Source organism: Rhinopithecus roxellana, chromosome 8 (assembly GCF_007565055.1).
Source record: "Rhinopithecus roxellana isolate Shanxi Qingling chromosome 8, ASM756505v1, whole genome shotgun sequence".
Lineage (NCBI taxonomy): Eukaryota > Metazoa > Chordata > Mammalia > Primates > Cercopithecidae > Rhinopithecus > Rhinopithecus roxellana.
Genome location: NC_044556.1, coordinates 95,650,706 through 95,794,884, shown reverse-complemented (window position 1 = coordinate 95,794,884; position 144,179 = coordinate 95,650,706). Strand labels below are relative to the sequence as shown.

At 40.2% G+C, this 144,179-nt stretch overlaps 3 protein-coding genes across 5 annotated transcripts; 2 read left to right on the top strand and 1 right to left on the bottom strand.

Annotated features, from left to right (window-relative positions):
- Positions 1-33,258: 33,258 nt before the first annotated feature.
- EGLN1 (egl-9 family hypoxia inducible factor 1) lies at positions 33,259-94,537 on the top strand. 2 transcript variants are annotated; one of them, XM_030935179.1, is made up of 5 exons: positions 33,259-35,128; positions 84,169-84,288; positions 87,523-87,659; positions 90,639-90,706; positions 91,816-94,537. In XM_030935179.1, the coding sequence occupies exons 1-5, from the start codon at positions 34,238-34,240 to the stop codon at positions 91,878-91,880; spliced, it is 1,281 nt and encodes a 426-aa protein (XP_030791039.1). In that variant the 5' UTR covers positions 33,259-34,237; the 3' UTR covers positions 91,881-94,537. The 2 variants fall into 2 exon arrangements, with proteins under 2 accessions (XP_030791039.1, XP_030791040.1); XM_030935180.1 differs by lacking the exon at positions 90,639-90,706 and having other exon boundaries at positions 33,804-35,128.
- Positions 94,538-103,601: 9,064 nt separating this feature from the next.
- On the bottom strand, positions 103,602-120,860 carry SPRTN (SprT-like N-terminal domain). 2 transcript variants are annotated; one of them, XM_010374056.2, is made up of 5 exons: positions 120,177-120,860; positions 118,891-118,990; positions 111,014-111,142; positions 107,398-107,665; positions 103,602-106,028 (listed from the first exon to the last, which is right to left on the bottom strand). In XM_010374056.2, the coding sequence occupies exons 1-5, from the start codon at positions 120,395-120,397 to the stop codon at positions 105,280-105,282; spliced, it is 1,467 nt and encodes a 488-aa protein (XP_010372358.2). In that variant the 5' UTR covers positions 120,398-120,860; the 3' UTR covers positions 103,602-105,279. The 2 variants fall into 2 exon arrangements, with proteins under 2 accessions (XP_010372358.2, XP_030791038.1); XM_030935178.1 differs by lacking the exon at positions 111,014-111,142.
- A 64-nt stretch (positions 120,861-120,924) lies between these two features.
- On the top strand, positions 120,925-126,021 carry EXOC8 (exocyst complex component 8). Its single transcript, XM_010374055.2, has one exon. It carries the CDS (start codon positions 121,046-121,048, stop codon positions 123,221-123,223), a length of 2,178 nt encoding a protein of 725 aa, XP_010372357.2. The 5' UTR covers positions 120,925-121,045; the 3' UTR covers positions 123,224-126,021.
- The last annotated feature ends 18,158 nt before the right edge of the window (positions 126,022-144,179 follow it).

Sequence of the window (144,179 nt, the reverse complement as noted above, 5' to 3'; positions counted from 1 at the left end):
TGCCCACCTTGGCCTCCCAAAGTGCTGGGATTACAGGTGTGAGCCACAGTGTCTGGCCCAGATTTCCAATTTCCTTGTTTTTCAGTCTGGGTAGGTTTTATGTTTCCAGGAGTTTATACATTTCTTTTAGATTGTCCATTTTGTTGGCATATAGTTGTTTGTAGAAGTCTCTTATGAACCTTTATATTTCTATGTTAACAGTTGTAATGCCTCCTCTTTCATTTTCAATTTTGTTTATTTGAATCATTCTTTTTTTAATCTAGCTAAAGATGTGCCAATTTTACTAGGATTTCAAAAAGTGAGCCCTTAGTTTTGTTGATTATTTTTCTATTGTTTTCTCAGTCTATATTTCATTTATTTCTGCTCTGATCTTTGTTATGTCCCTCCTTCTGCTAACTTTTGGCTCAGTTAGTTATTTTTCTAATTCCTGGAAGTATAATATTAGGTTGTTTACTTGATATCTTTATTATTTTTCCATATATGCATTTATTGCTATAAACATCCCTCTTAGAACTGCTTTTACCACACCCCATAAGTTTTGGTGTGTTGTATTTCCATTTTCATTTGTCTTGTGATTTTTTTTTATACTTCCTAATAGTCATTCAAGAGCATATTGTTTAATTTTCATATACTTGTTCATTTTTTTCTGATTCCTCCTATTACTGATTTATAGTTTCATATCATTACAGTCAGGAAAGATACTTGATATAATTTAGATGTTCTTAAATGTGTTAAGATTTGTTTTGTGACTTAACATATGATCTACACCAGAGAATGTTCTGTGTGCACTTGAAAAAAACTGTTTTCTCTGTTGCTGTTGTGTGGAATATTCTGTATATTTCTGTATATGCCCGTTAGGTCCATTTGGTCTAAAGCGTAGTTGAAGGCCAATGTTTCCCTATTGATTGTCTGTCTGGGTGATCTGTCCACTATTGAAAGTGAGATATTAAAATCCCCTACTGTGATTGTTTTGCAGTCTATATCTCCCTTTGATTCTCTTAATGTTTGCTTTATATATTTAGGTGTTCTGATGTTGGGTGCATATATATATTTATAATTTTTATATCCTCTTGATGAATTGACCCCTTTTTCACTATATAATATCCTTCTTTGTCTCCTTTTTTTTTTTTTTTTTTTTTTTTTTTTTTTTTTTGAGATAGAGTCTTGCTCTGTCTCCAGGCTGGAGTGCAGTGGCATGATCTCAGCTCACTGCAACCTCCACCTCCCGGGTTCAAGCGGTTCTCCCGCCTCAGCCACCTGAGTAGCTGGGACTGCAGGTGCATGCCACCACGCCCAGCTAATATTTGTATTTTTAGCAGAGACAGGGTTTTACCATGTTGGCCAGGATGGTCTCAATCTCTTGACCTTGTGATCCACCCACCGTGGCCTCCTAAAGTGCTGGGATTACAGGTGTGAGCTACCATGCCCAGCCCTTCTTGGTCTCTTTTTACCATTTTTGGCCTAAAATATATTTAGACTGAAATATAGCTACCTTTGCTCTCTTTTCGTTTTCATTTTCATGGAATATCTTTTTTCTTAATCCTTCACGTGCAGTTTGTGGGTGTCCTTTAAGTTAAAATGAGTCTCTTGTAGGCAGCGTATAGTTGAGCCTTTTTTCCATTGAGCCATTCTATGACTTTTGATTAGAGAACTACTCCATTTATATTCAAAGTAATTATTGATAGATAAGGACTTACTATTGCCATTTTAAAAATTGTTTTCTGGTTGTTTTTGTAGAGTTTTTGTTCTTTTCTTTCTCTATTACTTTCTTCCTTTGTGGTTTGATGGCTTTCTGTAATGATATGCTTTAGATCTTTTGTTTTTATCTTTTGTGTATCTGTTACAGACTTTTGCTTTGGGGTTATTTTGAGGCTTGCATAAAACATCTATATTTATAACTGTCTATTTTAAGCTGATGACAACACTTTTTAAAATTTCAATAGTTTTGGGGGAACAGATGGTGTTTGATCACATAGATAAGCTCTTTAATGGTGATTTCTGAGATTTTGGTGCACCCATCAACCAAGCAGTGTACACTGCACCCATTGTGTAGTCCTTTATGCCTCACCCTGCTCCTACCCTTCCCCCCAGATCCCTAGAGCTTATTATATTGTTCTTATGGCTTTGTGTCCTCATAGCTTAGCTCCCACTTATAAGTGAGAACATACAATGTTTGGTTTTCCATTACTGAGTTACTTCACTTAGAATCATGGTCTCCAACTCCATCCAGGTTGCTGCAAATGCCATTATTTTATTCTTTTTATGGTTGACTAGTATTCTATGGTGTGTGTGTGTGTGTGTGTGTGTGTGTGTATACACACACACACACACACATATATATATATACACACACACACACCATATATATGGGGGAATGCTCTGTCTAGGACTTCCAGTACTATGCTGAATATAAGTGGCAAAAGTGGGCACCCTTGTCTTGTTACAGTTCTCAAGGGGAATGCTTTATGCTTTCAACTTACATACACACACACACACACACACACACACACACACACACACACACTACATTTCCTTTATCCACTTGTTGATTCATAGGCGCTTAGGCTGGTTCCATATTTTTGCAATTGTGAATTGTGCTGCTATAAACATGCATATGCAAGTGTCTTTTTCATATAATGACTTCTTTTCCTCTGGGTAGATAACCAGTAGTGGGATTGCTGGATCAAATGGTATTTCTACTTTTAGTTCTTTAAGGAATCTTCATACTGTTTTCCATAGTGGTTGTGCTAGTTTAAATTTCCACCAGCAGTGTAAAAGTGTTCTCTTTTTACCACATCTACACCAACATCTATTATTTTTTGATATTTTAATTATGACCTTTCTTGCAGAGTAAGGTGGTATTGCATTGTGGTTTTGATTTGCATTTCCATTATAATTAGTGATATTGAGCATTTTTTCATATGTTCGTTGACCATTTGTAGATCTTCTTTTGAGAATTATCTATTCACGTCCGTAGCCCACTTTTTTACTGGATTGTTTTGTTTTGTTCTTGCTGATTTCTTTGAGCTCCTTGCAGATTCTGGATATTAGTTCTTTGTCGGATGTATAGATTGTGAAGATTTTTCCCCCACTCTGTGGGTTGTCTGTTTAATCTGCTGATTATTTCTTTTGCTGTACAGAAGGTTTTTAGTTTAATTAAGTCCCATCTATTTATCTTCGTTGCATTTGCTTTTGGGTTCTTGGTCATAAGCTCTTTGCCTAAGCCAATGTCTAGAAGAGTTTTTCCGATGTTATCCTCTAGATTTTTTTATGGTTTCAGGCCATAAAAGATTTAAGTCTTTGATCCATCTTTAGTTGATTTTTGTATAAGGTGAGAGAAGAGGATCCAGTTTCATTCTTCTACATAGGGCTTGCCAATTATCCCAGCACCATTTGTTGAATAGGGTGTCCTTTCCCCCACTCTATGTTTTTGTTTGTTTTGTCAAAGAACAGTTGGCTGTAAGTATTTGGCTTTATTTCTGGTTTCTGTATTCTGTTCCATTTGTCTATGTGCCTGTTTTTATACCAGTGCCATGCTGTTTTGGTAACTATAGGCTTGTAGTATAGTTTGAAGTTGGGTAGTGTGATATCTCCAGATTTTTTCTTTTTGCTTAGTCGTGCTTCGGCTATGCAGGTTCTTTTTCTGTTCCATACAAATTTTAGGATTTTTTTTCTAGTTTGGTGAAGAATGGTAATTGTATTTTGATGGGAATTGCAATGAATCTGTAGATTGCTTTTGGCAGTATGGTCATTTTCACAATATTAATTCTACCCATCTATGAGATGTGTTTCCATTTGTTTGCATTGTCTATGATTTCTTTCAGCAGTGTTTTGTAGTTTTCTTTGTAGAGATCATTCACCTTCTTGGTTAGGTATATTCCTAAGTATTTTAATTTTTTTGCAGCTCTTGTAAAAAGAGTTGAGTTTTTTATTTGATTCTCTACTTGGTCACTGTTGGTGTATAGCAGTGCTACTGATTTGTGTACATTGATTTTGTATCCTGAAACTACTGAATTTATTTATCATATCTAGGAGATTTTTTTGGATGAGTCTTTGCGGTTTGCTAGGTATACTACAATATCATCAGCAAACAGCAACCGTTTGACTTACTCTTTACTGATTTGAATGCTCTTTCTCTCTTTCTTTTGTCTGATTGCTCTGGCTAGGACTTCCAGTACTATGTTGGATAGAAGTGGCAAAAGTGGGTATCCTTGTCTTGTTCCAGTTCTCAGGGGGAATGCTTTCAACCTTTCCCTATTCAGTAATGTTGGCTGTGGGTTTGTTCTATGCTGATTTTCCTGAGGGTTTTAATCATAAAGGATGTTGGATTTTGTCAAATGCTTTTTAGGCGTCTATTGACATGATTGTGTGATTTTTGTTTTTAATTCTCTTTATGTAGTGTATCATATTTATTGACTCGTGTATGTTAGGTTGACACCCCTGGTATCAAACCTACTTGATCATGGTGGATTATGGTTTTGATATGCTGTTGTATTTAGTTAGCCAGTATTTTGTTGAGGATTTTTGTATCCATGTTCATCAGGGATATTGGTCTGTAGTTTTTTTTTTTTTTTTTTTTTTTTTTTTGGTTATGTCCTTTCCTGACTTTGGTATTAGGGTGATACTGGCTTCATAGAATGATTTAGGGAGAATTCCCTTTTTCTCTATTTTTTGGAATAGTTTCAGTGAGATTGGTCCCAATTCTTCCTTTGAATGCCTGATAGAATTCAGTTGTAAATATACCTGGTCCTAGACTTTGTTTTGTTGGGAATTGTTTTTTTATTACTGTTTCAGTCTCACTAGTTGTTATTGGTCTGTTCAGAGTTTCTGTTTCTTCCTGGTTAAATCTAGGAGGGTTGTATATTTCCAGAAATTTATCTATCTCCTCTGCGTTTTCTAGTGTGTGTTCGTAAAGGTGTACACTGTAGCCTTGAATGATCTTTTTTATTTCTGTGGTATCAGTTATAATATCTCCCATTTTATTTCTAATTAAGCTTATCTGGATCGTCTCTCTTTTCCTGGTTAATCTAGCTAATTGTCTATTGACTTTGTTTATCATTTCAAAGAACCACCTTTTTGTTTCATTTATCTTTTGTATTTTTTTTTCTGTTTTCATTTCATTTAGTTTTGCTCTGATCTTTGTTATTTCTTGTCTTCTGCTGGATTTGGGTTTGATTTGTTCTTGTTTCTCTAGTTCCTTGAGGTTTGACCTGAGATTGTCTATTTGTGCTCTTTAAGACTTTTTGATCTAGGCATTTAATACTATGAACCTTCCTCTTACCACCACTTTTGCTATATCCCAGAAGTTTTGATAGGTTGTGTCACTATTATCATTTAGTTCACAGAATTTTTAAACTTTCATCTTGATTTCATTGTTGACCCAAAGATCATTCAGGAGCAAATTATTTAATGTCCATGTATTTACACAGTTCTGTGGTTTCCTTTTGGAGTTAATTTCCAATTTTATTTCACTGTGGTCTGAGGGAGTACTTGATGTAATTCTGATATTCTTAAATTTACTGAGACTTGTTTTAAGGCCTAGTATATCATCTGTCTTGCAGAGGGTTACATATGCTGATGAAAAGAATGTATGTTCTGCAATTGTTAGGTAGAATGTTCTGTAAATATCTGTTAGGACTGTTTGTTCTAAGGTATGGTTTAAGTCCATTTTTTCTTTGTTGACTTTCTGTCTTAATGACCTGTCTAGTGCTGTCAGTGGAGTATTAACATCCCCCACTATTATTGTGTTGCTTGTTGTCTATCTTCTTAGGTCTAGTAATAATTGTTTTACAAATTTGGGAGCTCCAGTGTTAGGTGCATATATATTTAGGATTGTGGTATTTTCCTATTGGACAAGGCCTTTCATCATTATATAATGTCTCTCTTTATATATTTTAACTGTTATTGCTTTAAAGTCTGTTTTGTTTAGTATAAGAATAGCTACTCCTGCTAACTTTTGGGATCTATTTACATGGAATATCGTTTTCCCCCAGTTTACCTTAAGTTTATATGAGTCCTTATGTGGCAGGTGAGTCTCTTGAAGACAGCAGGTACTTGGTTGGTGGATTTTTATCCATTCTGCCATTCTGTGGAGCATTTAGGCCATTTACGTTCAATATTAGTATTGAGATGTGAGGTACTATTCTATTTATCATGCTGGTTGTTGCCTGAATACCTTGTTGTTGTTGTTGTTTTTCATTGTGTTATTTATTTATTTATTTAAAGACAGAGTCTTGCTCTGTCACCCAGGCTGGAGGGCAGTGGCATAATCTTAGCTCAATGCAGCCTCTGCCTTTTGGGTTCAAATAATTCTTGTGCCTCAGCCTCCAGAGTAGCTGGGATTAAAGGCATGCACCATCATATCTGGCTAACTTTTGTATTTTTAGTAGAGACAGGGTTTTATCATGTTGGCCAGGCTCATCTTGAACTCCTCACTTCAAGCAATCTACCCACCTTTGCCTCCCAAAGTGTTGGGATTATAGGCATGAGCCACCACACCCAGACTGTTATTTTTATTTTTATTTTTATTTTTGAGACAGAGTTTTCCTCTTGTTGCCCAGGTAGGAGTGCAATGGTGCGATCTCAGCTCACCACAACCTCTGCCTCCTGGGTTCAAGTGATTCTCCTGCCTCAGCTTCCTGAGTAGCTGGGATTACAGGCATGCGCCACCACACCCGACTAATTTTGTATTTTTGATAGAGACAGCGTTTCAACATGTTGGCCAGGTTAGTCTCGAACTCCTGACCTCAGGTGATCCACCCGCCTTGGCCTCCCAAAGTGCTGGGGATTATAGGCATGAGCCACTGTGCCCAGCCCTAGCCTGTGTTATTGTTTTACAGGTCCTATTAGATTTGTGTTTTAAGGAGGTTCTATTTTGGTGTATTTTGAAGTTTTGTTTTAAGATTTAGAACTCCAGCCAGGTGCAGTGGCTCACACCTCTAATCCTAGCACTTTGGGAGGCTGAGGCAGGTGGATCATGAGGTCAGGAGATCGAGACCATTCTGACTAACAGATGAAACCCTGTCTCTACTAAAAATACAAAAAATTAGCCAGGCGTGGTGGCATGCACCTGTAGTCCCAGCTACTTGTGAGGCTGAGGCAGGAGAATCGCTTGAACCCAGGAGGTGGAGCTTGCGTGAGCTGAGATTGCCTCACTGCATTCCAGAGCCTGGGCGACAGAGCAAGACTCTGTCTCCAAAAAAAAAAAAAGAAAAAAAAAAAGTAGGATTTAGAACTCCTTTTAACATTTTAGTGCTGGCTTGCTAGTAGTGAATTATCTTAGCACTTATTTGTGTGAAAAATACTTTATCTCTCCTTCATTTATGAAACTCTGTTTCCATGATACAAAATTTTTGGTTGATAATTATTTTGCCTAAGGAGGCTAAAGATAGGACCCTAATTCCTTCTGGTTGGTAGGGTTTCCACTGAGAAATCTGTAAATTTGATAGGTTTTCCTTTGTAGGTTATCTGATGCTTTTGCCTCATAGCTTTTAAGATTCTTCCCTTCATCTTAACTTTAGATAACCTAATGACTATGTGCCTAGTTGATGATCTTTTTGCAATGAATTCCCAGGTGTTCTTTGAGCTTCTTATATTTGGATTTTTTCATCTCTAGCAAGACCAGGGAAGTTTTCCTCTATTATTCCCTCAAATAAGTTTTTTCAAACTTTTAGATTTCTCTTCTTTCTCAGAAACACCAATTATTCTTAGGTTTGGTCATTTAACATAATCCCAAATTTCCTGGCATCTTTGTTCATTTTTTAAAATTCTTTTTTCTTTGTCTTTGTTGAATTGGGTTAATTCGAAAGTCTTGTCTTTGAGCTCTGAAGTTCTTCCTTCTACTTGTTTGATGCTATTATTGAATCATTCCAGTGTAGTTTGCATTTCTCTGAGTGTGTCTTTCATTTCCAAAAGTTGTGATTTTTTAAAATTTATGCTATCTATTTCTCTGGGACTTTTTCCTCTATAGACTATACATATATATTTTTATTTTTTTAAAGTTGTTATTCACCTTTCTCTGGTACTTCCCTGAGTAGCTTAATAATGTTCCAAACTCTTTATCTGGCAATTCAGAGATTTCTTCTTAGTTTGGATCCACTGCTAGAAAACTAGTGTGATCTTCTGGGAGTGCTATAGAACCTTGTTTTGTCATATTACCAGAATTTTTTGATTCCTTCTCATTTGGGTAGTCTGTTTCAGTGGAAAGATCTGGAACTCAAGGACTGCTCTTCAGATTCTTTTGTGCCATAGGATGATCCTTTGATATATGATGCTCTCTCCCTTCCCTAGGGATGGGGCTTCCTGAGAGCCAGACTGCAATGATTGTTATTCTGGGTCTAGCCACCCAGGGCGGCTACAGGGCTCTGCACTGGTGCCGGGGATATCTGCAAAGAGTCCTGTGATGTGATCCGTCTTCAGGTCTCCCAGCCATGGATACTAGCACCTGCTCCAGTGGAGGTGGCAGGGGAGTGAAGTGGATTTTGTGGGAGTACTTGGTTATAGTTTTGTTTAGTGTGCCACTTTTCTCAAATTCTGGTTATGCTAGCAGTAAAGTTGTCATGTGGACAGACTCAGGACCTCTTGTTAGCCAGGGTCTTGCAGGTGGTGGAATTAGCTGTTGTTTTCCCCTTCTTTGGAGCAGAGTTGTTCTGTTATGAGTTGACATAATGGCTTGAGTTCGTTGGCCTCTAGGCAGGAGGCGGCACTTTTTTTTTTTTTTTTTTTTTTTTTGAGGTGGAGTCTCATTTACTCTGTCACCCAGGCTAGAGTACAGTGGTGCAATCTCAGCTCACTGCAACCTTCACCTCCCAGGTTCAAGTTCTCCTGCCTCAGCCTCCTGAGGAGCTGGGATTACAGGTGTGCACCACCATGCCTGGCTAATTTTTCTATTTTTAGTAGAGATGGAGTTTCACCATGCTGGCCAGGCTGGTCTCAAACTTCTGACCTCAAGCCATCTGCCCACCTTGGCCTTCCAGAGTCCTGGGATTACAGGAGTGAGCCACCATGCTTTGCCTGTGGTGGTGCTTTTAAGAGTACACCAGTTACAGTAGTAGAAGGGGAATATATACTTGCCCTACATTGACCAAGATGAATTCTTGGGTTTCTCAGGTGGCGGGTGGGGCCATAGAGCTTTCAAGAGTTTATATTTTTGTCTTTGACTACCACGGCAGGTAGAAAAAAACCATTAGGTGGCGGCAGGGTTAGGTGGGTCTGAGTTCAGACTGTCCTTGGGTGGGGCTTGCTGCAGCCACCGTAGGGGATGAGGCGGTGGTTCTAAGGCCAGTGGAGTTATGTTCCCAGGGGGATTATGGCTGCCTCTGCTGCTATAATTTGGTCACCAGGGAAGTGGGGGAAAGCCAGCAGTGACAGGCCTCACCCAGCTCTCATGCAGCCAGCAAAGCCAGTCTCACTCCTTCCATTTCCTACCAACAGCACTGAATATATATTCGGGCAGCTGGGAGCAGGACTGAGATCTCGCTCCAGCCTACAAGCCTCTCTGCTGAGAAAACCAGCAGAGCTCTCAGGCCTTGCCCCTCCCCACCTGCTGTACCTTCAGCTGCAGCTTCTGCACTCCTATCTGCACTTCCCGTTCACCACCCCTCACCCTGGATGCTGCTCAGGAAAATTCGTGCTCAGTCAAAATTATTACAAAGTTTGGCTAGGAACTTCCTTTACTCTGTGTCACCTTCCCAATTCCACTGGCTGCCTTCCCCAAGGACCCTTGTGAGATAGGGCCAGGAATAGCTTCCCTGGGTTCACGTTGGGGACCGAGAGTGCCTACACGGCTCTCCCACTGCCTCTTCTACTTTTATATTTCACTCAGCTCCCTGTATCTGTTTCAGCTCTAGGTAAGTTTAAATCCTTCTCCTGTCATCTGGTTTTTCAGGTTCCCCAGTGGGGATGTGTGTTCAGAGGCAGACTTTCCCCCTTCTCACACTTTGAAAACTCACAGTTCTTTGGCAGGCTCATGGAGTTTGCAGTGGCAAGCTGCCTCTTTCAAAGGGTCTGTGAATTCTTTCGGTTTTCCTGATATGTTCCTGCAATGGTTCTTGGAGCAAAAGTTCACAACGTGAGTCTCTACACACTGTTCTGTCTGTCCAAATAGGAGTTGCACATTAGTCCTGTCTGCTATCAGCCATTTTTTCCAATAACACTTTAATCATACAACAAACTCTACGCTTCTATTCCCCCTTCTCCCACATAAAATGTGAGCTGATGTCAAAATTTTTTACATTTAAAAAATAATTAATATTTATTCTTAAGAAGTTATTGCAGCTCTAGTTATAGTGATTTTGCCTTTTAACCTTTACACTATATATATAATTGGTTTATTGTTAGAGTATTAGAGTGTTTTGAATTTGACAGTATATTTACTTTTACCAGTGAATTTTATATTCTCATGTGTTTTCATGTTACTAATCAGCATTTTTTTCTTCAGCTTGAAGAACTCCTTTTAGCATTTCTTATAAGGTAAGTCTAGTGGTGATAAACTACTTTTGTTTGTCTTAGAAAATCCTAATCACCTCTTCATTTATGAAAGACAGTATTGTGGGGGTATAATATCCTTGGCTGACAATTGTTTTATTTCAGGATTTTAAAAATTGGCTTTCTCACATTGACTGGAATTTCGAGTATATCATTCCACTCCCTTCTGGTCTGCAAAGTTTCTGCTGAAAAATCTACTTACAACTTTAAGGTGGTTCCCATGTATGTAACAATTTGCTTTTGCTTTTTTGGCTTTCAAAACTCTCTTTGTCTTTAACATTGGACAATTTCATTATGATGTGTTTCATGGGTCTCTTTAGTTCATCTTATTATTCAGTGTCAGGCCTCTGAGCCCAAGCTAAGCCATCATATCCCCTGTGACCTGCACGTATACATTCAGATGGCCTGAAGCAACTGAAGATTCACAAAAGAAGTGAAAATAGCCTTAAACTGATGACATTCCACCATTGTGATTTGTTTCTGCCCCACCCTAACTGATCAATGTATTCTGTAATCTCCCCCATCCTTAAGAAGGTTCTTTGTAATCTCCCCAACCTTAAGAAGGTTCTTTGTAATTCTCCCCAACCTTGAGAATGTACTTTGTGAGATCCACCCCCTGCCCACAAAACATTGCTCCTAACTGCCTATCTCAAAACCTGTAAGAACTAATAATCCCACCACCCTTTGCTAAGTCTCTTTTCTGACTCAGCCTGCCTGCACCCAAGGGAAATAAACAGCCTTGTTTCTCACACAAAGCCTGTTTGGTGGTCTCTTCACACGGATGCATGTGACATTCAGTATCCTTTGGGCTTTGTAAATCTGGATTTCTATTTCATTCCCTAGGCTTGGGAAGTTTTCTGCCATTATTTTTTTGAATTTTTTTTGTATCTTTCTCTTTTTTCCTTCTTGTACACTGATAATGCGTAGGTTGTTACATTTGATGATGTTCCATAAGTGTATTAAATTATCCCCACTCTTTTTCATTCTCTTTTATTTTTTCTTCTCAGATTGTATGATTTCCGTCTTTGAGTACACTGACCCTTTCTTCTGCTTTATCTAGTCTGCTGTTTAATCCTTCTATTGAATGTTTTAGTTTAGTTATGTTATTCTTTTGCTTTATAATTTATATTTGGTAGTTTTTAAACTTTCTTTTTATTGACATTCTTAGTTTGTTCTTACATTGTTCTCCTGACCTGTGTTAGCAACTTTTAGCAAACCATCATTTTGAATTCTCTGTTGGGTAAATCACGTATCTCCACTTCATTCATGTCAGTTTCTGGAAATTGACCTTGTTCTTTTATTTGAAATATATTTTCCTATGTCTTCATTTTCCTTCACTGTCTGTGGTGATTTATGTACATCAGATAAGACAACCACCTCTCCCAGTCTTGTCAGACTGGTCTCATATAGGAGAAAGATCTCAACAATGTATCCTGCCAGAGATTTTAAGGTCCTTCTCAAATCTCAAAAACAGATTGTTCTCTCTGTTTTTTGTGGCCCACTGGAGCTTGGAATGTGTTATGTCCTGTCAGTACCCTCATAAATAGTATGGTAGGAGCAAGAATCTTAGACATAGTTGAAAACGTTAGCATATTGGATGTGTGTTGCAGTTCCTTCTGTCCTCATGGTGAAGTTAAGCAAAGATGTTTATCTCCCACTAGTCCTGTACTAAGTGAGAAAGAGAGTCTTTGTACTCACATTCAGGCTGCACCCTCCGATCCTGGGGAGAAAGCTGCTGGAAGTGGACCCATCATGTGTCCACCTCTTTGTTTTCTGTGGTCTATACTCTCACTTGGTTTCTTAACAAGTCTTATAACCTAAAATACCATCTATATCCAGACAACTCCTGCTGTGGTTTGGACGTACCCTCCAGAAAGCATGTGTTGGAAATTTAATCCCCAATGCAACAGTGTTGGGCGGTGGGGCCTAATGAGAGGTGGTTAAGTCATGAGAGCTCCACTCTCATGAATAGATTAATGCCAAATATAAAAGGACTTGAGGCTGTGAGTTCAATGTCTTGCTCTCTCTTGCATGCTTCCTTGTCATGTGATGGCTTCTGCAATGTTGTGACTCAGCAAGAAGGTCCTCACCAGATGTCTTTCCTTGATCTTGGATGTCCCAGCCTCCAAAACCTTGAGCAAAATAAATTCATTTTCTCTATAAATTACCCAGTCTGTGGTATTCTGTTATGACTGCACAAAATGGAGCAAGACAATGCTCAAGTTTAGATCTGTAGCCTGGACCTGTCCCCTAAATTCCAGACCTGTATATGCAATCGTTTGCTTGACTTCACCATTTAGATCAACAATAGACATTTCAAATTTTTCAAGTCTGAAACTGATCTCTTGATAGCCACCCTCCTCAAACATATCTCCAGCAGTCTTCTCAATCTCAGTTAACAGTAACTCCATTCATCTAGTTACTTAGGTAAAACAAATAAACAAACTAAAGCCCTTGGTGTATTCTGACTTGTAGTTCTCTCTCTCTCTCTCTCTCCCACCTCCTTCCGTCTCTTTCTGTCTTACCCCATAGCTGATTTGTTAGCAAATGCTGTCATTTCCATCTTCAAAATAACTGGGCCACTTCTCACCAGTCTCATTGGTACTGCCATGGTCCAGCCCACCACTGTCTTTCGCCCAGATTATTAGAGTAAGCTTGTAGATATGTTTCCCAGGTCTGCCCATGTTGCCTACAGTGTATTCTCAACTGAGCAACCAGTGTTCCTGTTAAAATGTGAGTCAGATCATGTCACTCCTCTGTTGAAAACCCTCCAATTACTTTTCATCTTATTCAGAGTAAAAGCCAAACTTCCTTCTAACAGCCACAAAGCCCTATGTGGCCTGACTGCTTGTTACTTACGTCTATGACCCGAGTTCTTGAAAGTCTGTCCCTTATTTTGTTGACTGTAGCTACACTGGCCTTCTCATTGTCCCTTGAATCATCAGGTATGACTGTACCAAAGAGCAGTCTTTGGTATCTGCTCTTCCCTCTGCCTGGGATGCTTCACCCACACACACCTGTATGGCAAGCTCCTCTTCGAGCTCTATTCAGAAGTCACGTTCCCAGTGGAGCCTTCCCTGGTCACTCTATTTAACAGAATGTTCTTAACTCTGTTTAAGAGTGTTCAACCTTCCTAACCATTATGCATCTTCATTGTTTTATTTTTCTTGCTAGCCATTGTCATTTTCTAATATGCTCTAATTTACTTATGTTATTAGCTGTTTTTCTCACTGAATGCTTCATGTGAGGAAGGATTTTTTTTTTCTATTTTGTTCACCATTGTGTCTCCAGTGCCTAGAACAGTGTCTCACACATGGTAGGCACTAAAAAAATATGTGTGGAATAAATGAAAGAATGAGTGAATAAAATTTTTAAAAACATTTGATATATATTCAAAACTAATGTTCATTAGCAAGTAGACCCACAAGAATGGAATTATAAAAATAATTATATTTCTCAAAACAATGACTATCCCACCTTTGATTCCAGATCTATTTAATAATTACACTTAAGGGTGAAAGTTAAATTATAATTAATTGCTTTATGTCCTACCTAGCAAACCCTCAAAATTATAGCATTAGAATATTAATATTACTCTGAAACTATAAAATGCTATTTTATTTGCTTCTATATATAAGTTAAACATAAGGGTGCTTAGCATGCCAGAAAACAATTTTGTTTGATGAAGTTAGTCTTTCTCTTTCTGTTTAAAATTTACTTACTGTAAAAAAGTACTTAATATAAAATGACATTATATTTATATATAATTTAATTTTTATTCAGATTATTTTTATAAAATGTTTCTGAAAAGGAATCATTTCACTGTTACACTGTTACTCATGGGTTGGTTAAGATCCATTTGAGAAAACTTTATATTTCTACTTTCCTATGAAATGCTTGAAGTATCCAGGAAACATAACTTATCGGAGAGTATGGGAAATGTCATACAGATCTCAATGACACAAATATTCCTAAAGAGTTTTGAAATATTTTTGTTAGAAAATAATTTTCAAAATCCAATTTAAAAAAATGATTTTCTGAAATGTATGCAGCATAAGTGGCCAAAGAAACCCTTTTTAAAATTTTCATTTTAAACACTTGAAGAAGTAAGTCTTTTCTCTATAACAATGAAGTTCTCATCATTTTTATATTGTTAAATACATTCAGATCATTGGTATTAATTTGCCTCTTCCTTTTTTTGCATCTTTATTTTGAACTCTAGTGGTTGGAATTCATTTAGTACAAAAAAGAATTTAATTTTCATTGACGCTTTTTTAGGCACTGTATGACTGCAAGAATAGAAAAGAAGAGATCCAGAGCTCCAGCTACTGCAAAAGAACGGACTTTGTAGGTAACACAAAGAAGAAAGCATCCAATGCTATTAACTCTATTAACTTTTTTTTAGAGACAAGTTCTTACTCTTTTACACAGGCTGGAGTGCAGTGTCACAGTGACAGCTCAAACTCCTGGACTCAAGTAATCCTCCCACCTCAGCCTCCCAAGTAGCTGGGACCACAAGTGCGTGCTACCACACCTGGCTATGGGTTCTTGCCATGTTGATAGGGCTGGTCTTGAACTCTTGGGTTCAAGCAATCCTCCTGCCTCAGCCTCCCAAAATGCTAGGATTACAGGCATGAGCTAAGTGCCCAGCTAATGTGATTAATCATTTTCTTAATCTTTCCTAGATCATTGCTGGTGATTCCTAAAATTTAGTACTAATAATATTTACTTTAATTTTGGCATTACTATTGTGATAGCCCCCTTCACATAATAACACTGACTCACTTAAGAGTCAAGAGCTCAAAAATATATGTAGAGGCCATTATCTGCAAAAGATACCTTCTTTCGGCTTCTGGGAATGTCATGTGTCTTAGTGAGTTTTTGCTGATCCTTAAGTGGGACCCACCTCTAAAGTTAATTGCAATATCAGTTTTGGAGGAGAAATTTATTCAAACCATAGGACCATGCATTAGCAAAATTTGACCAAGAGAAAAGAAGTTGTTATAGATGCTGTGCAAGGATTGAAAGATCTGAGGAGTCCAAATGATTCTGCCAGCAAGAAAGAAGAGTGTCATTCAAAGGTCCAGTGGCAAAGGAAGTTGCAGACTCATGCATTGAAATACACAAACTACACCCTTCTATTATGTTCACATAAAATGGTCATGGTGATGCTCGAGACTCTTCTCCAGCAAATGTAAGGAGAAGAGTCTCTAGAAGAGTGGTGGGTTTGACTTTATCTGTATGCTTTGATGCTATGCCCTCTATAATATATAAAAGCATTTTATAAATTGATTTCAAAGATGTAGAGAAAAGACATTTCACTTGGTTATAGAGAAAGGCAAATTAATACGGGGAATCTAAAAGGAAAAACCTGTGGTGAGCAAAAAATTGGAAACAACTTACAATAACATACAGGGGAATGGTCTACAGCTATTTACAACCATACTGTGCCAAATGACATATGGCTTCCTAGCATTCAAATGGAGTTAATCATGTTCAATTTGAAATTCATCAGGAAATTTATATTTTGCTTTGCTCATGTCTCAGTCAATTTAAACCATAAGATTTGAAATAGACTCTAGGAGAAAGAAATCAGTTGTTCCAAGATTCACCAACCTGAACACCAAGAATTCTGATTTCTTACTATATCAAGACAAAACTAAGGTTAAGTGATGATGGTCATCAGACCCAACATTCTATAGAAGCATTTAATGATCACCAAAAGAGGCAAATATTTAGTCATGAATAGACTATTTTTTATCCTTTTATTTTGAAATAATTACCAAGTTCCAGAAAATGTGCAAGAATAATAAAGATAATTTCTCTATATCCTTTATCTAAGTTAACTAATTTAAACTTGTTTTATCATTTTCTTTACATATCTATATCTTATCTATATTCATATTATTGTTTGTTTTCTGAACCATTTGAGAGTAGATCTCATGCATCGTGCCTCTTTACCCTTTAATACTTCAGTGTCTATTTGCAAGGATATTCTTTTATATAACCATAGTACACTTGTTAAAATCAGGAAATTACAATACTTTTATCGAATCAGAAGTCCTATTCCAGCTGGGCATGGTGGTTTATGCCTTTAATCCCAGCACTTTGGGAGGCCAAAGCAGGAGGCTTGCTTGAGCCTAGGAGATCGAGACCAGCTTAGGCAACATAGCAAGAACCCATATCTACAAAAAAAATACAAAAAGTAGCCATGATGGTGGTGTATGCCTGTAGTTCCAGCTACTCAGGAGGCTGGGGAGAGAGGATCGCCTGAGCCCATGAGTTCAAGGTTGCAGTGAGATATTAATACACCACTGCACTCTAGCCTGGGTGACAGAGTGAGACCCTATCTCAAAACAAAAACAAAAACAGAAGTCCACATTCCATTTTCATCCAATGTCTCTATGTGTTTATAGTAGAGTCATCCCTTGGTATCCACAGGGGATTGGCTCCAGGACCTCTGCAGAAACCAAAATCCATGGATGCTCAAGTTCCTTATATAAAATGGCATAGTATTTGCCTGTAATTTATGCACCTCCTTCTATATACTTTAAATAATTTCTAGGTTATGTATAATACCTATTATAACATAAATGCTATGTAAATAGTTGTTATACTGGATTTTTAAATTGTTCTATTATTTTTATTATTGTATTGTTGTTGTTATTTTTCCAAAATATTTTCAATCCATAGTTGGTTTAATCCACAAATGGGAAACCTGCAAATAGAGAAGGCCAATTGTATTTTCCTCCCCTTCAGTACAGGATCCAGTTCAGCATGATATATTGCATTTAATTGTCATGTCTTTTTTAAAAACAAATTATTTACTTATTTTTATTATTTTAAAATTAACACATAATTATACATATTTATGGGGTACAATGTGATTTTTTTTTTCTTTTTTGAGATGGAGACTCCCTTTGTTGCCCAGCCTGAAATGTAGTGGGGCAACCTCAGCTCACTGCAATCTCTGCCTTCTGGGTTCAAGCGATTCTTGTGCTTCAACCTCCCAAGTACCTTACAGGTGCCGGCCACGACACCCCGCTAATTTTTTTTGTATTTTTAGTGGAGACTGGATTTCACTGTGTTGGCCACGCTGGTCTTGAACTCCTGACCTCAAGTGATGTGCCAGCCTCGGCCTCCCAAAGTGCTACGATTATAGGCGTGAGCCACTGCGTCCAGCCCAGTGTGATATTTTGATTTGTGTGTATAATGTGTAATGATCAAATCAGAGTAGTTAGCAAAGTTATCACCTTAAACATTTGTAATTCCTTTCTGTTAGGAACATTTAAAATCCTCTCTTCCAGCTATTTTTAAATATGCAATAAATTATTATATAATACTGTTAACTATAGTCACCCTACAGTGGTATAGAACACTCAAACTTATTCCTCCTATCTAGCTGTAATTTTGTATCTATTAACCAACTTCTCCCACCCACCTCCCTGCTACACTTCTCAGCCTTTGGTAATCACTATCCTCCTCTCTACATTTACGGCATCAACTTTTTTAGCTTCCACATATGTGTGATAGCATGTAGCATTTATCTTTCTGTGCCTGACTTATTTCACTTAACACAATGTCCTCCAGCCTCATCCATGTTGCCTTGAATGACAGGATTCACCCTTTTTTATGGCTGAATAATATTCTACTGTGTACATAATGTATATACGTTTATATACACATATTTTCTTTATCCATTCATCTGTTGACAGACATGGTGATTCTGTATCTTAGCTATTGTGAACAGTGCTGCAATAAACATGGGAGTACAGCTATCTCTTCAACATACTGATTTCCTTTGCTTTTAATATATACTAAGTAGTGGGATTGCTGGATCATATGGTAGTTCTATTTTTAGATTTTTGAGGAAACTCCATACTGTTTTCCATAGTGGTTGTACTAATTTACACTCCAACCAATAGTGGAATGTATGCGTTTCCCCCTTCTTCACATTCTTGCCAAAATCTGTTTTTTGTTTGTTTGTCTTTTTTGATGATAGCCAGACAGCCATTCTAACTGGAATGAGATGATACATCATTGTGATTTTGATTTGCATTTCCCTGATGATTAGTGATGTTGAGTATGTTCTCATATACTTGTTGGCCATTTCTTTTTTTTTTTTTTTTAGAAAAACTATTGGAAAATATTTTTAATGAAAAGGTTCTCTAAAACTAATAAATTAGTACGTACATTTTACAGTTAATCCAATTAAGAGGGTACAAAGAGGTAAAAACTTTCCAAAAAAAAAAAAAAAAAGAACATACCAATCACTGAAATACAAAGAAATTCAAGAAGCTAATAAGTAGTATACTTAATAGTGGGGCTGTAAGACTTGTGAAAAATTACTTTGTCCTTGTTTGGAATGTCTTATAGATTGCATTCAGCATATTTGAAAATGTCTGGGATGGATACATATGTAAAACAAACACCACTTAAGTTTGGCATATTCCTTATGAGAATACTTTGGCATTTGGTTAGGTGTTGTCCAGGTTCTGACATGTTACTAGACTCAAATTACCATTGGAAGGGCCTTAAAGATACCAACTCATCCAGCCTTCTCTGGTTGCATAAAACTGAAACCATAAAGTTTATAGAGCTAAAATAGCGGCTTCTAATTCTGTACCGTCACCTAAAGCATCTCTTTGAATTATCAAAGGAAGAAACAAGCAAATGGACTGGGAAATCGACCCTTTTTAAAGAGAAGGAAAAAAGGTATTCTGGAAGGTCTTGTGCAGTTCCAACAATGTTTCAGCATATATATATATGAATTCATACGATACCTGAACGGAATCACGAAATAACAGCTGAGATTATATGGTAGCAAAAATGACCTGCTTTTCCTGAAGCTTTGGGAGGCCTAGGATTCCTAGTTTAGGCATCACGATCTTTGTTAAGCCTTAAAGGGGGCTAAAACTTGTGCAAAATGGTGTCTCTGGTAACACTTCAGACATAATTGGCAAAAGTATAATAGGAATGCACAAATCTTTAGTTTGAAATAATCATGTATTTTAATGTGGAATTAGAAGCAGCACATCAAACTGGTGAGTTCATAGAAACTTACCTGAGATGCTGCTGGGTTCCATTGCCGTTGTGTTAAGTCGCGTATTTTTGTAGCTGCTGTTAGCTGTGTCTAGTGTTTTGTAACCTAAGGAGGGTCTTATAAAAGTTGGTATGTTAACTAAATCTTGGATTGGGAAATAGTACCATTTGTATCCTCTGCAAACAGATTTATGCTTTTGAGGCTCAAACCAACTAGTGTTCTCATAGGCTGTTGCCTAAGGACAGATAAAAATGGAAAACAGGCTATGTCCAGGGACAGATGATTGGTGGTTAAGAATGGCAGTAAAGGAAAATTACACCCGGATTTTCTTCTGTAAGGTTTCAAGGAACTTGGATTTGAACTGAATCTACTGTTTTGGAAAAAAGTCCCAACAAAAAGGATGTTTGTTATTGTCTCAGTCTTCCTGTCTTTGCTACACGATTTGGATCCCTTATGCTTTTTCATAAGAATATCTGTTTGCTGTAGTGAATTTGCTAGCCCCCCCTTTTTTTTAATTTTAGTTCTTTATTAGAACGTGTACTTGAATGGACTACAGTTGCTCATAACCCATGTTAATCTTTGATAGTATTTGGGGTTTTATTTCAGGAGCTTTTGCAATAAAGCAGGAACTGCAGTCTGCTTAAAGTCAGACTGTTAGCAAGTGGTGTTAACTTAAAACTGATTTAAGTCCATTACATTGAACAGTAGGAAATCACTTTTGTAAGGGTCAAAAATGATCAACTATTAACAATTTCTTCAATCTAATTACAAATTTTTAAAAAGTTTATCAGTATATCACTTCAGATTCATCTGTATCTTCTATACTAGTATTTCCAGTACTGAGGTAAGGTACACAATTCCCCTGGAAAAACTATACTCTAGTTTTGTAAGATGACTTGTTGGCCATTTCTATATTTTCAGAGCTGTCTATTCAGATCATTTACCCATTTTAAAATAGTATTATTTGGGTTTCTTTGCTATTGAGTTGAATTCCTTGTGTATTCTGGATATTAATCCTTTATCAGATGGATAATTTCTTCCATTCTATGACAAATACTTTTTTCCCATTCTGCAGGTTGTCTATGTACTCTATTGAGTATATCCTTTGCCGTGCTGAAACTTTTAAGTTTGTTATGATCCCATTTGTCCATTTTTGCTTTTGCTGCTATTTGTGCTTTTGAGGTCTTATCCACAAAATCTTTGCCCAGCCCGTTGTCCTGAAGCATTTCACGTTGTTTTCTTCTAGTAGTTTCATGGTTTCAGATATTACATTTAAGTTTTAATCCATTTTGAGTTGATTTTTATATATGGTGGGAGATAAGAGTCTAGTTTCTTCATTCTTCTACCTATGGATATCCAGTTTTCCCAGTACCATTTACTGGACAGACTGTCCTCTCCCCAGCCAATGTTATTGGTACCTTTGTTGTGAATCAGTTGAATGTACGTATGTGGATTTATTTGTGGGTTCTCTATTCTGTTTCATTAGTCTCTGGGTCTGTTTTAATGCTAGTATGCTGTTTTGGTTGCTCTAACTTTGTAGTATATCGTGAAGTCAAATAGTGTGATTTATCTAGCGTTTTCTGTTTGTTCAGGATTGCTTTGCCTGTTTGGGCTCTTTTTTGGTTTCATATGAATTTTAGAATTGTTTTTCCTATTTCTATGAAAAATATCATTAGTATTTAATATGGATTGCTTCGAATGTGCACATTACTTTGGACAGTATATTATGTCTCTTTATTCTTCTTAATGTGGAACAGTTCCTCAGCCTTTGTCTTTCATGACATTGACATTTTTGAAGAATATATTTCAGTTATTTTATAGGATGTTCTTCACTTCATGTTTGTCTAATGTTTACTCATGATTAGATTCAAATGCAGGTAATGCATTCTCTGGCCCAAATACCACGTAAGTAGTGTCCTTCTCAGGATATCGCACTTGGAGACACATGATATAAATTGGCCCTTGGTTATTAATATTAATTTTGATGACCTAGTCAAGATATTGTCTTGTTTCTGCACTGTATAGTTACTATTTTCCACTGTGCAACTAAGTAGAAGCACTTTAAGACCTCATCAAAGTAGATGTATCATTCCTTGACAATTCTTGCCCAAACCAGAATGGAATCTACCCAGCCCCACCACTAACTCCAAACTTAACAATTAGAATTTTGAGTAAAGGCTTTCTTTTATTTATTTATTATTTAATTAATTAATTTATTAATTTCTGAAACAGAGTCTTGCTCCATTGCCCAGGCTGGAGTGCAGTGGTGCAATATTGGCTCACTGCAACCTCCACCTCCCGGGTTCAAGTGATTCTTCTGCTTCACCCTCCCAAGTAGCTGGGATTACAGACACGTGCCACCACACCCGGCTAATTTTTGTATTTTTAGTAGAGACATGGTTTCACCATGTTGGCCAGGCTGGTCTCAAACTCCTGACCTCAAGTGATCTGCTTGCCTCAGCCTCCCAAAGTGTTGGGATGACTGGTGTGAGCCACCGCACCTGGCTGTTTTATTTATTTAATCATCAGTATAGACTCGCGGATTTAATTGAACTTAATACATTATATATTATTACCATCCTTATTTATTGTGATGCTCAAATTGTCCCAGACTTGGATGAGAGCCCCTTTGAGCTGACTTCTGTGTCTATTCATGGATAGACTGGAATGGGAGCCATAATTTTTTTTGTTTGAACATTTTATTACTTTCTGACATAAGATGTTCCATGCTCATCTGTGCCTGGAATTAGTCATTTCTTCTGTGCCCCAAACCTGGGATTAGTCATTTCTTCAAAGACCCTGAATCCTTTTAGTGGGTAAAGGTATCTGGGAAACCAAAATTTATTAGCTGATATTAAGTGTGCTGATTGCAACTGGGTGTCATTATTTCCAGTTCCTTTCAACTGACAGAGCTAGGAAATCATCAGTTTATACTGATAATTCCAATTACAAATATATTAAACAACTTGGTACTGTCCCATAGGTCACTTTTTTTCTTTTCAGTCTTTTTCCCTCTTGAATGCTTCCACTTGAAAGCTTTTTTAAAAAATATTTTTTATTTTATTTTATTTATTTTTTGAGACAGAATCTCACTCTGTCTCCCAGGCTGGAGTGCAGTGGCATGATCACAGCTCACTACAGCCTTGACCTCCTGGACTCAGACAATCCTCCCATCTCAGCCCCCCAAGTAGGTGGTACTACAGATGTGCACCACCATGCTTGGCATTTTTCTTTTTTATTAATTATTATTATTATTATTATTTTTTGAGACAGAGCTTCGCTTTTGTTGCCCAGGCTGGAGTGGAATGGCACGATCTCAGCTTACTGCAACCTCCGCCTCCCAGGTTCAAGCGTTTCTCCTGCCTCAGCCTCCCAAGTAGCTGAGATTACAGGCATGTACCACCACGTCAGGCTAATTTTGTGTTTTTAGTAGAGACCAGGTTTCTCCATGTTGGTAAGGCTGGTCTCAAACTCCTGACCTCAGGGGATCCACCCACCTCGGCCTCCCAAAGTGCTGGGGTTACGGGTATGAGCCACCGTGCCCGGCCCATACTCAGCATTTTTTGTACTTTTTGTAGAGATGGGGATTCACCACGTTGCCCAGACTGTTCTCAAGCTCCTGGGCTCAAGCAATCTGCTTGCCTCGGCCTCCCAAAGTGCTGGGATTACAGGTATGAGCCCCCGCGCCTGGCCCCAAAAACATTTCTATTGCTATATATTCAGGTTTATTATCTTTACTTTTATAATGTTTAACGTGCTAATAATTCTATGCAGTGAAATGTTTCATTTCAGATACTGTCTTTTTCAGCTCTGAAATTTCCATTTGGCTTTTTCTTTTTATATCTTACATTTCTCAACTCATCGTACTTACAATTTCCTTTACGTCCTTGAGCATATTCATAAAAGATATTTTAGGCCGGGCACAGTGGCTCACGCCTGTAATCCCAACACTTTGGGAGGCCAAGGCAGGTGATCACTTGAGGTCAGGAGTTCAAGACCAGCCTGGCGAACATGGTGAAACCCCGTCTCTACTAAACATACAAAAAATTAGCTGGGTGTGGTGACAGACGCCTGTAATCCCAGCTACTGGAGAGGCTGAGGCAGGAGAATCACTTGAACCCGGAGACAGAGGTTGCGGTGAGCCGAGAGTGTGCCACTGCACCCCATCTTGGGTGACAGAGCAAGACTCCATCTCAAAAAAAAAAAAAAAAAAAAGATATTTTAAAGGATTTATCTACTGATTCCATACTTTCTGGGTCTGTTGCAAGTGGACCAATTTTTCTTTGCTTATGGATCACATTTTTCTGCTTCTGTGCATGTTTAGTAATATTTAATTGGATGTTGAAAATTGTGAATTTTTTTTGTTGAGTGCCAGATTTTGTTGTCTTTCCTTAAAGAGGGCTGGATTTATTCTGGTAGGGAGTTACATCTTTTTTTGCAGCTTTAAAAAGCTTTGTATGTTGCTGTGGATTTTTTCCATTGTTTCATTTATCTTCTTCAGAGACTTCAATTATATGTATATCGTATTTTGTGTGGATGCCTGTTTTCCATTCCCATCACATTCTGTCTGATCCATTTTTTTCTTTTTTCTTTCTTTTTTTTTTTTTTTTTGTTTGAGACGGAGTCTCGTTATGTCACCCAGGCTGGAGTGCAATGGTGCCATCTAGGCTCCCTGCAACCTCCGCCTCCCAGTTTCAAGTGATCCTCCTACCTCAGCCTCCCAAGTAGCTGGGATTACAGGCATGCACCACCACCCGGCTAATATTTGTACTTTTAGTGGAGATAGGGTTTCACCATGTTGGCCAGGCTGGTCTCAAACTCCTGACTTCAAGTGATCTTCCCGCCTTGGCCTCCCAAATTGCTGGGATTACAGGTGTAAGCCATCGTGCCTGGCCTGGGAGGAGACTTTCATCAGGTAAGTATTGTTTTTGAATGTATGATTCTAAATGGGTTTTTTTTTTTTTTTTTTTTTTTTTTTTTTGAGATGGAGTCTTGCTCTGTTGCCCAGGCTGGAGTGCAGTGGTGCAATCTCGGCCCACTGCAAGCTCCGCCTCCCAGGTTCACCTCATTCTCCTGCCTGAGCCTCCTGAGTAGCTGGGACTACAGGCACCCGCCACCGCGCCCAGCTAATTTTTTGTATTTTTAGTAGAGATGGGGTTTCACCGTGGTCTCCCATCTTCTGACCTCGTGATCCACCCGCCTCGGCCTGCCAAAGTGCTGGAATTACAGGTGTGAGACACCACGCCTGGCCTCTAAGTGGTTTTTAAAAATTATTTTTACTTGCTTGTCTATCCTTGCAAATAGATACTTAAGTATTAGGGCATAAAGGGGCATGATGCTTGCAACCTACTCTGAAATGGTTCAGAAAAAAAAAACCAATAATATGGATATAGATAAGATATATATATATATATATGTAGAGGGAATGATAAAACAGGTTTAAATTAATAAACTTAAGGGATATAGAGAAGTTCTCTTTATTATTCTCGCAAATTTTCTGGAACTTTGTGATTCTTTCAAAATAAAAGTGAGGCAGGAGAATAGTACCTGGAGGCAAGGAACCTAAGGTTGTTTCACACCAACTTTCTAGAACTAAATTGAAAGGAAACCCGTAACTTTCCCCGTCTAAATAACAAAAGGACCTTTTCTGCCTGGCAGATGGGAATTTGGCTGCCTGTAACAAATCAGACTGATTGCAGGTAGAGTCTTCACTTGCAACTTTGTAACTCCAACCTAACCTCTGACTGCAACCAATCAGATGTTTGCACAGGAGTGTGACCTTTGTTACTTCACTTCAGCCGCTGGTTGGCTGCTTTCTGCAACCAATCAGACTGACTGCGGGCTACCACTTCATTTACATGAGGTGAGCATGAAGTAAACAATGCGAAACTTCTAGGGGGCATTTGAACCCAAGAAGATTCTGTATCGGGGCCCTCAAGCTGCTGCTTGGGTCCTCTCCCACAGTGTGGAGTGTACTTTTGTTTTCAATAAACCCCTGCTTTCATTCTTTTGTTGCTTCATTCTTTCTTTGCTTTGCTGGGCATTTTGTCCAATTCTTTGTTCAAAACGCCGAGAACCTGGACAACTTGCAGTCACGACCCACTACTGGTGACAAAAGCTTAAAAATAGTCTATTCATGACTAAATACAGAAACCATAACTTGCCTCCTTTGATAACCATCAAATACTTATGTAGAAGTTATTGATGAGGAATTTATGGGGAGGTGGAGCAAAGGTCACTCTTGCTAGGCTTTAGCAAAGAGACTGGTGGCATTTGCCCCTGCCCAAGAGATCTGTGGAACTTCGAACTTGAGAGAGATGATTTAGAGTATCTGGTGGAAGAAATGTCTAAGCAGCACGGTGTTCAAGATATGAACTGGCTTTTTCTGAAAGCATGCAGTCATCTGCACTCACAAAAATATTATCTGAAATTGGAACTTATGTTTAAAAGGGAAGTAGAGCATAAAACTTTGGAAAACTTATAGCATGACTATGCCTTAGAAAAGAAAAACTCATTTTCTGGGGAGAAATTCAAGCCTTCAGATGCAGAAATTTGCATAAGAGAAGCCAAATGTTAATAGCCAAGACAATGGGGAAAATGTCTCCAGAGCATTTTAGAGACCTTCAAGGCAGTCCCTCCCATTACAGGCCTGGAGACCTAAGGAGGGAAAAATGGTTTCCTGGGTGGGGTCCAGGGCCCTGCTTCTCTGTGCAGCCTTAGGACATGGTGCCCAGCATCCCAGCTGCTCCAGCTCCAGCTGTGGCTAAAAGGGGACAAGGTACAGCTTGGGCCATTGCTTCAGAAGGTGCAAGCCCCAAGCCTTGGTGGTTTCCACATAGTGTTGGGCTTGTGCATATGCAGAAGACAAGAGCTGAGCTTTGGAAGCCTCTACCTAGGTTTCAGAGAATGTATGGAAATGCATGGATGTCTAGCAGAAGTCTGCTGCAGGGGCAGAGCCCTCATGGAGAACTTCTACCAGGACAACACGGAGTGGAAATGTGAGGTTGTAGTTCCCACAGAGTTCCCGCTGGGGCACTGCCTATTGGAGCTGTAAGAGGACTGCCCTGCTGCAGTGGCTCATGCCTGTATTCCCAGCACTTCAGGAGGCTGAGGTGGGCAGATCACCCGTGGTCAGGAGTTTCAGACCAGCCTGGCCAACATGGCAAAACCACAGCTCTACTAAAAATAGAAAAATTAGCTGGGCATGGTGGTGGGCACCTGTAATCCCAGCTACTCTAGATGCTGAGGCAGGGAGAATTGCTTGAACCTGGGAGGTAAAGGTTGCAGTGAGCTGAGATCACGTCATTGCACTCCAGCCTGGGCGATAGAGCAAGACTCCATCTCAAAAAAAAAAAAAAAAGAGAGAGAGTCACTGTCCTCCAGATCCATGGAGAAGCTGCAGGCACTCAATGCCAGCCTGGAAAAGCAGTTCTAGGGGCTGTACCCTGTGGAACCACAGGGGCAGAGTTGCCCAAGGACTTGGGAGCCAACCCCTTGCATCACTGTGCCCTGGATGTGAGACATGGAGTCAAAGGAGATTATTTTGGAGCTTTAAGATTTAACGAGTGCCCTGCTGGGTTTTGGACTTGCATGGTGCCTGTGGAGCCCCTTTGTTTTGGCTAATTTCTACCATTTGGAACAGGAACATTTATCCAATGCCTGTACCCCCATTATATCTTGGAAGTAACTACTTGCTTTTGATTTTACAGGCTCATAGGCAGAAGGAACTTGCTTTGTCTCAGACTTTGTGCTCGCACTTTTGAGTTAATGCTGGGATGAGTTAAGACTTTGGGGGACTGTTGGGAAGGCATGATTGGTTTTGAAACATGAAAAAGACATGAGATTTGAGAGAGGCCAGGGGTGTAATGATATGGTTTGCCTCTGTGTCCCTATCCAAATCTCATCTTGAATTGTAATCCCCATGTGTCAAGGGCCTGGTGGGAGGTGACTGGACCATGGGGGCAGTTTCCCCCATGCAGTTCTAGTGATAGTGAGTTCTTATGAGATCTGATGATTTAAAAGTGTTTGGCAGTTCCTCCCACCTCCATCCGCCATGTAAGATGTGCCTTGCTTCCCCTTTGCCTTCCACCATGACTGTAAGTTTCCTGAGGCCTCCCTAACCATATGGAACTGTGAGTCAGTTAAACCTCTTTTGTTTGTAAGTTGCCCAGTCTCACATAGTTTCTTTTTTATTTTTATTTATTTATTTATTTTTGAGATGGACTCTTGCTCTGTCACCCAGGCTAGAGTGCAGTGGCATGATCTTGGCTTACTGCAACCTCTGCCTCCTGGGTTCAAGCAATTCTCCTGCCTCAGCCTCCTGAGTAGTTGGGATTACAGGCACCCACCACCACGCCCAGCTAATTTTTGTATTTTTAGTAGAGACGGGTTTCACCATGTTGGTCAAGCTGGTCTTGAACTCCTGACCTCAGGTGATCTGCCTGCCTCGGCCTCCCAAAGTGGGTAGTTTCTTTATTGCAGGGTGAAAATGGACTAATACACAGGGAAAAGAATTAGATGACTTTAAAATACAATATTTTGACCATCCATTCTTAATGGGATATATTATGTAGACAAAAAGAATGCAATAAAATATTAAACTGCATTCAGTAATTAGTCTTGTTGGTAGTAGTAACATTGGTATTGTATCGTGAAACTATTGTAATTATTTTTTAGAATATAGCAGATAATTATGTAAATGTCATTAGGAAACAAAATGTTCAGTACAGGTTGAGCATCCCTAATCCAGAAATTCAAAATCCAAAATGCTCCAAAATCTGGATCTTTTTGAGGTCAACATGACATCTCAAGTGGAAGATTCTACCTCTAACCTCATGTGATAGGTTGTATGCAACCCATCATGTGCAAAAGTATTGAAAATATTGAATAAAATTACCTTCAGGTTTTATGTGTAAGGTGTATATGAAATATAAATGAATTCTGTGTTTAGATTTGGGTCGCATCCCCAAGATATTGCTTTATGTATGTGTAAATATTCCAAAATCTGAAAATATCTGAAACACGTCTGGTTCCAAGCATTTTGGATAAATGCTTCTCAACCTAAGAAAAAAAATTACAAATATAAAATCAAAGAAATTAAGTTGAAACTCTGTAATCTTAAATTTGAATTGGAAATATCAGTATGAATTCAAGATTTTTTTCTCTTGAAAAAATTATCGATTTCCCAGCCCTATTAGAAAGACGTAATGCCCAGTGGCAATGAGTACTCCTGATTATGGTTTCCGACTGCCATTTCCTACTTAAAGGAACTGAGGCTCTTTGGAGGAATGACTGATTCCATGTCAGGGGCAGGAAATGTACAAAATAAGTTTGGGCCATTTTGTGCCAGAAAGCAAGAAAACTATCAAAGATTAATGTGACCACATCTACAATACATAGGAACCAACTCAAGTAATTTCTCACTGGCCAAAAGTGGAACAATTTGAGCATCAAAAAGAATAATTAATGCACTTCAAATATGTGAAAAATACATGTATTCACGATAATTTTTTTTAAAAGATCATTATAAGTTGCTAGGGCACTAACTTATTATTTTGAAAATGGATAAATGAAAAGAAACAAATGTGGACCCTATCTTTCATCTTCAAACTATATTTCAGGATAACCAAAGAGTTAATGAAAAATGTTATGGTAGAATTCCAGCTAATAAATCTAGGAGGAATGTTAGAATTAGAAATTCATTATTTTGCAACCTCTAATGAAATACTGGATTGAGTCACAATTAATGGATGCTAAAATAATCAGGTGATGGTTGATGAAAAATGTAATGTAGGAATCAGGCTGACACCATCTCAACCCATGAGGAATATTTCACCATAAAACGGAACTATCAGCCACATGTGCCTCATGATGTGATGTAAGAGGAAGTACACAGCAACTACCATGAAGTATATGCTTACCTAAAATATAGAACCTCAATCTAATAAAAATCCTAGATCTGACTACCTATTTGCAGAAATAGGAGTAATATCACAAGGAAGTAATCAGCTAAATCTAGAATATGGGACATTCGGTAGTACAAACGGCCTGGTTTCTACAGTAAATCTATGGTATGAAGGGTGAGGTGCTGGTAAAATTGAGTAAAAGGGACTTAAGAAATATCACAATTTGTGATGGTATTAGGTGGGGTGGGGTAGGGGAAGAAACAACTAAGTACAATGTATGGACTTGTTTGGATCTTTAAAGCAACTGTAAACAGAATCTTTGATATAATCGAAAAAAATTTAATACTTGGGGGGTGATGGATAGTATTGAGATTTTTCTTAATTTTGTGTGATAATGGCATGGTGGATATGATTTTTGAAAGTTCTTATCAGATGTGCATATTGAAGTTGGGATATGCTTTATAATACTTTAGCAAAAAAAGTGGGGGACATAGTAGGGAGGAGGGAAGGGAAGAACTGTCTGTCAACAAATGTTGATAACTGTTGAAGCTGATAACTGTTGAACTAACTAGGGCTGAGGTTGATTATACTATTACCTCTCTTTTTGCATATGTTTAACTTTTCCCATAAGAAAATGTTTTAGGAAAAATTATCTAGCTTTCTCCAACCTGGGTTGGTTGGTATAAGTTACTGATTGTAACTATCCCAAAAGTTGGTTCAACATTAAGGTAATGTTTGTTAGGAAAAAAAATTAGATCAACACATTATTTAGTATCCCAGGTTTTTGAGCATTTATTTTAAAAATTCACTATAATGAGAGATGATTATACATGTTTGTTATGTTTCTGAGATGATCAATTTTAACAGGATTGGTGGTAATTTTTAAATCATAAACTGATAAAGTTTGATGACTGATAAATCTCCCCAATATATAGAAAATCTATTTAATTATTTTGTTTTCATAAGGGAACAACCTTGGTGGAAGGTACAGCTGTCTCTATGTACAAGGAGAAGCACATAGCTCACGTGTGCATCTGGCAGAACCCCCAGTACAGAGACAAGCAGGTGCTGTTTTCCAATGACACCTACTTGTGTGTGTCCTAATACTATAGTTAGAAAATGGCTCAGATTTTTGAGTTGCTTTTCCCAGAACTCAAAGATCGTCTTCCTGTTTATCTTGGTGGAATGCCTATGCTATACTTGTGATTTTTCTGTTCTCTGTAACCTATTAAAACAAGATTGTCACAGATGGGGAAATAAGAGGTCATTAGTTAACAATCAGATGTTTGATTTCTTGAGCAGAAAAGATACTCTGTTGTGTTTTTAAAAACATTTTTAAAGGAGAAATAGGGCTACTCCTTGGAAGGCAGATACTTGTTCACTGGGCTTTCCTCAAGAGTCAACACAGTCGTTTCTAAATTCATTTCCCCCTTCAACTCTATTCTTGTAGTTAACATAAGCTTTGCCTCTTCTAATTCTTGTCAGTTCACAGTGGTTACTTCTTTATAGCTTAAGTAAATACTGCCAAAAGAGCAAAGGGAAGCCAAATAGGTGGACAATTAGCTTTTGTCTAACTTGGTACGATATGGAAAGGAAAGCACTCTTTAATTCATTCTTCAGTTTCTAGAACAGTTGCTCTTGATTAGGTTAGGGGCAGAAAAAACATTTGTAATAATTTCTGGCTTTGAGAGACACAAGCCTTTGTTCGCCCCAGAGTATTAGTTAACCCACCTAGTGCTCCTAATCATGTATTAAGGATTGGGAAGGACATTCATTGCCTCACTCTCTGTTTCACCTTCTGTAAAACTGGTAGAATAATAGTACCCATTTCATAGCATTGTATGATGATTAAATTAGTTAATATTTGTAAAATGCTTAGAACACAGATTGGGTACATAATAGCAATTACCACATGTGTTTATAAGATAAATTCCTTTGTGCTGCCTTCCGTTAAAGTTTAAATAAGTAAATAAATAAATCAAATAAATACTTGCATGACATTTTGAAGTCTCTCTACAACATCTGAGTAAGTGGTGGCTGCGACAATGCTACTGGAGTTCCAGAATCTTGTTGGTGACAAGACTGTTCCCCAGCATATGGTGTGGTGAAAACTCACTAACTTGCAATTAGTTCAGATTATTAAGCCTGAATAGGTGAAAATCCTGAAATCAAGGATCTTTGGAACTATTTGAAATCAGTATTTTATATTTGCCTGTTCTATTCATTAAAATGTTGCAAGCGTTCTATTTGATGGATTAAGTATATTTAGGATACACATGTTCAATTTGTGATTTTGTATACTTAATTGGAACAAGAAAGCTAATAAAGGTTTTGCTTTGGGGAATCTATTCTTTTAAGTAAACTTCAATGAAAATGTATGACTAGAGCATATAGAGAGGTAAATAATTTGTGGACACACCATAGACTGAAATAGTAAATTTAAAAGAAATTGTTGGAAGAATCAAGTGTTTGTGGAATGAGTCCTCCTAGTAAAGTTCCTGCTCTTGTGAATAATTAAGCATCATTTATAATTACTACAGTAAAAGGAAGCCTAAGAAGTATCAGACTCTACTTGTATTTAAATTACACTTTACTAATTTATGTGTATGAAAAATCTTTTAAAAGCTTGTTTTCGTAAGCCATGAGATAACTCCTTTACATTTTAAGAATTTCTGAATTTGCTTGGATTTTATTAGTGCAAACGGCAGAGCTAGCAATTCCTTTTTCTGTGTTCCCATTCCGTCCTATTCATCCCTCTTTTAGGAAACTCTGAACTCTGGATTGTCCTTGTTTACATATCTGCCTCCTGCACTGGACTATGTGTCTCTGAGTGTAGTATGACGAATTCATTTGTTTGTCAAGGATAGTCTAGCACATGGTATACTCTCAATACATTTGTTGAACAGCCTAATTAGTAATGTCTGCAACAATGACATTTTACTATATTTAATAAAGCTCTGGGAAAGCAGGATACACATAAGACCGGTCCAGGTCTAAATGATTTACAGAAACTTGGATTTTTAGTTCGGTTTGAAATTTGAAGATGTGAGTATATTTAATCTCAGTTTCCCAAAGGACAAGCTAATTGGAATTATCATCCTCTTTCATTTGATTGGATCCCCAGAATGCCATTTACGGATGCAGTAGAATTTTTTAACAGTTTTAAATTCTGTATATTTGATGAAGAGGTTTTATATTTTTGGATTCAAGCCTCTTTTTAAACTTCTACAATGTGGTTTACAATAATTCCTCATATCCTGCTTTTGAAATATATATTGCAGCTTTCGTAAGTTGGGAAGGTTATATTTCAAGGACTGAAGTTACAGTATACTCAAGGGGTACACAAGCCTAGCACCGCATTTTCCAGAGTGTTCGATAAAGATTGTTAAACTCTAAATCACAGGCCTTTTAATTCTTAAGATAAATAGCAGCAGAAAGAAACATCTTTGGCTTATTTCTGGTAAGGTTTTTATGCTCTGTAAAACAAAGAATTGTATTCATCCGCGCAGCACCGATTCTATTAAAAATAAATGTGAGAGTCGTTAATGTAGTGCTGCTCATTTACCACCAAAATTCACTCTTCAGGAATAATTCCATCAGTTTAAATTGGATATTGGAATGAGCATTGATTACCTCATGTAATTTGGTAGCCCAAAATTTCTTCATGGAGTTTTGAAGTCAGCGGGATTTCAAAGGTTTTAATGACTTTTTGATTTTTTTAAAACCCTCAAATTTCATTACCTTTAAATTAGGTTGAAACGGGGCGCAAGAGCTTGGATTAACACCATAGTAATACTTACTTTGCTCTTAACCATTTCAGGGCTTCTTGAAATAGAGACTGTATGGTGTAATGGAAAAAACAGCCTTGGAATCTGAGAGCCTGATTCCTGGATTCAGTCCCAGTTCTGCGTGACCTTGGACAAGTTACTTTACTTCTCTGAATTTCCGTTTCCTCCTCTGCAAAATGAGGATAGCAACAGCCACCTTGCAACCCTGACTGGAACGCGCTCCGCACACCCCGCGCCTGCCTGGAGGAAGAGCAGCCATGATTACGCCGCCGCCGCTCCGCTACCCGCTTGCGGCTGCCGCCTTCCCCCAGCAGGTGTAGGCGCTGCCGCGCTGCCCCACGCCTTTCCGCCACTCGCGGGCCTGCGCCTCGGCGTCCCCGAGGAGGCCGCTGCAGGCTGAGGTAGCGCACCGGCCTCTCGCGTCCCAGTCCCGCCCTGGGCGGAGGCAGTGCAGGCGACCTAGCTCCGAGGCCGAGGCCCGGCCCCACCGAGTGCGGAGGAGCGCAGGCGGCCCCCGCCCCTCGGCCCTCCCCTCCGGCCCTCCCTCCGCCCCCTCCGCCCTTGCGCGCCGCCCGCCCGGGTCGCCGCGGGGCCGTGGTGTACGTGCAGAGCGCGCAGAGCGAGTGGCGCCCGCATGCCCTGCGCTCCTCCACAGCCTGGGCCGGGCCGCCGGGGAGGCTGAGGCGGCGGCAGCGGCGGCCGAGGGGGCCAGTCTTGCGCTCCCCAGGCCCGCGCGCTTGAGTCCAGGTTGCCATTCGCCGCACAGGCCGCGTTCTCTCAGCCCTCGGCTGCGATGAGGCGCTGAGGCGGCCGCCGGCGCTGCGCCGGAGACTAGGACTCGGAAGCGGCCGGGCCGAGGGCGCGGGGTGCCGGCCTCCCTGAGGCGAGGGTAGCGGGTACATGGCGCAGTAACGGCCCCTATCTCTCTCCCCGCTCCCCAGCCTCGGGCGAGGCCGTCCGGCCGCCACCCCTCTTGCTCGGCCGCTGCCGTCTCGGCCGCCGCTGCCGCCGCCGCCATGGCCAATGACAGCGGCGGGCCCGGCGGGCCGAGCCCGAGCGAGCGAGACCGGCAGTATTGCGAGCTGTGCGGGAAGATGGAGAACCTGCTGCGCTGCAGCCGCTGCCGCAGCTCCTTTTACTGCTGCAAGGAGCACCAGCGTCAGGACTGGAAGAAGCACAAGCTCGTGTGCCAGGGCAGCGAGGGCGCCCTCGGCCCCGGAATGGGCCCGCACCAGCACTCCGGCCCCGCGCCGCCGGCTGCAGCGCCGCCGCCCAGGGCCGGGGCCCGGGAGCCTAGGAAGGCAGCGGCGCGCCGGGACAACGCCTCCGGGGACGCGGCCAAGACAAAAGCAAAGGCCAAGCCCCCGGCCGACCCCGCGGCGGCCGCGTCGCCGTCTCGCGCGGCCCCCGGCGGCCAGGGCTCGGCGGTGGCCGCCGAGGCCGAGCCCGGGAAGGAGGAGCCGCCGGCCCGCTCATCGCTGTTCCAGGAGAAGGCGAACCTGTACCCCCCGAGCAACACGCCCGGGGATGCGCTGAGCCCCAGCGGCGGCCTGCGGCCCAACGGGCAGACGAAGCCCTTGCCGGCGCTGAAGCTGGCGCTCGAGTACATCGTGCCGTGCATGAACAAGCACGGCATCTGTGTGGTGGACGACTTCCTCGGCAAGGAGACCGGACAGCAGATCGGCGACGAGGTGCGCGCCCTGCACGACACCGGGAAGTTCACGGACGGGCAGCTGGTCAGCCAGAAGAGCGACTCGTCCAAGGACATCCGAGGCGATAAGATCACCTGGATCGAGGGCAAGGAGCCCGGCTGCGAAACCATTGGGCTGCTCATGAGCAGCATGGACGACCTGATCCGCCACTGTAACGGGAAGCTGGGCAGCTACAAAATCAATGGCCGGACGAAAGTAAGTGTGTGCTGCGGGTTTGTGCTGGACAGACCCTTCTCGGCGGGCAGCCCCTGCCTGCGAGTGTAACCGCCTAGGCTGAGAAGCAGCATTCCTCTGTATAGAAAGGACTCGTTGTGTAGCACCCCGTAAGGAAGACGGACAGAATTTGTAGTAGCTGTTTATCTAGTTAGCCCCTTTGTGTCCGCTGTTTTCCACTTACTGCCGGTTCACAAACTTCTCCGGCTAATTGCATGGTTTTCTGGCTAAACGTAGGCTCTTTAACTTTGCTATTTTCTTTTTTCCATTTCACTGTTGGTCACAATTCAAACCTTAGTGGCGTTTTAGCCACCCAGTGAGGGGGTGTTAGAGTACCACCCAAACCAAGTCCTGGTTCTGCATCTGCCTTGTGTTTGCATACGCTCTTAAATTTCCTATGGTGTCTGAACCAGTCATCGCATTTTGATTGAGAGTCAAACGCTATGTTCAGTGAAGAGTTTGCCGGCTGACCACAAAAAGGTAAATTTAAAGTAAGCATTTAGTCGAAAGACTGTCTATATTAAGGAAGAGCTTGGCTACTCCCCTCCCCCTCTTATAGCTCTTATCCCTCACCCTGTTCCTACTGTTTTGAAACCCATTACAAAAAGGGGAAAGAAGTATTTCCGTTTTCAGACTTCTCAGTGTAGGTAGGCTACATTTTTAGCATAAGTTTCCTTTATTTGCTTTGTTAATGTAATCCTTCTGTTGAAAACTGTTTTGTAACTTCCTGGAAAAAAAAACCAAAAACAACCACAACATGGAATTGGAGCAGGAGGGCTCGTTTTATCCTCCCAATTTGGTGAGTTTTTGTTTTCTCTTTACCGTTGCGGTTTTTCCTCCACAGATTCTTCACTTCCTACCTAGTCTATTCCTAGCTCTTTCCTCCCTCATGATAAACAGTAGACTCTTTCCTCCTTAATACTCTCTTGCAGCTCTTTTTCATTTTACGTCTTAGATCTTGATCTTTTCTGTGTATATAGTTGCTCCCAGGCCACCCTCCTTTACCATCAGTCTCTGTCTGATTTTGTGAGTTTTGAGAGATTGACCTGGGAGAGCATCACAGTTGCATGTTTGTACACACACGCTGACTCTAACCAGTGCGTCAGATCATTTACTTTGACAGTCATTACATGTGATTCTCAGGCTGCCCGAAAGGCTGAACATAGGCAGTGAGAAAGTTACAAACATGAAAATGTGGGGAAAAATACGATGTGGAGTCTAAAATACGTATTGCTGCTTCATTGCTGGGTGAAGGCACAAGTCTTGATTTCTTGTAGTCTTAAAAAGGAACAGTTGAATAATATTAAACTGGAAGGGAAAGGGGGATCTGATGAAATCTCAGCCTTGGTCTTTCACTAGATTTTCGTTGATATTTTTAAGAAAGAACGTTGTCATGGATCACATCTGAACATAAAGTCCTGAGCTCCAGAGCAGGAAAGAAATTAGTTTGAGAGAATAGGGCTATGAAGACTGACCAAAGTATATCGTTGGGACATAACCTTAAATTGGATTCTTGAAGAAGATGATGTCCCAAATCTTACTTGATCTGCTTTCCTTAGTTAATTTAGCTTTCCAAGTTAAGCTGAGACCTCTTTTCTCTTCTGTCTTCTTGCTTTCACCTGTCCGTAGAGAAGGGACAGCAGACAGCCTGGCTCTTACAGCAAATGCTTCCCATAGGGATGCTGTTAGAAATAGCTACCTCCTTCCTCAAGAATTCTAGTTGTTGGGGTTTTAAGTCACCTAACTGTACATATTAGCAGGTAATAAGGGACGGGATGAAGGAGGGATGACCTTTAAACTCTTTGGATTAGATCTTCTGCTTATATTAATTTTAGGAACACAACTTCAGGATCTATAAATGATATTCTGGAATTCCTTTCGTTATACTTCTCGGGCTAAAGAGGTTTTGGTAATCGTGTTTGAACGTGTAATTTAAGTATTCCTAAAAAAACAAGAGTGTTTGCTTTGTGGAAATGAGAAGGCAGTCAAAATAACCACCCACCGTATATTGAACAACCACAGTGTGTTAGGCATCAGATTAGGGTCAATAGAGATACATTCAGAGTAATTTTTTTTTTTGAGACAGGGTCTTCCTTTGTCACCCAGGCTGGAGTACAAGGTGTATAAGCATGGCCCACTGCAGGTTCCACCTCCTGGGCTCAAGCTATCCTGCCACCTCAGCTTCCGAGTAGCTGGTACTGTAGGCACACACCACCATGCTCGGCCAAATGAAAAAAAAAAAGGTTTTTTGTAGAGTCAGGGTCTTGCTGATCATTTGATCTGAAACTCCTGGGCTCAGGTGATCCACCTGCCTTGTCCTCCCAAAGTACTGTGGTTACAGACTTGAGCCACCTCACCTGGCCACAATAATCTTAATTCTATGAAGCGAGTCGTGTTACTCCTAATTTACATTTGAGGGATTTTCAGCTCAGACTTGGCTAAGGTCTACCACTTACCGTAACCCTAGCTGGTGTTCAAACTTAAGTCATTCAGGTAACAAACCCATGCTCTTTTTTAGCTACACTAGTTACAGGTAGAACATTAAATGAGATGTAGATTACTTGGCACTCTGCTGGAACTGCAATTTGATACATATATTTTGTTGAAAGTGGGTGAATAGCATTAGCTTTATATGTGAGTAATCATACTCTATGGTTGGGCTGTGTAAAACTTTTTGTTAGGTGAGTGTACAATGTTTATTTCAGATAGCGGCTTAAAAGCCACTTTTGTATTTATCCACCTGAATTATGTGCGTGTCAGTATAACTGTTAAGAGAAGTCAGAATATGGTTTTTTTATGTGATTGCAGAGGGAGACTTCAATTCAGAATTTTATCCTTCGTAACATTATAGTGATTTTAAAAGTTATATGCAGCAAATGTGTAGTGTTTTTCTCATTTCAACTTTCACAGCAGTAGGCAGGTGGTTGTATCCTCTTTTTATAGATTAGAAAAGTGGGACTCAGGAAGGTTCACTTGTTGGCAATTCTGCAGCATATTAGGACTTAAATTCAGGTTTTCTGACTAAGAATCTGATGTTCTTTTTATTTACATCATCTATATTGCATGCTCTTTATGTCAGGGCATGGTAATCAGATGATACATGATTGTGGCCCATTCAGCGTAGGCTTTGTTTTCCCCTGAATTTCTACTTCAAACATTCTTATCTAGCCACTGTTTATGCAGCTACTTTAAAAAAGGAACCACAAGGGAAAAATGAAGTAATACAGGAGAAAAACAGAAATGTAATTGTAGCCACTGATGTAACCAAGCTCCTGTTTCCACTTTCTCTGGTCTTTTTGGGATTTTCCCCTTTTTGCTCTTACCCTGCCCTTTGATCCTATATCCTTGCTTATGCTTGTTTTCATCAAGAAGACTCTCGATATCCAGTAGAAAGAAACCATAGTCTGCTGTTTTGTGAAGAGTAGTGTGCCTTGACTTGGGGGTACAGGAGTAAGAGGAATGCAGAGGAGTGAGGATCATGGGAAAATGTTGAACTTTTCTGTTGGAGTTTCTTAGCCACTCTGAAGGAAAACATTTTCTCGTTAAAATAGAAATACTAGTATCATATACATAACATTTTTGGAATTTAATCCAAAACTTCATCTGTTCCATTGAAACATATATAAAGAAAAGAAGTAATAAAATAGGTTGGGACCAATAAGCAGCAGATTATGTTACTAAGATTTTTCAGTGTTGCTGTAGTTAGTCAGCTCTGGCTGATTATGGCTTTTAAGAGCAAAGGATAGGATGAGGAAAATGCTGCTGTTTTATTATCACTAACAGAGATGTGGTGACAATCTTCTTAGATGTTAAAAACAAAACTGACCCAGGAAGAGAGCCCTCATCAGTACTAGACCATGCTGGCATCCAGATCTCAAGACTTTCAGCTTCTAGAACTGTGAGAAAATTAACATGTTATTTAAACCTAAATACATAAATAAACCTTTATCTACTTCTGCCATTCTCTATAAGCTTGGGATCCCGGATACACAAATTGAAGTTACTTGTTTAATGATTTTATAACTATGTCAGAATTTTAGTTAAAAGTGAGTTATTCGGTATGTAGAAAGGCTGAAAATAGTACAGCTGCAGTAATTCTGCCAGCTATAAGGGACATGTGGACTGAGAGGGTAGTCTTAATAGATTGTGATCAACTATGTGCAAAAACGTTTTGTACAGTGAGTTGATGTGTAGTTTACATGTAAACTAACTCCTTTAGTTCTAAAGGAATTTTATTTTACGTTAAAAGATTTTTTTAGGCTGGGCTTAGTGACTCACCCCTATAATCGCAGCATTTTGAGGGGCTGAGGCAGGAGGATCGCTTGAGCCCAGGAGTTCAAGACCAGCTTGGGCAAATGGTGAGACCTTGTCTCTAAAAAAATTAAAAAATTAACGAGGCATGGTGGTGCGAGCTCGTGGTCTCAGGTGGGAGGATTGCTTGAGCCCAGGTGACAGAACAAAACCCTGTCTCAAAAAAAAAAAATTCTTTTTTTTGTATGTATGTAGCTCTTACTACCTAATAATCTGCAAAAATGCCCACAGAGCCTTAATTACGTGGAGGAGGAGGAGATAATAGAGATCATTTTAGCTTTGAAAGATAATGGATTCTGGGCCAGATATGATAACTCAACGCCTGTAATTCCTAACACTCCGGGAGGCTGAGGCAGGAAGATAGCTTGAGTTCAGGAATTCAAGACCAGCTTGGGCAACATGGCAAGACCTCATCTCTACTTAAAAAAAAAAAAAAAAAAAAAAAAAAAATTAAGAAGGAAAGGGGTCAGGTGCGGTGGCTTACACCTGTTAACCCAGCACTTTGGGAGGCTGAGGCAGGCGGATCACAAGGTGGAGAGATCAACACCATCCTGGCCAACCAACATGGTAAAATCCTGTCTCTACTAAAAATACAAAAATAAGCTGGGTGTAGTGCTGCAAGCCTGTAGTCCCAGCTACTTGAGAGGCTGAGGTAGGAGAATCGCTTGAACCCAGGAGGCAGAGGTTGCAGTGAGCCGAGATTGTGCCACTGCATTCCAGCCCAGGCGACAGAGTGAGACTCCGTCTCAAAAAAAAAAAAAAGAAAGAAAGAAAGATAATGGATTTGGTTCTGCCATTAGATCTGGGTTGGATCCTGGGTCTGCTATGGTTTCTGTGTCCTTAGTCCAGTTTCTTAATCTCTTGAGTCCTCAGTTGCTCCGTTTATAAAATGGTGTTCAGTGATACTTGTCTTTTTAGCTTCTCAGGCTTGTTGTGAGGTGAACATATAATGCTTCATGTAAAGCAACTTTTAGATTGTAAAGCACTATGCACAACTGTTCTTAACTATTCTCCCGTTTTAAAAATTTGCTGTCTTTCTGATTCTTTCTTTTAAGAGTTCTGTGCTTTCCCTGTCTCATTCCTCTCCCATAAACTGGAGAAAAAAGGTCTTAGAATGATCACTCATTTTTTACCTAACCACTTTTCCTGCATTCACACATTTTTTTTTTTAAGAGAAGAAATAACATTTTTTTTAAAAGAAAAAAGTCCCAAAGAGATTAACTTGTTCAGAGTCATAGAGCTGGTGACAGAATCAACAGACCTTTGATTCAGTTCATTCATATCTGTAACTTTATACTGTATCTCCTCTAACAATGGCATATTTCTACTTAGCTAATTTTGGCATATTTTATGCCTTTTTTTTTTTTTTTAAAGGACAGGGTCTAACTTGCACGGGCTGGAGTGTAGTGATACAATTATGGCTCACTGCAGCCTCAAGCTCCTGGGCTCAAGCCGTCCTCCCACTTGAGTCTCCATAGTAGCTGGGACTACAGGCATGTGCCAACACACCCGGATAATTTCTTAACTTTTTTTGTAGAGACGGGGTCTCGTTATGTTGTCCAGGCTGTTCTAGAACTGTTGCCCTCAAATGATCCTCCTGCCTTGGTCTCCCAGAGTGCTGGCTCTTGCCTGTAATCTTAGCACTTTGGGAGGCCAGGGTGGGCAGATTTGCTTGAGCCCAGGAGTTCCAGACCAGGGGGCAACATGGTGAAACCCATCTCGAAAAACAATACAAAAATTAACCAGGCATGGTGGCACATGAGTGTAGTCCCAGCTTCTTGAGGGGCTGAGGTGGGAAGATCACTTGAGCCTGGGAGGTAGAGGTTGCATTGAACTGTGATTGCACCACTGCACTTCATCCAGCCTGGGTAACAGTGAGACCCTGTCTCAAAAAAAAAAAAGTGCTGGGATTACAGGTATGAGCCATTGCACTGGGCCTCTGCCATTTTTGAGAATATACTTGAACATTTGAGATTTTCTTCTCCGTTTTACTTCTATCATTCTACACGTTGGCTTTTCTGACATTCTAGTTTAAATTTTTCTCCTACCTGATTTCCTTAAATGCTCTTTATCCATCTCTTTCCTCTGATACTATTTAAAGCCGTTTGCCCTGAAGTAGGCCTACCCTCTCTTGTTTCTTTAGTAGGAGCTGTCTTCCTACTCTGTGTTTCTGATTTGCAATTTACTCCTGTTTTCCTTTCCCTTTTTTCCCCATCAGGCTTGAAATCTATCTTTGTTCTTCCATGTTTTCTGAAGCCTGTGCCTTTCTGGTATGCCATTGGATTGATGTTATCAGCTTAGTTGTTTTTGTTTAATTTTTCACTTTAGGCCTTTAAAGCTACCCCAACTATTTCAGTCTCCCTTTCATTCTAGCACATTCTTGGGCAGTTTCTGTTTCTTAGATTTTACTTTTGTGCTTACATTCCACCTTCTTTTCCACTATGCCCTCGTTTCCACACTTGGAACATTGTCTGTGACTACATGATGGCATTCAGATAATTTACTAAGCCCATTTTCAGAGCTTGTCTTTGCCTTTTATTTCAGCTAAAACTCTTCTAAAAAAATTGATATAGATGGTTAACCAAAATCTTCTCTTACAAGAGTTTATTTCATGCCTTATATCCTAGTCAAAACTCAACTTTTCTGCCACCTTTGTATTTCATAATCACATTTTTCCATAACCAATTCACAGTTAGTTTTATTTCTGAAGAGCTTGGACAGTATCTGTAGACTTGAGATTACCATAAAGTTTTCATGAGTTTGGAATTCTCATTTTTCTTATTCAGTGTCCCAGGTCCCAGTTCTTTACCAAAGCAAAATATGTGTACTCTTTATCCTTTGTTGTATTCTCTGAGTCCTGTTTTGATAATATTTTCACTCATTTGTTCAACAGATGTTGAGTACCCTCCACATACAGGCCCTGTTCTAGGAGCTAGGGTGTCCTGAACAACAACAAAAAGCCCCCTTTCTCATGGACCTTATCTTCTAGTTGGAGGAAGTGAGGGGTGGGGAGGGACAGTCAGTAAACAAATGTCCAAGTAATACATGCTATGTTAGGTGGTAAATATTAAGATGGAGAATAAGTAAGGACAGAGTGACTAGGGAGTACTCTTTTAGATTGATACAATAAGGTAACATTTAAATAGTGACTTGAATGAAGTAGGAAATTAGTTATGTGGATATGTGGAAGAGGAGCATCCTGAGGAATGGTATTAAATAGCAAATACAGAGGCACTGACTTGAAATGTGTTTGGTGTGTTCAGAAAACAGCAAGCAGAGCACTTTGGGAGGTCGAGGTGGACGGATCACTTGAGGTCAGGAGTTCGAGACCAGCCTGGCCAACATGGCGAAACCCCATCTCTACTAAAAATACAAAAATTAGCCAGGCATGATGGTGTGTGCCTGTAGTCCCAGCTACTCTGGAGGCTGAGGCAGGAGAATTACTTGAACCGAGGAGGTGGAGGTGCAGTGAGCCAGGATCATGCCACCGCACTCCAACCTGGGCAGCAGAGTGAGACTGTCTCAAAAAAAAAAAAAAGACAAAACAGAAAACAGCAAGGAAACCACTGTGGTTATAGTGGAAGGAGTAAAGGATATGGGATTGATATAGTGGGATAGGAAATGAGATCAGTTTGTGTAGGGTTTTACCTTGCAAGCCATGGCAAGGATGCTGGGTTTTATTGTGGGTGATATGGGAGAATTGTTTTAAAAAGATCTCTGTGGCTGTTGTGTAGCAGTAGATGTGGGGTGGAAGGATGGAATCAGGAATACCAGTTAGGAAATGCTTGTAGTCTGGGCACTGGATGGTAGGAGTTTAAATTAGAGTAATAGCTATGGAGGTGATGAGAATTTGTTGAATTCTGGATATATTTTGAAAGTAGAATCAAATGAGATTTGCTGATATATTAGTATGAAAGAAAGGAAGACTCATGAATGACTTAAAGGGTTTTGACTTGAGCGACTGGAAGGAAATTACTGTTTTATTCTGACCTAACTTTTCTGCTGTTCTTCTCTTGCCCCTATTTTTTCAGTGTTGCCATTTATGATAGCTTGCTGACACTTGTTTCCCAGCCAAGCAACAGGAAAAAAGTTATATGCTCTCGATTTTCACATTCCTTCAAATTGACTGTGCTAGCTAGTACTACTGTTGACCTCCTAGAGAAGAAAGCCCCATCCTTTTTTCTCTAGAGGTTTTATGGTTTCTTTGTGCAGTATGCTCTTATCAGCTCTACCACTGGAACCGCCTACAGGAATTATTGCAGGAAACCTTGCAACACTTTTAGTGTTGTCTATAAGTATGTCTGTGCTTCCTTGCATGAACCACTCATTCGAGATGGCTTGTAGATCCACCTAAAAATAAGTATACAAAGTTTGAACTTTAGGGAAACGTTAGAGAACATTGAATGGTTCAGCATAAGGCAAGCATAGATTTAGATTCAATGTCAAAATGAAGTCAGAAATAAAACATCTTCATTTAAACCTACTGTTGAAAATAAAACTGTTACAGAAAATTGGGAAGAATGGAATGACCATAAAATATCAAAAATAGTTCCATTGACTTATCAGTACATGACTGTGTGATACACATGACTGTATGATAGCTTCCTAAAGTAGTAAGGAGGAAGAAAGTTACTGATAGCTTAGGGACTGTATTGGATGATCTGTGAAGATATCAGTGATGTTTGAGCCTTTCATCCCCTTGATGTGGAGCCTGGCATTGGAATTGCAAATAAAAGTACCAAATATAAAATAATACTGATACTATTAAAATTAGAATATACTGTCCAGGCCTTTTTTTTTTTTTTTTTTTTTGAGATGGAGTCTCACTCTGTCACCCAGGCTGGAGTGCAATGGTGTGGTCTTGGTTCACTGCAGCCTCTACCTCCCGGGTTCAAGTGATTTTCCTCCCTCTGCCTCCTGAGTAGCTGAGACTACAGGCTCCCACCACCACACCTGGTTAATTTTTTTGTATTTTTAGTAGAGACAGGGTTTCACTATAGTGGTCAAGCTGGTCTCGAACTCCTGACCTCATGATCCTCCCGCCTCGGCCTCCCAAAGTGCTGGGATTACAGGCATGAGCCACCATGCCCAGCCTACTATCCAGGACTTGTAAGCATTGGAAGCCTTGCTTTTGATTCTAAAGTGAGAGAGGATCACAAAAGTATGGGTAAACATTAGATTGTCGGGTATGAAATAATTTTTAAAAATTAAAACCAGAAACGTGAAACATGAACTCTAGAACCCAGGAACCTGGAGTCTCATCTCAATTCAGTTTAAGGCTAATTTTTATGTAATAACACCTTAATAGGAAATGTCAAGTCTAAGAAGTAAATTGAAAAAGACTAATCATGAGTTTGGGGAATTAAAAGGTTGACTATTGTATTTGTCTGTTTTCACACTGCTATAAAGACCTGAGACTGGATAATTTATAAAGAAAAGGGGTTTAATTGACTCACAGTTCCACATGGCTGGGGAGGCCTCAGGAAACTTACAATCATGATGTAAGGGGAAGTAAGGTACATCTTACATGGTAGCAGGAGAGAGAGCGAAGGAGGAAGTGCCACACTTTAAACCATCAAATCTGACGAGAACTCACCATCACAAGGATGGCATGGGGGAAACTGCCTCCATGATCCAGTTACCTCCCACCACACCCCTTCCTCGACATGGGATTACAATTGGACATGAGATTTGGATGGGGACATAGAGCCAAACCACATCATTCTGCCCCTGCCCCTCCCAAATCTCATGTCCTTCTCCCATTTCAAAACAGTTATGCTTTCCCAACAGTCACCCAAAGTCTTGACTCATTCCAGCATTAACTCAAAAGTCCAAGTCCAAAGTATCATCTGAGACAAGGCAAGTAAGTCTCTTCTGCCTGTTAGCCTGTAAAATCACAAGCAAATTATTTACTTCCAAGATAATGATGGGACTACAGGCATTGGGTAAATGCTTCCATTCCAAAAGGGAGAAATTGGCCAAAACCAAGGGGCTACAGGCCCCCATGCAAGTCTGAAATCCAGCAGGGCAGCCATTAAAGTTCCAAAATCTTCTTTGAATCTATGTCTCACATCCAGGGCACGCTGATGCAAGAGGTGGGCTTCCAAGGCCTTGGGCAGCTCCGCCCTGTGGCTTTCCAGGATACAGCTCCTACGGCTTTTTTCACGAACTGGTGTTGAGTGCCTATGACTTTTCCAAGTGCACGGTGAAAGCTATCAGTTGAGCTACCATTCTTGGGTCTGGAGGACAGTGGCCTTCTCTCAGCTCCGGTGGGCAGTGCCCCAGTGGGGACTCTCTGTGGGGGCTCCAACCCCACATTTTCCCCCACACTTTCCTAATAGAGGTTCTCCATGACGGCTCCACCCCTGCAACAGATTCTGCCTGGGTATCCAGGCATTTTCATACATCCTCTGAAATCTAGGTGGAGATTCCCAAACTTCAGTTCTTGCCTTCTGCCTACAGGCCCAGTAACACATGGAAGCCACCAAGGCTTGGGGCTTGCACCCTCTAAAGCAACAGCCTGAGCTGTATCATGGCCCCTTTTAGCCACGCCTGGAGCTAGAGCAGCTGGGACTCAGGGCACCAAGTCTTAAGGCTGCACACAGCAGTGTGACCCTGGTTCTGGCCAGGAAACTGTTTTTTTCCTTTTAGGTCTCAGGCCTCTGATGGAAGGGGCTGCTGGGAAGATCTCAGACATGCCCTAGAGACATTTTTTTCCCATTGGCTTGGCTGTTAACACTTGGCTCCTCATTGCTTATGCAAATTTCTGCAGCTGAAGGCTTGAATTTCTCCCCAGAAAATGGGTTTTTATTTTCTACTACATGGTCAGTGTATCAGTCTGTTCTCATGATGCTAATAAAGACATACGCAAGACTAGGTAATTTATAAAGAAAAGAGGTTTAATTGACTCACAGCTCAGCATGGCTGGAGAGGCTTCAGGAAAGTTACAATCATGGTGGAAGGGGAAGCAAACATGTCTTCCTTCACATGGTGGCAGGGAGAAGAATGAGTGCCCAGTGAAGGGGGAAGCCCCTTATAAAATCATCAGCTCTCGTGAGAACTCAATATCACAAGAACAGGATGGGGGATCCACCCCCATGATTCAAGTATCTCCACCTCCTCCCTCCCATGACACATGGGGTTTATGGAAACTACAATTCAAAATGAGATTTGTGTGGGGACACAGTCAAACCATATTCTGCACCTGCCCCCTCCCAAATCTTACATCCTCTCAATTCAAAACACAATCATGCCCTTCCAAGTCTTAACGCGTTCCAGCATTAACCCAAAACTCCAAGTCCAGAGTCTCATCTGAGACAAGGCAAGTCCCTTCCACCTCTGAACCTGTAAAATCAAAAGCAAGTTAGTTAGTTTCCAGATACAATGGGGTTACAGGTGTTGGGTAGATATTCCCATTCCAAAGGGTAGAAGTTGGCCAAAAGGGGCTACAGGCCCTGTGCAAGTCTAAAATCCAATAGGGCAGTCATTAAACCTTGAAGTTCCAAAATGATCTCCTTTGACTCCGTGTCTCACATCCAGGGCATGCTAATGCAAGAGGTGGGCTCCCATGGCCTTGGGCAGCTTTGCCCCTGTGGCTTTGAAGGGTAGAGCCTCCGTCCTGGCTGCTTTCATGGGTTGGTGTTGAATGTCTGTGGCTTCTCCAGGTGCACAGTGCAAGCTGTCAGTGGATCTACTATTCTGGGGTCTGGAGGATGGTGGCCCTCATCTCACAGCTCCACTAGGCATTGACCCAGTGGGGACTCTCTGTGGGGGCTCTGACCCCACATTTCACCTCAACACTGCCCTAGGAGAGGTTCTCCATGAGGGCTCTGCCCCTGCAGCAAAATTCTGTCTGGACATCTAGGCCTTTCCATACATCCTCTGAAATCTAGGGGGAGGTTCCCAAACCTTAATTCTTGCCTTCTGCACACCTGCAGGCCCAACACCACGTGGAAGCTACCAGGGCTTGGGATTTGCACCTTCTGAAGCAAGGGCCTGAGATATATGTTGGCCCCTTTAGCCATGGCTGGAGCAACTGGGACACAGGGCATCAAGTTCCAAGGCTACACACAGCAGGAGGACCCTGGCCTTGCCCAGGAAACCACTTTCCCTCCTAGGCCTGTGATGGGAGGGGCTGCTGTGACGGTCTCTGATATGCCCTGGAAACATTTTCGCCATTGTCTTGGTGATGGAAATTTCTGCAGCAGGCTTGAATTTCTCTCCCGAGTGTCTTATTTTCTTTTTGTGTGTTACCAGTTTGCAAGTTTTCCAAACTCTTACGCTTTTCTTCCTTTTGAATGCTTTTCTACTTAGAAATGTCTTCTGCCAGATATCCTAAATCATCTCTGTCAGGTTCAAAGTTCCACAGATCTCTGGGGCAGGGGCAAAATCCTGCCAGTCTCTTAGCGTAGCAAGAGTGACCTTTACACCAGTTCTCAACAAGTTCCCCATCTCCATCTGAGACCACCTCAGCCTGGACTTCATTGTTCATATCACTGTTAGCATTTTGGTCAAAGCCATTCAACAAGACTAGGAAGTTGCACATTTTCCCACATCTTCCTGTCTTGTGAACCTTCCAAGTCTCTAGGAAGTTCCATACTTTTCCATATCTTCCTGTCTTCTTCTGAGCCCTCCAGACTGTTCCAACCTCTGCCTGTTACCCATTTCCAAAGTCTCTTCCACATTTTTGGGTCTCTTTATAGCAGCACCCCACTCTCTGTGGTGCCAATTTACTGTATTAAATTTGTTCTTACGCTGCTAATAAAGACATTCTCGAGAGTGAGAAATTTATGAAGGAAAGAGTTTTAATTGACTCATGGTTCAGCATGGCTGGAGAGGCCTCAGGAAGCTTAACAATTATGGCAGAAGGGGAAGCAAACACATTCTTCTTCACATGGCAATAGGGAGAAGAAGAATGAGTGCCCAGTGAAGGGGGAAGCCCCTTATAAAACCATCTGTTCTCCTGAGAACTAACTTATTATCATGAGAATGGGATGGGGGAAACTACTCCCAGGATTCAATCATCTCCACCTGTTGCCTCCCACAACACGTGGGGTTTATGAGAACTCCAAGATAAGATTTGGGTGGGGACACAGCCAAACAGTATCAGGTTGCAAATTTTTCAAAGTTTTATGCTCTGTTTTTCTTGTAAACATAACCTCCAGTTTCAGACTGTCTCTTTCTGCATATGAGTGTACACTTTTAGAAAAAGCCAGGTCACCTCTCGAATACTTCGCTGCCTAGACATTTCTTCCCCCAGATACCCTAAGTCATCTCTCAAGTTCGAAGTTCCACAGATCTAGGGCAGGGGTAAAGTGCCCCTAGTCTCTTTGGTAAAGCCTAGCAAGAGTGACCTTTGCTCCACTTCCCCATAAGTTCCTCATCTCCATCTGTGACCACCTCAGCCTGGACTTCATTGTCCATATCGCTGTCAGCATTTTGGTCACAACCATTACACAAGTCTCTAGGAAATTCCAAACTTTCTGTCATCTTCCTTTCTTCTTCTGAGCTCTTCAAACTGTTCCACCCTCTTGTTGCCCAGTTCCAAAAGTTGCTTCCACCTTTTCAGGTATCTGTATAGCAATACTCCACTCCTGGTACCAGTTTTCTATATTAGTCTGTTTTCACCTGTGACTGGGTAATTTATAAAGAAAAGAGATTTAATTGACTCAGTTCTACATGGCTGGGGAGGCCTCAGGAAACTTACAATTATGGCAGAAGGAGGTGGGGAGAATTGTCAAACACTTTTAACTTCAGATCTCGTGAGAACTCACTGTCATGAGAACAGCATGGGGGAAACTGTCACCATGATCCAGTCACCTCCCCCCAGGTCCCTCGCCTGACAGTGGAGATTATAATTCAAGATGAGATTTGGGTGAGGACGTAGAGCCAAACCATATTAACCATCTCCCTGAATTTTTTCTTATTAATATTGATATCTCCAGTTTTCATCTATAAATGGTGACTAGGAGCTTGTCTTCTATAGTTTTGTTATATAATTACCCTTTATTCTATCTCAAGGCATATTTTACCTGTGTGATGTCTTCTACCGATTTCTGTTAGGACTACTCTGAAATGGATGCCTTGAAAATTGCTTTTTGGCTAAAAAGTTTAGTGATTCCCCACCCCCCACCCCTTAGATGAGGTATTTTTACTGCTTCAATAGCTCTATTAACCACCCCACCTTTAAAATCTTTGACTACCCATTTACTAGCCTGGGTCTTACCCTTCCCGTTGTTTTTCCTCATATTTTTCAGTTTTCTTTTTTCCTCAACTTACAGTGGTGTTTTTTTTTCCTAAAGCTCAGTTCACTTTCTGCTCATGACTGTCAGAAGATGTGTGTGTAGAAGGAACTTGAACATCTATATTTCTTTATTTTTCTTCTTAGTTTGTGTTAGTCATCTATTGCTACATAACAGATTACCCCAAAGTTTAGCAGCTTAAAACAACACACATTTATTATGTCATACTTTCTGTAGACAAGGAATTGGGCACAGTCTAGCTGCATCTTCTGCCTCACTATTTCTCACAGGCTGCAGTCAGGACATTGGTCAGGGTCTGTGGTCTCCTTTTAAGGCTTGATTGGGGAGGGATCTGCTTCTAGCCTCACTCAGTGGTTATTGGCAGCATTAAGTTCTTGGCAGGTTGTTGGACTGAGGGCTTCAGTTTCTTGCCATGTGGGCTTCCCTAACATGGCAGCTTTCTTCAATAAAGTATGCCAGCCAAAAAGGCAATAGTGTCTGCTGGCAAGACTGAAGTCCCAGTCTTGTAATCTAATGATGTAAGTGACATCCCATCACCTGTGCTGTATTCTTTTGCAAGAAGCAAGTCAGTAGGTGACTTTCCATTCCATATGTATAAGGAATCATACAAGAGTATAAATACCAGTTCTTATGTCAGTTCTTCCTTGGCAGTGTCTACCCCTTAAATGTTACTATTTTTTATGATCTGTGGTTTGTCTTCTCTTTTTGCTGTAGTCTACACTAGAGCAATAAGATAACCCTCTGGGTTATCTTATGCGCTCATGGAAGCACAAGTTCTTAAACTAGTTTGCCTGTGTTGAAACTCTTCTTCTGCTACTTAATTGCTCTCTGATTTTAGACACATTTTCTAACAACTAAAGCATTAATTTCCTCATCAGTATGATAGGAGTTAGTAATAGTACCTAATTCGGTAGGTCTGTTTGAGGACAGATGAGAAAATACATACTCAACAGATAATCAGTGCTCGATTAATATTAGCTGTAAACTATAACAAATAACACAATAGTAATAACAAGAATCATGACTTCAGCTATTAGGATTTGTTAAAGACTCCTTGGTCTGTCTCTTACTTTGGCATCTGTAGAGGACTGATAGACATTTCCACCTGAATTTTCTGAAAGTATTGCAAACTCAGTGTGATTAAGACTGAAGTTTCCCCTTGTTGGAAGGAATGAGGATTGGTAAGCCTGTCTGATGGGGGAGATGGAGGAACAGATTTAAAATTGATCCTGTGAACTTCATTTAGTTATTCAACAGCTATTTACTGAGTGTCTGATCTGTGTTAGGCACTGAGGGTACCACAGTGCCCAGGTCAAAGTAATTCTGCCTTTCTGGAGTCTTACTGTGTGAGGGAAATACAACGTTGACCCTGTAATTCCCAGTGCTATGTTTATGAGATGGAAGTACAGGATCCTATTGGGAGACCTAACTTGGTCTGCAGGCCAGGAGAAGTTTTTTGGGTTTTTTTTGAAGAAATAGTTATTTAGGCTAAGACTTCTAAAGGTTAAGTTGGAGTTAAGTCCATTGAAAGTCTCCAGGTGTGGAAACAGCGTGATGTTTTAGAAGAACATACTTTCCTGTATCAGTTTGAAAATTTTACTTATTTAAAACTTATTTTGTGTTAGTCTCTTGTTCCTCATTACCATTTACACTCTTCATCTCTGTCCTGGATTATTACAAAAGCCTGTTTTTCTTTTTCTATCTTTTTAGTTCGTTCTGTCCATTGTTAATTTTTTTATGAAGAACATGTCACTACCATGTACTTTCTGTTCCAGCTACAGGAACCTGTTTGCAGGTCCCTGAACCTATCTTCATTTTCTGGTGCTGTGCATTTCCTCATCTCTTTCATTTGGAAAGTGGTGAGAAGGTTCTCTAACTTGCTTCTTGCCCTCATTTCTCTAAGCAGCGATACAGCTTTGTCCTGTCTGTTCCTTTGGCACTTTCCATCACTGTGATAGCATACTTCACTGTGGTTGGTTTCCATTCCCATTTCCTCTACTATTGTGAGCCACTTGAGGCGAGAACCCTTGTATTGTCAACATTGGTGTACTCAGCATCTTGCATCGAGGACTTAGTAAGTACTATATTTGAATTCCCACTGCACTACTGTAATTTAAATTTTAAAAATCGCTTTCTATCTGGATTGTTAACACAATATTTTTTTCCCCTTAGTTCATTTTCCTCCATGTACTACCCATATGTATCCTATATAAATTTATCAACACTCATAAAACTCCTACTCAGAAATCTTCAGAGGTTTGTTAAGGATACAATTTGATTCTTACACATTTAATGCTCACCAGCTGCTTAGACCCACACCATTTATCCACCCTGATTTGCTGCTGCTCTTTGAAATACAGCCGCTGTTTCAGCCAGACTATTTTCTTTCTTCTGCTCCACTGCTCCTCCTCCCAGCACATCTGTGAATTCTTTGACTGGTTTACCACTCCCACACTCCTCCCCAGCAATTCAGATCTTCTACATCCTTTAGGAGTTAAGCTAAGTCCGCTTCCCAGATATCCTCCTGAACTCTGAATGTCCTTTGATCTCTCTTTTCTCAAAAACCTTATATACCTTTTATTCCCAAATTATCTTCTCTAGAAATCTATAAGGGCAGGGGAAGGAATGGTTTTATACTATTCTGTCTTAGGCAGAGGACTTTTATTAGTGCTCGTTATGTACGGTATTAGTCATAGCTTGCTAACAGTGAATTGCCCTCAGCTGATCCACTGCCCTGTACCTCACCTCTTCTTTACCACCTTTCCATCTGATTTCTAAAACTGTAGTGAGTCTTTCTAAAAGTCTGTGAGAGTTTTCATCCTGTTGTGGTCAACTCGCCTTTCTTTGCTTGCTATGCTGTTTCTAGTCCTTATTTTCCAGATAAAAATAGCCCGGGTCAGCATGGCTTAAACTATTTTTAACGCCAAGTTCTAGGAGACAGGTTTGCTCTAAAGGTGAAATGACGTTTTATGATGTTGCTTAGGCCAAAGTCAATTGATCAGGTTATGAACTGCAATAGAACTTTACACATCCATGAATCTAATGGAGACAGGGTGTGCATATCCTACGTCCCTCACCCCTACCAATGGTGTGTGAATCCTTCAAAGCAAAACAACATAATAGACATAATGTTGAAAGTGACTTCTTTATATACCCTTCTTACTAGACCTAGAAGAGAAAAGCTTGTAGCTAGAAAGCAGATGCAGAGTTCAACATTGATACCACGTTGATGTGCAGAGTAAAATTTTCAAGAGCAAAATGTTAAGCTTCTAAAATTATGGATTTGATTTGGTTTTCGAACTGTACTGAAAATTTCAAATATACAGAAGGAGGTTTAAGAGTTGTATTTAACAAAAGAGGGCATGAGTTAAACAAGATGAGAAATATTTCTTTTATAATTAGAAAACCTTTTGGCCTTTACCACATTTCTAGATTCAAGGATTTAATCAATGTGGGAGAAGCAGTTGCTTTAAATGGATTAAAAGAGGACCGTGGTGGACTGTAGATAATGGAAATCTGGCAGTGTAAAGGTCATTTGAATCTGGTTTTCTAACACATTCAAACATTTTTATCCTTAAAACAAAAATGACAGTTTGACCTGCCAATTTTGCTTAGTTTTGATGCTTAAAATGTGTTTTTATTCTCTGATTACAGAGTTGGTAAGGAAAGTAGCCTAAGAAATATTTACCACAGATGATTTATATGCAAAGAGTGGTTGTAGTTTTGGGTGATTACAACCCAAAGTATTTTGGAATAAAATGTCTTGAATAAAGAAATTTTGGACTAAAAGTCATGTGTGATAGTAAAATAACACCCTTTTCCAGTAGCTTACAAGTGTCTCACAACTTTGTTTTGCTGGTGGACCCCTTTCAGAATCTAGTGGGAGCTGTGCATTTTCTCACACTCACAATGAACATAGTACACACAAGGTTCTGCTTGGAATAAAGCCTATCCATAGACTCTATGTTAAAAACCCCTGTTAGAGTTCCAAAAACCCAAACCAAAACAAAACATTTTTAAGCATTTTCATATCATGTCATGGTAGAATAAGGTTTCTGTGTGTGTTCAGTTCTTGCTCCCTCCCTGTCTTTAGAACTATGGTTTGAGTTTCTTTTCCCCCATAAATAATGGTATGAATATCCTATGGACTTCTGGAAGATATATTCCTTACACGGCCTGGCTATAGAACAAAACAAAGTTAACTGGTATGTACGAGGACGGAAACTACAGTTTAGTGATAATGTCTTCTCTGGAGGGCATACCTCTCCAGACACATTTGCTATGTAAATTCTTGCTTTAGAATTCTAGATGTGCAGTTGTACCATAAAGGACTGAGAGTCTTTATCACTAATAATTAACACTGGCTTATGCTTCTGTTTTTCCTCTTGTCCTTTTACGCTGTCCTGTCCCCTGCTCCCACTGCCTCTGTGCATATTTGTTTTGTATTTTTGGTTTTCCTTGTAACTGGCATTTCAGTAATACTAACCTGAATTTTTTTGTTTCTTTTTGAGACAGAGTCTTGCTCTGTCTCCCAGGCTGGAGTGCAGTGGCACAGTCTCAGCTCACTGCAAGCTCCACCTCCTGGGTTCATGCCATTTTCCTGCCTCAGCCTACCTGAATTTTTTTAAAAAAATAAAAGCCTTAGTAATAGTAGTGCTCCGCGGCTGGGGAATTGAGTTGGGGCGGTGGGTAGGGGGTGCTTACTAACAAAAATGAAACTAGAATTCATACTAGTTTTGTTTGTATTAAAATAGTTTCTGTAATGGTTAGATCTGAAACATCTCTGGATAGTTTTGGTAGAAAGTATCTGCAGAATATGGAAGAATAATTTGTTCATATTGCCAGTTTTCAGGAACTATGCCTTGATGTTGCATAGTAACTGTAAGCTTTTTCTTTAATGTGTGCCTACTCTAGAGATTCTTAGTGTTTCTTTTAGAATTGTCGGGGGAAGGGAGAACAGTAGTAGGGGGTGGGGAAGATGTTTGTGGACAGAAGCCAGGAATGGGAATATAGGACCTGCTAGTATTGCCTTGGATTCTTGTCATCTGGCTCTCTGCTACTGAGCAAGGCACTCAACAACTCTGCCAGTCTCTCCATCTATGAAATGGGAATAATGCTGACCTAATTAATAGAAGAGTTGTTGAATAGGTGATTATTTGTAAAAGACGTTTTTTAAAAAGTGGTTATATTGGCTGGGTGCCATGGCTCACACCTGTAATCCCAGCACTTTGGGAGGCCGAGGTGGGCAGATCACGAGGTCAGGAGATCGAGACCATCCTGGCTAACATGGTGAAACCCTGTCTCTACTAAAAATACAAAAAAAGTTGGCATGGTGACGGATGCCTGTAGTCCCAGCTGCTCGGGAAGCTGAGGCAGGAGAATGGCGTGAACCCAGGAGGCAGAGCTTGCAGTGAGCCGAGATAGCACCACTGCACTCCAGCCTGGGCTACAGAGCAAGACTCTGTCTCAAAAAATAATAATAATAAATAAAAAGTAGTTATATTTCTAGCTCTTAGCAGTGCCTTTTCAGATTAGGACTTGGTCTTGCTTGCCCTTAACTTTGTTCTTTGTGTTGGTTAGTATTGGCATCAGAAGTTCAGATTCGATTTTAGATTCAGAATTCTTGACTTGCTTTTACTGGGATGTCAGAACCTTATTTTTAATTAAAATGAATCTATTGTTACTTAGGCATTTGGCACATAGATTTGGCACTGTGAGAAGGGAAATAGGATTCAGTTGATAAGGGCATCTTGAACTGAATTTCAGATAGTTGTGTTACTTCATGGGTGATTAAATAACTCCAGCTGAGGAACACCTTGATTAAAAAATCTTTCTGTCCTCATGCCTTCTCCGTTAGCAGAATGAAGTCAAGTGGCAATAAATTTTTTATTTATAATCATGAATTTAATTATTTAAGCTATATTTAAAAAATTGAGGCCGGGCGCGGTGGCACAAGCCTGTAATCCCAGCACTTTGGGAGGCCGAGATGGGCGGATCACGAGGTCAGGAGATCGAGCCATCCTGGCTAACATGGTGAAACCCCGTCTCTACTAAAAAATAAAAAAAAAAACTAGCCAGGCGAGGTGGCGGGCGCCTGTAGTCCCAGCTACTCAGGAGGCTGAGGCAGGAGAATGGCATAAACCCAGGAGGCGGAGCTTGCAGTGAGCTGAGATCCGGTCACTGCACTCCAGCCTGGGCGACAGAGCGAAACTCCGTCTCGAAAAAAAAAAAAAAAAAAAATTGAAACCCTTAGATGTTAGTTAATTTTAAAAGCTAGTGATGGACGCAGGTAGGCTAGAATGATTGGATCAAATCTCACACACAAATGAGTTTATTCTTTAAAAAAAAAATTTTTTTTTAGAGACAGGGTCTTGCTATGTTGCCCACGATGGTCTCGAACTCATGGCCTCAAACAGTCCTCCTGCCTCAGCCTCCTGAATAGCTGGGATTACAGGCGTGAGCCACTATGCCTGGCCTTATTTTACAGGTCTTACTGATGTAAGCCCATATTTGATTTGTTTTACAGTTTGTTGATATTGCTTAGTATTTTTTATTTACTGTATAGTCTGTAACTTAATAGGTAGCAATAAAAACAAAATAGTAAAAGTTATTTATTTTCCTCTAAAATAATGGGGAGTATTTGGTGTCTTACCTATTTTTCAGTCATGCTTTATGGCTTATTTACCCTTAATAATGTCTTTTAAGTGGCTATTATAAAATTTGTAGAATTACTTTGGTGTCTATGCTGTTGAATTTGGCTCATGTGATAATTGTGCTCATAGTAAAAAGTGTATTTTAAGCAGCCTGTGTTGCCCTTAAGAAATTTCATGTAGGTTCCACAGTTTTTTCTAAAATTAATTATTCTTAACATTTTTAACAGTCAAAACATGAAACCATTAAGATGTGAACTACTGTAAGTATTATAATAGGGAGTAGCTTTTTTAGTGTTGACATTGTATAAAATTAGTTATTTACAAAGATAGTAAAGCTTATTGTTTGAAAATAAGGAATTGAGGAAATGAAGTTAAACATTTGTTCATACCTATGTTTTTCTTACAGAAATATATACTGTCTAGGTATATAGAAGTGTAAACACTTTGAATTATACAATACTTTGAATAATTTAATAACAGTGTAGCTTAAATACTTGTAATTGTAGTGTTATATTTTCAGTTTGGGAATTGCATATATATTTTAACTGTAATTTTTTTTTTTTTTTTTTTTTGAGATGAAATCTGGCTCTGTTGCCCAGGCTGGAGTGCAGTGGCTCACTGCAACCTCTACCTCCTCCCAGGTTCAAGCGAGTCTCCTGCCTCAGCCTCCCAAGTGGCTGAGACTACAGGCACGCACCACCGGGCCTGGCTAATTTTTGTAATTTTAGTAGAGATGGAGTTTCTCCGTGTTAGCCAGGCCTCAGGTGATCCACCTTCCTCGGCCTCTGAAAGTTCTGGGATAACAAGTGTGAGCCACCACACCTGGCTGTAAAAATCTTACATGTCATGGGAAAGAGGTTGCTGCTTTGTTTATGACTATATATTTTCTGATTATAAAAATAATACAGTGCTCCAAAGTAGATAAAGCAAAATCTGATAGAAATGAAAGGCACAATCAACAAATTACAATTATAGCTGGAAATTTCAATAGTTCTTTCTCAGTAATTCTTACATAGGAAATCAACAAGGATATAAAAGATTCTAACACTATCAACCAACTTGACCTGATTGACATCCGTAGAATATTCCTTGCATTAACAGCATAAAATATGTTATTTGCAAGTACACACGGGACATTTACCAGACTACAACAGGTGCTAGGCCATAAAGCAGGTCTTAATAACTTAAGGATTGAAATCATACAGAGTATATTCTCTAACTACTGTGGAATTAAATTAGAAATCAGTAATAGAATGAAATTTTGAAAATCTCATATGTGGAAATTAACGAATTTCTAAATAACCTATGGGTCAAAGAAGAAATAGATATAGATCAATGGTACAGGATAAAGAGTTCAGAAATAGACCTACACTCACAATATCAATTGATTTTTTTTTTAATAAAGATGCTAAGGAAATTCAGTACTGCATAGGTTTTTGTTTGTTTGTTTTCTATAAATGGTTTTGGAATACATGGATATCTACGTGAAAAAAATAAACCTTGACCCCTATATCCCACCATTTATAAAAATTAATTCAAAATGGATCTTTGATCTAAATGTAAGACCTAGGCTGTGCGCAGTGGCTCACGCTTGTAATCCCAGAACTTTGGGAGGCCGAGGCAGGCAGATCACTTGAGGTCAGGAGTTCGAGACCAGCCTGGCCAACATGGTGAAACCGTCTATACTAAAAATATAAAAATTAGCTGGATGTGGTGGTGCACACCTGTAATCCCAGCTACTCGGGAGGGTGAAGCAGGAGAATGGCTTGAACCCGGGAGGCAGAGGTTGCAATGAGCTGAGATCGCACCACTGCACTGCAGTCTCAGTGACAGAGTGAGACTCCATCTCAAAAAAAAAAAAAAAAAAAGGTAAGACCTAAATCCATAAAACTTAAAAAAAAAAAAAAAATTAAGAGAAAAATCTTTGTGACCTCAAGATAAGCAAATACTGTTTAGGACATAAAAAAGATGAACCATAAAAGAAAAACACTGATAAATTAGACCTTGTCAACGTGAAAACGTTTTGCTTATCCAATGACACCATTAAGAAAATGAAAAGACAAACCCTTTTGACAGAAAATATTTACAAGCATAGTCAACAAAAGACTTGAATCAGAATGTCTAAAGAATGTATTAATAAGAAGAGAAACAATCCAAAAGAAAAATAGGCAGAAAAATTGAACAGCTATTTCACAAAAGAAGATACAGGAATGGCCAAGCGCATGAAAAGATTCTCAACATCATTGGTTACCAGAAAAATAAAAATTAAAACCACAATGAGATGCCACTATACATACCCTAGAATGGCTAAAGTTAAATATATTGATAATACCAAATTTTGGCAAGGACATGGAGCACATGGAATCCTCATACATTCATTACTTGTAGAAATACAAAATGGTACAGCCACTTTGTAAAACAGGTTAGCCATTTCTCATTAAGTATAAATTTATCATATGACCCAAGAATTCCGCTCCTAAGTATCAAGAGAAATGAAAATATGTTCGTACAAAGACTTGAACATTTTTATTCATTATCACCAAAAATAGGAAACAACCCAAATGTCCATCATCTGGTGAATAAACAGAATGTGCTTGGTCATACAATGAAATACTGTTTAGCAGTAAAATAAAGTGAACTAGTCTTTTATGCAGCAACCTTGGATGAATCTCAGAAACATCATGCTGAGTTAAAAATTGTACCATAAATTATTTAATTAGCTCTTCATGGTTAGAGTTTGGACTCTTTGTAATTTTTTTCTGTCATTAATAATCTAATGCCAGCAATGCATTAGATATTCTTAAAGATACATCTTTGTACATTTTAATGTTTTTGTAAGAAAAATTTCTAGAACTATAATTGCTGGGCTAGTGAACATTTTTATATGCTTATATTGCCAACATTTATTGAATGCTTATTATGTACCAAGCACTATTAGATGCTCTTGTTCCAAATCACACAGCTAGAAAGTTATGTAAACCAGGATAGTTCGATTCTAGAGCTTAACTTCCTAGCTAAGACATGCAAAGTAGTTTCTATGCATCTTTTGAGGGGTGTTTATTTTCAGGTCTCCTACTTGATCTTGCTGTATGCATTACAGAAATTTCTTGTTAATTTATTTGTTTATTTTGAGATAGGGTCTCCCTCTGTTGCCCACGCTGGAGTGCAGAGGCTCTATCTCTCAGCTCATTGCAACTTCTGCCTTTTGGACTGAAATGATCCTCCCATCTCAGTCCCTGAGTAGCTGTGAATACAGATGTGCACCAGCATGCCTGGCTAGTTTTTGTATTATTTGTAGAGACAGGGTTTCACCATGTTGCTGCCCAGGCTGGTCTCGAACTCCTGACCTCAAGCAATCCACCCGCCTCAGCCTCCCAAAGTGCTGGGATTACAGGCGTGAGCCACCACACATAGCCTCTCAATTCTGAAAGGTTAAGATGAGCCAAATATTTATTAAATGAGTCTTTCCTTTACTGAAGTAATTTCAGAGATGCACCATTGGAATGTTGTTTAATTTCAACAGGGACAAACTCACACTCAAGGAAAAACCCAGCCATTCACTCAGAGGAACATTATTTTGGTAGTATTCAAATATCATATACAAATTTTTGAGCAGATTAGTTTTTTCATGTAAATCATAACATATGGTATTGGTCAAGTAGTAAAGTTCATATTAACCTTAAACATTTACTAAGATACTGTTTTCAAGTAACTCAGGCAATGTACGCAGAGGGCGTCATAGTTTCTGTAAGTATGTAAGTTTTGCGTCAGGATCACATTAATGCCAGGGCCCCACTTACAGATCTTCTGAATCAGAGATTCTGAATCTGAGGTGAAGACTCACAGCTCCTTAAAATTCCATGGAGAAAATATATATACTTACTATTTTCCCACAAAAATAAAAAAATTTAAAGACAATTTCATGGAGATTCTAATTCACATTTGGGTCTGAGAATTCTTGTGTAGGGCATACTCTCCATTGTTAAAGGATATTAAAAAGTTACATCCTCTATCTCAGATACCCAAAGGACATTTATTAAATCTTCTAAACACTTCTCACAACCAATAAGCTTGCAAAGCAAAAAGGCCTTTTAATACCACACATAATTGGTTTATGTTTTCTTGATTGTTTTAACCCTATAAATTAATATTCTTTTACCTTTTCCCCCAAGGCTTCTAAAAGTAGATTATACTATCTGCCTTTATGTGATAGTTACTTGTTTGTTAACTTCCTTATGACATGTGCCTTCAAGTGATGTTCTAAAACTAAACTTTAGAAAGTTATTATTCACCTTGTAAAAGGGTCTGCCCCTTAACCATTTTGTAGTGCCTACAGGTAGCATGGTATATATTGGTCAAGAATGTAAGATTCAGAGGCAGGCTGCCTAGATTCAAAACCCAGCTCTGCCATTGGCTGGTTGTTTGATGCTAGCAAGTTATCTGCCTTGTTTTCATGTTTATTTCATGGGATAGTAATAGTACCTATGTTATGATTGTTGAGAGGACTAAATGAGCTAATATATATAAAGCAGTGTACCTGGCACATAGTGAGCTGTTAAAATTACCACCTGTTTCTACTCGCCTCTCTCCTGTTGGCTTTATTCTTCTCTGTTGGCTTACATGATACTGTACTGCCATGGCTTTCTGTGATCTCTTGAACCATTCCTTCTTTGCTGGTTTCCTTTCTTCTCACTAACTATAAATAGTATTTCCCTCTGATTTTGGTGTCAACATTCTTCTGTTTATATGTAATAAGGATTATAGGCCTGTCACGTAGACTGGAGTTTGAATTCTACCCCTGCCACATATTAGCTGTATGACCTTGGAATTTTAAATTTCCTCAATCCTTTCCAAACTTAGATTTCTAATCTGTGAAATAGGGGTAATTCCTTTATAGCAGGATTGTTGGGAGGATTAGAGATAATATAAAGTGCCCAGTATAGGGTCTGACACACTGTAGTTGCTGAGTAATGGGATCTACTGCTGCTGCTGTCTTTTCTAGCTTATTGATCTCATCCACTTCTGTCTTCAGATACCGTCACTGAACTGTCAATGCCTAGCTCTATTTCTGGTTGGATTTCCTTCTTCCACTGTTAAGGTGTATTTCAAACTGTCATTAAATGTTTTCTGTATGTCTTATTGGCATTTTGTAGTTTTCACACCTAGTATCAGACTAATCCTATCCTATTATCTTCCTTCTGAAACCTGCTGTTTATCACGTGTTCCATATTTTTACTCATGTTCTTGATCTCCTTTTAGGCATGGTACCTTGGCATTGAATTGATTCATTCATGGTCTTTGAGTCTGTCTCTGGTTTCTCTCTGCGTTCTCACACCAAGGCTCAAACGTCCATCTTTGGCTTCAGTTCTCACCACTATAGTTAAACCCGCCTTACTTTATCGTGTGTGTATTTTTTCCCCAGTAGCCATGAATGTCATCTCCCTGCCTCTATTGTTTGTTTCCCCTGATCTGTTCTTTACATTCATCTTTCTCTCTTATCAGATCCATCTTCCCAGAGTGGGGATCAGCAGAATCTGTACCCCAAAGGGTCAAATATTAAATAGTTTGGGCTTTGTGAGCCTTGCCGTCCTTGTTGCAACTGCTTAACTCTGCTGTTGTAACAGGAAAGCAGCCATAGAAATACAGGACCACATAAGTGTGACTGTGTTCCAATAAAACTTCATTTACAAAAGTGGGTGGTGGTCTGGGCATGGTAGCATGCACCTATAGTCCCAGCTACTTGGGAGGCTGAGGCAGAAGGATTGCTTTAGACCAGGAGTTCAAGGCCAGCCTGGACAACATAATGTGACTGCCCCATCTCTTTAAAAAAAAGAAAAAGGTATCGGACTAGATTTGGCCCCCAGGCCATAGTTTGCTGACCCTTCCCTTCCTACCTTTCTTTCTTTCCTTTTAAATTATCATTCCTTATAGTATTTCTTGAAATAATTATCTTTTTGAAATATTGACTGCAAGGTAGGATGAACTTTTAGCTCCCTATTTTCCTACTGTCATCTAAAACATTTCGGTTTTAAGTGTTTTGCTTTTCATCATTTGGAGAAATACGAATTATGCAATTACAAAGATTCCAGAAATATTCTCATAGCAGTTGCCCTGAATAGTAGTTCCTGACTCTTTCTTAGATGCTACTAGGTGCATGTGTTATGGATACAGTCCTATATACTGTGGTTCTTTGGGGAGGTAGCTTTAGGTCTGATGGGCTTATCAGTTTCTTTAGAACCTGCTTTGACCTCTGTGTAGTAGTATTCCATTTCATCTATCTTATCTCAGCTTTTCAGATTTCGCTGGGTGATGAAGGAACATTTCTATTTGGCCCCTGTATATTCGTCCTTAGGGTTTAGGTGCATTCTGTGTCAGCTTTGTGGACACATTCCTTATGTGCCCTTGGAGATCTTCCTTGCAACATTCTGATTTATTAAGTTAAATATTTTTGCATACCTTCTCTAGAAATGCGCTGAAGACATAAAGACAAATAAAACACAGTTCTGGCCTTAACAATCCTCATGTTTTGATGCAGGAGTCAGGTAACTTTCCCAGAGGGCCAGATCATAAATATTTTAGGCTGTGGGCTACATGGTCTCTGTTGCAACTACTCAACTCTGCCATTGTAATTTGGAAGCAGCCATAGACAGTAGATTGAGCTTGACTGTGTTCCAGTAAAATTTTATTTACAAAAATCAGTGGTAGGCCAGATTTGGCCTGCAGGCTATAGTTTGTCAATCCCTGGTCTAGTGGCATTGTTCCAAGGGATATTTGAAGCCACAAGGTAACCAGTGTGTCTTCCTTGAACATAATTTTACTCAGTTATTGTGGAGAAGTTAAGTAGTTTATTCTTTCAATAACGTAAGTGGCCGCTCAAGGAATAGAATATAAAATCAAGATGACTATTTAAAATGAAACAGCCTTGCAAGAAATGTCTTGTTTGTAGCGAACCTCTTAGATCTGTAATTACAAACTCTTCTGCCGTTTGTTGGGTAAGTTTGAGTAGCACTGCTAGGCATTGGGACCTATGGAAGGATTTAGAGGAGGGCAGTGACATCAGATTTTAATTTTAGAAAACTAACTTGAACGGAGTGTAGAGAAGGGCATGGCGATTCTGGAAGGAGGGAGATAGGTAAGAAGACTGTTACGGGAATCCAAGCGAAAGATAAGAGCTTCTTTTAAGATGTAGGTAATGGAGGTAGAGAGATTTATACAGATTAGAGACATAGCAAGAAGGTTTGATTGGATTGATTGTGTAGGGCAAGGGAAATGGAGAAGGATGAGTCAAGGATGATAGCTCTGAGTTTCCCTAGGGAGACTGGTTGACCAAGGATGCCACTCAGTAAAGTAAATAATACATGAAGAAGAGCAATGTGAAGGCCAGAGAAGACAGACAAGTTGCTTTGGAACTGTTAAGTTTGCTTTGTTTGTGTACATCCAGATGGAAATTGGTTTTGTATGACTTAAGGCTCTGGAGAGCAACCTGGACTTATTGGGGTGGGCATGAGATTGAATGTAATCCTCTGGAGGAAAAGTTGTCTATAGCAAGGGTATTGCTCATGATAGAAATCAATGAGGGCCAGGCTCGGTGGCTCACACCTGTAATCCCAACACTTTGGGAGGCCAAGGCAGGCGGATCTCAAGGCCAAGAGATCGAGACCATCCTGGCCAACATGGTGAAACCCAGTCTCTACTAAAAGTACAAAAATCAGCTGGGCGTGGTGGCACATGCCTGTGGTCTCAGCTACTTGGGAGGCTGAGGCAGGAGAATCGCTTGAACCCAGGAGGCAGAGGTTGCAGTGAGCCAAGATCCTGCCACTGCACTCCAGCCTGACAACAGAGCGAGACTTCATCTCAAAGAAAAAAAGGAAGCCAGTGAGGAAAAAAAAACCGCCTGGGTCAGTAGAGGAACGGGGCGGGGATGTGTATTGAAAGAAAAGGAAGAAAACCAGAAGACGGGTGTTTTAGAGACCAAGAAAAAAATAGAGGTTCAAGAAGATGAATAGTACCAAACACTATAGAGAGGGTTAATTAGACTTGGAACTAAAAGACATTTATTGCTTTTTTTTTTTTCTTAAAAAAAAAAAAAAAAAAGGAGTGGGGTAATTTGGAACTTTTCCCAGGGTAGTTTCACTGGAGTTGTGGGAACAAAGTCAGAAAGCGGTGCGTTGAGTGTGAATGGTATGTGAGAAAATGTAAGCAGGGACCTTAGACCAGCACTTCTGGTCTACATTAATGTGTCTATGAGTCACTGGGAGATCACTTGGAGATCTTGTTAAAGTGGAGATTCTGAATCAGTAGGTCTGGCATGGATGCCCAGATTCTACATTTCCAACAACCTCCCAAGCAGTTGGGGATGCTGCTCTTCTGACAACCACCTGAACTCAGTATCCCCAATTGTTCATCAACGCATCCCAGAGCACTGGAGCTAACTTACAAGGGCGCCATGGAATATTTTTAAATTTCAAGGGAAATACACCAGCATCATTAGATTGCTATATTAGATCACTGCATTCCTTTCAGTGATGTCATACCTTTGGGAAGCTGGATTTTCAGTGCTTGCTCTGATAAAAAGCAAGTACTGCCTGAAAATCAGTGTGGAACAGGAAGTGAGGCTGTCAGTGTTCAATCTGAGTCCAAGGTTTAAAAAATATGCAGTGCCCAACAGGCATCCAGTTTTTAGGACTTAAAATACTTACTAAGTGGTTTGGCTCTTACTGCTTAACAAAGGCAACTACAGTTGTTAGATACTTCTTTTGGCCGAGGATTACACTGCAAGAGCACTGAGACACTAAAGATTCTTTGAGCCAAGGAAGTCTGGAACCGTTGACATAGGACTTCTTCATAGAAACTTGTCTGTGGAACCAAAGAGAGCTGAGATGGTTGGGCGGTTGGGCAGTAGCTAAAAGAGGAACAAAGGAGCATTTATTTTAAAATAAAAGAGACAGATATGTTATATGTTGGGGGAGGGAGCAGCTGATAAAGAAGCAACAAGTGTTGACTTAGAGTAAAAGGTCTTTGAGGAGGTGAGAAAGGATGGAATCTGTTTTTTCTAAATATTGCTGCCAAACCAACACTGGTTTGTTGGAAGACATGCAGAACCTCATTCCCCACTCCAGACCTCCTGAATCAGAATATGCATTTTAACACCATCCCCAGGTGATGTGTATGCATATTAAAATTTCAGAGGCACTATAGGAGGCAGGATTGGCCTTACATAGGAGAAAGAATGTCTCTCCTTTTTGTTTATTCCATCGCTATATTGTGTACACTTTCCTGCACTCTAGCCTTTCTGACTGAGGGAAATGAGATGACAACGGTTATTTATTTAGATAAATTTAGAAATCGGGGGGTGAAAAGTTGAGGAAGTTTTTGCTTGTTTGCCGTAATTATCTCAGGTAAGTAAATAGGAAATGTCTCCATCTAGTGAATAAAAAAATTGGGACTGATCGGGTGTGGTGGCTCACGCCTGTAATCGCAGCACCTTGGGAGGTTGAGGCAGGCGGATCATGAGGTCAGGAGATCGAGACCATCCTGGCTAACACAGTGAAACCCTGTCTCTACTAAAAATACCAAAAAAAAAAAAAAAAAAGAAAAAGCCAGGAGCGGTGGCAGGTGCCTGTAGTCCCAGCTACTCGGGAGGCTGAGGCAGGAGAATGGCGTGAACCTGGGAGGTGGAGCTTGCAGTGAGCCGAGATCGCACCACCTCAAAAAAAAAAAAAAGAAAGAAAAGAAAATTGGGACTAAAATAATGGCTGAGAGATGTGAACGATGGAGATTTGAAATAACTGTTTTGAGGAACATCAGCAAACCTGACCAGCAATACAGAAATTGCCAAGGAGTTCTGAAGGTCCACGTGAGGTCAGAGACAACTTTTAGTGATGTCAATCTGCATAATTATAACTTTTTCCAGTGGTGCTAGTAGCTTGGGTGTAGGAACTGCAAAAATTGGATTCGTCTACATTTGTTGATTTGCAGCTTGAGGTTAATGAAAAAATAAGCTAGCAAAAATCTGTCCTGAATATGGAAAGAAATGAAGCCACAGGGAGGATGAGATGAGAAAAGGAGTAGAAGGATTGGAGTTCTCCTTGCAAGCCAATGAAAAGGTCACATATCCTGAAGTTGGAAGAATCTTGCCCTTGTTTTTTTCCACAGGGAGAGGAAAATTCTTTCCTGTCAGGCTGCAGATATTTAATAGGGCTTTGTGACTGATTAGATAACAGGAAAGAAGTTTCAGTCTAGGATGACTCCTACTGTTCTAATATTAAAGACTACTGGGGGCCGGGCGCGGTGGCTCAAGCCTGTAATCCCAGCACTTTGGGAGGCCGAGACGGGCGGATCACGAGGTCAGGAGATCGAGACCATCCTGGCTAACACGGTGAAACCCCGTCTCTACTAAAAAATACAAAAAACTAGCCGGGCGAGGTGGCGGGCGCCTGTAGTCCCAGCTACTCAGGAGGTTGAGGCAGGAGAATGGCATAAACCCAGGAGGCGGAGCTTGCAGTGAGCTGAGATCCGGCCACTGCACTCCAGCCTGGGCGACAGAGCGAGACTCCGTCTCAAAAGAAAAAAAAAAAACAAAAAAAAAAACAAAAAAAAAAACTTACTGGGAACATAGTTAATAATTGATGAGAAAGTGACTCCAGTGAGCATTTTTTTTTTCTGAAAGGGAACGGCAGAGGGTGTGATGGGGAAGCATAGAGGCAGGATGAGATTTGGAAATGTCAAATTTGAGGTTGGATAGGAGAGTATATAGGTAAAGATGGCTGTTTAGACCACTGGAAACGGGACACGGAACATAAGAGGTCAGATATAAAGATCAGCTTGGGATTCAGTGATATAATAATAGCTTCTATTGATCATTGTTATGAAGAAGACTGAGCAGTTTATATTGTCATTTTATCCTCTCATCAATGCTTTGAGGCAGGTATTAAACCATTTTACAGATGAAGAAGTAGGATTAGACACATGCCCAGGGCCACGCAGCTAGTAATTGTTAGAACCAACTAGATCTCTCCAATTCCAAATCCATGCCCTTCTAAGCTCTACTATATTTTAGGTCACCAGCTTCTGGGTCTTGATTGATTTCTGACGTGTTATAGAGCTTCTCAGATGCAAATAACTGAAACAAAACAAAAATATTTCAAATGAGCTTAAGCAAACCAGAACAAAATGTATTGGTCCTCATATCTCTGGATCTACTGATTGACTAGAAGAGTTGTAACCAAGGGCTTAGACACTATTATCAAAACTTGATCCCTTCAGCTTTTCTTTTCTATATTAGTTACTCTCTGTAAGCTCCCTGGATATGACAACAAGATGGCCCTAATAGTTTCAGCATTACGTCATGGAGATATATACTGAAAGAGAGCTGCTCTTTACCAAGGGCTTTGATAAAAGTCCTGGAGTTGAGCTTCATTGCCTCTGATTGGTTTAGGCCCTTTGCCCATTTCTGAACCAGCTTCTGGCCAGGCTTGAGCCACATGTCCACCCTGGAGGGTAGAGAGTGAAGCTCGGCCAGGGGTAAGAACTGAGGACTACAGGTCAGGCTTTCCCAAGTAAATGAGGCACCTGGAAAGAGAAGAAGGGGAATGGATGCTAGGCAAACAAAAGCTGCTTGTCCACACATGGACAGGGATGAAAGTCTCCCCTGTGACTGCTTGAGGATGAAGATAAAGGTTATGAGATTGTCAGTAATGATGAAAATAAGTGACATTTGTTAGATGCTTACTAGGTACCAGGTGCTATGCTAGTCTTTTACGTGTATTCTATTTTTTATCCTCACCATAGGTTTTTGAAGTGTATACTGTCATTATTTCCAAATACAGCTAGTAAGTGTTAGAGCTGAGATTTGAATTCAGGCTGGCCAGCTCCATACCTCACCCTCTCTGTTACCACCATAACATTTTAAACTTGTAATTTTCTCATTGTAGTTTTCATTTTGTCTGGTTACACTGGTTGACAGCATATAGTGAATCAGACAGACCTGGGCCAACAATTTTTCTACATAGTATGCTTAATAAATAATTGTTAATATGAATTAAATAGCATTTACTTTAAGTATTATAGTGGAAAATTTTTAAAATTAAGTTCTTAGTTTTTCTCTTAAAATGTTTTATGCTGTACATATATATATATATATATTTTTTTTTTTTTTTTGAGATGGAGTCTCGCTCTGTCGCCCGGGCTGGAGTGCAGTGGCCGGATCTCAGCTCACTGCAAGCTCTGCCTCCCGGGTTCACACCATTCTCCTGCCTCAGCCTCCCGAGTAGCTGGGACTACAGGCGCCCGCCACCTCGCCTGGCTAGTTTTTTGTATTTTTTAGTAGAGACGGGGTTTCACCGTGTTAGCCAGGATGGTCTCGATCTCCTAACCTCGTGATTCGCCCGTCTCGGCCTCCCAAAGTGCTGGGATTACAGGCTTGAGCCACCGCGCCCGGCCTATGCTTTATATTTTAATCTTATAAGTGACTTTTTATGTTTAGCCACTCTGGTCCTAGAACTCTGTTTTTTTTAAACTTCTTATACCATACTTGAATATGTAAAATTCTAGTTGGATTATTTCATTTTTAGTGTATCTGTAGAGATTATGGAAATGTTTTTGTTAATCTTTGTTTAGTCTTTGTAATAACAGTTTCAAAATCTTACCTAGTATTTCTATAAATGCTTTTTTATAAAAAGCTAATAGTGTGTTTTTAAGGCTTTTATTATCAAAATAATTTATTCTGAGGTTGTCCTGTTTACTTACTCAAATTGATTATTCACAAAAATAGAAAGATAGTAGTCTCATTGTGCTCTTATTTTTAAGATGCTTGTTTTAAGCATTAAAACCGTGTGTTTTGCAACAGTTTGAGTTTTTAGACTGATAAAAGTTACCAAGTACCATTTTATTTTGGTTTTCATGATTTTGGGCTATATGGTGCCAATTATATTTCTTTTAATCCTGTCTGAAATGTCTGATCTGTGTCATTATAAAGGAAGCAGTGCAGGATTGGAAATCAGGAGACCCCTTTTTGTCCTTTGGGATTCCCCTCTCTAAAGAGTTTGGGCCAGACCTTTATGATCTTCTCCAGTTTTAAAATTCTAGTGTTTTTATTTTAAATCTCTGCTAGATCAGAAGCGCTGCCTGATGGATGTATAGTCTTAGAGCTAGATTGGAAGATTGCATAGTCCAGGTTCCTTATTTTAAAGATATACCAGCTGGGCATGGTGGCTCATGCCTGTAATCCCAGGACCTGGGGAGGCCAAGATGGGAGGATTGCTTGAGCCCGTGAGTTTGAGACCAGCCTGGGCAACAGAATGAGTTCCTGTCTACAAACACACACACACACACACACACACACACACAGTAGTCGGGCGTGGTGAATCAGTTCCTGTCTACACACACACTAGCCGGGTGAGGTGGCTTGTGTCTGTAGTCCCAGCTACTCGGGAGGCTGGGGCAGGAATATTGCTTGAGCTCAGGAGTTTGATGTTGCAGTGAGCTATGATCACGCCACTGGTCTCCAGCCTGGGGGACAGAGACCTTGTCTCAAAAAAAAAAAAAAAAAAAAAAAGAATAATAAAGATAACCCAGGCTCAAATGATAGAGTCCAAGATGTCACCATCACTTAGAAGTGTGGAGCAAGGACAGGCATTTCTGCCTGTGCTGCCTTACGCTCTTCTTTCATTGAAACGGTATTAGCAAGTTGAAGACAGACAACATTCATTTATTTGATTAAAGGAACATTTATTGAATCGCTTCAATCTATCAGGCATTTTACTAGGCATGTGGTTAGCTGCAAAAATGTATAAATGAGGGAATGTGCATCAAAGGCCATGTGATATGGAGGCCCAAAACTGGAATATAGAGTCCCAACAACCATGGGTTCACAATCTGACCACTTAGCGGCATGACCTCAGTTAAGTTAGCCATTCCAAGCCACATTTCTTTGTCTACAAAATGAGAATAATAGTAGTAGACATTTACGCAGTTGTGAGGATTGAGATTATAAAGATTAAACTTAGCATAGTATGTGGCACATAGTGGACTGTCTTAGATGTTTATGAAAGAAGGAAGGAATTAAGACTTACGGAGCATTTTCCTGTATTGTTTTGTTTGATTCATACCCCTGTGAGGTAGATAGTGATATCCTGATTTTTCAAATGAGGAAACAGCTCTGAAGGCTTGGGACTTCTCCAAGGTCCATATAACTATTAGTCAGACCTACCATACACATTATTTTAAACTAGTGTACCAGACACTGTTTTAACCATTTTTTATGTACTAGTTTATTAGCTTTGCACGTGGTATACTATTGTTATTTTCACTTAACAGACAAGGGAAGTTAGTTACAGAGAAGTTGAATAATTTGCCCAAAGTGAAACAGTAAGTGGCAGAGTCATGTGCTTCATGTGCAGGAAATTTGGCTTCAGAGCCCCACTGTTCTTTTGTTGTTGTTGTTCGTTTGTTTTTTGAGACAGAGTCTTGCTGTATTGCCAGGCTGGAGTGCAGTGGTGCTATCTTGGTTCACTGCAACCTCTGCCTCCTGGGTTCAAGTGATCCTCCTGCCAAGTAGCTGGGACCACAGGTGTGCGCCACCACACCCAGCTAATTTTTAGTATTTTTAGTAGAGATGGCATTTCACCATATTGGCCAGGATGGTCTCGATCTCTTGACCTCATGACCCACCTGCCTCGGCCTCCCAAAGTGCTGGGATTACAAGTGTGAGCCACCGTGCCCAGTCAGAGCCCCACTGTTCTTAATCTTTGTGTTCTTCCTTTTACTTCATGTTCTCTTTTGTGAAGGTAAAAAGCAGTTTTACAAACTGGAAGGTACCACGTAAGATGTGGTATTATATTTATCTGACTTGGTCCCTGTACTCCAGAGATTACAGTCCATCAGGAATATATCTTCTCCAGGCTAAACCTCCTCATTTATTGCCACTGTTACTCACTGGATATTGCTGTCACTATTTTGGTCATTTTTCTTTAAAAAAAAAATTTCATTTTGTCAACATTTGTCATCTAATGTGTCCCCAGAAATGGATACAAGCTTCAAAGATCTCTATTCTGCCAAGCTGTCTTACCCTCATTTTATAGTTTACTCTGCAAGATGAGAATAAAACCTGCCTCCCAGGGGTTATCAAGATTAAATGAAAGAATAAATGTTAAGTTATTAACACAGTGCAGGCACATAGTAATTTCTCAGTAAATGTATGGTTGATTTTTGCCATTTTGAAATAGGATTTATTTTTAACTTTATTAGAATTCATCATGTTGATTCAGTTGAGATCACATTGAATCTTTCTTTTATTCATGATATTGGCTACCTTTCCCAGCTTTGTGTGAGCTGCATATTTTCCTATTCAGAAAGGTTACATTAATAAAATTCCTTTATTTGTGTGACTCAAAATCATTGATAAAAATATAGACTAGGTAGGCCGGGCGCGGTGGCTCATGCCTGTAATCCCAGCATTTTGGGAGGCTGAGGCAGGCAGGTCACCTGAGGTTAGGAGTTCGAGACCAGTCTGGCCAACATGGTAAAACCCCATCCCTATTAAAAATATAAAAATTAGCTGGGCGTGGTGGCGGGTGCCTGTAGTCCCAGCTGCTTGGGAGACTGAGACAGGAGAATCAGTGGAACCCAGGAGGTGGAGGTTGCAGTGAGCCGAGATCACGCCATTGCACTTCAGCCTGGGCGACAGAACGACACTCTCCTGCAGTGGTATGGATGCAAAGATTAAACATTTCAGCTCTTAAAACAAGACCAGATAGAATTATTTGTAAAATGGAGATAATCATTTCTCTGAATACCTCATGGAGTTGTTGCAGAATTGAAATGAGATAACTTTGTAAAGGCTGTGAACTAGAGTTCTACACAAATAGAACTTGTACTCTTATGACAGTTGTGACTTGAATCTTTGTCCATCATGCCACAAAATAATTCTCAGGAGTGTTTGGTTATCTGCCTACAAAGGGAGTTACACTGTTATTGAAAAAAACCAGCTGGGCATGGTGGTTCATGCCTGTAATTCCAGCACTTTGGGAGGCCAAGGCAGGCAGATCACCTGAGTCCAGAAGTCCAAGACCAGCTGGGCAACATAGTAAGACCCTGTCTCTATAAAAAATTTAAAAATTAGCTAGTCTACTCAGGAGGCTGAGGCAGGAGCCCGGGAGGCTGAGGCTGCATTGAGCCATGATCACGCCACTGCACTCCAGCAACAGAGCAAGACTGTGTCTCAGGAAAACAAAAATAGAAAAAGAAAAAAACCAGCTCCTGTTTATTGTAGCTATTGAATTCTTAAGAGCCTGATTTACATGTTTTCTGGCCAGTCTTACCAACTTACTGCTTTATAGCTGTGCTACAAAAATGGAGCCACTCAATCACCTACTGAAGTGAATGAAAACCTCTAGATCTGAATGTGTCACTGTTTAAAACTCTTCAGTGGCTCCCTGGTACCCACTAAAATCCAGGTTCATTATTGGTGCTTACTAAGCTTTTGGGAAGGGGCCAGAGCTATGTCCAACCTTAACCTGTCACATTCCTTGCCTCACACATCAGGTTCACCCTTGTTTGCAGTTTACACAGCATGTGTCTACACACACACCATGATCTTTTCTCTTCCTGGAATATTCCCCCTCTCCTTCCTTACCTGGCTAATTCATATTCTTTCAAAACTCATTTTTCAGATAGCCTTTCCTGATCCCAACCTTCTCCCCAGTGAAATAGTCAGTGCATGGACTGGTCATTTTAATTGTCATCTGTGTTGGAATGATCAGTTTTCCTCTGTGTTCTACTCACACTTCCTAGCACTATGCCTTACACATACCCTAACTGAACGTATTCAAAATTGAACTCCTGATCTCTCCCATTCTCCAGTCTCAGGCTGCACCATATGCTGTCTTCATCTGTTTATGGTAATTACGTTTTCCCTATTGCTCAAACCAAAACCTTAGAGTCATCTTCTTTTATACCTCATACCAGTCTTCAGACATCTCGCTTTATTCTGCCTTTAAAATAGTATGAGCATCCCACCACTTCTTAACCACCTCCATTGCTACCACTGTGATCCAAGTGATCATTGTACCACACCGGATTTATGCGGTAGCCTTCTAACTATTCTGCCTTCCACTCTTGCCAGCCTTCAGTCTATTTTGCACATGAGGACTTGGCAGGCTTTTTATGTCAAGGGCCAGATGGTAAAAAATTTAGGTTTTGTGGACTGCGTGGTCACTGTCATAGCTGCTAGACCAGAGCACAAAAGCAGCCATAGAGAATATGTAACTGAATTAGTGTGACTGCATTCCAGTACAGCTTTACTTATAAAAACAGGCAGTGGGCCGTAGTTTGCCAGCTCCTGCTCTATATGGCAACCAGACTACACAGTGCCTTCCGAAGGGTGACTTAATCTTTATAGTGTCCTCTAAAGCCCTCCATGGTTTGTGTCCCCAACCCCTTACCTGTCTGACTTCATCTTCCGCTGTTGTCTGCTTTGCTCCCTCCTCTCCAGTCACACGGAGCCTCTTTTTCCTCAGATATGCCAGGCCCATTGCCACCTGATTCTTTGCACCGGTTATTCCTTTGGCCTGGAACATTCATTTCTTCTTAAGTGTCAACTTCTCAGTTTAGGCGTACCTGACCAACCACCCTATAAATAATTACATTCTAGCATTGTATTCCCTATTCCATTTTTTTTTCTTCGTAATGCTTCTACCATATGTTATGCTATATATTGACTTAATTTTTTTCTCTTTCTTTTCCTGCTAGAATAAATGTTCCCTTAAGGCAGTAACTTTGTGTCTTTTCTATTAAGTATTGTATCCCCAAGATCTAGAACAGTGCCTGACATATAGTAGGTGCTCAGAAAATATTTGTTGAATGAATACATAGTGTATATTTTTAGGGTTTAATTTTTTAAAATATTTTTTAAATAAGCTCTTTCTCTCTCGCCAGCACCACACCCTTTCTGTTTCACACTCGTAGTGTTGCTCTAAGCTGCCCTGTCCTCTCCATTCTCACTCCCCTTTATTCTGGCTCTCATCCATCAGCAGTGTGTCCATAACCTTTTATTCCATGTCATCCGGGCCATCCTCTCTACAAGTGGATTGAGTGATGTTTGTAAAATGGAAAAATGATGATTTTATTATTCAAAACTCTTTATTTTTGGCCTTTTGCCAATTAGAATGATGTGCTTGTTTAAAGTACAAGATCTCTTACGAAGGAATAATTGTCAAGAAAAAAAAGTACAGGATCTCAGGCCTCGTGCTATACCTGATAAGTCATAATTTCAAGCGGAGGGGATAAGAATCATTATAGTTTAGGAAGTAACCCAAGTGATTCTTACCGAACACAGTTGGCCAACACTGGTCTAGAAGGTAAAGTTCCTCAGTGAGTCACTGAGAGCTTTTTGAGCTGCCCCTGCCTGTCTCTCCTGCCCCATCCCTAATGCTCCACACTGCACTTCATCTTCTAACAGTTTTTCTATTTGCATTTCTCTCAGAGTGCCATATTGATTCTGTTTTCGCAAATATTCTTTTCCCTGTACAGAACAGAATCTTCTACTCCGGAAAACTTCTATTTTTCTTTCAAAATTCTGCACATTTGTCACTTTCTCTATGAAGTCTTTTCTGATACCCCATTCCCATGACAAAGTTAATTATGTCTTTGCTGTCTGGGTACTTGTGTAAGTCAGACTGTGTTCTGGTGTTTATTACATTGTACTGTGTGCCTTTTCATAACTGTTTGCCTGTTGTGACCTGACCTGAGCCAGTAGTGGTTTACGGGTATTAGGTTTTTATTGAGAGGTGCTGTCGTTTGGAGGCTACAGTTAAATGAGTGTTACAGATCTCTTCCCCCAGAACCGAGCTTCTAAATGGCATGTTACTGTGAAGCAAAACTCACACTGAGTTTTGCCACACATAAAAAAAATTTATTAGCAAGCAAGCACAAAAATACTGTTTTATTAGGTGGATGAAATTCCTACTCTCTTTCCTTTTAGAGCATCTGACAAGCACCTTTTTTTTTTTTTTTTTTTTTTTTTTGAGACAGAGTCTCGCTCTGTTGCCCAGGCTGGAATGCAGTGGTGCAGTGTCGGCTCACTGCACCCTCTGCCTCCCAGGTTCAAGCGATTCTCTTGCCTTAGCCTCCCGAGTAGCTGGGATTACAGGCATGTGCCACCACATCCGGGTGATTTTTACATTTTTAGTAAAAATGGGGTTTCATCATGTTGGCCAGGCTGGTTTCAAACTTCTGACCTCAGATGATCCATCTGCCTCGGCCTCCCAAAGTGCTGGGATTATAGGCATGAGCCACTGTGCCCGGCCTGCCAAGCACCTTTTATGAAAGGTTTATTTAAGGCAAAAATGCTAGTGTGCTTTTAGGATTCAGCTGAACCTAACTGGAATCAGATAACAGAATTCCTTTATGGAGAACTAACAGAACCAGCAGGAGTCATAAGGGTCAGGGTACAGTCCCTAAGAGTAAGCTATTAGATTCACTAGATTCATGTGTATGTTCATGTAAGAGTGGTGGTCCCTATACAGTGTGTGTGGCCATAACACCTTTCTTGAGCACCATTCTTTTCTAATACTGTCGTAATTTCTAATATCCACTGTGTTAATTACTAAATTCTCTGGCTTTGAGGTGAGATAAGGCTTCTTGAGTTGTCTCACTGGAGTAAGTTTTTGATTACAAGCTTTCCTCATTTACTAATGATTATTTATATCTAGTCTTGGGCTTGCATGTTAACTAAGTGCTCCAGGATGAATGTCAGGAACCTCTCACTCATGTCCTCTAGTCCATTAAAACAAATAATAATTACACTGTGCCAAAATAACTAAAGGAATTTAAATCATAACTCTTCTAGACCCTGGAATTGAAACAGATGTTTAACTTTTAATCTATATATCCTCATGCCTAGTGCTCAGTGAGCCTCAAGAAGTGCCAGAGTGTATGTTTGTAATGTCAGGCAGCTAAGTGTTTTGTTCTGTTTGTATTTTTGTTTTTAATGCTAAATTGCAGACTCTCCCAAGGAATTATATTAATAATACAACAAGTTTGCCACAGCTGTCAGAACATCTGTCTCAACAGTGATACTTCCTTGCATGGGCTGGAATGAGGTGGTGTAATTCCCTGGGTGGGGATCAAGCTGACACCTGCTGTGGCTCCCCAGTCTCCTTGTGGAGAGAGGTTGCTTTGTCTTCCTCATGAAGTTTGCAGTGGGGGTGGTGTGTGTAGTATAAATACAGAGCCCTGCTTGGGAACCTAGGGAAGAGTTGTGTGGTGCTGGTAAGATTATAGCTGAGGTTAACAAATTGTAGACCTCTGTTCTGACAGCAGAGCTAGACAGCTCAAAATATAATGTGTTTCACCAGATGGATTCCTTATTTGTAAAGTATAACTTTATCAATTCTTCACTAAAAGGGAAATGAAAGCTCAGAGAGTACTAAGGCATCATGATATATCCCTAGATTATACTGTCGGGAGCATCACTTTTCAGTTGATTTTTAAGTGTGCATTTACATTTTTTTTTTTTTTTTAATCATAGGCTGGAATGAGAGCCCAATAAGGAAAGTAGTTTGGTGTTAGATTATTAAACAATTCATAATTCTTGGGCCATTTGGAGAGTGATTTGGATCAATGCTATTTCTTCTTCAATAATCTTTCATTTTTTTCTGCATTTTTCATACTTCTATGAACATGGGAAGAATCGTGGACTTTTAAAAACTTTACATTGATAATTAATGTAATTATATTCTGCCTTCCTGTACAGATAATAAAAACTTTGTATTAACATACTCTTCTACACAAGCAGAATAAAAAGGTTGAAATTGTTGTTGTGTCATATGACAGCGGTTAACAACCAAAGAGCTCTTGAAAACCAGTAGGGGGCCAGGTGTGGTGGCTCACACCTGTAATCCCAGTACTTTGTGAGGCCATAGTGGGAGGATTACTTGAGACCAGAAGTTCAAGACCAGCGTGAACAGCATAGTGAGAGCCCATCTCTAGAAAACTTTAAAAAATTAGCCAGGTGTGGTAGCATGTACCTGTAGTCCCAGCTACTTGGGAGGATTGCTTGAACTCAGGTGTTCAAAGTTACAGTGAACCATGATCACGCCACTGCACTGCAGCCTGGGTGACAGAGTGAGACCCTGTCTCTAAAATAATAGTAATAAATAGTAGGGAAAAGATTAACCCAGTAGAAAAGTGGATAAAGGATATGAGCAGGCAGTTGAAGAACTTAAATGACCAATAAAAATATGCAAAATGCTGACTTAAAAATATAAGATGTAATTAAAACATTAGTAAGATAAATGTTACCTATCAAATTGAGTTATTTTCAAAGATTAAAACTTACTACGCCAGGTTGGCAAATGGTTAAAAAGATGTGTGTACTCATACAAAGCCAGTAGGAATATAAGCTCATGCAGTCATTCTGGAGAACATTTCAGCAATCAAAAAGCTTTAAGGCCTAATAATTTCACTTATAGTAATTTAATTTTAGGAAGATATCAAGGATTTATAAAGATTAAGCTCCGAAACTATTGTTGATCACAATATTATTTATTATAATAGCATTTTTTAATTTTTAAGAACCTATATGCCCTTATATGTTTTTAAAAAATATATATACTTACCATTTACACTTAGAAGTGAATTAGTCAAAAAATTAGTCAGAAATCATTTACAATAAGTCAACTTTTGACCACTGAGTTGTTTACTGTGATCAAGAAAGCAGGAAGGCTTAAGGAGTTCTTATTCTAAATGCTCTTCTCTCTATACTCCTTTCCTTGGCAATCTCTGGCAGGCACACGGCTTCAACTATCCCATGTGAAGATGGCTCCTAAATTTACCTTTCCAGTCTTGACTTTTTCTTTGGAGTTCCACACTCACGCTTCCAACTGCCCTTTGAACATCCCCACCTGAGTGGCCTTCCAGCATGACCTATTTTCTTCCGTATTTGAACTAGATTTTTGTAGACCCCCAAGGTGGTGATAGTGATGTGTATGTGTGCTTTGGGAGTGGGTAGGGAAGAGACTTAAAAAGGTCTAACTGTAAAACTGAAAAATACCATGTGCAGTACAGCAGGTTCTTGAATAACATTATTTTATTCAGTGTCATTTTGTTATAATGTTGATGAGGGAAAAAGAGTCAGTTCCTGGCTGAGGCCACTGTCTGTGTGGAGCTTGCAGGTTCTCCCCATGTCTGCGAGAGTTTTCTTCAGGCGCTCCAGTTTCCTCTCACATCCCAGTGTGTGCGTCTTTGGGATGTGGACTGGCATATCTGTTATCTTAGTGTGAGTGAATAAGGGTGTGTGTGTGAGTGCACCTTGCAGTAGAATGGTGTCCTGCCCAAGGCTGGTTCCCATCTCATGCTTTGAGCTCCCAGGATAGGCCCCAGTCACCTGCAACCCTAAAACTGGACTAATGGCATAAATAATTACCTTGTTTTTATTAATCTTTCTGAAATGTATTTGTAGCTCACATTTATTTCAGGGTTTACCATTAGAAGTGTTTTGGTCTTTATTTAGAAGTTTGCCAATGTTTTGTGACCACAAACATGCTATAGCAACTTAACTTGGTTTCATTATACATTGTTTCACCTAAAGTTTCCGAGAACCTATTGAGGCTGTTAAGTGAGGACTTACTGTACATCCTGACATGGGAGAATTGGGCATTAGGCATGAGCATATGCCACTGCAGCAGGTGCTGGGCCACTTAGGAGTCTGGATTACCAATTCATCTGAACTCTTCAGCAGACTATACACATGCCTTACTGGAGCAAGGAATTGAACAGTACAGAAGGAAGTTGTTTTTCTGTCTAGACTGCCTCAGTTCATATCTGCCATTTAGAGTCTCTGACCTTTGGCAATTTTTTTCTTTTCACTGTAGTGTAGTTTTCTGGTCTCTAAAATGGGAGAGAAATTGTGCCTACCTAAGGTTTGCTGTAAAGAATGGCCGAGGTAATCCGTGCCTGGGCTATAAGTGATGAGTAAATAAATGTTAGCTGTCAACCTCTACATAAGGCATAGTGCTATGTCAAAGCATAGTGCTTTGATAATATAGTTTAATAGGATAACTTTTCTGATAGTAAACCTTTTCCCTTCATTCAGGGTAAAAATAGTAGTTCTATAACCCATCAAAGTTTAGTTCTCTAAGCTTTGTATCTCTGTTTTAGAATAATTCAGCTCAAAAAAGAAAAATAAGTTTCCTGGTTCAGCTTCATATTGAAGCCTTCTAATGCTAGAAATGTCTCTAGATTCCTTAGAGGCATTGCAGACCTCTTCCTTTTATTCTCAGAGTGAAAAACAAATTTATGCTGTTTCCTATCTTAAGAACATCCTCAATCAGCCAGGCACAGTGGCTCACACCTGTAGTCCTAGCACTTTGGGAGGCCGAGGCAGACAGATTGTTTGAGCCCAGGAGTTGAAGACCAGCCTGGGCAACATAGTGAGACCTTGTCTCTGAAAACATAAAAAAGAACATCTTTAATCATATATATGTTCCTATCAGAAAAGAAAAAAACAGTATTGTTTTATTTTGTTTATGTATAAATAGGTTTTTCTCAATGGGAAATTGAAACATTTAAAGTTGGTGTCTCTATAAGGTGGCAAATTAGGAATTTACCTCAGCATTATATAGTGGTGGATTGCATTGTTTCTTTTTCAGGCTTTCTCGTTCATAGGGTTACGTTGGTGTTTTTCGTGTTATCCTTTTTACAGTTATAATTGTGAACTGCCTTTCCTGGGGCTGGTATTGGCAAGTTAATTGAGTTGGCAGATCCTTGCAGGCCCTGTGGAGCACTCATCTCCTCTCCCTTCTTCCTTTCTCCTCATTTTTCAGTATTCGTGTCACCAGAGCAGAGCACAAGGGACCTAGGGAATGCCAGATAAGACTAAAGTGGTAATGGCCACTTTTAAATAATACATTTAGATGGTGATAATTGAGCAATACTGAGGATTGTAGAACTTAACACAATTAAATTAAATTTATTAAAACTTTTCTTCAAAACGTGACATTTAAAACTTTTCTTTATTGTGCCTTTTATTTTTTCAAAGAATCCTCACTTGGAATTCAAATACTATATAGGAAACAGCTAAGCACTGCCTCTAGTTGAAGGTTGGGGTAAAACCTGCTTGTTTGGCCTCTTCTCATATCCCTTCATTCCCCATTAGTCCCCATCCCTAGATACCTCCCTAGGGCTCCAGGGCTTTAAGGAAAGCAGTTTAGAAGTGACTAATACAAACAGATCCCATGTTGGGGGATAATCCTGGTGCCCTCAGTTGTGTTCTATTCTGGGATGTCTGACTCATTTTGACAGTTACTGATCAACTCCCCTCCTACCCAATGCTTGTTATTAAAACGCTCTTTCACCTAGTGTTTCCATTTTCATGTACAGTGACTCCATTCATTTACTTACCTAGGCTGAAAACCCCAAAGTCTTTCTTGACTCTTCTTACTGCCTTCAGAATACACCCCACTTTGCTACTCTGGGCTCAGCCTCTTTGGTTTCTTGCCCAAAAACTGTAATAGCTAACTTAGTCTTCTCTTTTCACTCTTTCCTTCCTGCAATCTAGTACAGTGGTTAATTCCGTGGGTTCTGGAACCAGATTCCCTGTCATGTGACTTTGCGAATAGTAGTTAGCCTTTCTAAACCTCAGTTTAGAGGAGTGAGGATGAGAACGATACTGTTTACCTCACGTGGTTGTGTCAAACAACTTATTATGCACAAATTACTTAGGACATGGCAAACAGCAAATGTCCAATACATGTTAGGTGGTAAGCGATATTGAGGTTGTTGTGGTTGTTTTTATTCATACAGACTTGAAACTGATATTCTTAAAACATTAGTCAGATACATTCTCTATTGGTTTCCTGTCCCTTCTTAGCACAATATCCAAAGACCTTCCTTTGGCTTACCAGGCCCTGCAGCTCTGGGTTACCTGGTTCTTCTCTGATCACATTGGCCCGTGCTCGCTGTGTTCCTGCCACACTGGCCTGCTGTTCTTTCCTGCCTTGTTCAGCCTTTGAGCACTCGTTTTCCCTTTGCCGCATTGCTCTCCCTTCAGAGATTTGCCCAACTTGCCGCTCTCTTCATTTAAGTAAGCCCAAATGTCAACCACTGTTCAAGAATATCATGTCATCGTTCTCTATATACTTAATTTTTTTCATATCTTAAGAAAATATAACTTTTCACTACCTAACATTATATTATATATCTGTTTATTGGCTAATTATGCCATTAGACCAGATTTCATAGTACAATAGTCCCCTCTTATCTGAGGGCAATACCTTCCGAGATCAAAGTGGATGCCTGAAACTGTGGATAGTACCAAATCCTATATATACTATGTTTTTTCCTGTACATACATACCTATAATAAAACTTAATTTATAAAGTAAGAGATTAACAACAACAGTAAAATAGAACAATTATAATAGTATGCCAACATTGCTACTCTTGCACTTTGGAGCTGTTATTAAATAAAATAAGGTTTTCTTGAACACAAGTACCACGACGATTGCTCTGATAACCTAGAAGGCTACTAAATGACTAATGGGCGGATAGCATCTACAGTGTGGATATGCTGGACAAAGGGATGATTCATCCCAGGCAAAACAGGGCAGGATTACAAGGTATTTCAGTGCACTCCTCAGAACGGTGTGCAATTTATGAACTGTTTATTTCTGGAATTTTCCATTTAATTTTTTTGGACTAAGTTGACCAAAGGTAACTGAAATCACAGAAAGCAAAACTTCTTTTAAGGAGGGACTACTGTCAATGAGTGCAAGGGACCTTGTCTCTTTTGTTCATCATTTTAGCCCTTGTGCCTTTCATATACATAGTAGATGCTCAAGAGGTATTTGTTAAATGGATATATGGGATGCGATGGGGTGAGTGAATGACAAATATTTTCCCCTTCCTTCTTTGCACAAGAGATGCTGAAGTTACCAGATAGTTGGAAAGGCCCAAATTAACTTTTTTGAGATGTAGAGTTCAGGTTTCCCCCTTCTTTCCCATTAATAACAATATATTGTGTAATTCATCATGATTACCTCAGTTAACCACAAATGGAGTAATTGCGTTGTTAAATTAGTACTTCCTTACAGTTACTATTCAAGGTAAACTTCTTTCCTTGGTAGCTAGTGACAGGAAAATCATTTGGGCTCATCATTTATTGATCACTTAAACCCACTAAGCCCATGCCACACTCCTGTTTGTTACCAACCTCCAGTGCTGAAAGAAGGAACTTAAGTCTGTCTGGAGTCAGGAAAAACAGAGACATATATAATGTTCTCCAAAAATTCTGCTTCTCATAAAGAGCAGTGAATTCAGAGTGTCTAGGAAAACAGGATTTTAAAATAAGGATTTAGGTTTAAGATGCCTCTCGGTTTCTTAGGGATGGGAAGTGAATTTTAAAAATTAGCATTTTTCTTTAATATAGTAGAACAATTTGGTTACTGTTTGATAACTTTATGCTAATTCATTGACTTTAATATATGAAGAAATAAAGGACTTCAAGAATAGCTCATAACAAACCGGGGGGCGTGGTGGCTCATGCCTGTGATTCCAGTACTTTGGGAGGCTGAGGTGGGAGGATCACTTGAGGTCAGGAGTTCAAGACCAGCCTGGCCAACATGATGAATCCCCGTATCTACTAAAAATACAAAAATTAGCCGGGCATGGCAGCATGCACCTGTAATCCCAGCTACTCAGGAGGCCGAGGCAGGAGAATTGCTTGAACCTGGGAGGCGGAGGCATTGAACTGAGATCGTGCCACTGCACTCCAGCCTGGGCGACAGAACAAGACTCTGTAAAAAAAAACAAACAAACAAAAACAAGAATAGTTCATAACCTTGAACGTCTTTGTCTGTTTTCTTCATAATTCCTGAGAACTTTTTAAAAATTCCTTTACCAATTTCAGTTGATTATCATGTACACCTAGAATATGGAAGTTATTTTGTGCTTTTTATTTTGGGCCTCTTTTCTACCTTTATGCTTAACATCCAGCAATCTTCTGAACCATATCTTGTTATAATCTGAGCAAATAATTTTCTTTCTGATTGAAAGAGGGTAAACTCACATAAGCTAATTTGTTTAGTCTCTTTTAAAAAAAAAAAATCACTGACATTAAATGAGTTCTTGGAGTTGAGTTGACCTTCTAAATGATCCCTATTACAACATAGTAAGACCCTATCTCTACCAAAAAATACAAAAATTAACCAGCCTGGTGACACGTGCTTATAGTCCTAGCTACTTAGGAGGCTGAGGTGGGAGAATCACCTGAGCCCAGGAGGTTGAGGCCGCAGTGAGCCATGATTGCACCATTGCACTCCAACCTCAGCAACAGAGCCAGACCCTGTCTCAAAAAAAAAAAAAACAACATTGGTACCATTCAGAGACAGTGTCAGATGGGGTGTTTGACTGGATTGATTCACCTATCAGATGGTAAAGTAGGTGTTCTGAGGTGAGCTCAAGGAAGAGAGAAATCTCCCATGGAGCAGGACAAAAACTCACTTGATCTTGATTATCTTTATAAAAAGACTGTGAAAGTAGGACCATGAAAATTTTCTGATCTTTGGAGTTATCACTGTGAAGCAGAATTCACCAGTCCTTGAATTGTTCATCAGCCTATCTTGTGTTCCCTATAAATATTAATGTAGAATAGCCTTATCTTTCTTATCTACAAAATATTATTTTTATTAGAAGAATCTAAGTGTAAATCAGTAGCCAAAAATCAAAAATCTGATTTATTAACTGTTCTCTTTTTATTTATACATGGACTTTAATAATCATCATCATTATTATTATTACAGGCCATGGTTGCTTGTTATCCGGGCAATGGAACGGGTTATGTACGTCATGTTGATAATCCAAATGGAGATGGAAGATGTGTGACATGTATATATTATCTTAATAAAGACTGGGATGCCAAGGTATGCAACTTAATTGAGCATTTATTTTCTTCTTACAAAAGCATTACGTTCATACTTCTGATAGGTGAGACTGGCACAGACACAGTTAAAAATTTTCCTCTTTAAGTTTGTTTCAGTCTCAGGTATTAGGAGTGGATTTTTGTAAAATGAAACAAATACTAGTCTAAGTTATACAACATAATACCTGTAGTTAACAATGTAGTGTTGTGCACTTAAACATTTAAGAGAGTAGATTCCATGTTCAGTGTTCTAAACACACACACACACACGAGGTTAAGGGAAGGGAAACGGAACTTTGAGAGATGATGGATATGTTTATTATCTTGTTTGTGTTGTGTCACGGGGGTGTGCATATACATCCAAACTCATCAAATCGTAAATGTTAAAGATATGCATTTTTGTATATCAGTTATAACTCAATAAAACCATATAAAAAAGTACTGATATATCTTTAAAAGTGGATTCATTTATTTTCAGATGTTAGAGCATTTATCTAAAATCTAACTTTTTTAGAAAGGTGCCCTTTATTAAAATATTTTCCTTTTAATAGTTTTTAGAAAAACACTTGTGAGAACAGTTGTTTTATAATGGCTTTGGGGGAGATTATCTATAGATAATTGTTAAGGAAATAAGGATTATTTGCTATGTTATTCTTTGCATTTTTGTAAAAATATTATATGGCATTGAGTTGTTTAATTGAATATTGGAGGCAGTATTCAGTCTTTCCCTGATTATTAAAAAACCGGAATTGTATCCGTACTGACAAGCCCTGTAAAACCAGTTAGAATGTACAGTATATTTAATCTGTCTTGTTTTAAATATATATTTTCTTAATATTAGCATGAGTCTCATTAAATTTAAATGATTTTTAAAAATATGTCATGTATTACTACAGTAAAGACTGTAAAGACTAATTTTTTGGTTGATTTTTTAAAATCTTAAATAAAACATTCAAATAGAAAAGTGGCTTCTGTATAGTTCAGTGGATTTTCACAAACTGAACATACCTGTGTAGCCAGGTGTAAAGGTCAAATAACCTTTAAAACACCTCTTTCTCTGCATCCCCCAAAACACACACATGGAAACTGCCTGAGTCTTAAATGTGCAAAACCCTAATCCTACCCTAAAAAGTGTTTTCAGTTTAGAATATGTTCACAGTGCTCCAGTAATCTTTCTAAAACACACACTGATTTAAAGAGTTTTCTCTGCCCTAGTCCAGGTTCAGAATGGAGCTAAACTTTCTGCTAAGTATATATTGAGGCATTATGTCAGCAAGCATAGTTTTTCTGTTACAGCTTTCAAAGTTTGAAGTAGAGAAATAAATTTTGTAATTGAATTTGAGCCCAAGGCGCAAAACAGATTGGTGTAACTTTAGTTAAAATTTAAAAATTGACTTTTTTTCAGATTTTGTGAATAGCTAGAAAGCTAGAACTGCGTTTCATCAACTTCTAACTTCTAGATTTTGTTAGGCTTTTTCTAGGCTGATCTTATAATTTCTATAAGACTGAGGGTCATTAATATGTAGGTTTTAAATTAGGACATAGGCAGAAAAACATCCCTAGTGTTTTTATATGTAGAATAGAAGTTTTCCGTTGCAAGATTGCACTGAATGTGTAGTGTGCCAGATGTTCTGGATGCTAGGGATATAGCAGAAATGGAATTAGCCCTGGCAGAGCTTAGGATCTATTGGAGAATACAGATCAGAAAGATTGACAGTTACAGATAGTTATGCAAAGTGTCAAGACAGATTGCTATGAGCGCACACAGGAGGGCCACCTAATTCAGAGGAGAAAGAGTGGATGTGTCCAGTAGCCATTTCTCTTCAAACATTTTCAGCAGGTCACCTGTGGTACTCCCAGTGACTTGAGTCAAAGGGAAGGGAGCAGGAAAAAAGGAAAGAAAACATGTTCTCAGTTTGGAGGTTCTTCAGATATTTGCGTAGTAGCCTGGGGAATCACTCGGAACAACACTGGAACCTAAGGAGGTTGGCAGGGGTATCAAAGTAGCTGGAATTTAACTTACCTGATGGTGAGCCTGATAAACCTTTTCTTTAACTATAGATTCTAGGTTTAGGCTCAAATTCCACGCTGTCCTGACCAGGTGTTAGAGTTTCTTTCAATTTTAAGAGTCTACCTGCTTAGGAGTGTAGTTATGCAAGAGTAAGGAGCTACTTGGTTGGTTGAGTTTTGCCTAGTCCCAGATCGTAAACACCACAGGGACAAAGTCTGTCTGCATTATTCCCTACTCTGCACCCAGAGCCCACCGCAGTTCCCAGTGTGATTTGATGCCTAGTTGGTGTTTAGGTAAATAATAATCCTTTATGGATAGAATCAAGTTTCACAAGCAGGTGGTGCATCAAACCCAATCTGGAAAGGGAGAGCCACAGGTTCTAATGGACTACATGCTGATGGTGATGGTGATGATGACAATAATGATGGTCATAGTAAATGATGACACTTTCTACTGATATACTGAATTACTTAAATAAGAGGTATTTGTGACTATCCTATTGTTTATTGAAATTTAAAGTATGGTAAACTTTATTTGACATAATCTATTTCTAATAATAATTTTTTCAAAATTTCTTGAAGTCTATTTCAAGAGTGGGTTAAGCAAATCATTAGCATACATAAATAAATGTTTAGTAGTTTTAAAAACTTTCAGGCATCATTTTAAGACTTTTAAATTCAGATAACATTCTTGTGTTCATCAGATATTTATAAAAATCCCTAAAATGGCTGGGCACGGTGGCTCACACCTGTAATCCCAGCACTTTGGGAGGCTGAGGTGGGCAGATGACCTGAGGTCAGGAGTTCGAGTCCAGCCTGACCAACATGGTGAAAACCCATCTCTACTAAAAATGCAAAAAGTAGCCGGACATGGTGGCGCATGCCTGTAATCCCAGCTACTCAGGAGGCCGAGGCCGGAGAATTGCTTGTACCTAGGAGGCGGAGATTGTAGTGAGCTGAGATTGTGCCACTACACTCCAGCCTGGGTGACAGCGAGACTCCATCTCAATAAATAAATAAATATCCCTGAAATAAGAACTAAAATTTTTCCTTGCATCAATGCATATACTTTTAAAATTGCAGCTCATCTTCATACTTTATTAATTGAGATGTAATTGTGAATAATCCAATTAAGACATTGAAATTGTCTCTTTTTTTTTTCCCCTAAATTTAATCTTGTAGCATTTTTGGTTACTCCTACTTACAGATTTGTCTCTTTTCCTAGGTAAGTGGAGGTATACTTCGAATTTTTCCAGAAGGCAAAGCCCAGTTTGCTGACATTGAACCCAAATTTGATAGACTGCTGTTTTTCTGGTCTGACCGTCGCAACCCTCATGAAGTACAACCAGCATATGCTACAAGGTAGTATTCCTTTTCAGAAAAAATTGGTTTAGAGTGTGGTAGGACAGGAGGGAATCTGTAGAGTAAACTTGAAAGCTTTCCAATGAGTATTTTCCTGCCAGGTACTTTTCACAGTCATTTTAATGTGAATAATTGTATAAGATTTATGTTGCACAGTCATCTGAATTCAAATAATTGTATAAGACTCATTAACAGTTAGTCCTAAATGTGTCTTTCTCTGCACAGCCACTCTGAAGAAAGGGAAGCACAGGCCCTCCCATCTTTCTAGCACTCTCTCTTTGCTTTGTGCATCTCTTAACTACTATCCATTCTTTGATTTTTGTAAGAGTATTTTACTTGGGAGAGAGAAAGATCAAGAAGGAAAAGGGTTTTTTAAAAGGTGGTGAGGGACAAAAGAGAGGGACAACATAGGAAAATGGATACATAGTAGAAAAATCAGAGGTAACCAGAGAGTAGAAGTGAAGAGAAAAACAGAAGAAAGAAAAGTAGAGAACAGGTTACCATGTGTGGCAGTTAATGTTAGAAAAATGATCCTATTAGTTTTACAGATAGTGAGCATCTGTTTCATTATACTTTTTCTACAGGGTATTTGCAGCCTATTATGTTTAGTGCTTTATTTTAAATGCTTTTTTTAAAAACATTTGTCCTGACTCAAAATGCTCTGGCTGTCAAAACAAGATATTGTAGACATTATCATGAAAGTAAATATTTGTAGAAAAATAGTACCGTTTTTAAAATATTTACTTTTTATTATGGAAAGGTCTTGGAACATTCTGATAGTGAGCTCCTGGCATTCATTTGCTGTATCTGGCTTAGGAGATGCTAGGGCGGCGAGAAGAGGCACAGGCTTAGATGCTCTGGGTGGAAAGTTGGAGTTAGTAGTGATGGTCGACTTGATTATCAGCTGTGCCTTTTTTCTTCCTGCATTCTAAGATGTATTGCCTGCATCCTAATTCACGTAATGAGTAGCAAGCTAAGCAGGTTGTAGCCAGAGATGGTAAGAAATCCTGAATGGAAACCAAAGAAAGACTGTCACATCACATAATGTGCCCTTTTCAATTTAGTGGCTCTTCCCAGTGGCATCTCAGTGCCGTCTCTGCCCCCTGCTGCTTCTGTAAAGATTTTCTGACCCAGAAACTGCCTCATAGACCTTCCTTTTTATGAAATCTTGAGTGTTTGGTTGTGTCCTTTTTAGATAAATAAATAACAGACATTTGGAAATTTATAGTAAATAAATGCCAGATGACATGGAGCCTAGGTGCTACAGGAGTTAAGAGGAATGAAGGTGGTGCTACATTGGAGAGATGGGCAAGTGCGCCTTGAAGGGAGAGGCTCAGCTGGCGTAGGTGAGGAGAGGCAAGGAGTGCGGTCGTGTTAGTAAAGTTCTGGGGGAAAAGGCGTAGTTGTTCCAGTTACGGCACAGAAAATCATGTGAGGAAAAGGATTTTTGAAGTAGAATCCTATTCTGAACTTACCTAGAATGGATGATAATGCTGGAAAGTTAGAATGACATAAGGTAAGTTGTTGATCCAGATAGTAGAATTCTGATTGCTAAGTAACTAAAAGTTTAGGGCATGGGCAAAAGATACATAAAATTATGTATCTGAGCCTTTTCCGATTTCCAGGGCCACCCGAAAGTAGAAGAAGCTACATGATGAGAAAGGTTGTGGCACTCTGGAAAGAGCAGAGTCTGGTCTGGAAGTCAGGAGGCCTCCTTAGATTTCAGCTCTGTGATTCACCAGCGGTGGGGTCTGTACACCTCAGGCTCCCGGTTGTCCAAACTCCCAGACTCTTTACTTCAAAATACGTTACATGATTTTTCATTCTGTCATATTTACTGGCTCTATATCTGATCAGTGTTGCTTTTTCCCCTGTGACCACTGGCCACAATCCACAATATATTTGAACTAATTGCTATATTCTGCCTAGGAACTGGTGATTTGTAGCATACTTTCACTTTCTATAGCATTTGTACATTTTCCCCATTATTTGTATCCGAAGGTATAACTATGTCTTTTGTCGTATTTAATAAACCAGAGATGCCTCACTTATTGGTGGAATGAAATATTCTAAGTAAGTCAGATTTTCAGAAAAATGAAGTTTAGACAAAGTTTAAACACAAAACACAGTATAATTGCTTTGATAAAAATCCTTAAAACTTCTTAGTGTAATTTAACTTTGTCAAAGTTGTAATTGTAAACATCCATCATTACTCTTTGCTATAATGTAGTGATGTCCTCAGAGACTGTTGAAACTGTTAGCCTGCAATGCCTTGAGTCCTTTTATCTGTTTCTTTTCTTTTCTTTTAGTACTTGTGCTATTGATAATGTGCTTTTTCTGTAACAGCCATTCTTTTACCCTTTCATTGTCTCTCTTTTTTTTTTTTTAAGATGGAGGCTCACACTGTCGCCTAGGCTGGAGTGCAGTGGTATGATCTCGGCTCACTGCAACCTCCGCCTCCCAACTTCAAGCGATTCTCCTGCCTCAGCCTCCTGAGTAGCTGGAGCTACAGGCATGTGCCACCACGCACGGCTGATTTTTTTTTTTTTTTTTTTTTTTTTTTTTTTTAGTAGAGATGGGGTTTCACTATATTGGCCAGGTTGGTCTTGAAGTCCTGACCTCATGATGCACCCACCTCAGCCTCCCAAAGTGCTGGGATTACAGGCGTGAGCCATCGTGCCTGGCCTGTTGTCTTTTTCGGATCTGCAGTTCCCTGGCAAAAAATACGTAATTGAAATAAGTGTTAAGAAAGTCACAAAAACTCATCAACTTCAGGCATCAATTTTAGCATCCCCTGGTTCTCAGCTATACTCTTTAGCACCGAGGTTACTGTATAAATAAGCTGTTAAATTTATCCTTTTATATCATTCCAATTTAGGCATAATTTTGGCATTACAAGTTTTAATATACCATTGCAGCAAAATACCACTTTTTCCCCGCAGTGTGATCATTCTTATCCTATTCTAAATTTTCTTTTAGGTACGCAATAACTGTTTGGTATTTTGATGCAGATGAGAGAGCACGAGCTAAAGTAAAATATCTAACAGGTAAACATCATTTGGGGCCAGGATATATTGGTACAGAAATACCCTGCAATCAGGTGATGCTTTCAGGAAACTCAAGCATAGTCTTTGTTAACACCATGAATACTTACTTTTTGTTTTTTATCAGATTTCTTATTTGCCTTGTTTTTTAAGAAGACTTAAGTCATCTTCATTGTTATCTTTAACCAAAAAAATTGTCAAAGGATGCGGAAAATTTGAGGCAAAGAAGTCTGAGTAAATTATTCAAATACAAACTGAGTTTTCTGTGATTATCCTTTTCAGTTAAAGGCCACTTAACTCTAGGTAACGGCCATCTGGTTTCCTCTCATTCACTCCTTAAATTAATACCCTTTCCTTTTCAAATGTATGTGCTCTAAACAGTACTCTAGGTCTTCCATGTTAAATGTAGACATGAAGAAAATTAATACAAAGAAGATGAATTGAAATGCCAAAATCAGTAAGTGACACAGACATGTAGATTCCCTATCTGCTAATGGTGTACATAGGTCAGTCAGCACTCCTGTACGGAACCTGAAGATCCTTCAATTATGCCAGTTCCCCTTCTCTTCCACTTATGGACTGCCTCTTCAAGAGCAGGGGGTCTGTTTCCCATCTGATGGACCACCTACCTTCTTTTCTTTAACTCTACTTTCTATCTCCAAAAATCCACTGAGTATTCACATTACTGATTAGCTATGTCTTCCAGAGCCATTGGTAATCGCACGTCAACCTTACATAAAAATGGAATATTCATGCATTTTCTATGTATTTTTAAAGCCATTATTTGTGGCAGAAGCTCATTAGTGTGCTTTCAGAGACACTGAACACTGAACACTCTGTTGAAGAAATTCAAATGGCTTTTAAAATAAAAAGACAAAATCATTATCTCTCTGTAGAGGATAGTTTTATCCTTGAAGGTTTACTATTCGAAACCTCATGACAATAAAATGCTGAGGGAAGTTTTTGAAAGTACAAATGTGATAGTTTTCAGATGATGTTTGCAAAGTTGAAATATTGTGCATACTATTAGGAATTCAGTGGAATGCAGTAGCAGAAGCTCTCTGGTGCTTAGCGAATGAATGAATTTTTTTTTTTTTTTTTTTGCCTTGCAGGTGAAAAAGGTGTGAGGGTTGAACTCAATAAACCTTCAGATTCAGTCGGTAAAGACGTCTTCTAGAGCCTTTGATCCAGCAATACCCCACTTCACCTACAATAATTGTTGACGCTATTTGTTAACTTGTGAATAAGAATAAATGGGATAAAGAAAAATAGACAACCAGTTCGCATTTTAATAAGGAAACAGAAACAACTTTTTGTGTTGCATCAAACAGAAGATTTTGACTGCTGTGACTTTGTACTGCATGATCAACTTGGAATCTGTGATTGCTTACAGGAAGAAGATAAGCTACTAATTGAAAATGGTTTTTACGTCTGGATATGAAATAAGTGCCCTGTGTAGAATTTTTTTCATTCTTATATTTTGCCAGATCTGTTACCTAGCTGAGTTCATTTCATCTCTCCCTTTTGTATATCAAGTTTGAATTTGGGATAATTTTTCTATATTAGGTACAATTTATCTAAACTGAATTGAGAAAAAATTACAGTATTATTCCTCAAAATAACTTCAATCTATTTTTGTAAACCTCTTCATACTATTAAATTTTGCCCCTAAAAGACCTCTTAATAATGATTGTTGCCAGTGACTGATGATTAATTTTATTTTACTTAAAATAAGAAAAGGAGCACTTTAATTACAACTGAAAAATCAGATTGTTTTGTAGTCCTTCCTATCTTACACTAATTTGAACTCTTCAAGATTGCTGCTTTTTTTGACATTGTCAGTAATGAAACCTAATTGTAAAACAGTTGCCATTTACTACCAATAACTTTTAGTTAATGTTTTATGAGGAAAAAGACACAATAAGAAGAGTTTAATTTTTTTTTTCTTTGTTTTTTGAGACAGTCTTGCTCTGTTACCCGGGCTGGAGTGCAGTGGTGCATTCTCGGCTCACTGCAACCTCCGCCTCCCAAGTTCAAGCAATCCTCCCATCTCAGCCTCCCAACTAGCTGGGACTACAGGCACACACCACCATGCCTGACTAATTTTTGTATTTTTAGTAGAGACGGGGTTTTGCCATGTTGCCTAGGCTGGGGTTTAAGTTAAATTTTTTAAAAAACTAAAGTGACTGGCACTAAGTGAACTTGAGATTATCCTCAGCTTCAAGTTCCTAAGATAAGGGCTTTCATAAGCTTTCAGGTATATGTATCCTGTAGATGTAGACAATAATGTCCCATTTCTAAGTCTTTTCCTTTTGCTTCTCCTTAAATTGATCGTACTTCCAAATTTGCTTACTTTTTTTCCTAATGCTGTGATCTATCTGATCTGCAGACAAGAACCTTGTCTCTGTTGAAGAGCATCAAGGGGAGATTATGTACACATTGAAACCGAAGTGTGTTGTTACCGACTTAATGTGCAGTAACTCCTCACATATCTGTTAAGGCATTTCCCAGATGTGATGCCAGCCTTCTTACCTGTACTGAAAGATGTTTAGCTTAGAAAAAACAAAACAGGTGCAAAATCAGATAATTTTATTTTGTTTCATGGGTTTTATTTACTTTTTAAACAACGAAGGAATATTAGAAAATCACACAAGGCCTCCCAGACTTGTTATTTAAAGAATGCATTGGGACGGATGGCTTAGACTTCACTTTCCTAGGCTTTTTAGCAAAACCTAAAGGGTGGTATCCATATTTTGCATGAATTATGGGTGTAAGACCTTGCCCGCTTAGGTTTTCTATCTCTGTCCTTGATCTTCTTTGCCAAAATGTGAGTATACAGAAATTTTCTGTATATTTCAACTGTTTTTAGCATCTGTATAGTTTGTATTCAGTTAGAGACCTTTTCTATGGGAAGCTCAGTAATTTTTATTGAAAGATTGCCGTTGCTATTCATGTAAAACATGAAAAAAAATTGGGTAGCGAGGCCAACAGTGTGGACTTAGGGTGGGATTGAATGTTCAGTATAGTGACCTCACTTAGGAGAATTTGCAGGAGAAAGTGAGGGTTTCTTGTTGTTTTTTCCTCGCCCATATTCAGTTTTGTTCTACTTCTTCCCCTTCCTTCCAGATGATAACATCACTTCTCTACAGTAAGTGCCTCTGCCAGCCCAACCCGGGAGCGCAAGTTGTCTTTGCCATCTGGTCTATAGTACAGTGCGCGGCGTTAGGCCACAACTCAAAAGCATTATCTTTTTTAGGGTTAGTAGAAATTGTTTTATGTTGATGGGAGGTTTGTTTGATTATCAAGATGTACAGCCACAGCCTTTTAATTTGGGAGCCCCTGTTGTCATTCAAATGTGTACCTCTACAGTTGTAAAAAGTATCAGATTCTACTATCTGTGGGTTGTGCTTGCCAGACAGGTCTTAAATTGTATATTTTTTGGAAAAGTTTATATACTCTCTTGGAAATCATTGTGAAAAGATCAGGAAATCAGGATAGCCATTTCTTTAATATCCATTCATTTCATGTTAGTGGGACTATTAACTTGTCACCAAGCAGGACTCTCTTTCAAACAAAATTTAAAACTGTTTGTGGCCTATATGTGTTTAATCCTGGTTAAAGATAAAGCTTCATAATGCTGTTTTTATTCAACACATTAACCAGCTGTAAAACACAGACCTTTATCAATAGTAGGCAAAGATTTTCAGGATTTATATGCAGATAGACTATACAGTCATGTAATTTGAAAAGCAGTGTTTCATTATGAAAGAGCTCTCAAGTTGCTTGTAAAGCTAATCTAATTAAAAAGATGTATAAATGTTCTTGAAAACATTATGGTGGTTATTTCCAGCTGTCTTTGTTTTTTAATCCTTTATCATACATTGGCTTTCCAAATGATCCCTTTCATCAGATAAAGCTTTTCTGGCTTAGTGCAGGACATTTGGTGTAACTTTCTATAAATGATAATGAAGGAAAGAGAACAGTAAACATAGGAGTTCAACAATTTTAGAAACATCCCTGGGGTCATTGGACTGTGTGTGGGATCCATGAATTCTGTTTGGATTCTCAGCACTTGAATTCTTGCCCTTTTAATAGGACTTTTACAATTATTTTAACATTCATAGCTGTTGACAGATCTGTATCACCCCTCTGCTGCAAAAGGAAGTGGGGTTAGGCACTTATCTCTAATTGTCATAGATGTACCATTGTGTATATGCAAAAAAGTTTAACTTGTGTAGTCATACACTAAAATATGAGAGCTCTTATGAAGGTGAGATCAAAATACATGTTTATACATCTGTTATTAAAAAAAAAATTTCCCATGGTGTTATTTTCCAGCCTTAGAACATTTGGGAATTGCACTGAAATATAGCTGGGTGGATTGAAGGAAAGGGCAAATGAGTTTGAGATGAAGTTTGAGAAGTGCTTTTTGTATATAAAAAAAGCCTTAGGTCTCATACACCTTAAACAGTTGTATGAGACCTAAATGAAATACAGTGTGCAAAGTACCTTACAATGCATGGAACAAAGTAGGCCTTCAACGAGGATTATTCCCCTTTCCTTTAACAATATGATAGCATAATTGCAGAGAGAGAAAATTGGGTTAATGAACTTTGAATAGCTAACGGTTTTATCAGTTGTAAATGTGAATCATGTGGAAGCAGGAGTGTTGTTTTTATTAATGACAGGTCTTACTTTATAGCTTAGATTTAAATTAAATTACTGGTGCAAGGCACTGCGTCAGATTATTTTCCCAAAGTGCATGTGATCCAAGAAAGAGAGCTGTGCTTGGGTATGAACTGCAATGATACATATTTATGTCATATCTAATAACATAATTGTATGTTGGATTTTTTCAGTTTATAAATATTCAGAAGTAACTATCTAGTCTCCATTGCTTCAAAGATAATTGTTTAGACTTCTCAGGTCATGAATTTATCCCCCAGATTCTGTTTTTGGTTTGAATTTTATCTGAACCATGGCGATGCACAAGTACGTACCATGGAACCAGTGAGATGTGTGCAGGGCATGGCCTCGTGAGCTGGAAATAGTTTCATAAGTAGAACACACTAAATGTAAGCCACTTCACAAGATAGGGAGAGCCTAAACAGCTGCGAGTAACTGAAGCTCTTTTTATTAAATAATTACTAAACAATCGTCAAAAATTATTGATAGTTTTTGCTCTGAACAAGATATCCTTGGGGTCAAAAAGTTACTGGATAAGGTCTTTACTTCATTGAGATTAGGATGTTTTCTGCCAAAATTATTCCAAATGTCTTCTACAAAATACCTTTATACTTTTTTTTCCTAGTACATGCAAAATGTAGGCAAAGCAAATTTTGTCTCCATTTATAATTGAAACAGGATCAGAGAAGTGACTTGCTCACAGTCACAAAGCTTGTAAATGGTAGAGAGCCAGGAATTGAGCGTGGGCTTTCCTTTTCTTGTTTAATTTTGTTCAAGTGGCTAAATCAACTTGTCTGTGGTTAAGAAAAACAGTAGTCCCAGTTGGTCATGGTGGCTCAGCCTGTAATCCCAGCACTTTGGGAGGCCAAGGCAGGCAGATCACTGAGGCAGGAGTTCGAGACCGGCCTGGCCAACATGGTGAAACATTGTCTCTACCAAAAATACAAAAATTAGCCTAGTGTGGTGACACACACCTATAGTTCCAGCTACTCAGGAGGCTGAGGCAGGAGAATCACTTGAACCTGGGAGGCAGAGGTTGCAGTGAGTCTGTGCCACTGCACTCTAGCCTGGGCAACAGAACGAGACTGTGTCTCAAAAAAAAAAAAAAAAAAAAAAAAACTGCCTTAATTCTTAATTCTTAATTTAAAAAAATTAAAAAACAGTAGTCCCTCACCTTCTTCCCCTGAGAAAACAAGTTTGAACTGTTTTAAATGATTCTTTGGATATCTCCCCGCCCAGTAGTTTAGATAATATAATTGCATTGCTGCATCTTGATTTTTCTCAAGTGTTACGCATTTTCTCCTAACTTCTCCACATGGCAGCTGTCTCTCCAAGGTTCCTCCATCTCTACCACACATAGGCAAGCAGACATCTATCTCCCCTGGTCTTCTGTTATTATGCTGTAACCGAGATCAGGTTTGTGTTCCTGTTATGGCTGTGCTAGTCAAAGCTGAGACATACAGTAAAATCATGTTGACTTTACTTTCTTCCACAACTTACTTTTTCCCTTAATGTCTTCATTTTTTGTTTGTTCCCTGTGACTTCTAACTTGCGTCCATCTGAACTGGTTGCCCTTACCGCCTGGGGCACAGCTGTCTTTCTTGGGTCTCCCTTCACCTGTGTTCTAGAGATTCCCTTCACCACTCTGTTTCCTGGATCTCATGTCTTCATCTTCCTTGATTTACTGAATGGAGCATGCCCTCTAATACTTCCTGTAGAAATGCATGGATGATAAATTTTCTGAGACCAGTATCTTTGTTTTACCACTACATTTCATTGGTAACTTTGGAAATCGTGTTCCAGAATTTTGAAAGAATTGCCTCACTGCTTCTAGGTTCCTGTGTGTGGATACTGAGAAATCTGAAGCCATTCTTATTTCCGATTCTTTCTGTGTAATCTTTCTTTGTGGAAGCTCATAGACTATTCTTATCCCAGGGCTCCGTAGTTTTATAGTGTGCTTTAATGTGTGCCAGTTGTCAACCTCTGTGCTAGGAATGCAGACTGTAAAATCACACCCCACCAGTTTGGGACATTTGAAACATTTTCTTCCTCCATTCTCTGTTCTTTCTGGCACTCCTTTGTCCAGGCAGGACCTTTACTGGTTTGAACCCATTATTTTCTCCTCTAGTTACTGTGTATCTTCGTCTTGACTTTGGGTACATCTGTTTTCCCATTCTTCTGATGAGGATATGATGTCTGCTATCACGTTTCTAAATTTCAGGAACTCTTTTTTTGTTCTCCAATTTTAAAGTACGTAATCTCTTAATTAATACAGTATTTAACATTTTTTTCTGTTTCAATTTTTGTCTTTCATGCTGAAAATTTTCCTTAAATGTCTGGTACTTCTTGCTTGTGTGTTTACATTTAAGAGGAAGGTACTGGAGCTTCTGGTTTTCCAAGGAATATTGGGTGCTTCCTAAATCTAAAGCTCTATCGTCGTCTTCCAAAAACCATAAAGACAAAAGACAGCCGTCACTCATAATCTGTGCCTACAGCATATCTATGAGACAGAAAAAAAATTCAACTTTGTCCTTTTTTTTTGAGACAGGGTCTTGCTCTGTCACCCAGGCTGGAGTGCAGTGAAATGATCAGGGCTCCCTGCAGCCTTGACTTCCCAGGCTCAAGTGGTCTTCCCACCTCAGCCTCCTGAGTAGCTAGGACCACAGGCACATGTCATGCCTGGGTAATTTTTTTTATTTTTTTGTCCCTCTATGTTGCCCAGGCTGGTCTTGAACTCCTGGGCTTAAACGATCCTGCCCCCCTCGGTTTCCCAAAGTTGCTAGGATTACAGGATTGAGCCATCACGCTTGGCCAAAAAGCTTCACCTTATGTGGAGGCAGAGAAAAGCACATCTGACACTAGAGCCAGCATCAGAACCCTCGTGAGGGCTGAGAGTCAGGTGGAAACTAGAGGGTAAAGATGGGGCAGCAGGGGCCTAGAGTGGCAGTAGAAAGGAAAAAAACAGGCCAGGTGTGGTGGCTGGCACCTGTAATGCCAGCACTTAACTGGTGGCATTTAACTTATCAACAGAACGTTCTTGAATCAAGGAACTCAGCCACACAAAACCCTTGCCCCTGCCTACAGAGAACCAACTGGTTTTGCAAGACAAGGAAAATAAAACCTTTTAAAATGAGCAGAAAACAGAAGATAACATCCATAAAAACTACCTGAAGAAAAAAGTGAGAATTAATTTACAGCTGATGAAAATTCTCAACCATAGGCAGAAGAAAACTACCAATATCTAGTCTGAATTAAACAGGCCTTTGCAGAAATAAAAATTAACATGTGAAGTTAGAAATTTAAATCTCAAAAGGAAAATGGACCAAAGAGGGAAAAATCACTGATGAAGCTGCAAAAAATTGAAGTAACTCAGCAAAGGAAAAAGATGAACTAACTCAATTTAAGCTACAAGGTGACCAACTGGAAATACAATGAAGGGCACTGAAAAAAAGGTAGGGAAGCAGCTGAGAACAGAACAGTTACGAAGGGTTAGAAAGTAGGACACACACACGTGCTCCCTTGTGGTGTAGTTGCACAATAAAATGCCATACATCAGTGAGACCAGACGATATACAAACCCAACAATTCGAACGACTCGTGGAGAAGCTGGACTCCAGCCTCTGCACATGGATCGCATGAAGGTGGCTGTTTGAATATTTGGTGTTTAGAAAACAACAAACATATGTGGGTCCATATAAAAATAAAGCCACTTAGACGTGTGTAGATACGTATATGTATACATACACACACACACACACATATATTTTAATTTTAATTTTTTTTTTTTAATTTTTGAGACAGTCTCGCTCTGTCGCCCAGGCTGGAGTGCAGTGGCGCGATCTCGGCTCACTGCAACCTCTACCTCCTAGGTTAAAACAATTCTCGTGCCTCAACCACCCGACTACCTGGGATTACAGATGCACACCACCACACCTGACTCATTTTTGTATTTTTCGTAGAGACAGGGTTTCACCATGTTGCCCAGACTGGTCTCAAACTCCTGGCCTCAAGGGACTCACCCACCTCGGCCTTCCGAAGACCTGGGATTACAGGCATGTGCCACCATGTCCAGCCAATATTTACCTATTGAATTATTTTAAAGGCGTACAAATACATAGAATGAGTCCTATGAGGAATCTTTTGTTTTAAAAAAAAGGTACTCTCCCAGCTTTCATGCAAATCCAGGTTATATATTTAGTTTACCACAAATGCTTACAACCTGGAAATGATCTGGGTCTCAAGAGTGTTCTAGCTTGAAAATATGCCTATAACTTTGATTCTTCAGAAGTCTAGAGAAGAATCGGTGTTCATTAAGGTGTTTATTTGCAGAGGCGTATAACCATGGAACATGAGAATACCTAGCCCTGACATGCACTTAACATCAAAAACTCCCTGTTTGCTCTTTCAGACCTCTCAGGTAGAGGCAAACACATAGTTCAGAGTACTATAAGAAACAGTGCAGAAGTACAGGTCTTGCCTTCTAGAAGATACCCTGTTAAGCATGATCTTGTTTTGCCGTATCTGGGTACCGGTTTCTTTCTTGCAGGAGACTACTATGTTACATGTTCAGAGTGAAAGATGAAATGCTTGAAAACAGGTTTAGGGAGACTAAAGTGTTCTGTAGATCAGTCTTTGTTTGAACAAGCACACATTCTTGGCCTGCTGTGTCCCCTCAAAGAACTTGAGATCCTAACCTGTTCTTTCCTATCTATGAATCAACTGGTAATTAGTATTCCAGATCTCGGCAAGTTTCTTTTTTTTTTTTTTTTTATAATTCATATATTTTATTTATTTTTATTTTTTTATTATTATACTTTAAGTTCTAGGGTACGTGTGCATAACGTGCAGGTTTAGTTTCAGCAAGTTTCTTTTATCCACTTGACTTGGCTCAAGTCTCCAGTTTTTTCCTAGAAGTTTGGCTTACCAAGAGCACCACCTAGTGTTCAGGAAACAAGATGGTAAATCTTGGTAAATTGAGCACCAGTACTGAAGAAAGCAAATGGCACCTTGCTTCTGTACTACAGTTCAGAGTCATTTAAGATTCTACTCTTCATTTCGAAAGATATGTAATGATGAAATATGTAATCATATAACTTCTAACATTATAATGGGATACTAGGAAAAATCCAGAGCTAATCTGCACATTGCATTCTTTTCTAATTTGAACTCCTTAGTCACTTTAATTTATAATTGTCATATGAAGAGTTTCACTTAATTTGGTGAATATGCTGATAGTCAACAACTACAACAAATTGCTAAAAAGTCCGCAGTAGCCTCAAGGACAAAAAAAAAAAAAAAAAAAATTGAGACAAAGAATAAAAGGAAACCATTGCTCATGATTAATGCAATACCAGGACAAAAAAATTAAAATACAACATAAAAAGAGCTAAGACACCGCACGCACTCAGAAAGGGTCCTGGCTAGGCGCTAGTTTTGCAGGAAGGTGTATCAGTTCTTTCACTTTGACATTCTTATTTTAAAGTCCTGAAAGCTTTTTAAAAAAGCATAATCTCAGAGCTATCAGACAATGGGACAGTGTGAAGTTTTTGTCATGGTATTTTCCTTTCCACTGTAGAATTTCCAGTTAGGATATGCATATGCATATTCATAGTCTACAAAAGCAAAATAAAATTTTTTTTCTTTTTTTGAGACGGAGTCTCACTCTGTCACCAGGCTGGAGTGCAGTGGTGCGATCTTGGCTCACTGCAACCTCCGCCTCCTGGGTTCAAGCAATTCTCCTGCCTTAGCCTCCTGAGTAGCTAATTTTTGTATTTTTAGTAGAGATAGGGTTTCACCATGTGGGCCAGGATGGTCTCAATGTCTTGACCTCGTGATCCGCCCGCCTTGGCCTCCTAAAGTGCTAGGATTACAGACGTGAACCACTGCACCCGGCTTTTTTTTTTTTTTTTTTTTTTTGAGACAGTCTCAGTCTGTCACCTAGGTTGGAGTGCAGTGGTACAATCTCAGCTCACTGCAACGTCCGCCTCCCAGGTTCAAGTGATTCTCCTGCATCAGCCTCCTGAGTAGCTGGGATTACAGGTGCACACCACCACACCTGGCTAATTTTTGTACTTTTAGTAAAGACGGGGTTTCATCATATTGGCCATGCTGGTCTCGAACTCCTGATCTCAGGTGATCCACCCACCTCAGCCTCCCAAAGTACTGGTATTACAGGCGTGAGCCACCATGCCCAGCACAATTTTTTTTTCTTTTTTTTTTTGAGAAGGAGTTTTGCTCTGTCGCCCAGGCTGGAGTCGGCTCACTGTAAGCTCCGCCTCCCAGGTTCACGCCATTCTCCTGGCTCAGCCTCCAGAGTAGCTGGGACTACAGGCGCCCGCCACCACGCCCGGCTAATTTTTTGTATTTTTTTAGTAGAGACGGGGTTTCACCGTGTTAGCGATGATGGTCTCGATCTCCTGACCTCGTGATCCGCCCGTCTCGGCCTCCCAAAGTGCTGGGATTACAGGCTTGAGCCACCGCGCCCGGCCTCTTTTTCTTTTTCTTTTTTTTTTTTTTTGAGACAGTTTCAGTCACCCTTTTTGCCCAGGCTGGAGAGAAATGGCGTGATCTCAGCTCACCGCAACCTCTGCCTCCTAGGTTCAAGCGATTCTCCTCAGTCTCCCAAGTAGCTGGGATTACAGGTACCTGCCACCACGCCCAGCTAATTTTTTGTATTTTTAATAGAGACGGGATTTCACCATGTTGGACAGGATGGCTTCAATCTTTTGACCTGGTGATCCGCCTGCCTCAGCCTTCCAGAGTGCTGGGATTACAGGCGTGAGCCACTGCGCCCGGCCACCCAGCAAAATTTTCTAAAGTAAAAATTATTTTGGCTAGGTAACATATGACACTGACTTTAAGAAACACTGTTTCGGCAGGGCACGGTGGCTCACACCTGTAATCCCAGCACTTTGGGAGGCAGAGGCGAGCAAATCACTTGAGGTTAGGAGTTCGAGACCAGTCTGACCAACAAGGTGAAACCCCCGTCTCTACTAAAAATACAAAAATTAGCCACATTTGGTGGTGCTTGCCTTTAATCCCAGCTACTTGTGAGGCTGAGGCAGGAGAGTTGCTTGAACCCGGGAGGCTGAGATTGCAGTGAGCCGAGACTGCGCCACTGCACTCCAGCCTGGGCAACAGAGCGAGGCGCCATCTCAATAAACAAAACAAAAACCCAAAACCCACCATTTTATAAAAACAGAATCTAGACCCCATGTCCCCACAGTAGGGGGATGGCATTGAAGGACTCAGCCAGAATTACCAGCTCTGCTTTGAAGGTGGGAAGTTAACAGGAAAAATCGAAACAGAAAGGAAACTACGGCTCTATTATGAATGACAGATTTGGGGGAATATCAGAATTCTTAGGGTGCAAATTTTCTCAAGTGTTTAACAGATGTAGTAAGGCTTAATTTCAAATTGAGTTCCATTTTCTCAACTGATGTATTTCCATCATTCCCTAGAACCTGACACCAACTCCTGACTTTACTACCTGTTTCTCAAACAACTGTCTCTTCCTCTCCATCCCTGCCACTACCCTTCCCCCCTTATCTATGCTGTCCCCAGAAAAATCCATCGGAAACACTTCTCAACATGTCCTCGACCGGCTTATAAGCCTTTCCAAGTCCCACCTGAATTAAGAGATGCTTATCAGCAGGTGTCACACAAACCAGACGTAAAGTGAGGAATATAAGGTCCCTGGCCTCAAACTTGTACTACTTGGCTAGATCTGTCCTTTCTGCCATCTCTCCTTCGGCCATTCTGCCCCTCACATTTTACTCTATTCACTTGGAATAGCATACAGTTCCCTCGGGACGTGGCTTTGTGCTCCTTCTTCCCTTTGAAAGGTGCTTCCCCACCCTTCCTTAAGTGGGCTAACTCGACTCACTCTACACGATTCAACTTTGGATGTTGTCTCCTCCAAGAAACATCCCCCGAGTCCTGCGCTGAGCTAATTGTCTTTCCTACAGTTTACCCACAGCACCCAGCAAAAACCCTTGTCATAGCATTTAGCAAACTCTACAGAGATCAATGTGCATTTGTCTTACTCCCCAACTAGGCTGAAAAGCTCGAGGGCATGGACCGTCTTAGCTACTTCACAGCCCCAGAACCTTGTGTGGTTTTGGCTCAGGAAGCATTTAATTACACATAATTTGTTATATTCATTTAGAGAAAATGATCCTCTATGAAAATATAACTATATAAACAATACACATTTTAATAGCTATTTATAAATATTTATTAAAAATTTTTAACTTAATGCTTTAAGAAGTATCAAAACTTGTGAACATCCAAGCAGTCTAAAATGAAAAGGGCTGATAAGTGTTATGAATGGTGAACAACTAAAACTCTCATACGTTGCTGGTAGGAGTGTAAACTGGCAGAATTTACTAAAGCGACACAGAAATATACCCCGTGACTCAGCAATTCCACTCCTGTATATATTCCCAACAGAAAAGAATGTTCTCAGCAGCATTATGCTTACCAGCCCCAAACTGGAAACAATTCAAATGTCCATTAACATTAGAATGGATGAAGAAATTCTGGTATATTCATACAAATGCAACAGCAATGAAAATGAACTCCTGCTACACATAGGAACAAAGATACTACTTTATAAAGTTCAAAAATAATCTGCGATGATGGGGTGAAAAGAGTGGGGACCTCTGGAGGTGGTGAGGGTCATGGGTATCAACTGGGAGCAGACACCTATAGGAACTAGCCGCCTGCGGCAATGGAAGTGTTCTCTAACTTGAGCTGGGTAGCAGTTACACAGGTGAACACGGTAGAAGTTTACCCAGCTGTGCACTTAAGATTTGTGCACCTGTATCACGATGAAGTGAAGGAAAATTGCAATGAAAGAAAACTTGTGAACAACTGTTAGGGCTATGCCAACAGCATGTACAGCCCCAAGGCAGAAAGTAAACTGATAAAGGCATCTTTGTCCTTTCCCTGTAACATGGAAAAGATTTTTTTTTTAAAAAAGATTACCTTAAATGCACAAATGGTGTTCCTTTTATTATAATGGTTTAAACTTGGCTGAAAGTTCAAAATACTATTTCCAGATAACTTTCCACTGTTACATAAACTAGGCAACCTTGTTATGTTTATGTTATACGTATCAGTTACTTATCAGCACAGAATTTTAACCACTCTGCTAAATTTTGAGAAAACAGCTAAACTCAATATAAAATCTGGCCTACAGAATTATAGTGGCTATTTGTTACTAAAAATATTCCAAAATAAATGTACTTATTTCCCTATGTTCCATATTCTTTAACTTAAAATCTGCTGCCACCGTTTAGGAAAAGTGGGACAAATAAAATTCTTTAAAATCTAGAAAACACAGTTCCTGTTAAGATTCTGCAAACAAAAAAATTAATAAATAATACAATTTGAGTACTCTAAAACAATATACTTTGTAGTCTAGATTGTGGTTTTGGTCAGTATGTCTGACACTATGAAGATTTACATCAGTTCAGGGAATGAGTTCTAGTACTATTAATAAAGAAATAGTCAATATAACCAAATACCTGACAGGATTCCCCATATGAGTGTTTCTAGGAAAGTATACAAATGAAAAAGATTAACAGATTTTTAAAATCCTTAAGAGCAAGAAAGAACAAAAGTATCTAAAAATTATACATGACAGGCAGAACCTGGGTTACAGTATACCTAAGGCAAGAGTGAATGTAGCACCCTGAGACATAAAACATTTTCAAATTACAATCTTATATGTGGATATATAAAATAGGACATTTTGTATTGGTTATATGAACTGGATTATAACCTACAAACCTCAGTATTAACCAGAACTTCCTGACTGACATAGCACATTAGTGAGGTAATACAGGTGGTATTTGAGATTTTGAAACCTTTTTCAAAGACTTTCTTCAGCTTTTGACTTTGATGCTGTCACCTTCAAGGCACCAGTCCAAGTGCTCATTAATCTGAGACTCCAAAACTTCATTCTGACAAACTGGGCAATTAACCATTTTGCTCTGGCTGGATGAACTGCTGGAATTCTGAGTTGTGGTTGTAGGATATGAACTATACTTTGGATCATTACCACTGCTTTCTATTTGTTCTTTCCTGATAAAAAAATTGTCAAAAACAGTCTTATCTTCTAGCCGAGGTCGTTTATTTGGGAATGTATCTTCAGATCCACTCACATCCCGGGATGGCGTCACAGATGTTGATTCCATTACTTTTGAAGAATTTCTTAAGGATATCTTAGAAGATGAAACCCTTCTTTGAGAACTAGAAGATACTGAGTTTTTAGGGATGTTGCCAACTGTTTCACTTTTCCTTGGAGATCCATTCACACCTCTGAAAGCCTTTTGGTTGGCAACTGATACTCTAGGAAAGTAGTTGCTTAGAACATTTTGGTGACTGTTATTAACAGCAGGGGAGACCAGATGAGAAGTTTTACTTGAACCATTCTGTTCAAATTTCACCTTGATTTTAGAATTAGGTCTTACAGCATTTGCTGAATGGTTTTGATTTAAAAGATCTTGGGTTTTATTAATGGCATGTGAAGTGATCAATTTCCCAGGTGAAGGTAAATTGCTTGTTTCTCCTAGAACATACCCTTTCCCACTAAAAGGGATTACTAGCTGGGCCTCACCTCTGTTGGGTTTATCTGCAAAAACAGCAAAGAAGATTTTTATGTAAGTGCCTCAACTCAAAAGAAATACAGTAACAAACATTAATGTACAGTTTTCTCAAAATGAAGAAATAATACTCTATCTTACATCCATACAATTCTATTAATGAGAGAAGGACAATCTTCAGAATTCAGAGTTCTGATATTGAGAGAATATAAAGGATAAAAAAAAAATTCTCTCATATTTAAATAAAGAATCTTATGCCAAAGACCAATAACAAGGCAACATTTACCTTGAAAATTACTTAGTCCTTTATGTGTAATTCCAGGAGGGAAAATCTGCTGCCTCATTCTTATCTTTCCTTCTACTCATGAAAATGAAGATACGGTCTTTCCACATCAATTCATCTATAGCTCCTTCACTCAATAATTAAAGATTTGGGAAATACAGCCTATGTTCTTGGGTTCTACCACATCAAATCAACAACTTCCGAAGGGAAGAAGCATCTTCAGTAACTCTGAACTTCACAGGAAAAGGGTAAATCTTGAAGATGAAGTACTGGCAAATATATGTCATATCCTTTTCCCATTCTTTGAATGAACATACATACATCAATAGAAGTCACTTGGATAGAATCCAACTGATAGGAAGGGGTGTAGTTAGGACGTATATTCCGGGCATTGTTACTTGAATTATTGTTTTTATTTTGACAATCTTTTTGCCTTCTGTTTCCTAATAACTCAGTGAATCAAGATAGGGAAAGGAACTTTACCTCAAATATTATCAGAGATTGAGTTTTGTTTCTCTGAATAAAAAGAAACTGAAAAAAGTTAAAATAAAAATAAAAATTGAAATATCAGTGGAAACTATTCCTACTTTTACTTACTTCTGTACAAAGTCTATTTTCCTACCATCATTTCATGGATGATGGGATTTTTTCCTTAAGTCTACACTTGAAGACAGTCTACACCAGAAACAATCCTTAAGCTTATCTTAATACCAGTTCTCTGAAGGACAGTATTGTCTTTACATCGTAGCTATGGTCACATAAAAATCAGAAGGGGCTGGGCGCGGTGGCTCAAGCCTGTAATCCCAGCACTTTGGGAGGCCGAGACGGGTGGATCACGAGGTCAGGAGATCGAGACCATCCTGGCTAACACGGTGAAACCCCGTCTCTACTAAAAAAATACAAAAAAACTAGCCGGGCGAGGTGGCGGGCGCCTGTAGTCCCAGCTACTCAGGAGGCTGAGGCAGGAGAATGGTGTAAACCCGAGAGGCGGAGCTTGCAGTGAGCTGAGATCCGGCCACTGCACTCCAGCCTGGGCGACAGAGCGAGGCTCCGTCTAAAAAAAAAAAAAAAAAAAAAAAAAAAAAAAAAATCAGAAGGAATGCACACGAAGGTACCTTTATTCTCTGCAGCTGATACTGGTTGCTTTCCTAGTTTTGTCTTTCCTTTGCCTTTTTTTGAGTAATTCTCTGGTTCCTTGATTTTCATGTAAGTGCCTCCACAGGTTTTCTGGTGCTCAGCCCACCAATAGTCATGAGCAGAGGGTTCCCTGTTAGTAGCTCGTTTGACATAGCCATAATAGGGCGGCCTGTGCTGGCACGGCCCATCGCAGCGCCACCAGTGTCGCCGATATTCATCCACCTCGTCGTGAAAAGTATGGTAGACCTGAGGGGAGAAGAGAATTTTTTGTATTCAATAAGCAAGTTAACAACTGCAAGAAAACGATATACATAAGCAGTCCTTTTTTTATTTTAAATTTTTGAAACTTTGTTTCCCAGAGCTTGCTGAAGAGTTCTATTTTGGGAAAGAAAGCAACTATATTTAGTTTCTGTTCAAAAGTCAATTTTAATGGGAAAGGGCAGCAGTTAATACTTCATAAACTGTAAAGATAGATGCATGTGGGATTAGACGACAAAAAATCTTTTAAAAACAAAACCACAGAAAATCTTCATGAACGCTAACAGTTTCAGAAATCAAATTTGTAAATGATCAAAAATTAGGATAAAGATTTTATATAATACCATACTAAAATAAGAATCATTCCCACTGCTAAATTGAAATTTTCCCTATAAGTAACAATAGGAAAAGGGTTCTAAAGGACTAAACTACTCCCTATAAATGCCTGACCCTAACACCACAAGTATCTTACCCAGAGAAGCTTCTGCTAAGCTCACTCTCCACATTCTCGAAGTTCTTTGCTTGTGTCTCTGTAATAAGCCTTATGGGTACCATTTTATCTGTTTATAAATATTTCTCTTACCAGACTGAAAAGTTCTCCAGGATCTGAATGTTTTACTTTTTTGTGTCCCTAATGGCTAATATAGTGCTTTTTGCACCAGGAAGGTGCTCAGTCAGAAAAGCAGCATTCATTGAGTCAAATAAAATTCTCCGAAGTGTGCTTTTCAGGCCTTAAATAGGATGCGTTCTTTTTTCACCCTCTAGACAAAAATCCTATTTAGAATCCAAGCAGAAAACAGGTAAGGGAAAAGATCTGACTGAAAAGGGGGTCAGCCCTCCTAGCACGGTGGCACTGAGGACTACAGAGCACCATTTGAAATGACTCCTAAATGACTATGGGTACCTTATTCTTCTGCCTTCTCAGTGGAACTCTCTGTGTAAGAGTAAGAAGCATCTGTATATAAGATTGTGGTTTTTTACCAAAGACATTTAGTTTTCTAATAAATTCCCCTTGTGGGAAAGACTGCTAAGCTTTCTATAACTCTATAGTTTTAAACTCACTATTGCGCCATCCTAAGCAAAAAATTTCTTCTACTCAAGCATGCAAAGAATGCACATTATATTAAATGCAGAAGGGACTGAAGGACATAGGTTTTAAGGCAAAGAAGCATGGGAAACCCTGCACTCTACTATGTTCAGAACTCTTGACTTAATTCATTACCAAAAAAGACAGGGAAATGGATCTGTTTTGTTTGTTTGTCTTGTGACATGGACTCGCTCTGTTTGCCCAGGCTGGAGTGAGGTGGCATGATCTTGGCTCACTGCAACCTCCGCCTCCCAGGCTCAAGTGATCCTTCTATCTCTGTCTCCCGAGTAGCCACGACTACAGGCATGAGCTACCACGCCTGGCTAATTTTTTTATTTTTTTGTGGAAACAAGTCTCACTATATTGCCCAGGCTGATCTCAAACTCCTGGGCTCAAGTGATCCTCCCACTTCGGCCTCCCAAAGTGCTGGGATTACAGGCATGAACCACCACACCCGGCCTGGATCTGTTTCCTAAAGCTTGGGAATGTGACTTTTAACAATGTAGTCACTAAAATAAAATTACTCTACAATGTAGATATCCTGTGGAGTTCCTTATAACAGGATGTAACCTGTAAAAGCAAGGAGTGTTCACTCCTTAAAACCTCTCCTAAATAAAAACACACAGATATCTAAGATAAAAGAACAGCTACTCTTCCAACTGAACAATGGGACGTATACAAGGGCTTTGCTTATAGTATAAGTTCTGGTTAAGAAACTAAATGTATTTTATACAAGCAACTCTATAATTCTCTTGCTAACCTGGATTTCATTTCTGATTTTTTAACAACTGCAAGACACTTTCCTAATGTTGAAGTACCTGTCTAATAATTAAATGAGGTCTTTAGAAAATTAAAACTGATAGCTAGAAAACAGTAATACATGGAGAGGCCAGGCATGGTACCTCATGTCTATAATCCCACCACTTTGGGAGGCTGAGATGGGAGAATCATTTGAACCCATGAGTTCAAGATCAGCCTGGGCAACATGGTGAGATCCTGTCTCTAAAAAAAAAATTTTTTTTAATTAGCTTGACATTGTGGCACACATCTGTAGCCCCAGCTACTCAGGAGGCTGAGGTGGGAAGATCACTTAAGCCCAGGAGGTTGAGTTTGCAGTGGGCTATGAATGCACCACTGCATCCAGCCTAGGCAACAGAGCAAGACCCTATCTTAAAAATAAATAAATAAATAAATAAAACATGGCGGTTGAGCACTGTTCATTTTCTATCACACTGGATTTTGTTGCCTTTTAAAGGAAGGAAATACCCAAACATAAGAAAGAATTTAATCTATCCTATTAATATTCAATTCAGTATTTGTCAAGTCCATGTAAGGACAGTACCTTATACACCTTATATAGATGTATTATAAAGATGGGCAAGACCTACCCTGTGTTCAAAAGTATGAAAGTAGCATAAAAAATTGTAATAGCTTAAATATCTGTTGAGGATTCAAAAGAGGCACAAATGAGATGCCACTGGAACGATGAAAAGCATTTGGACACAAAACAGAGCAGGGGCACGCCTTAGGGAAGCTGGACATGGAGGTCAAAAGTGCAGTTAAAGAAAGAGGACACAGGCAGCAGAGTTGGAGGCAGTAAAAAAGGAACAAGGTTATTTAATAAAACGAATACAATTAAACTAATATTTAATTAGTGTCAGATTGGCTGAAATGTTTTGACGTACTTTCTCCTTTAATCCTTTCTCCTCACAAGGATCCAACAGGCAGGTATTGTTATTACTCTTATTTGCCATGGGTATAAAATGAGGCATAGAAAAGTCAGTAATTGGTGGAGCCAGGATTTGAATCCAAGCAGCCTGACGCCTCCAGCTTTTTGAACCTTAGGCTTTGCCATCTCCTGCAATGCCATACAGAGATATGAATCAAAGAATTCTGATGAGGGAATGACATCTGCAATGGTAGCAGGATATAGGATGGACTAAAGAAGACAATAATAAGGAAACAAAGTTAAGAGATCATTATGATTCCAGAAGAGAGGTACTGCAGGCCTGAGTTACCTATGTGTAAAATGTTGACCCCGAAGAGGTCAGAAGCCTCGGGGATATCACTGGCTCTGCTGCCATTCTACCATGTGGTTTCAGACAAGCCAATTCGCTTCTCTAGGCCTCTCGTTCGCTGTGGAAAATCCTCAAAGATATTTGTTTCTACCTAGTTCTCTACTTTCAATTAAATCTCAGGAGTTATTGAATAAACTACTAAATATCATAAATATATATGGCTTTCTGTACCGTTATATTGGCTCCAGTCAGGCTGTTGATGCGATGCATATGTTTACAAAATTCTGGACCGTGCCCTTCTCGGTCTTTGTCATTATTAGTGACAAATAAATAGGCATGTATCATTTCATGCAAGAGGGTCTGGAACATAAAATAATCAAATTATTTTCAGAGTTTGTATGACACTTCAGAAAATATACATTTTCTTATTCTATCTGGAGTCTTTTCTGTATCACAGGCTTCCTTCAGAACTGATAAAACTCATTCTAGGCCGGGTGCAGTGGCTCACACCTGTAATCTCAACACTTTGGGAGACAAAGGTGGGAGGATCGCTTGAGCCCAGGGGTTCGAGACCAGCCTGGGCAACGTGGCGGAACCCTGTCTCTACAAAAAAATACAAAAATTAGTCAGGTGTGGTGGTGGGTGCCTGTAGTCCCCGCTACACTCAGGAGGCTGAGGTGGGAGGATCCTCTGAGCCTGGGGAGGTTGAGGCTGCAGTGAGCTGTGACTGTGCCACTATACTCCAGCCAGGGTGACAGAATGAGACACTGTCTCACAAAAACAAAACAACAACAACAACAAAAAACCCACCTCGTTCTATAAAAATTATATAAGCACACATTCACAAAACGTCGCATACGAGTTGAGCATCCCAACTCTGAAAATCCAAAATGCTCCAAAATCAGAAACTTTTGAGCACCAACATGACACTCAAAAGGAAATGCTCATTGGAGCATTGCAGATTTTCAGATTTGGGATGCTCCACCTGTAAGAATAACACAAATATTCCAAAATCCAAAATCAATATGAAATCCAAGACACTTCTAGACCCAGACATTTTGGAGAAGGGGTACTCAAATTTGTGTAATATCTGAAGCTCTGAAAATCACAGGTTAAGAACTCCCTGTTCTAGGGAGACCTTTTTAACTATAAATCAAAATCCAGAAAAATCAATGAATTCAACTACATAAAAACTTTAAAATTCTTTTTTATTTTTTTTGAACAGGGTCTTACCCTGTCACCCAGGCTGGAGTGCAGTGGCTCAATCTCTGCTCATTGCAACCTCTGCCTCCCGGGTCCAAGTGATTCTCGTGCCTCAGCCCCCTGAGTAGCTGGCACTACAGGCGCCCGCCACCATGCCTGGCTAATTTTTGTATTTTAGCAGAGACGGGGTTTGGCCATGTTGGCCAAGCTGGTCTTACACTCCTGACCTCAAGCAATCTGCCCGCCTCAGCCTCCCAAAGTGCTGGGATTACAGGCAGCAGCCACTGCACCCAGACAAAACTTTAAAATTCTATAGGAAGAAAACACCAAGTAAAAAGATAAACTCAGAAAAATATATGTATAACTCTTACCACAGGCTATTCCTAATATACAAGGAACTCCTAATGTCAACAGGAAAATGACAACCCAATTTCAAAATGGGCAAAGACCATGGAGCTCACAGAAGTAGCACAAATGACCCAGACACAAACGAAAAAATGCCCAGCTTCCGGCTCACGAGGTCAGGAGACTGAAACCGTCCTGCTCAACATGGTGAAACCCTGTCTCTACTATAATACAAAAAAAAAAAAAAAATCAGCCGGGCGTAGTTGCGCCAGCCTGTAGTCTGAGCTACTCAGGAGGCTGAGGCAGGGGAATCGCTTGAACCTGGGAGGCGTAGGTTGCAGTGAGCCGAGATCGCACCACTGCACTCCAGCCTGGGTGACAGAGTGAGACTCTGTCTCCAAAAAAAAAGAAAAGAAAAGAAAAGAAAAAATGCCCAACTTTATTTATAAAAAGAGAAATGCGAATTAATACTACACTAGGATGGTCAGACGTGGTGGCTCATGCCTATAATCCCAGCACTTTAGGAGGCTGAGGTGGGAGGATTGCTTGAGGCCAAGAGTTCAAAACCAGCCTGGTCAACATAGTGAGACCTTGTCTCTACAAAAAAATTAAAACAATTAGCTGTGCACCTATAGTTCTAGCTACTCAGGAGGCTGAGACGGGGGGATTGCTTGAGGCCAGGAATTCAAGGTTGCAGTGACCTATGATTACCTCCAGCCTAGACAACCCAGCAAGACCCTGTCTCAAAAAACAAAAAAAAACCCACAAAAACCCAACACTACACTAGGATGTTATTTATTGCTTATCAAGATTCGTAAAACTCCTAAAGTTTGACACTATTAGTAAAGCCAAGGGAAAATAAACATTCCTATATATTGCTGGTGGGAGTGCAATTCCCCGATGGAAAATTTGGTAGCATCTAACAAAATTACAAATGCATTTGTTTTCTCAGAGAGCAATACCTAGACCAGCATGCACGGTCATATGTACAAGGTGTATTCACTGTGACACTACTTATAATAGCAAAAGATTAGCAATAACTCCAGTGTTTTGTACATCCATATAATGGAATTCTATGCAGCCATAAAAAAGAATGAGAAGGATCTATGTGAAATGGTTTGGAGAAAGCTATAGAGTGTATTAATGAAAAAGACAGGGGGCCGGGCACGGTGGCTCACGCCTGTAATCCCAGCACTTTGGGAGGCCGAGGCAGGTGGATCACCTGAGGTCAGGAGTTCAAGACCAGCCTGGTCAACATGGTAAAACCCCAGTCTCTACTAAATACACAAAAATTATCCAGGCATGGTGACAGGCGCCTGTAATCCCAGCTACTCGGGAGGCTGAGGCAGAGGCAGGAGAATCGCCTGAACCTGGGAGGCAGAGGTTGTGGTGAGCCGAGATCACGACACTGCATTCCAGTCTGGGCAGTAAGAGTGAAACTTTGTCTCAAAAAAGGAAAAAAGAAGAAGACAAAGTACAGAAGACCGTACGTAGCATTCTGTGTAAGAAAAATTTCGTGTGGTGGTGAGGAGGAATAAAAATGGATAGAAATATTTGCAAAACAGAAAAATGAAAGAGTAAAAAGAAACTAACAGTTCCTACAGCAAGTAAGGAGTTCAAGATAGAGGAGGACATTGAACAAGACATCTCTGTATATAGCTTTCTACAGTTTTTGGGTTTTGATTCAGAAATCATGAAAACTTTAAAACAAACACTAAAACCTACTGCTCATTCCACACCAAAGATGCACAAGTTTCTGTGCAAAATTAACAAAAGCATTTAAGGTTGCTGGGGTTTTTGCTCTAAAAAATACAAATAATTTTTTTAAGCAAAAATCATAAAGATCTTCAAAGACATACCTTTTTCATGATCCTCCATAATTTTTTTAAAAAAGAATTTCCATCAGAAGAACTAGATTGTCATTAATGAATTTTAGTCTTACAAAATTATGCTGAACAGAAAAATGAGAGAATCAAACATTTTAACTTGGTCATTCATATATCCCTGTAAAAATTATCAACTGTTAATCTCTTAAAAGGAACTTTACTTATTTATCTTATTATTTCTCAGAGACGGGGTCTCACTTTTTCACACAGACTGGAGTGCAGTGGCTTGGTTCTATTTTACTGCAGCCTCAAATTCCTGGCATCAAGTGATCCTTCTGTCTCAGCCTCCTGAGTAGCTGGGATTACAGGCGCATGCCACCACACCCGGCTAATTTTTTTCAAGATGGTGACAAGGTCTCACCATCTTGCCCAGACAGGTTTCCAACTCCTGGGCTCAAGCAATCCATCTGTCTTGGCCTGGAATCACACGCATGAGCCACTGTACCCAGCCAGAACTTTATTTTTCAAGTAAATGCCACTCAACGAAGAAGACTTAAATTCAAGAAAGGTACTGCAAAAGTTTCTCAACATTCTAAATTAGAGTAATGATAAAGAACTATTCTCATAAAGGAGAAACAAATTTAGGTTCCTGATTTTGGGTTCAATTTAATTAAACATTAAAAACATCTTGAAAATGGTACTGAACTTTTTTTTGTATCTATCATTTTCCACATTTAGTTTCAATTCAAGGATCTATACAACACAGTCCCAAAATACCTCTGTTTTCCACGACTGTTCTATTCGGTCAAAACGAACCACCTCTAGTCCTAAATATGCCTCCAGTTGTCTGAACTCACTTTTGTTCACATTATTCCCACTCTTTCTGCCAAGAGTAGCCTCCTGTCCTATCTGTGCTTGTCAAAAGTACAATTTGTCCTCTAATGCTCACCTCTCCACGTTTTAATCAGCAGGAGGGACAAGCTGAATGGTAAAGGGAACAGAACAAGAGCCTTGGAGTCAGGGATACTGGAACCTAAACCCATGATCATATGCATGAGACCTGGGACAGGTTCCAAGTGGCTCCTCATCTCTAAAATGGGATATCCTCATTTTGCATGGCTGTGGTAAACGCTACATTTAGTCCAAAGTCTGACACACAATAGGTGCTCAATAGTGAGCAGTAGGAGTGGTGATGGTAGTAATAAAATGTACAGTTATAAAGCTTTCCTTGACCTCCTCAACCAGATAAAGTCTGTTCCTTTTCTGAACTCCCTTCACTGTGATTTAGTTAACTACAGTTGTGCCTCACTTGACAGGGATATGTTCTGAAAAATCCATTGTTAGGACATTTTGTCATTGTGCAAACATCTTAAGAGTGCACTTAAACAAACCCAGATGGTATAGCTTATAAACACCTAGGCTATAGAGTATAGCCTGCTGCTCCTAGGAAACAAACCTGTACAGGATGTTACTGTACTGAATGCTGTAGGCAAGTGCAACACAATGGTATTTGTGCAACTAAATATAAAGAAGATAAACGGTACAATAAAAATATGGTCTTGGCCGGGCGCCGTGGCTCATACCTGTAATCCCAGCACTTTGGGAGGCCGAGGCGGACGGATCACGAGGTCAGAAGATCGAGACCATCCTGGCTAACACGGTGAAACCCCGTCTCTACTAAAAAAAATACAAAAAAGTAGCCGAGTGTGGTAGCAGGTGCCTGTAGTCCCAGCTACTCGGGAGGCTGAGGCAGGAGAATGGCGTGAACCCGGGAGGCGAAGCTTGCAGTGAGCGGAGATGCACCACTGCAGTCCAGCCTGGGCAACAGAGGGAGACGCCGTCTCTAAAAAAAAAATATAGTCTTGGCTGGGCACGGTGGCTCACACCTGTAATCTCAGCACTTTGGGAGGCTGAGGCAGGAGGATCACCTGGGGTCAGGAATTCAAGACCAGCCTGGCCAACATGGTGAAACCCCACCTCTACTAAAAATACAAAAAGTAGCCGGGTGTGGTGACGCACACCTGTAATCCCAGCTACTTGGGAGGCTGAGGTAGGAGGATCTCTTGAACCAGGGAGGCGGAGGCTGCAGGGAGCCAAGATCATGTCACTGCACTCCAGCCTGGGCAACAAGACCAAAACTCCATCTCAAAAAACAAAAAATAAAAATAAATAAATAAAAATAAATAAATAAAAATATGGTCTTATAATCTTATGGGACCACTGTTATACATGGGGTCCATCATTGACTAAAATGTCATTTTGTAACTTTCTGCCAACAGGAAACGCTCACTTGATACCATTATACATTCCCCATTCTCTTCTCACCCACTACTTAAAACCATTTTTTTCATGTGTTTATGTAATCATTTACCTAATACATATTCATTAAGCAACTCTTCCAGTTAGGGCTCCTTGTAAAGCTGATTTTGTTAACTATGCTGTTCAACTTTTAAAAATGTGTATTACTTTTTTCTGCTTATTCATTGGGTTACTAAGAAGGTTGTGTTAACATTCTGCAAGTATGAGGCTGGGCGTTGTGGGTCACACCTGAATCCCACCACTTTGGGAGGCTGAGGCAGGAGGATTGCTTGGGCCTGGGAGGTTGAGGCTGTAGTAAGACAAGGTCTTGCTCTGTCACCTAGACTGTACTGCCGTGGTGTGATCTCAGCTCACTGTAACCTCCGCCTCCCGGGTTCAAGCAACTCTTGTGCATCAGCCTCCTGAGTAGCTGGGACTACAGGTGTGTGTCACCACACCCAGCTAATTTTTGTATGTTTAGTAGAGACAGGGTTTCACCATGTTGGTCAGGCTGGTCTCAAACTCCTGGCCTCAAGTGATCCACCTGTCTCAACTTCCCAAAGTGCTGGGATTACAGGCGTGAGCCACTGCGCGCGCCCAGCCTGATTGTAGATTCTTTTTGCTTTTGCTAATTTATGCCTCATAAAATTTAAAGCTACGTTATTACTTTTAGGGACATTATGTATTGCTGTTTAATAGATTGTTTTATTATTATAAAATATCCCACTTTTCCTCTAGTAAAACTTCTTCCCTTGAAGTCTTCAGTCTGATGCTAATACTGGTTGAACATCCCTAATTTGACAATCCAAAATCTGAAATGCTCCAAAATCCAAAACTTTTTGAGCACTTACAAGATGCTTAAAGGCTATGTGCTAAGGAAATGCACACTAAAGCCATTTCAGATTTGGGACTTTTGGATTAGGAAAGCTCAACCAGTAAGTATAGTGCAAATATTCCAAATTAAAAAAAAAAAAATCTGAAATCTGAAACACTTCTGGTCCCAAACACTTTGGATAATGAGTACTCAACCTTATAGCCACAATAGTTTTCTGCTGTTAAGTGTTCAGATGATTACTTTTCCTCATCCTTTTAAACTTAAAATAAGTGTGTCTTTACTGTAAGCATGCCATTCCATGTATTTAATGGAGTGTTTAGTCCACTGACATTTAGTTATTGATACTTTGTTCACACCTACCTTTCTCTTTGTATCATCTGAGCTTTGCCCTTTTTCATTCATCAAGTATTTCTACTATACCACTTTACATTTAGTAGCTATTTGTTAAACAAATTGTGGTAAAAAAAAATTAACAAAATTCCCCATCATACCCATTTTTATGTGTACAGTTCAGTGTTGAGTATGTTCACATTGTCATGTAATCCATTGCCTTTTATTATCCTTAAAAACAGCATCTCTCATCTCCAAGCATGTTTTAACATGTTTCCCACCCCATGCTGAGAAACTACCACCCTGCTCTTTTGTACAGACTTTTTGTTTTTTGGGTTTTTTTTAAGACGGAATTTCGCTCTTATTGCCCAGGCTGGAGTGCAATCGCACAGTCTCAGCTCACTGCAACCTCCACCTCCTGGGTTCAAGAGATCCTCCTGCCTCAGCTCCCACTGCTCCATTCTGTTAGCTGAAGTACCAGCTCTAAATGTGAAGCGTGCCCTCACACTGGTTTCTGCTGCCAGCTCGGCTAGGTGTCCTGAGCGTACAACAGTGTGGCAGCCCAACTGAGGAGAATCAAAATTTGTGTTTCTCAACAGGAAGATGTGGATCCTGCTTTTCTCTGCTTCTAAACACATAACTTAAGCCAGTTACTTAACCTCTCTGAACCTTAATTTCTTTACTCATAAATATGAAAATAGCAACACATGACCATAAACAGGGCTCTTGTAAAATCAAAACAGATAATATACCTAGAAGCCTTTTTTTTTTTTTTTTGTTAAGATGGAGTCTGGCTCTGTAGCCCAGGCTGGGGTGCAGTGGTGCGATCTCGGCTCACTGCAAGCTCCGCCTCCCGGGTTCACACCATTCTCTTGCCTCAGCCTCCCGAGTAGCTGGGACTATAGGCGCCTGCCATCATGCTCGGCTAATTTTTTTTTTTTTTTTTTTTTTTTAGTAGAGACGGGGTTTCAACCGTGTTGGTCAGGATGTTCTCGATCTTCTGACCTCGTGATCCGCCCGCATCGGCCTCCCAAAGTGCTGGGATTACAGGCGTGAGCCACCGCACCCGGCCTCTAGAAGCCTTTTTTTTCCCACTATGAAGCACTATAAAAAACATAAGGTGTTCATTATTATTTGCCCCATAATTCAAGTTTGCACTGAGGGCAAAGTGACTTTTTTAAAGACACATACAGGTGAATTCACAGCAGTCTAAATCGATGACAAGCATTTGTAAATTACTGAGCTAGGAAGCAAGTTTACATGAAAAATACCTCTACAAGATCCTTTCTTGGTCTCAACTTTAAAAGGGGTTCGCTGAGACGGATGGAACACATTCCACCCTTCCCTTCATAGCTGCATATCCCAGCACACCTAGAAAACAATCACCATAAAAATGTGTTACATTGACCAAATATGCCCAAGTCCTTACACATTCTTGGGCAGTGCACACTAAGAGAACTCAGTTGGCAGATGGCTTTCTTGAGAGTATACCCCCTTGGTTAGCAGATACTTGCATTTCACCCAATTAATTAGTTACAGCCCCGGGGGCGCCTCCCACGACGGCTCCCCCGCCAGGCGAGGAAGGAAAGCAGCGCACTCTCACCACCCTGCTTGAGAAGGTGGAAGGCTGCAGGCACCTGATAGAGACGCCAGGACAGTACCTGGTGTACAACGAGGACCTAGTGGAATACGATGCGGACCGCATGGCCCAACTGCAGCTTCCCTTGCCCTAGCTAGGCTGCAACAGCTCAAAGGCAATCCTATTCTGCTACTCCCAGTCTCCTTACGACAAATCACAGTTTGGTGTTATTAACAAGCAGGTATCTCCAATAGCGTATCTCCAAAATTATAACAGACGCCTGTATAAAGGAGATTGGTACTTTAAACACAATTTAATATGATATCTTAATTTGTTTGACTATAGGTTGTTCTCTGTCAACTCAAAAACAAGCATGCTGGTGGTATACAACTGTATGTTAAACTTCACCCTGTTCACGTGCAGGAGTAGATTATTATTTCAAATAAGGATTTCTCAAATTTAGCATGTAGAAAAAGAATAGTTTTAAAAGCATCACTGAAGATCCCCTACTGCAACACACGAGCTCACTAAAGTGGGTTCCTAAAGGAAGAGAGGAGGGGAACACACATCCTTTGGAGGTTACTCTGCGTCCTCAGCACTTTCTTAGGGGCAGATTTGGTTGCTTTTCCCTTCTGGGTCCTACAGCACTATCACAAGGCAAATCAGGAACTTGTAATTTTCAAGTTTAGTGAGATTCAAACACAAATCTCTTTTCTCGTTATGGCCCTGAGTCCAACCGTGGCGGTGGGGTCTACACAGCTTTCTTATTGTTCGAGTGGGAGAAAAGGTAAGGAAGAGAGAAATACGCCAAGGCAGGAACTGCCAGGTCCAAAACCAGACACCCCCCCCCCCGACACACACACACTCATTTAACGCCCCCTGGGACCGTCGGACCAGAGAAAGGAGAGAAGACCAGGGCCTGGGGCTGCAGGAGAACTGCCAGTCCCGCCTCTTTCCCCAGCGGGGCTCGGAACTCACAGGGTCATTCGCACGCTCCACTTCACCTCGACGGCCTCCAGCTGGCCCCAGAAGAACTGGTCGTTAAACTGAACAAACAGGGCCTGCAAGTCCGGTGTGGGGTCCACCAACTCCCACGACGCGTCCACTAGCGACAGGGACTCCTGGGCCTGATCGCGCTCCGCCTCCTGCAAGTTCCACTCCTCCTGAAGCCGCAGTGCCAACATCAGGTCATCATCCATCGTTGCCAGGATCACAGGCGGGATCCGCCGGCGTCAGGCTGGCTCCGCGTTAGGCTGCGACCCCAAGCCGCCTAGCGGAGGACCAGGACTAGCTCCTAGGAGATACCGGCTCTCGAGACCGCCAGTCAATCCCGCGAGAGTTCGCGGAAACTCGCTTGAGAACCAGAACGTGAACGAGAACGGCGCTTACCGCAAACGCCGAAGCCAAGATTCTACGGCTTTGAAAAAAGCAGTCAGCATGACACCTCCTAGTGGGCGCAGAACCTGGGCTCGCAAGGCTCCGGCCCTACGAAGCTTTCAGGAAGCTAGTTCCAGCCTTCCCTCTTTGGCGGTTATTTGAAACCTCAACGTCACGCTCGGTTCATGCGCAGTACCCAAATTTCTCTCGGCCTCTCCCCTCACTTCCGCAGTAGCTCCTCCGGCGCATGCGCTTTAAAAACTGATGGCATTCCTGCGCAGGCGCAATGTCTGCGCTCGGCCCCCTTGCGCAGGCGCAGTGTCTGTCGCTCAGACCCGGCGCAGGCGCACTCGTCTCGTTCCAATTCCTGCTCCCTCAGCTCAGGAGCTCCGCGAGTCTTGGGTGGGTGTAGACAGCCGCGGCGGCTGCGGCGCTGATAGTGACAGTGAGTGCGTGAGACCCTGACGGAAATGGCGATGGCGATGTCGGACAGTGGGGCGAGCCGCCTGCGTCGGCAGCTGGAGTCAGGGGGTTTTGAGGCGCGGCTGTACGTGAAGCAGCTCTCGCAGCAGTCGGATGGGGACCGGGACCTCCAGGAGCACCGGCAGCGCATCCAGGCGCTGGCGGAGGAGACGGCGCAGAACCTGAAGCGCAACGTCTACCAGAACTACCGGCAGTTCATAGAGACAGCCCGCGAGATCTCCTACCTGGAGAGCGAGATGTACCAGCTCAGCCACCTGCTGACGGAGCAGAAGAGCAGCCTGGAGAGCATCCCGCTTACGTTGCTGCCTGCCGCAGCTGCCGCCGGAGCCGCTGCCGCCTCGGGGGGGGAGGAGGGAGTCGGTGGGGCGGGGGGCCGAGACCACCTCCGAGGCCAGGCCGGTTTTTTCTCCACCCCCGGGGGCACCTCCCGCGACGCCTCCGGTGCAGGCGAGGAAGGAAAGCAGCGCACTCTCACTACCCTGCTTGAGAAGGTGGAAGGCTGCAGGCATTTGCTGGAGACGCCGGGACAGTACCTGGTGTACAACGGGGACCTAGTGGAATACGATGCCGACCATATGGCCCAACTGCAGCGGGTGCACGGCTTTCTCATGAACGATTGTTTGTTGGTGGCTACCTGGCTGCCGCAGCGGCGGGGGATGTATCGCTACAACGCTCTCTATTCCCTAGATGGTTTGGCCGTAGTCAATGTCAAGGACAACCCGCCCATGAAGGACATGTTCAAGCTGCTTATGTTCCCCGAGAGCCGTATTTTCCAGGCCGAAAATGCTAAAATCAAACGAGAGTGGCTGGAAGTGCTGGAGGAGACCAAGAGAGCCCTCAGTGAGAAAAGGCGAAGGGAGCAGGAAGAGGCAGCGGCCCCTCGAGGGCCACCCCAAGTGACTTCCAAGGCCACTAACCCATTTGAGGATGACGAAGAAGAAGAACCAGCTGTTCCTGAGGTAGAGGAAGAGAACGTGGACCTCTCCATGGAATGGATCCAGGAGTTGCCTGAAGACCTGGATGTCTGCATTGCGCAGAGGGACTTTGAAGGGGCTGTTGACCTGCTGGATAAATTGAACCATTACCTGGAAGATAAGCCTAGCCCACCTCCTGTAAAAGAACTAAGGGCCAAAGTGGAGGAGCGAGTTCGACAGCTCACTGAGGTGCTGGTTTTCGAACTCTCCCCAGATCGTTCCCTGAGAGGTGGTCCCAAGGCTACTCGCAGAGCAGTTTCGCAACTGATCCGGCTGGGCCAGTGCACGAAGGCCTGTGAGCTATTTTTGAGAAACAGGGCAGCCGCTGTTCATACAGCAATTCGTCAGCTTCGCATTGAAGGTGCCACTTTACTCTATATTCATAAGCTGTGCCATGTCTTCTTTACCAGCCTTCTTGAGACTGCAAGAGAATTTGAGATCGATTTTGCAGGCACTGACAGCGGCTGCTACTCCGCTTTTGTGGTCTGGGCAAGATCAGCCATGGGCATGTTCGTGGATGCTTTCAGCAAGCAGGTCTTTGATAGTAAGGAGAGCCTCTCGACAGCAGCTGAGTGTGTAAAAGTGGCTAAGGAGCATTGCCAGCAACTGGGTGATATCGGACTGGACCTCACCTTCATCATCCATGCCCTTCTGGTGAAAGACATCCAAGGGGCCTTGCACAGTTACAAAGAAATCATCATCGAAGCCACTAAACATCGCAACTCTGAAGAGATGTGGAGAAGGATGAACTTGATGACGCCAGAAGCCCTGGGTAAGCTCAAAGAAGAGATGAAAAGTTGTGGGGTAAGTAACTTTGAGCAGTACACAGGGGATGACTGCTGGGTGAACCTAAGTTACACAGTGGTTGCTTTCACCAAACAGACCATGGGCTTCTTGGAAGAGGCTCTGAAGCTGTATTTCCCAGAGCTGCACATGGTACTTTTGGAGAGCCTGGTGGAAATCATTTTGGTTGCTGTTCAGCATGTGGATTATAGTCTTCGATGTGAGCAGGATCCAGAGAAGAAAGCTTTTATCAGACAGAATGCATCCTTTTTATATGAAACAGTCCTCCCTGTGGTGGAGAAAAGGTTTGAAGAAGGTGTGGGGAAACCTGCCAAGCAACTCCAAGATCTGAGGAATGCATCTAGACTTATTCGTGTGAATCCTGAAAGTACAACATCAGTGGTCTAATGCTTGGGTCTGTTTATATGTATGTATATATATAGAGAGAGAGCTTATATATTATTTATATTTATATTAAGTTGTATTAGCATACTCTTTATAGTTTCAAACACAACTTGAAAATTAAAAGTGCCCTCTTAGAATACAAAAATCAAAAAGAGGAAAAGAAGTTAAATTAAGCCCAAATAACAAAAATACTGGAATTATTAAAACATATAGTATGCTAGCTATCCTTTTAAATTATGCTGATTCTCTTCTGCAGTTATGGTCACACTATACACTATAGCATTTCAGTTTTATCCTTTGATAAAACCCCTTTTTTTTTTTTTTTTTTTTTTTTTTTTGAGACAGGGTCTCACCCTGTTGCCCAGGCTGGAGTACAGTGGCAGGGTCACAACTAACTGCAGCCTTGACCTCCCAGGCTCAGGCAATCCTCCCACCTCAGCCTCCCATGTAGCTGGAACCACAGGCTGGCACCACCATACCCAACTAATTTTTGTATTTTTTGTAGAGATGGGGTTTTACCATGTTGCCCAGGCTAGTCTTTTCTTATTTTTTTCCCTCCACAGTATATATTATACAGCAGAGTAATAATATCTATAAATACATAGAGTTTATGTTGTGAAAATTTTCCCCGTTCACTAAAAGGTTTCCTAAAGGGTACAGTGCAGTATAAAACACCCTGCCTCATATATTTCTCCTCAAAACGTTAGACTATTTGGGAAAAAGAAAAGCGTTGGGAAAATTGGTTTTAGGGTAAGTTTTAGTCAAAAGAATTCTTTCTTGAAACTAGCTGGTGTGTGGATTCAGATACTCTGATCCTTACAGAATCCAAGAGGAAGCTTTCATAAAAACAATTCAGCAACTATTTCTAATATCATTTGAATGGCTAATTTTCAGTTGCTAATTAGCAGCTTTGTAATACTTGATTCAGGAGCGTTTACTTGGAAATCTTAAGGACTATAATAAAATTTTTCGACATTTCTAAATTGCGTGAGTTTCCAACTGTAGCTTTTGCCTTTGTCATATTTTAAAAAAAATAATAATAGGCAGGACACATTGGGGACTCTGGCAGCAGTTGCCAGGCTTTAGCGGCCACTGCTTCAGTTTATGATACAGCTGTCCCATCCTCCCCCATTCAGGGTAGGGTATGTAGTGGCCTAGACGTCATGCAAATGGAAAAAAAGTTTTAACTGAAATATTTATTTAGATTTCAGGGTCTAGATGGATGGGAAATTGGAAAAACATATGCAAACCTCAGTGTTCTCACTATGACTACTCTGAGCAGAGATTTGGTTTTGTTTCTTTTTGTACCAAACTGAAAACAGGTGAGACAATGTGCCCAAAGCAAAGGGAAGAAGAGAACCTCCTGTGACTCCTAAAATGTTCCATGCTGCATTTTTCCTGTTTCATTTTTTTAAACATGAATATGATGCTTACTTCAAATTGTTCAGTAAAACAAAATAAGAAATGTGAGCTTCCCAAGGTTTCTAAACTATCGCTTCTATTGTATATTCTATAACATTCCTTCTACTTTGAGAGAAACTGTGCTTGCTGTGATCCATTTTGTCTCTAGCTTCTAGTTGTGATTCTTGTCCATAAGCACCAAATTTGATGCCCATGATTTCAAAAGGTCATTTCTTTTATCTAAATGAAAATGGTGGTGCTAAGACTGAAAATTATGTGAAACCTAAAATAGTTGCCGAAGTGGCTCAGGGTTGTAAAATTCATTGACTTAATTATTCATGTGCCAGATCAACCCCTTTATTTTCTCTTTAGCTATGCATATTTAAAATATTGGAAAGTATCAGATTTACAGATTTTCTTTGACCATTTTTTTTTCACATAACTTTAGGATTTTCGAAAGTTATAACCATAACTGGATATCTTAGCTGAGCAAAGGCGGTTATAATTTGTCTTTTTAAGATCACTGGAAATTGTTAAAGTTTTGTAGTAATTATGATTATTCTGTGCCATTTAACAGTTTCTAATACTATACTGTATGAAATATGTATAAATTATGCTGAATCTGTGAAATGATACTTCTGAAATCAAAATTCCTCATAAGGCATGAAGCTGTAAAAACTTAAATGTGTATAGTTAGATATTTAAATGGTTGCCTCTTCATAGAATTGTCTGCTTTTTAAAACTGGAAGTACAGGATTTTCTTCAGGTAAAATCTGTGTGTTCCAATTACAGTTGTAGCGGAAGGAAGTATGCTTTTGGTAAGTCAATTAGTATGGTAAGTTGACAAAAGACCCCCAGTGTTGTACCCAGACAGAACAATTATGTTGCATTCCTCAAAGTGGAGTGGGCTTTCTTCTCTAATTATTTTGTTTTATTAAACTCAAAGACAAGTGCTAAAAATTGAATGCAATGAGAGATTGTTCAGAAATATAACATATACTAAAATATACCACTTAAGCATTGATTGACTTTTCTTGTTGCTTCAAGAATATAAAACTTGTCACTTGAGCTTAGAATCATGGGCTTGACTGAATTAATTACTCTTGGGAAAAAAGACACCTTGTGGCATTGTCTCGTTTTGATTAAAGCCTCATTTCACATAATTGCTAAAAACTCACTTTTGTTTAATATACTACCTATAGTTTAATTATCAGCACTTGCATTTTGTAACTTGATATCTTACCTAGGATTGGGAATTTGGGACATGACATGTACTATAAAAGTCAGTCTATGTACATATTGCTTATTGATGTGCTGTGATATGAGGGAATCTGAAATGTTTCATAAAAATAAAGCTTAAACATTGTCTTACACTGGATAAAAGTGATATTACAATATTATATCTATTGCTCTTCTTTAGTATTCAATATTTTTATATTCTTGTTACTGAAATATTCTTTGAAGACCTTAGTTTTTTGTTTTATTTATGTGGGGAGGATAGTTAGGAAGCAGTTTGCTAAATTAAGTAAGTGTTCTGCTTACCATCAGAATTGTGAATAAATCAGATCTCAATTTTGAAGATTTCCTTGAATGGAAAATTTCAGAGGTACAAAATGTGAATTTATTCTAAAGAAGTAGATTTTATACCATCTGCACATTTCTAAATAAAGTGTAGGCCACAAGACCTGGGAACTAAATGACAAGGCTCAGCAATTTTTTTTTTTTTTTTTTTTTTTGAGACAGAGTCTTCCCATGTCGCCCAAGCTGGAGTGCAGTGGTGCGATCTCTGCTCACTATGTCTGCCTCCAGGTTTCAAGCCATTCTCCTATCTCAGCCTCCTGAGTAGCTGAGATTACAGGTGCCCGCCACCGTTCCCGGCTAATTTTTGTATTTTTAGTAGAGATGGGGTTTCACCATGTTGGCCAGGCTGGTCTCGAACTCCTGACCTCAGGTGACCCGCCAGCCTCGGCCTCCCAAAGTGCTGAGATTACAGGCGTGAGCCACCATGCCTGGCCAGGCTCACCCTTTTGAAAGTAATATGTATATACTGAGGAAATTATCTCATATTTAAAAGTATCGAATGCTATGCTTCATATTGACTGTAATGTGGGAGTGCAGAAGACAAAATAATTTTAAACATACTTTGTCCTCTTAAGATGCTTAGAAATTGGAAAAAGTAGACAAATGTAAGTGAGAGAAAAATGCACAGCTGTGTACAGTGGGAATACCAAGAAGGAAGAGAGCAGTGTACTTTTAAGGAGTTCAGAAAATTCTCGTGGAATTGTTGGCATTTGAGCTGGTCCTTGAAGAATGGACAAGAGGAGGACCTGAGCCCAAGGCACAGAAGTGGGAATGTGGGTGTCATGTGAAGAGACCTTCCTGGATAGATTGCAGAGTTTGGAAAAGCGTAAATAAGCCACACTTGCCTACAAAGGAAACTTCAGGCCATATGCAATGTGCAGAAGAGTTAAAGTAAAAAGTCAAAGTCCTCATCCCCCAACAATCCCATTCACCAGAGGTAACCACTAGTAAGAATTTCATACACATATTTTTCCAGAAATTGGATCATACTCTGCATACAGTTCTGCATCTTGATTTTAGTCACTTAGCAATTCGGTGTTTTTAAGACATCTCACATCAGTACCTCTAACGGTACCTCACTGGGTTTTTCTTCTGCGATTGGATAGTAGTCAATCACAGTAAATGAATATATCATAATTTTACATTTTCCAATTATTTGGTTGGCTTCAAGTTTTGGTGATTAAAAAAAAAAAAACATTCTGAAAACCTGTGCACATCCTCATATTTGCTTACGTGAATATACCTATGGGATGTATTTTTAAAAATTACTCTGCCAAACTACATTTTAAATTTAAGCATTACCAGTTGCTCATCAGGAGCGTTAAATCATTTTAAGCTCTCTCCAACAGTATAGGAAAATACCTGTTTACATGAATGCTCATAAACCTGTATTCATTCATTATTTAATAAGAGTAGTCTTGCTGGGCGCAGTGGCTGAAGTCTGTAATGCCAGCACTTTGGCAGGCTGAGGTGAGCGGATCGCTTAAGCCCAGGAGTTCGAGACCAGCCTGAGCAGCATAGGTAGACCCCCGTCTTTACAAAAAATAGAAAAATTAGTCGGGCATGGTGGCACATACCTGTAAGTCCCAGCTACTCGGGAGGCTGAGGCAGGAGGATTGCCTGAGCCCAGGAGGTTGAGGCTGTAGCGAGCCATGATAGCACCACTGCACTCTAGCCTGGGGGACAGAGTGAGACCTTGTCTCAAAAAAAAGTCATCTTATTAGTAATAATATTCATTGTTACTAATCTTCTCTGTGAAAAAATAACTTCTAGGTTGTTCTCATTTTTGTTTGTTGGTTGGTTTTTTAAGCCAGGGTCTCGCTGTGTCGCCCAGGCTGGAGTGCAATGGTGCTATCGTGGCTCACTGCAGCCTCAACTTCCTTGGCCTGGCCCAAGGGATCCTCCTGCCTGGCTAATTTATAAATTTTTCTATCGAGACAGGACAGAGGTTGGGGGGTGGGGTGTTCACTTTGTTGGCGAGGTTGGTCTTGAATTCCTGGGCTCAAGCAATCTTCCCACCTCGGCCTCCCAAAGTGCTAGCATTATAGGCATCAGCCACAATGCCCAGCTTCTAGTTTTGTATGTAATTATGAGTGAGGTTGAGCAACTTTTTCTGTTAAGCTTCCTGTTTATATATTTTGCCACTTTTAGATTACCTGTGTATTGTGATTTTATGGGAGTTTATTGTATATTTAGGAAATTAACCCTTCATGTGTACTGCTGTAGTTGTTCTTAGTTTGTCATTTGTTTGTATAGCCATGTATTTATTTTCATAGTATGGTAAATTTTAACCTGTTACAAAGCCAGATTTATGTGGGTTTTTTTTCTTTATGACTTCTATGTTGTGGGTTACACTTGGGAAAGCCTTATCCATGCTCAGATTCTAAAAATATGTTTTTCTTCTAGTAATTTGTTACATTTTAATATTTGAAGTTTGCTTCATCTATTATTCATTTTAAAGTAAGTGGTGATGGCCGGGCACGGTGTCTTATGCCAGTGATCCCAGCACTTTGGGAGGTGGAGGCAGGCAGATCACCTGAGGCCAGGCTGGCCAACATGGTGAAACCCCATCTCTACAAAAGTACAGAAATTAGCCAGGCATGATGGTGGGTGCCCTATTCCCAGCTACTTGGGAGGTTGAGGCGGAGGTTGCAATGAGCCGAGATCGTGCCATTGCACTCCAGCCTGGGCGAGAGAGCGAGACTCCCTCTCAAAAAAAAAAATGTAAGTGATGATGTCAGAATGCAATTTTCCCACAAACAAGTAGCAAATTTTCACAACAATTTTGAATTGTCCTTTTTACCCACTGATTTGAAATGCCACTGATACTTCTATTTCTGTTCAGTAACCAGCTATTTTGGTTAACTGTAGTTTTGAAATTTAATAACTGGTAGGGCTGGTCTCATTCTTCTGTCTCAAGCTTTTCCCAAATACACTCATCCCTTTGGTCTGTGGGGAACTGGTTGTAGGACCTCCCTCATATACTGAAATCCACAGATGGTCAAGTCTCTGCTATAAAATGGTATATTATTCGCACATAACCTATGCACATCCTCCTGTATGTTTTAAATCATCTCTAGATTACTTAGATGAGACTATCGAATACTATGTAAATGCTATGTAAATAGTTATACTGTATTGTTTAGGGAATAATGACATTTTTAAAAGTCTGTACATGTTCAGTACAGACACAGTTTTTTTTTTTAAAGTATTTTTTATTCCTGCTTTGTTGAATCCGTGGATGCAGAAACCATGGATATGAAGGGCTGACTATATTCTCACATATTTAGTATTCAAGTTGTATTTTGAATGATTTTATGATAATCTTTTACCGAAGGGCCAACTGTATTCTCATGTTTATTATTCAAGTTCTATGACAATTTCATATCAGCCCCCCAAAGAATTGACATTTGGATTGAAATCATATTGAGTCTCTAGATTAATTTAGGGAGAATTGACATCTTTATAATTTTGAATCTTCCTATCCATGTATATGCAAGTGTTTTGTATTTCAGTGGCATTTTCAAATTTTCTTCAGGTAGGTCTCTTTCTTGGTGTTTATTCCAAAGCATGTCATCTGTTAACGCTTTTGTGAATGGAATGTTTACCTCCATTATGTTTTCTGATTGTACATAGAAAATCCTGATTTTAATTACAAATATTGTAACCAGTACCTTATCTAATTATTTTATCAATTTTAATAGTTTTCTGGTTGTTCCTTTGGCGTTTTCAAGTATACAATTATATCAATTGCAAATAAAGATCATTTTACCTCTTTTCACTTTTCATACATCTTATATAGTTCTCTTAATAGTCTATGTTAAGATAAACATCCAAAGCTATGTTATATAATTTTTTTTGCTTAGTATTCATGGGAACATTTTTCCTATTTTGCCTTGAAACATGATGCTGGCTTTTGATCATCGTGTAAAGGAAAAGGTCTACTGTTCCAGCTAACTGAGATTTGTGAGTTCGATCTTTTTAGTTCAGGAATGCATATTGAGTTATCAAGTGACTCTCAGTGCTTATTGAGCAAATCATTATTTTTCTCTTCCATCATATTAATGTGGTGTTTAAAACAGTTTTAACACTGAATCACATTTATACTCTCTGAGTTAGTTTTATTTGGTTGTAATATATTATTAATATATTGCCCAATTCCAATGAATATTTCATTAGGATTTTTGCATTGATATTCATTATCAATATTTGTCTGTGGTTGTGTGTACACTACCTTTGTCAGACTTTTATCATTCACAAAAAGACTTACTTTAAAGGTATGTGGAGCATAATAATAATGCTGAAATGGTAGGACACATTCCCGTTTATTTTGATTCCTAAACAATGAGAATGAAAAAATGCAGTGTGGTACCAGTGACTTGTATCACTTCAAATCATAATTAGCCACTCTAAGCTTAGGGACAGTGTACGTTCTTCCCAAAAAGAGATAAACAGAAACTCTATTGAATCTCATCCCCATTTCAGACTACATCAGAGCTTGTATGGGATGTGGAAGATGTTTTTGTATGTCACGTGTATTCTGTATTTATTGAGAAATGTGTTATACACACACAGAGAATATTTGCATTTTTTGTATTCCCATCAGCTTCCCTAGAGCAGTGTTGGGCATAGCACAGACAATTGATAATTGCTAATTGAATTAATACTATTAGATATATTGCTTTAATAACTAATGACAGTTCTCATTTATGGGTGCTTAGCTTGCACCAGACACTTTACACACATTATCTCATTTAATCCTCACACTAACCATGGAAAATAGGTGTTGCTATGCCATTTAAAGATAAGGAAAGAGGCCGGGCAAGGTGGCTTACGCCTGTAATCCCGGCACTCATGGAGGCCAAGGCGGGCAGATCACTTGAGGTTAGGAGTTCAACCCCATCTTTACTAAAGATACAAAAATTAGCCGGCTGAGGTGGTCAGTGCCTGTAATCCCAGCTACTCAGGAGGCTGAGGCATGAGAATCACTCAAACCCAGGAGACGAGGTTGCAGTGAGACAAGATCTCGCCACTGCACTCCAGCCTGGGCGACAGAGTGAGACTCTTATCTATAAATAAATAAAGATAAGGAAGGAGACTCAGAGGGATTGCTATTTGGCCAGGTGTCTTGCTGCTGAGTGGCAGAGCCAATATTCAAGACCACGACCCTGTTCAACTCCAAAGGCCATGTTCTTCTCACTCCATCTTTAACTAAACAATTATGTATAAGCACCGTGTTTCATATCAGTGCTTCTAAGTAAATATTCTGAAGACATTTTCTTGATGTTCTCAATTAGTAAGAATCAGAATCTTTGTCATGAAAAACTATGACAAAGAATCTGTGAGCTTTCACTGCAGGGATCATTTATCAATGATAATGATGCTCCTAGCAATGTGGTGCATCTTTATCAGATTTTATTTAATCTTCATGTCAACCCTACCAAGGAGTTGATGTTTTGTAACTGTAAATAAATTGCAAGCAATCCAGCTTGCAGAGGGTCCCCTAAACAAGTACTAACCAACATCTGAACTCAGACAGCCTTCCTCTAAGGCTAGTATCATTAGGCACTGAATTATATTATTGGATTTTAGTATTATAATGTTGACACCTCACTAGTATCGACTGATCTTTATTTCAAAGGCCTATCAATCCACAATTTTAGGTACCCTGGTAAAAGTACAGGTACTGTATTACCATATTTTAGAGAGTATTATTTGTGGTTTTCCTTTTTAAAAAAAGTAGCAAATTGAAGTTTATGAGAGAATTAAAACCAAATTATTTCCATTAATACCAGTCAGTACATCACTGAATTCTGTGCAATTGGGAATACTACATAGATTCTCAAACATGCAGAAACTTCACTGGGCATTAAGATAGGTATAACTTAGCTCCTGCAATAGGTGGGTGAAATTCCTAAAAACTGAGTGTGAGTGACATTTACACAGGAAAGCTGCAGGAAAAGAGCATGTTTTTTCCTCATGTTGTATTCGATCAGTTGACCTAATAAGTTGCCTTAGTTTCAAATCTATTAGTTTACCTTGCTAAACACATTAAACAAAGTCATACAAGCCAAGCCAGTCTTGGCAAGTCTCTTAAAGTTATCTGTGTACATATTCTCATTGCTGGTGGGAATTTTGTAATTCAAAATTTTGTAATTTTGAATTCTGTAAACTGGGACACCTCTTGTGGATGGCAATTGGTAATATTCATTAAAGTTACAAAATGTACAAAACTGTAGAAGTTATTTGACCCAGCAGTCCACTTCTAGGAATTTATCCTGCAAATACATTTGTGAGCTTCATAAATGAAATGTGTTCATTAAACAAATGTATATGATTTATGAACAGATGTTTTATTGCAACATTTTTTTCTTCTTTTTAATTAAATAAATTGTTTTAATTGGGAAGCCTCCTGAGCCAAAGTAGGCTCACAGACTTTGTGCAGCATTTTTTGTCATAGCAAAAGATGGGAAATTACCCAAATGTGTATCCATAGGAGATTTATTTAATAAACTTTGGTGCATGCATACAATGTAATACTATGCAGCTTAAAAATGAATGTGTCCTGTATGTACTGATGTGGCAAGATCTCTAAAATATATTGTTAAGTGGCAAGCAAGGTGTGCAACAATAGTATAGTATGCTACTTTAGGAGTAGAAAAGGAGAAAATAAGATTGTAAGTAACATTTGCTTATATTTACATACAAATTCTGAACAGGTATCCATAGGTAAAGCTGAGTAGATGGGGAGAGGGTTGGAAAAATATGAATTTTCATTTAGAAAACACTTGAATATATCACCTTTTAAAAACATGAAATAATAAATACATGTGTCTGTGGTGTCTTAAAAATAAGATTTACCCTTTCCATTTTGTAATATGTCTTTCTGGCACTTTTTTTCTATATGTATGTGTTAATTCAGAGAATACATATTTTTAAAGATTTTTTATTTTTTTAAATTTCAACATACACAAAGGCACAGAATAATATAATACATCCCTACATACTCATTACCGAGCTTCAACAATTATCAGTATTCTGTCATTGTTGTTTCAGCTATACCTAACAACCCTCCACCCCATCCCCACTGGGTGACTTTTTGCAATTTGTTGGAACATAAATTTACACACATTGAAATGAACAAATCTTAGCTCTCCAATTTTGAAAAAGGGATCTCCTCCATGTAAAAACACCCCGTCACTATATAGGACATTTTCATCTCTCCAAATAGTGATGGTGTTACCGCTCTTCTGTATGTCTGTTCTAGTTATTATATAAAACTCTTTTTCCCCTGGCTTCTCTTTTGGAAAAAAGAAATCACATTTCATTCATAATGTAACACTTAGGCAGAGACCCTGAGCTATATCAAAGGAAATGTTAGCCACATTTCTGCAATTCTAGAGTTCCAGCCCTTGCTACAGTGGGGTTAAGCTGTGAAGGGTAGTATGGGAATTTGGGTGTGGTGGTGACTCTGTTCTTTCTTCAGAGGCTCCTAACTTGCGTTATGAGATGAAACCTTTAAGACTGCACTGTCAACACGGAAGCCATGTGAGATTTTAAATTTTTAAGTTAATTATCAATTAAACGAAAAGTTTAAATGCAGCTCCTCAGTTACACTAGTCCCATGTCAAGTGCCCAGTAGCTACCTGTGGCTAGTGAGTACCATACTGTACAGCACAGATTTAGAACATTTCACTGGATGGCTTATCTAGGGGATAGGAAGCAAGATGGGCCTTCAAGGAGAAGGAAAGTGAAGTCTGCAAGGTGCAGAACTGTAATCATGAAAAATGTTAAGCGTTTTATCTTTGCCTCAAGTGTACCGTTTCGCCACTGTCATTTTCTCTCCTTTTAAAAGAATCATTTCTCTCACTTCATGGTTTATTTTCTTTTTACCTACAGTTTCATTCACTTTTTTAGTTCCAGTCTTTCATTCTCTTATTCTCTTTCTCTTGCTCTTTTTTCATTTAATATGATTTATTGATTAGCAGGAGAATTTCACTTCCAATTATGGAAGGCATTTCTGACCAACCCTTCCCTGAGAACAATTAGAACTACTTTACACATTATATGTGCAAAGAATATGTCTGAAGCCTGCAGTAGAATTAAAAAAAAATATATCTGGTCTTAGTTTCTGGTTTCTGGCATTGAACTTCAACAAACCTTGGCCTTTCCTGAATGATGAGATGTTTTTGTTATGCTAATACGGTGACTCCTATTTGGGTCCTTAGATATCTTCAGGATTAGGGCTGGTCACCAGAAAATTGACCATATGATCATGGAACTGGAATGTTAATTTCCTGCCCCGCTTCCCTCCACCACCACAGAAGAGGTGGAGAAACTGGAGGTTGAATTCAATCACTTGCCTAATGATTTAATCAAGCATGCCTATGTAATGAAACTTCAACAAGAACTGTACATCGAGGATTGGGTTGCTTCCTGGTTGGTGAACATATTGATGTACTGGGAAAATGGCACACCTGGACTCCAGACTCCACAGGGACAGTCTCCTGTTTCCCCAACTCCCCTCCAGATCTTACCCTATGCATGCTCCATTTGGCTGTTTCTGAGTTTTATCTTTTACAATAAAAGCTGTAGCTATAAATATAACACTTTACTGTGTTCTGTGAGTCATTCTAGGAAATTATCAGATCTTGGAGAGGGAGTGTCATGGGAAGCCCCAAATTTATACCCTGATGGGTAAAACTGTGCATGACTTTGGGACACCCGAGGACTTGTGACCTGCATCTGAAGTGGCGGCAGTCTTGTGGGATTGAAACCCTTAACCTATGCGGTCTTGTTCCCCATGGCAAATCCATATGGGTCTGCAGCAACCGCAATTCTTGCCTCCTCAGACAAAAAGAAGTTGACTAAGGGACATAAGGCAGGAGGAGAGACTGAGGCCAGTTTTACAGCAGGAGTGAAAGTTTATTAAAATGCTTTAGAGCAGGGGTGAAAGGAAGTAAAGTACGCTTGGAAGAGGGCCAAGAACGCGACTTGAGAGATCAAGAGCACGGTTTGACCTTTTGACTTGGGATTTTACCCATTGGCATGCTTCCCGGGGCTTGCGTCCCTTCTCGCCTGATTCTTCCCTTGGAGTGGGCTGCCCGCATGCGCAGTGGCCTCTAGCGCTGGGGAGGTGAGCATGCGCAGTGTGTTCACTGGGGCTGTACACATGCTCACTTGAGACATTCTTCCCTTACCAGTGGGATGCCCCTAGAAGGTCATACACCAGTTAAACTCTGCCATTTTGCCTTTTCGGGTGCACGCTTGAGCCAACTCACCCTACCCCTGAGATCTTATCGGGAAGCTTCTGATCACCAGTTTCAGCTGTTTGTGTCTAGTGGGAGACACCCGTTCCTGGGGCCAACTGCGGCCAACTGCAACCAATTATTATTTTAGCGAGACAGTTAACCACATGACCATCACCTGATGGTCGCCAAACATTCCTGGTCCAGGGGCCCTCTCCTGCCCAGCTCATGCCTAACTATCTACTATAAGTCTGTATTAACCGTGTAGTTAAAGTCAGAATTGAATTGAATTGTAGGACACCCAGTTGATGTCAGAGAATTGGTACTGGCACTGTGAAAGGAAAACAAAATCTCAGCACCCCAGTTCACTCTGCCAAAAGGAAAAAAAAAAAATTAAACTGTAATCCCAGCTACTTGGGAGGCTGAGGCAGGAGAATCACTTGAACCTTGGGAGGCAGAGGTTGCAGTGAGCAACACTGCACTTCAGCCTGGGCAACAGAGTGAGACCCCATCTCAAAAAAAAAAAAAAAAAAGTAAACCAAACACAAAAGGACAACAAATATTGTATGATTCCACTTATATGAAATTTCTAGAATAGGCAAATCCATACAGACAGAAAGTAGATTAAAAGTTAGCAGGGGATGCCAGGGCGCAGTGGCTCACACCTGTAATCCCAGCACTTTGGGAGGCCGAGGCGGGCGGATCATGAGGTCAGGAGGTCGAGATCATCCTGGCTAATATGGTGAAACCACGTGTCTACTAAAAATACAAAAAAAAATTAGCCAGGCGTGGTGGCGGGTACCTGTAGTCCCAGCTACTCTGGAGGCTGAGGCAGGAGAATGGCATGAACCCAGGAGGCGGAGCTTGCAGCATGCCGAGATCTCGCTACTGCACTCCAGCCAGGGCAACAGAGTGAGACTCTGTCTCAATTAAGAAAAAAAAAAAAAGTTAGCAGGCAATGGGGGAAGTTAGTTGGATGCGAAGTTATTGTTTAATTGTTACAGTTTCTTTTGGGATGATGAAAAAGTTTTGGAAGTAGATAATGGTGATGGTTGTACAACATTGTGAATGTAATTAATGTCACTCAATTTAAAAATGCGTAAAATGGACAATTTTGTTAAGTATATTTTACCACAATCTTAAAAAATTGGGCTGAGCACAGTGGCTCCTACCCGTAATCCTAGCACTTTGGGAGGCTGAAATCAGTGGGTTGCTTGAGCTCGGGAGTTCGAGACCTGGCTGGGCAACATGGTGAAACCCCGTCTCTAATTTTAAAAAAAGGCCGGGTGCGGTGGCTCACGCCTGTAATCCCAGCACTTTGAGAGGCCAAGGCGGGCGGATCACGAGGTCAGGAGATCGAGACCATCCTGGCTAACACGGTGAAACCCCGTCTCTACTAAAAATACCAAAACTTAGCCGGGCGTGTTGGCGGGCGCCTGTAGTCCCAGCTACTTGGGAGGCTGAGGCAGGAGAATGGCGTGTACCCGGGAGGCAGACCTTGCAGTGAGCCGAGATCACGCCACTGCACTCCAGCCTGGGCGACTGAGTGAGACTCCATCTCAAACAAACAAACAAAAAACCAGTATTAATAGGGTAAAATAACAAAACCTGTTGACTGTATACTTTAAACAGGTTGCAGCCATTAAAAAAGGATGAAATCATGTTCTTTGCAGCAACATGGATGCAGCTGGAAGCCATTATCCTAAGCAAATTAATGCAGGAACAGAAAATCAAATACTGTATGTTCTCACTTATAAGTGGGAGCTAAACACTGGGTACTCATGGACAGAAAGATGGCAGCAATAGACACCAGGGACTACTAGAAGGGGAAGGATGGAAGGAGCCAAGCATTGAAAAACTAGCTATTGGGTGCTACACTTACTACCTGGGTGACGAGATCAACCATACCCCAGACCTCAGCATCATGCAATATACTCAGGTAACAAACCTGCACATGGACCCCATTAATCTAAAATAAAAGTTGAAATTATTAAAAAGACAAAAAATAAAAAAATAAAATACAGGTAATTGTAAGTATATAAATTATATCTTAATAAAACTGTTAAAAATGTTTAATCAGTTAATAGATGGGGAAAATGAAATAGTAAAAATTATCCAGTCAATCCCAAAGTAAAAATGAAATGAGACAGGCTGGGCGTGGTGGCTGACGCCTGTAATCCCAACACTTTGGGAGGCCAAGGCGGGCGGATCACAAGGTCAGGAGTTCCAGACTAGCCTGGCCAACATGTTGAAACCCTGTCTCTACTAAAAAATACAAAAATTAACCAGGCTTGGTGACACGTCTGTAATCCCAGCTACTCAGGAGGCTGAGGCAGGAGAATCGCTTGAAACTGGAAGGTGGAGATTGCAGTGAGCCGAGATTGCGCCACTGCACTCCAGCCTGGGCGAAAGAGAGAAACTCCGTGTCAAAAAAAAAAAAAAAAAAAGAAAAAGAAAAAGAAATGAGACAAAACTAAACATAGAAGGGGTAGAACAAATGAAAGTAAATAATAAGATGGAAAATTTAAACCTGAACATATCATTAATTATGTTAAATATAAATGGATCAAGATCCCTAAATGAAATATATAGGTTTTTGAACTGGATAACGACAAAAATAACAGTCATATGCTGCTTATGAGCATAACATCTTGAACACAAAGCTATACAAATAATAAAAGTTTACAAATGGGAAAAGATATACTATGCAAACACCAATCAAAAGAAAGCTAGTATAGCCATAATGATATCCAATAAAGATGGAAGTAAGGCAAAAAGCGTAACTTGAAAATATGCGAATCAGCTGGCATGGCAGCACACACCTGTAGTCCCAGCTACTTGGGAGGCTTAAGTGTGAGGATTGCTTGAGCCCAGGAGTTTGAGGCCAGCCTGGGCAACACAGTGAGACCCCCATCTGTAAAACAAACAAAATATATGTTAACTAAAAATTTATAGAACTCTAAAAGAAATAGATAAATTCATAAGAATAATGGGACATTTTAATACTCCTTTTCAGTAATTGCTAGAGCAAGCAGTCAAAATATGATTAGGGATATAGAATTGTGCTGTACAACCTACCATGCCCAGCTAATTTTAAAAAAATTTTTGTAGAGATGGGGTCTTACCGTGTTGCCCAGGCTGGTCTCGAATTCCTGGGCTCAAGCAATCCTCCCATCTTAGCCTCCCAAAGTGCTAGGATTACAGGCATGTGCCACTGTGCCTAACCTTCAGAAAGTTTTGAAATATTAAAAGGTTTCTAAAGTAAAACAGTTACAGTAAGCTAAGGTGAATTTATTACTGAAGAAAAAATTTTTAAATACATTTAGCATAGTCTAAGCGTACAGTGTCTATAAAGTCTCCTATAGTGCACAGTAGCGTCCTAGGCCTTCACATACACTCGTCATTCACTCACTGACACCCAGAGCAACTTCCAGTCCTGCAAGCTCCATTCATGCTAAATGCTCTATATAGATAGGAGACCATTTTTCATCTTTTATACCGTATTTTCACTGTACCTTTTCTATGTTGAGTTATGTTTAGATACACAGTTACCTTTGTGTTACATTTGCCTACAGTCCTCAGGACAGTCCCTAGGATTGTAGGGGCTGTGCAGGATTGTAGCCTAGGAATGATGGGCTATACCATGTAGCTCGGGTGCGCGGTAGGCCACAGCATCTAGGTGTGTGTAAATATGCTCTGATGTTCCCACTACCACGAAATCACCTGGCAATGCATTTCTCAGAATATATCACCATTGGTAATCAATATGTGACTGTACTTGGGACAAATATAAATACCCCAAACTTACACCAAAAAGTAATCCCACTTCCAGGCTCAATGCCTGTGGGATATGCAGGCTTTTCTGTTGCTCCTGCCTACATCTGGAACTGGCATGAGAAGGAGAGACAAGTCCGCCCGGCCAGGCACAGCCTGAAGCCCAAGTTTATTGGGAATAAAGTTACTTGTATTTCCATCCACTTGCCTCTTATGTCTATTTCCCAATCAGTTCCAAATGTAAGGAAGGAGCAGGGCCTGGTGAAATATCATCAACCCCAGCCTTAGCTTCTGTCATGGTTGGGGACACTGCCCCAGGACCAGTACAGAGGCCAGGGGCTTCCCCCGGTAATTAGTCACAGGGACAGGTGAGAGGCTCCGGAGCTGTCCCTCTTGTCCATCCCAGCAGCACCTTCGGATTCCAGGGTTCTCTGTGCTAAGCTATGGAGGCTATAGCTTCTGTGCTATGTTTGTGACTCAGTGACCGTTTGCAAGATCGTACCCCTCCGGGGCTTTGCTCTCTCCCTGCCCCGAAGAACTTTCTTACTGGATTGGGGAGGTTTCATGCCCTCCTGCTCCCTCTGCCTCTGCCTGCGAATCCTACCATTCCTTGGGTTTAAATCATTGAAAACAAAAGCCTGAGAGGGAAACACTTTGCCGGCGATTTCTGGCTTGCTGCCCCACTGCCAACTTTTCTTGAGACAGAAAAACAAAGCTTAATTGTTTATTTGCACTGTGAAAAAAGATAAAGAAAAACGTAAGGAGAAAAATAACACAAACATCAGGAAATACTATTCATCTACACATAGGTACACAGTTGACTCTGGAACAATGGCGGGGTTGCGGGCATCCACTCCTCATGCACTTGAAAATCCACATGTGACTTTCAACTCCCCAAAAATTTCCCTATGGATGATAGCCTGCTGTTGACTGGAAGCCTTACCAATAACATAAACAGCCAATTATCACATATTTTGTATGTTATATGTATCGCATCCTGTATTCTTATAATAAACTAGAGAAAATGTTACTAAGAAAATCCTAAGAAGAAAATGCATTTCCTATTATTTAAGTGGAAGTGGATCATCCTAAAGATCTTCATCCTCCTTGTCCTCACATTGAGTAGCTGAGGAGAAGGGGGAAGAAGACGAGGAGGAGGAGTTGGTCTTGCTGTCTCAGGGATGGCAGAGGTGGAAGAGATGGAGGGGATGAAAAGGGAGGCAAGAGAGACTTACTGAAAAAAGTTTGAATACAAGTGGACCCAAGCAGTTCAAACCTATGTTGCTCGATGGTCAATTGTGCATAATGGGCCTCACCAGGATTTTAAATAAACAGACAGAAAAACAAGGAGAGAGAAAAATATGTGTAAGAGAGAAGATAGACAATGGGCCTCAGTAAACAACAAACAAAAATGGCCGGGCGCGGTGGCTCACACCTGTAATCCCAGCACTTTGGGAGGTCGAGGCGGGCGGATCACCAGGTCAAGAGATCGAGACCATCCTGGCCAGCCAACATGGTGAAACCCTGTCTCTACTAAAAATATAAAAATTAGCCGGGCGTGGTGACATGTGCCTATACTCCCAGCTACTCGGGAGACCGAGGCAGGAGAATCGCTTGAACCCGGAAGACAGAGGTTGCAGTGAGCCAAGATCACGCCACTGCACTCCAGCCTGGTGACAGAGTGAGACTCCGTCTCAAAAAACAAAACAAAACAAACAAAAATGTGTAGTCCCAGCTTGAACCCTAGCAGCCTCATTACAGAAACCTCAGAACCGTACCCCAGGGCTGTTACCTTCCTAGTATGTCGCAGGGCAGCTCACGTGACCCTTTGATAGGGGCTGTTGCTCTTTTTTTTTTTTTTTTTGGTAGAGATGGGTCTCACTATGTTGCCCAGGCTGGTCCCAAACTCCTGGGTTCAAAGGATCTTCCAGCCTCAGTCTCTCAAAGTGCTGGGATTACAGGCTGAGCGCCTGCGCCTGCGCCCAGCCTCTGTTTTTGTTCTTGGTAGCCACCTCTATTTCCTGGGCCCATCGGTGGCCCATCCCCCTGTGGTTTTCTGGCTCCAGACTGGAACGACTCCCTCCAGCCCTCCCTGGGCTCTGCTTTCTCCCTTCCCTTCTTTTCCGGTTGAGCATCGCTGGCGCCACCCAGTGGCCCCCATGATCCCTGCTTCAGTGCCACGGAAGGCCCAGAAGGCTCAATGCTACCAGCCCCGTCCGGAGTACCAGAGTGACATGATGGACCCCTTACTGACCACCTACCCTGTCTCCTTTCGTTCTCATTACAGCCCAAGACACAGGGAGTTTTGCATTCATTTCGTAGATAGGAACACAGAGGCTTCAAGTTGTGATAAGAGTTTGCTTACAGTCAGAGAGCTAGCCAGCACTGGGCTGGGCTTCCAACCCTTCCTCTGACCCAGTTGCACACACGGTCATTACGAAGAGGATGGCAGCACTTTGCTTGTTGTTTTATTTGCATAACTCTCTGAACCCAAGCTTATAAATAACCAAGCAATACATTCTATACTATACATTTGCTATTCCCAAAGACACAGCTTAATTCCAAATAAGTGATCAATAAAGATAATTTTCTAAATGTATTACAGACTTAAATCTAAGACATCAAACTATGAAACAACTACAAGGAAACACTGGGGAACCCATCTAGGACATTGATCTGGGCAAAGAATTCTTAAGCAAGCACATGCAATCAAAGCAAACAAATGGACAAATGGAGTCACATCAAGGTAAAAAGACACTAAGGTGGGAGGATCGCCTGAACCCAAGACTTCAAGGTTACAGTGAGCTATGATTGTGTCACTACACTCCAGCCTGGGTGATAGAGGGAGACCCTGTCTCTTGTGTGCAAGTGCCACAAAGAAGTTGATGTAACCACTGATCCAGGCTCCCTTGGTAAAGGTGAACTTGAGATTTAGGTTTCCTGAAGTCAAGGCCCATGGAAATATTTTCCTATATAGGAAAACAAAATCAATCAAAGAAGAAAGGTGTAAAAGTAAAGTATCAGCCAAGAAGGATGGCCAGCCTTTGCGATGTCACTGTCCCTGCAGTTCGTGGGCAGGGTAAGGAAAATCTCCCTCGACAGTAGCTAATATGATCAGCTCTTTCAGGTTCCCAGGAAGTGTGCATGAGGCCTCATTAATTTACTTTTAAAAATATAAAAGGCATCAAACAATAGCACTTCTTCTGAATTTGTGCTAATTATACTTCAGTGGGATTATTGTTATACCATGTTGAACATGATTTTCCAACTGAAAGTATTATGTGAATGAGATTACAGGAATCATGCTTTACCTTCTCAGGAACAAATGAAAAACTTACTATTTAAAAAATTGTTAAACTTTCATATATATTGCTAATTATAAGGATGATAACTTATCTGAAAGCACTAGAAATGCTACAAGCTAGAAACATTAGTACTTTGAGTTACAGAATTGACACCAAGCTATAATCAATTAAGAATAATTATTATAGATCTGATGCTTTTTAAAAAACAAACATTCATTTAGAATTTGAACGTATGATTTTCACTGACTATTGAATCTGTCTGCTTTGCTTCTTTCAGTTCACCATCCACTGCTGCAAGCATTATGATTATACTGATGTTTGGTACAGGTATAAAAGGAGTTTCGAAAACCCCTAGGCTGATTTACACAAAAGTTTAGAAAATGTGCTCAACAGTGAAACTTTCTTCCATATTCTGGAAAACGGGTTCCATTTTGGAATAGCCAAGCCATCTCCACTTGGGCCACACTGCCTTGCACAAAAGAAGTGCTTCATAAATATTTACAGTGACAAGACCCAAAATGTTGAACCCATGAGCCCTAAACAACTTTTATCTTAAAAATCTAGTGTAAAATGGGTTAACTTGGGAGGGCTGCCTTCCTGAGGAGCGCTAAACTAAGGAGAAACCTCAAATCACTCTGTATTTGACCCAAACACCTCATATGGCTTCCCAGTGTACTCTAGGGCACTTGCTTCTCAAATCTTCAACAAGCAAAGGAGTCACTTGGGATTCCTGCCTAGTGTAGGTTCTGATGCTGCAGGTCTGGGGTAGGGCTATGATTGTGCTTTTTGACAAGCTCCCAGTTGATGCTGATTCTTATGGTCTCCTAGTTTGCAGACCCTGCATTTTGAGTAGCAAGGCTGCAGAAAATAGGTGGCCTAGGCTGAATGCGGGGCACCCTGTTCCACGGCCAAGCCAGCTCGCCGGGATTCACCCCACCTCTGGATAGCTCTTCCCCATCTGTTATTTTCTTTTCACATGTAGAAAAAACCCTGCTCCATGGATCTGAGGGTGTGGCACATGGGACTTTCTGTAGCAAGCTCCGAGTTAGACCCCTGCAGTGGTGGCATCCACTTGCAGTCTTAGCTACTACGACGGGAACATTTACAGGACAAGACTCACCTCAATGAACAGGTATGTTTGACAACAAAGTCTTCAACATTTATGATTCATTTCCACTGCTGTTACCTCATTAAGGGACTCGTTATTGGTTGTTACATACACGTGAAGAGTCAAAAATGGCTCAAGGCAGACAATGCTGTAGAGAATCAAGAGCCCTTGGAGGCGCAGTGTTTCTTCACCGGGACTATCCAGTCCCAGAGGAGAAAGAAGAGAAAGCTCATGTACCAGTTGAGACGGGTTGCAGAGTGAAGAGAAAGCTCATGTACCAGTTGAGACGGGTTGCAGAGTGAAGAGAAAGCTCATGTACCAGTTGAGACGGGTTGCAGAGTGAACCACGGTATCTTCAACTTTTCAAAATGGAAGACATTGAACATCACATTGGCAACGTGATCTGTTAGAATACGATGATAACTGGCTGGGCGTGGTGGCTCACACCTGCAATCCCAGCACTTTGGGAGGCTGAAGCGGGAGGGATCGCTTGAGGTCAGAAGTTCAAGACCGGCCTGGGCAACATAGTGAAACCCTGTCTG

Coding starts and splice junctions, on each gene's coding strand:
- SPRTN (XM_010374056.2), bottom strand. CDS start 120,397: ATGGATGATGACCTGATGTTGGCACTGCGGCTTCAGGAGGAGTGGAAC. Junction 118,991..120,176: donor TGGAGCGTGCGAATGACCCT/GTGAGTTCCGAG, acceptor ATTGTTTTCTAG/GTGTGCTGGGATATGCAGCT. Junction 111,143..118,890: donor CAAGAAAGGATCTTGTAGAG/GTATTTTTCATG, acceptor TTTATGTTCCAG/ACCCTCTTGCATGAAATGAT.
- EXOC8 (XM_010374055.2), top strand. CDS start 121,046: ATGGCGATGGCGATGTCGGACAGTGGGGCGAGCCGCCTGCGTCGGCAG.
- EGLN1 (XM_030935179.1), top strand. CDS start 34,238: ATGGCCAATGACAGCGGCGGGCCCGGCGGGCCGAGCCCGAGCGAGCGA. Junction 35,129..84,168: donor AAATCAATGGCCGGACGAAA/GTAAGTGTGTGC, acceptor TTATTATTACAG/GCCATGGTTGCTTGTTATCC. Junction 87,660..90,638: donor CAACCAGCATATGCTACAAG/GTAGTATTCCTT, acceptor ATTTTCTTTTAG/GTACGCAATAACTGTTTGGT.